The 144,179-nt window shown below is 36.7% G+C and overlaps 1 protein-coding gene across 5 annotated transcripts; it reads right to left on the bottom strand.

Annotated features, from left to right (window-relative positions):
- Nucleotides 1–37,154: 37,154 nt before the first annotated feature.
- On the bottom strand, nt 37,155–130,402 carry grn (GATA binding protein grain). Of its 5 annotated transcripts, none has more exons than XM_028311376.1 (8): nt 130,134–130,402; nt 122,171–122,529; nt 96,789–97,331; nt 87,399–87,550; nt 58,005–58,139; nt 39,582–39,795; nt 38,982–39,120; nt 37,155–38,176 (listed from the first exon to the last, which is right to left on the bottom strand). In XM_028311376.1, coding segments are annotated over exons 2-8 (1,428 nt in total). In that variant the 5' UTR covers nt 122,415–122,529; nt 130,134–130,402; the 3' UTR covers nt 37,155–38,175. The 5 variants fall into 5 exon arrangements, with proteins under 5 accessions (XP_028167177.1, XP_028167192.1, XP_028167207.1 ...); XM_028311391.1 differs by having other exon boundaries at nt 87,405–87,550; XM_028311406.1 differs by having other exon boundaries at nt 96,954–97,331.
- Nucleotides 130,403–144,179: the final 13,777 nt, after the last annotated feature.

Genomic DNA, 144,179 nt, shown 5'->3' with positions numbered 1-144,179 from the left:
TGTAATGGGCCCCTAGCACGACCGGCTTGGCCCTGGGTCCACAGTTCTATTCTCGGTCGTGTTCCAACGTATCACTTGCGAGTATGTTTGTAGAATGTCGTAAAGAGGGTGCCGAACTGTTCGCTTTATTTATGTCTCAATTTATTAGTTTTTTATACAGAAGTTTTTGGAAATTGTATTATTAATTATGTTTTACTGTCCATTATATTTTCTCTCTCTTCCCACATCGCACTTGTAAGATAATATTAATTTTCTGGGGTTGGTTTCTTTTTTAAGATGGGAAAATATGTAAAATGACAAAAGCTTAAAAAAGCTTTCCTATTGGGCAACAACAAATCAAAATTTCAAGGCCTATTAAAGTTTAAAGATTTTCCTTTTTATTTTTATTCAGTGCAGCGCATTGGTGTAGTATAAATTTAACAGATGGCGCTGTATACCCTAATATTGTTTTTTTTTTCTTTAATGCAAAGCGTAGATTTAGATATTAACATTTGAACCGTTTTGTTTTATTACACTATGTATTATAACATTTGAGAATGTAATCGGACAGGCCTCAAACGTGATATTTTTATCATCGAGTTACCGAAATCGCAGGGCTACCCTCGTCTCTACAATTTTCACCAATTGACGTAGTCCAGTTAGAGCATTCACAACACAACAGTATTTTTTTCGGGAATACCAAGAATTTAAAAAAAAGAAAATAGCCCCTATGTATACTTACCAAAAGTACAACAGCAACATAACCATATTGAAAATTTTTATTTTATAACTTCCTATCAAACAAAATATTAATACATTGGCAGCCAGCACTAGACTGCTGTACTATGGATGCTGTTCGTGGACCAGGATAGGTGCTATTCGCGCAGGTGCTATTCGGGTGGGTGTTGTAACCAAATAACCTCCTGACCTCTTAAATTTTTAAAATACACTTTACTTACACTTAGTACTAACTCTAAACTACTTACTATGACTAATTGTTGAATGTTTGCAAATTGATCGCTTGCTAGTACAGTCCAACAATGGTCCCTTTCACCGCGTGATTAGACGAGCCGACCTTTGACATGTGGGGAATAAAGAACCATGTGTCCATTGGCCTTCGAATACCGACATGCAGTATTTAAAGCATTGTCTATGGTAGTTTAGGTAGTCCGTTCAAGATGTGAACCAAAGATGGGCTATTAAATTAAATACTCAATATTTGTTGAACTTACCTAAGCTGTGCCTTGCTACTTGCATTCATCTTTAAGTATTACTAAATTCCTTCGTAGCTTTTGATCTTGAAAAATGGTAAAAGTGCGCTGCGTACTGGAGAGCTACTTTCAATTGACAAGAAATATCGTAAGAAATTAATATTTTTTATCAACTGTTAATTTGTCAACTGATTCAGTTAGGTATCAACCTCCTTTAGGATCAGAGATTATCTTTTATACCTTGATATCTATCTAGAAGATACAATCTTTTCTAGAGCGTGTGACATAGGTTTTAGGCAATTATGCAGTGTCCACCTAAACTGACCTAAAGCATCTTAAAGTAAATAAATAATAATACTTGATCAAATGAATTAAGTAGGCACACAGACGGTGGTTAATTAAAATCGATAGCTAGAAAATGTGTCATTTTATTTATTTTATTTGGTTTACCAACAGTTAATTACACCAATACAATTGTAAATCTTAACAAAAATAGTTATGTTCAGTGTATTAACTTATTACAGGCAAAACAGTATGCATATAACGTGAAGACATTAATACAATAGACTTATGTGCTAAGTTTTAACAGAAACAAAGTTGTAGAGTTTTCTTTTCTTCGATGTTATTATTTTCTTATGGAATTACAATTGAGAGCACATCAGACTAAACAATTGTATTGCAAAATAGCTTAAATAACAACAACTATAAAAGATGCCAGGGACTTTCTTGTGACCCGTCGTCCTACTCCAAATACCTCCAAGATCCGGACCGCAAACAAATTGTGAAACATGAACCAATCAAATTCCATACATAAAAAGCACAATAAATTTCACAATGCCAACTAACTACGGCCGCGGTTATTGTCTAATGAAAAGTAATTAACTGCAGGGGGCGAGGTGAACATGGGGGGAGGGGGAGGGGGTAGGGTTGCCATCTCTTGTCCGGCTTTTGTTAGTGCTTTTATGTGGCTGCCGCGCCAGTCGAATAATATTTAGCACACATGCGCATATCAAAATGTTGGGCTACCGATCGAATAGTTGATAGTACTCACTCATGAGCTATGATACTAATTTGCACCCCCCCCCCCTTCTCCAGACATGGCATGTTAGTAAAAAAGGTATGTCCGACTTTAAGTGGAAAATGTTCGGCCAAATTAAGCACCGAGTCTGGCTTTTGTGTTTTTGGACCTGGCAACCCTAGGGGGATATTGACAGACAATGCCGCACGGAACAATCAGTGGGAAGAGTTAAAGAGACTGCGCTGACTCAGCAAGAATCTGCCGGGACATGCTTCGTAACTAGCCGAGCGCGTGCGAACGTGGAGTAAGAAAAATAGATGTCTCATATACAACATTCTATTGTTATGCGAGTACGGATTTTTTTCGAAGGATTTGTTATAATACACACCTAATAATGTATAGTACCTACTTACAAGTAGCATAGCACGATGTTATAGCATATGTGTTAAAAATATTTTTTGTCGAATACACAAAAAACAAAAACATTCAACTTATTTTTAAATCATAACATAATCTTGCTACTGTTTAATATTTAAGCAATGTTTTGATACAAAACCATTTAATTTCAAGCCTCGTACTCCAGTCCCCAAGAGACAGGTGTAATCTAGTTTGGGGACCACTAGCAATACTAAGTTTTAATCTTTGTTAAATAAAGGATTTATTCATTTATTTAAAAACTATTCTCATCACGAATTCATAATATTTTAACGTGATTTAACACGAATATCAATTCCCTGTAGTTGATGAGCCTCAACATCGGCCAGTTCGATTCCTGCTGGAGCCAAAATAATGAAGAACTTACACAGAATTATTTTAGCGGATGTTTAAGGAAGCTTACATTGCTTATGAATTTCAGCATTATTTTTATCTGTTTTATTTTGCCACAATAAAATAATTGCTGATTTTGTTGAACTATGTTACTAACATTGAAAAAGTTCACTAACATTGAAAAAGCTTTTTAGTTTTCTGCGTAGCATAACATTAAGAACCCATGGATCCTGTAGTTACATGATAGTTTTTGTCACATCCATAATTCTTCGTAGCTTACGGATTTGTTCGGTTAGTTAAATCGCAAAGACGCCGACATAACTTCATTGATTAAAGTTCATGTTAATCGAATGCTCAGTCTAAGTTCTGTGATTTGTGCATTTCCCTTTTTAATGTCATTTAGGTGCATGCAGTATTTGAAATCAAGCTATAGCTTTTCCTCGGGTATTCATATTAACATTTTCCATTTCTATTGCCGTCAGAACATAGAAAATGGGAATTAGGTACGTATGAAGTTTAGAGTTTTCAGTTTTCTTGCATCAGTCAGTGGGATTATTACTAAACTGCTTACTTATTTACCTACCTACGACTACCTGGGTAACCGGTCGGTAGTGTAGTGTAGGTTATATGCTGCTGTTACGTTGAAAGATTTGAACGGCGCAAAATAAAATACATAAGGTGTGGCTGATTCAGTAATTTATAAATGCAAAACAGGTAGTGCGAATGTAGTGGTAACTGCCCAAAAACCGCAAAGCCAGCCAATTTAGCGGTTATAAAAAACACATCAATATTAAAACTGAATAACAAACGCTTGCCGATTTTTAATTCCACAAAAATGGTCATAAAACTGAGTGCAAAAAGCAAATTACATTCCAGGTGTTGTTGCGTGCGCCCGCGCCGGCCAATCGCCGCGATTGCGTCGCTGCGCCGAGGCGTGAAGATCCGCGATACCAACCGCCCCGCCACATGACGCGTACGCACGGGGAGTGTGGTTACCTCCGGAATAGGGGTGCAACCGCAAAAGTTAAGTAAGTAGGTTTAGGTACCCTGGTATATGACGTCAGAATGTCAAAACGTTCAAAAAGCTAGTTCGAGGGTGGAAAGCGTACTCCTTGGAGGTACCACGTTGAGTTCTGCAAGCGTTTGCATATTTTTGCACTAAAACTTACGCCCGTTGTTTTGCCCATGATGACATTGCTTGCGTAGTGTCCCTTAGAGCTGATTTTCCCCAAAATCGCGGCGCGTGCATGGATAGGCGGTTAGGATAAACAATTTACCTTACTCCTTGCTAATAATTCCATTCATGAAAGATCCAATCTACGACCGCAACCTTGCTCGAAAATGCCAAATACTCGTATTATTAATTATTATGCGAGAAAACCATAACCAAATATACCATTACATGGCCATGACAGAATGACCGATACACGTGTCGTCATAACCATAACTGACCGCGCTCTATAATAGCTAACACAAAAGGCAGTTAAATCTTTTGTTATATAATAGGGTCAATTTAAAGTCAGTTAAGCGACGAGGTTAAACCTAAATCGATTCAAAGGTCACGACCTAGCCCTGCCAGACAAAACACGGTTAGTCTACAGACTGACTTTATATCGCTACTTGAGTCAACTAACAGATTTATAAAGTTGTCTGAACTGCAACCGGGCTTCTAGGAATCTTATATACCCTTGCACTTTAACATCAGAAGATTTAACTTAATTTTAGTTATATCTAAGTCACTATTAGACTTTCGTAAGTTTACAACCTGCACAAAGGCCAGCCAATACTTCTTCTTTATACGACTCAGTAACATGAATAGCTATATCGATACGACCAAATAAAAACAAGTATCATTATGTTTTAGCAACCGGAGCATCCATCGATAAGCACGTAAACATGGCAGCGATCAAATAAGCCCCGTAAGATATTTTAAATTAATTTAATAACGTAACATCGTCCAACAATCACACGTAGGCGGACGCAGCGCAGAAACGATTCATCGCTTACAGGCACTTACGAAACTTCACCGTTAGAATACAAACTAAAAATTAAAATAGTTAAACGGTGGTGAGACGGCTAAGCAGGGCAATTGTGGCTCGCAGCGGGCGGCTCGACTTTCATTATTTTATAATAACTCGCATAGAGGGATCGAAATACCGCGTCATGGTGCGGCTGCGGCCGAATAGGCGACTCTTACCGATTTAATTGCCCGTTGGGCGGCGACTCGTCAGCGCTCAGTCTCATTGTCGTTTACGCGACCGCCGATATCGTGATCGCGATAAGATTGCCGACTAACACCGGGTTCTGCTGATTGTTTCTTGCAACCAATTTGCGTTATCGTGCCGTGATCCAGCATCGTTCACGGAGCATTGTAGATTTTTATTAAAGTTACTGTGCCCAAAATGATATTTGGTTTTGCTTGAGAATGTTAAAATTATCATCGTTACCAGGTAATTTCTCTGAACCAAATCCAAATCTTCCACTGCCTTGGAAATATTGAACGAGCCCCTTTAAAGCTAGCTCATTACACTTTTTCTTAATGAACAACAATTTGTATCTCCTACATCCGATCTTAAAGGATATCGCAAGTAAACCGGGCGCCGTATTCCGTCCGAAACATCTGTACTGATCGATATAGCACTCGATCCAAACCCGAGATTATGCTAAAGCGATGTCGAGACGTGTCGAACGGACCTATCTCGCGTCGATATAAATCATCCTATTAACTATTGTTTTGGGAGGTGTGGTGTGAACGAGCTGCGATCTTATCGCGTTCTGATGTGTTTTAAATTAACATAATAGGTTTTGTGAATGGGTATTGCTTTTCTGTGTTTGTTGTTTTTGGTCTTCACGGTGTGAAACGGCTACAGCGTTTCATGCCACTCCTGAGGGATGATAATTAGTATGGTCATGATCTTCGATCGATAAACTTGTTTTAGTTACACTATATTATAATTCATCAACATTTTAAATTGGTTACTCTAGTTGCTACGAGTAGAATGCGCCTCTGTGTCTAGTAACTTTTGATAACCTATGTAAGAAGGGTTTTCCAGAATGCTGAAACTTTTTTCTGCATATTTCAGGTATTGCAACGATGAAATTATACCTTGCTTGATTGATTTCTTTCTTTCGTCCTACCACTATTATTTTTCGATATATCAGTACTTACTTGTAACTTTAAATACAGATTGGCAAATTTTATTTTCATCGAACTCTACCCGAGTTGAATCAACAGTCTATTTCCTAAGGTACTTTCCTTCTTTCCGGAAAAAAAATGTGACCGATTCGTTTTTGTTCCTCAGTCCTCAACCATATTTAGCTTATTAGGATTAAAACTATTATGATAATAATAGAGGTAAAAACTATATACATATAGCCTTTGAGCAACTATGTTGTATCTATGCAATTTGTGTATTTGTAAGCCGTTTGTTTTCCGAACACAATAGAATAAAATAAAATAACAAATTTATGAGTTCATGGGAAATAAAGCAGGAAAATTGCCCCAAAAAGAAAAGGTACAGACGACAGCACATCAAGCTACGCACTGAGGCATCTTATGTACTTGTAATAAGTCTTACTTTGCAATAATAAAGTCTGAAGTACTAGTGACTCTACACCGTATTAGTACGTATAGCAACCGCTGCTGACTCACTGTGACTTACGTTTGGAGATACCAGTTTTAATTTGGGTAATACATTATTGTTGCAAAAGAAATAGGTACTTAGAATATGTATTCACACAGATAAGGAAAAAGTAAAACATTTAGTTAGTTTAGTCGTGGTTTAGTTGTATGCTCAACAATTAAGTAAGTGGCATTCCTCTTAATCATTCTTAACAGGATATCACAACTTTTGTATTTACCCAATCTAGACAGATTACCACTCGTACGTATGTATAACTTGCCCGCGGCTTCACCCGTGTGAAATTTAGTTTGTCACATATCGTCATTTTTATTTTTTATTTCATTTTATTTATTTCAATGAGCAACATAATACAAATAAAATTAAAGTCAAAAAATTATACAAAAGTCATAAATTTAGTGTCACAGATCGTATTAAATTATAGCCTATATGTTATTCTGGGTTATAAACAATAATACTGTAAAGTGTCATCAAAATCAGTTTAGTCGTTTTTGCGGGAAAAAGTAACAAACATCCAGACATCCAAACTTTCGCATTTATAATATTATAGTAAGATAGTAGGATAAGTAGGACTAGTAGGATAAGTAGGACTAGTAGGATTTATAATTAAGCTCTAAAGAACAAAAGTCTTGCTTAGAGGCGTTAGCACAAAACACGCTAACCGAGTTTAACAACAGAAACTATAAATTAAGTAATCGAATTCTATAAAACGTGCGCTGTCAATAATGAAAATGAACAAAACTTAAAAAACTGTTTCGACGAGATCAGCTTTAATTTAACCGACACGATCTCATGCCTAAGTAAATCCAAAAGTTACGCTTCCAATAACTTTATACATATTAAATTAAACCATATCGTGTGCATTGATCATTCTATGTGAAACGTGAAATATCGCTTGTCGGAAAAAAATCATCCACACAACACTAACTGCGAGTGAACAGCTTTCTTTACAGCATTGCTGTGGTTATAAAATAAGTTATAAACAATAATTAGTGAATTGATTACACAGCCAATAGTAGACGGTGTATTTATAAGTTATAACTTAATTAAAGTTTCTATTCCTATAGCATGTTCAGCAATAAATACAATAGCGCTAATGTTTTTCAGTTCGTTTTTAATTGGCTCAATTTAATTTCTATGTTACCCTGCGGTTGGTTTTTGTGGCAATGCTGATGTGGCCGTTTTGTTTTTTATAACAGTTGCTGTAGAGTTTGCTGGATGAGTCATATATGATTCGTTAATGTGATGTGATGATAGAATATAAAATGTTAATGAGTTTATTGACTAGGTAATAGGTGCGTTATTTAAAATTGAAAAAAATCTGTAGGTACTAGGCATGGACCTATAAAAAAAGTCGGACGGATTCTCATCAACAAAATACTGTGACATTAGGATACACCAGCTTGCCTGTACGTACAGGCCGGCACGCACACATTCACACCCTGATACACCACTTCGAGTGCAAACTTCACACAGTTGACACATTTAAGCAGCGAAAAAACAACACGAATACGACATGTCTTGTGTGATGAAATTGTGTAAAAACCGTTCTGTTCGAACAAACAAAAATTAAGGAATCATATTTCACAGGCAAAATAATAATCCAATCACTTATTTCCCGACATTAAAATATTGAAATCAAACGTCATTCATTCGAAAAAATAATACGTCAAAGACCAGTGTTCTCAGTTATTTACGTGGGAAAATTACCCGAAATATGGGAAATTAATAATAATTTTAGGACTTTTTAGTTATTTATTACGCATACTATGGAAATAAAATAATTTATCATAATAATTGTGTTTTAATGGGATATATTTTCATAGGCAAATTTGATCCTTCCCAAAAATGTGGAAATGCGAAATTCAAATTTTCTTACATTGATTGCAAGTCAGTGTCATGTTGTATGTTTAAAAAAATCTATCAGAGATAATAATAATATATTGATGATGCATAAGATTATGATTATAATGTACACAAGATTCGTAATTTGTAACTGCGTGAATCATTTTTTATCAACATTATGTACATACCCTGACACACTGACTTGCAAACAATGTAAGAAAATTTGAACATTGAAAATTTCGCGCCTACCTCAACGCATTCACCTTTCATCCTTTTAAAATGGCACGGACTAATTCTGTCTACATTTCCAAGTAACATCTGCCCATGTATGTTTTTCTTAAAATAAATGGGTAAAATGTTTTGGCTAACATGGCATCCCTAAATTCACTCACACAATAGACAAACGCCAAAATTTTGCGTCACAGTTTTGTTGAGGCGCGAGTTCCGTCCGCCTTTTTTTATAGGTCCATGGTACTAGGTAACCTACTAATTTAAAAATTACTGAATCTGACATTTGCCAGAAGTAGAATGATATTGCTTATTTTTTAAGGTTAGTAAATTCATTAATTTTGTGCTTATAAATTGTCAAATTAATTTCGAACTGTTGAACACATAAATAAAAACAGGTTTTATACTTTTTTTAATAAAAAAAAAAGTTTTTATTACTAAAAGATGTCACATGTACAATTTTATCCTGGGGCGGTCTCTACACTAAGCTGCAAGAAAGCTTGCTTATGTCATTGATATTTTAAGGGTCTGTTTTACAAATTGTTGAATAATCCTATCAGAATAAACCTCAAATTCGATAAGTTTGTAACAGTTCAAGAAGCTGGAACTTTATCAAGAGCCCTTGAAAAAAGCTTGAAAGATTTTTGGTGGGGCACTTCTAGCGCGCCATTGTTATGTCCATGTATATTCTTAGCCTTATTAGGGCCCTCCCGCACCGCGTTATGGCGGGAAGTGATTGTCGTAAATATGATTGAACTTAGCCAAGTTACTTGCAAAAACTAGCCCATAAACTAAATGTATACAACGCGGGTAAAATATTACCGCGCGCTGTCGTAAAATTAAACATTTTACGCTTAGACATGCGATAGAACAGATGTATTGAAAATGAACTTGCCGGAACCGCAATTTCTCGTAATCGTAATANGCTACAAAAAGTGTTCTACAAAAATTTTCGAGTCTCATCGGATAGCCGAGTTATTGCCGAAAAACAAATTTTACCCCTTTTTTCAACATGGCGGCGAAAGCTCCTAGGAAAGCTTGGTCGACAATCTCAAGTTAAGCTTTTCTAGGTATCCCCTACAACATATTAAAAAATTAGAAGCGCAAATTCATTTTCTTTTTTGAATGTACGTAATGACTGGACTATAACAACTCGTAAAAGTCGACATATTCAAATGCATGACACTTAGGCTGGTTTGCACCATATTACTTTAATTTTGACAAACGTCAAAAATCTGTCAAATTCCATACAAAATGCACCGGTTATCGTCATAGTTACCGTTAAAGTTAGGTGGTGCAACTCAGCCTTAATGTACACTGGACCGCAAAAAAAGAATGACCTAGCTTAATGAATAAGACTTCAATAATGTAAGATTTTTATTTTTATTAAATATAAAATAAATAAAAATGTGTAGTTTTTCAGTATGTTTTGTACCGACCGTTTTTTTGCGCTCCAGTGTATATTCGTGAACTAGCGGTTAGATAGTGACGCCCGTATTCACAAACGATGCTTGCTTAAGTGAAGCAGCAAATTGAACGCACAGCGTTGAATAGAGCTCTGTGATTGGTTCGTGTGTCACCCTGTGCGTCCACGCGCACCGTGAAACCTCATAGTAATGCTTGTGAATACGGGCGTGAGTCTCTCGTGATGCGAAACCTATTCGATGCCCTGGTGATTAATGTGTTAGAGAAGCTTTCCGTGCTTTCGAGCACCATCAATCCCTAATTTTTAAGTGACCCCTGTGAAAACAAATTTCTTGTTATGTGTTAGTACCATAGGGGTCACTTAAAAATTAGGGATTGATGGTGAAAACGGGCATTAGGTACATTATCTCTACTTGAATATTCTGGTTCTGTTACCAGGTACAACACACAGTTTAATTATTATTGTTTGTATGCAACTTGACAATGCAGACTTGTTTATAAATATGAAGAACACTTCTATGACTAGAGGTTATGGTGGTAGATAGTGTGATGATAATACTCCCTTTATTGACCTAACCTTATTTGAAGTAGGTTAATGTTGAAATTATGTCAGAATTATTGAAAGAAAACTAAACCTAATTACTAAATGCGAAGAGTCCAAAACATAATTCAAGTTGCAACTATGTAAGTATTTTGTCATCCATAATGCAGCTGGTTTCTTGACATTTACTAATTGTTTCGTAATTTATTTGTTCTGCTAATAACTTTGCATTGAATCGTTTTGATGATATTGCTAACTGTTCAAGTAGTTTATTATCTTTGACGTGTATTAAGCAGTCATTGGGAATGTCAGATGTCTCATTATGAACGTTGTCAGTTATCTGCCAATTGATTTTAATCTGGGGGCACGGCAGTGCCCCCACCAAGTCGAGCAAAAAAGCGGCACGGCCGTACCATCCTTTTCTCGAAGCAATTCAGGCCATTTTCGACCGCCTGTAACTTCGTTGTGGATAAAACTAGAAGGCTGAATTTTCATTAGCTATGCAGGCATTGTAAAGACACGGTATATTTAAAATTTCATTCAATTTGAACCAGTAGTTTAAGAATTATAACGGGTCAAAGTTACTTAATTTTGTCACTCACTGACTGACTCACTGACTCACTGACTCACTCACTGACTCACCGATCATCAAAACTCTAAGGCACTTCTAGCAGACCTAGAAGCTTCAAATTTGGAATATAAGTAGTGTTTGGTGTATGAATCAAGGAAAAACTAAAATATTTGGGGGCACGGTAGTGCAACCGCCAAGTCGAGTAAAATTTTTCAATTTCGGTCCAGTTTTCTAGATACATAACTGCTGTCTACAAAATACAAAAAGAAATGAGATCCCATCAAAAACAATACTTGTCAAAAAAACCAAGTCTCGCAACTCAGTTGTTCTACGGTAAAAAGTTGTGAGATCCATGTAATACCAAGTCCAGGCCAGGAAATCTTTAACGTTTTACATAAATATATTGACTTGGCCATCGCACTAAATAATTGGCATTGGCCATCGCATGAAAACACGTGTAAATTAAATTATTTAGTGCGATGGCCAAGTCAATAATTTATGTAAAACGTTAAAGATTTCCTGGCCTGGACTTGGTATTACATGGATCTCACAACTTTTTACCGTAGAACAACTGAGTTGCGAGACTTGGTTTTTTTTACAAGTATTGTTTTTGATGGGATCTACTTGTATTCATTACAATGAGTAAAGATAAATAATTTTGTAGTTATTTTGTCAGACAATCTGACAAAACAGATCTGTCTCTCGCGGATTCAGAATTCAGTGCCCTTCAAGCACCAGCAAATCGAAACACAATAGAAATACATTTTTAACGCGGTCTCATGCGACTGCGTTCCACGAGATTGTTTTTCATTTTCAGGTTTTTCTTAATTCTTATCATGTATTATGTAAAAATATACATTAGAACTTAAATTATAACTTCCTCGTTAAACTACCATCTTTCTTCTTCTATCAACGCTCGTAATCTTATTTTACAGAATCATATGCCAAGTCTTGCCAATAATGGTGGCCAATAAAGTATTATACTCTACGAGGGATTAGAAGATTACATATTAAGGGTGGGTTGCACCATCTTACTTTAACTTTGACAAACGTCAAAATTTTGTGAAATTCCATACAAAAAACACTGGTTATCGTCATAGTTACCGTCAAACTTAGGTGGCCTCAGCTTAAATCTATGATGATTTCTACTTTAATCGTTCAATAATTTCAGCCATCAAACCTCACCAAACCATCGCCATTTCAAAAACAAAAGAGCATTAATTCCGACTGCAGTTCCTCGCTATACGAGATGCTTTCGCTGTTTTGTTCCTTTTTAATAACACGCACTTTAACACTTGCATATAAATTATGGGCGAGCGTTGCTTGGCTGCATATTGCGATGGCTGGATAACCACTCTCGTTAGTCCGCCGGTGGGCGGCGCCGGCGCCGAGCCGATTGCAGTGCGGATCGCTGGGAATTGAAGATGCTGAAGATTTTATAGAATCCTAAGTGATCCGCCACGAATTTGCTGGTTTCATCAAATTGTTTGGAGGAGGCGGGGAAAAATAGTATGGAATACTCCATACCATGATACCACTTACTTTTTAACATCTTCACGGGAGAAATGAAAATTGGCGCTCGGTCCTACCTCCTGCTATCATGTCATTTCGTAAAAAAATATGTGAACGTGCAGTTGTTCTGAAACCTTATAAATTTTGTCCGTGACCTTTAGACGTCAGACACTAGCTTAACATCTTCAGGAATTCTGAATTCCTGAAAATGCTTGTTATGCATAAAAAAAAACCTGAACGAAAGTCAAAGTCGCGAACACCACTGCTAGTGTACCTACTGGATATTACGATATTCTATTTGTTCTATCCCCATAATTGCATTTAAGTATCACAACCATTTATTAAATCTGCATGTCAAAATGCTACTTCTGACATAACTTCATTTACAACTGTACGATAAGGCATTAGCACTCAACGCCCGTGATATGCCTTGGATAATTTCTCCCAATCAGCCAATGACAGTCTAATAACCGATTGTCCAAAACAATAAGCACTCAAAAGCAAAACAATTGCTTATTAGGCCCACTGTCCAAACTCCTTAGAGATAGCACGTGATGCGTGACAATATCGCACCGGTATGACAACACGCATAATCTTATTGTTATGTCGTGCGATGGTGTTTAATGGGGTCGTATTATCTGGTTTTGGAGAACAACATTGCGTAGAGCGTTAGTTGAAGTGACGCATCCAGTTATGGATTTACTAGCTTAGACTCGTGGCTTCGGCTGCTTAAAATTTGGTCAGTATTTCTTGATTCAAATGCTTTATTTTTCATCAAAAACGTAAATACGAGTACATACCAAATTTTAAATAAACAACTTGAAAAATCGAATTCCCTTAAGGCGAGAATCGAACCCTCAACATTTCGCCTGACGGGCGACTGATCTTCCAACTGAGAAGAAGAATAAAAGCAACTATAATCGCTAAGACATTTTTATAACATAAATAACTATGTACCAAGATCTTGATAAGCTAGGTTTTCGTGTCAGCTCAGCATGTGTACCCATTTCATATTGAACAAACCTACGATAAAACGACGGCTTATTACTATTCAAAATTTAAGAACATTGATTCAGCGGTTTAGCCATGAAAATGTACTGATAGGCTGAAAAATAAGCAAGTTGCTAAGTACATACATAACATCAATGGTCAGTAACAAAGAGGGTTTTTTATCCAGAAGTATAAAATGTTTTAGCTAACTAGGTACCATTTAATGCCTCCACTAAGGCATTAAATGCATTAAATAATAAATGCGTTATGCAACTTTATCGTGCTTCAAGAATACTAGTCTAATTTACAGGCGATAGTTACAGGCTCGTTTATCTGGAGCCAGGTGATTAGTGGCAGGATTGTTCAATAAATAACATCTCATTACAATGGCGCTGGCAATGGGATCGCACAGTATTTCACGCGCCCTCCGCGGAGAAGGGGCGCGTGCGCAGGCACGGACTAAGCGTTGGGAGATGAGTTTTTTTATGATTTCACCATGCGAATTTCATATGCGAAAACATGTAAATGGTGTATAGTTTCTTAAGCAGTGGTTATTAGTCTGTTCCGAACAAAATACAATAAAATAAATAAATAAAATGCCTTTTGAAAGTGGAAAGCTCGAGTTTGAATTGTTTTAGAACACTCAACTTACATAGATAGCTAGTGTCCCATACTAAAATTAATGAAAATTGGATCAGACGTAAAAACGTAGACGGTCATATGTTTTCAATTCTGCAAATCCTATACAAGCGGAATTTAGCACCAATAAAATTTTCTTTTACCAGTACAGTTTAATGAGCTGATATGGCTAGTTGCGATTTTCACTACAGTGAAAACTACCTGAAGAAAATAATTTTTCAAGTTTATTTTTTCTAGGATACTAACTGGCCGATATTAGCGGCTAGTTAACTAAATGCTCAATTTTCTTTGGTACAATGTTGCCAGCCACCATCTATCAAAATGTATTATGCTCTAAGTAAGCTACGTCATCATCATCATCATCATTTCAGCCATAGGACTGACTGCTGCACATAGGCCTCCCCCAATAACTTCCACATCGCACGGTTGGTAGCGGCCTGCATCCAGCGCCTTCCTCCTACCTTTATCAGGTCGTCGGTCCACCTTGTGGGTGGACGTCCCACTAAGCTACGTACTTTTCATTACATGAATACCTAGCTACTGCAACGTGTTGCCACTTAATATTGTGCACTGCATGAGGACTTAAAGCAGTCCAAAGCCAACGGCTGAAAAAATTAAATCCAAAATTACCTGCTTATTGTCTCGCCATCTAACCCAAGGTTCACTCAGTTTTATCATGTTTAGCAAAATTTCAAGTGGAGCACATTCCCGATCCGTTCCTCAAGGCGTGGCGGGCCGCGGGGTGCGGCGCGATAAACGCCGTGCGAGCCTCCGCCGCCGGCGCAGCGAGCGAGCTGGGTTTCCATTGCACATCGGGATTTTTGAAGTAACTGAAGCTATTATTTAAGTTATTATGTTTTCTTAAAAAGTGTGGATTTTGCAATAGTTTGTTACCAAAAGCCACTGCAGGATTAAAGACCTTTCCGTTTCTTAAGGTCAATGGAAGTGCCCCGAGCATCCCGAGGCTGAACCACTGCCTCGGGATGCGGCGCTTCCATTTCACGGCGGGTTTTTGAAGTTTGTTCATTCGTTTCAGCCAAATGACGTCCACTGCTGGACAAAGGCCTCCCCCAAGGATTTCCACAACGACCGACCCTGCGCTGGTTCTATTTTTTCTTAAAAAGTGTGGATTTTGCAATAGTTTGTTAAAAGACACTGCTGGATAAAGGCCTTTTCGTTCCTTCAGGCATGGCGCTGCTGCGGGGTGCGGCGCGATTAAACGCTGTCCGAACCTCTGCCGCCAGCGCAGACTGAGCTGGTGGGTTTCCATTGCAAGAGAGGGTTTTGAGGTAAGTGATATTTTTTTAAGTGGTTTTGTTCGTTTCATTTAATCAATCCAAAAAGAGGGTTTCCACAATGATCTGCGTTGTATACAGGTGCCTCTCACGACGTGCAATATGAAACTTTAGAACGAATGGGAAAGTTTAAAATTAAATACTCAGAATTAACCTGGATAACGAATCCGGACGGTAAGAAAGACTTTTGATTTTGAAATTACGTTTTGCACCGGGTAAAGTTTCTGTAGTTCTAGAGTACCTACCTACTTACTTCTATTTCGAAGACCCAGCTTGAATGTGAAGCATGCGTTTTTGTTTTTCCATTTTAATCGTAGGTTTATTTTAAAATATTTAAAACACAAGTTTTCCGATAAAGTCAATATGAAATAAATTATTACAGTGGACACAAGCAACATTTTTTCGTGGCCATTTGAGGGATGGAGGATATCTGTCTTGAAAGTACTGACCATGTTAGATTTAATAAAATGATTTGTTAACCGCATAATATTTTATTGTGGGAGTGCAGTTACGTTGCACTAGTCTTCGGACAGTTAACAATGTATATCTAATTGCAATATACTCGTAATAACAATATAAATTGCCAATTCATTCTATATTGATGATAGACGAAAATACTTGTAGCAACTCACAAGTCCAATTTAGTAATTCAATCGAAAGTTCTAAACTAATTTCTAACGTTTAACCTAGTTAATTTCTATTTCTCAATTGTAATTACTTAGGGCTGATTTTTCAATCGTTGGATAACTTTTAACTGAAAAATAAGTTTGGCACTTTGACAGTTTCACTATGGGAAATATGTCAAAATGACAAGTTTATTCTTCAGATAAAAGTTAACTGTCGATTGAAAAATCAGCCCTTATTATAATATCGTTTATCTAGCGGTTGTTTTGTCTGTAGTTATACATAATATAGGTAAGATATTTTTGTACTTATAAAAATACTTGCTTCTTATAAATATCTATCACTTGGGAAGTTAAAATCACAATCTTCCCATGCGATTCTCTTACACATGTTTAACTTATGCTACATATGCAAAACGGTTATAAATAAAAGAACTGAATTGATTTTAGCACCTCGAGTGCATTTTTATCATTTTTAATACTAAGTCTAAACACACTACTGCCTTTTTGCATTTTTCAGCAAAAAGCCGCCGTATTTTTCAGTGTATTACATCAATAAAAAAATATTCTATTCTATTCTATTCTATTTTGAGTTATGGTGAGACAGTCTGCGTACGCGCATATTAATTTAAGGCCACATTCCAAAATTCCCATATTCCCACATATAGAGAAAGTACTTATCATATTTTGAATCAAAAGTTTGAATGATAATCTGTATCTATCTATATATATAAAAGAAAGTCGTGTTAGTTACTTCGCTTATAACTCAAGAACGGCTGAACCGATTTAGCTGAAAATTGTCAGGGAGGTAGTTTATAGCCAGGAGAAGGACATAGGATACTTTTTATCCCGTTCGAAATAAAAAAAAAGTCTGCTTATTTATTGCCATTAGGGCGGAACAAAGTTCGCCGGGTCAGCTAGTATCTATATATATAAAAGAAAGTCGTGTTAGTTACTTTCTCTTTCTATGATCTGAGGTTACTTTGCTTATAACTCAAGAACGGCTGAACCGATTTAGCTGAAAATTGTCAGGGAGGTAGCTAGTTTAGAGCCAGGAGAAGGACATAGGATACTTTTCATCCCGTTCGAAATTAAAAAAAAAGTCTGCTTATTTATTGCCATTAAGGCGGAACAAAGTTCGCCGGGTCAGCTAGTGATTTATGAAGAAAAAGAGGCTGCTTCGATTTGCAGTTGTTACAGTTACTCATAAAGCTATGGAACGAAATGGATTCAATTGCAATTCATGAAAAGCTCAAAACTAAAACTTCAGAAAAGGCACTTTGATGAAAATTTTATGGGATGGGATTCGCTTTAAAAAAAAACTCGTCCCGTCAAAATGCCGTTTGTGTTTTGTAGACGTATCATTACAATAAAATCATCTGAAATGCCCAATTGTTTCTGAGTAACATTACTTACAGTTGTGTATTTAAAAATGGAATAATTTTGATTATATACTTTTTTTGCCTACCCAAGAAACCCAAATTCCCTCCNTTCCCTCAACACACTGCATCATATTTGCTCAGCCTCAGCGTTGTCAGTAGGTGTTAATGTATTTTTTGTTGTCGATTATATCTGGCCGGTATACGCGCCGGTTTAATAAAGAGCAATAATTAAATGTTGTAGGTGAGTGGTTTATACGGCACCGCCCCGCCCCGCGCCTCGTTACAAGCGTAAGGGATTAACGACTTACACACTGGCCACTTCGAAATGTGATTGCGATTTGGAATGGAATATCTAATAAATACTGGCCGTTTTTAGGTGCGACCTATTTGAAAGTTGGGGATGTCGAGTAGATGGTAAAAACTGTTCGATTTTTGAATTAATGAAATGGGATTAATACAATTACCACAGTTGGCGGGAAAGTGAAGCGTGTTTTGTTTTTATCAATTTTCTTTTGTTTAAATAGCCGATTATGAATGTAAATGGCAAGCATTGAAATAAAACAAAACTTGCAATATCATTTCTCTCAAAGAGTCCCTGTGAGTTGTCAAAAGTGTCACATCTTTATTAAAACTCAGGAGGAGTGAGGATGCATATTATCTACTTATTTTAATTATTATTTAAATTTTATCCTTAACACTGGCTCAAAATAAAATATATTTAATTTCAAACACCTTTTCGATGTTCTTCTCACCTACATGGTGCTCAAGAGTGCCTATTATTAAAAATACGCTGGTCATGCTATGGTGCAATTTTTTTGTCTTCTAGTTAATTATTTTAGTAATAGGTACAAAGTATCATTCAATAGTTATTTATTGGTGGACATGTGGACCTAATGAATGTGCACAAACGTTTCTTATTCTTTGATGATGAGTTTGATTGAGGATTGTTTTATTTTTACCTACCTGTATAACCTTTATAAAAAACTAGCTGACCCGGCGAACTTTGTTCCGCCATAATGTCAATAAATAAGCAGACTTTTTTTATTTCGAACGGGATAAAAAGTATCCTATGTCCTTCTCCTGGCTCTAAACTACCTCCCTGACAATTTTCAGCTAAATCGGTTCAGCCGTTCTTGAGTTATAAGCGAAGTAACTAACACGACTTTCTTTTATATATATAGATGTGTTTTGCGTGTCTATATTTTAATAAATTTCATATTTTATGTTTAATTTAGGAACAAAATTAGGTATTTAATGAGAAAAAGATGAATTTACGATTGTGATTCTATCACGACTCACGAGACTCGTTTTAAAAATCTTCTTTGAACTTTTCCNACTTTTCGATGTAAAATCTGTGAATCTGTAGGTAAACGCTAGTTACATTAAATTATATCTACGAGAACCATAAAAATAACAAATGAAATAAACTCCACAAGATTAACCGGGACCTTTTGTAATTTAAGTTCTTAATGGATCTACCTTACGCAAAGCAAACGATTTTCAAAACGAATTTCAGAGGCATTCCTGTACCAGATTTCAAGCATATTGCTAACAAATCACAGGCGAATGGGTCGTTTAGCCGCCATTTGTTGCCCCCAGAGACGCGGGTGGGGGGTAATTGTGTTTACAATATACCCCCGCCCCCCTTCCGCTCATTTCTCATCCTCAGCCATCAAGAAGACGCTTAGCGAACCCACCTCGGGAAATCTGCCGAAAACTGGAAAATACCGGTTGTTGTGAATGTCGAAATGGCTAATGTTCGGTGTCAGAGATTTGTGGGGTTAAGTGGCGCGATACGCCGCGCGCTTTGCATTTTTGAGAGCATTATCTTTATGGCTTTGTTAGTTTTAGTGCGTATTAATTTATTTGGCATATTTTTTAAGTTACTGTGACTTTAGATAAAGCTAATGATTATATTTTTTATAAATTAATCATTTGCCAGACTGCAGTTAATTAGATAGATCTATCGTCATTGCTACGGCTTTTTTTTAAATGCAACACAAAATATGTGCTTAAATTCCATATAGGTAGGTAGGTACCTATTTAATTTACTTTTAGTTAAGTTAGAAAGCATCTATTTATGCTTATTAATTAATTGTAGAGAATTATGAATATTAATTATAATTATAGATAAAGAAATTTCATTCACGAACCACTAATGTACACAAAACCGTGTACCATGATTCAAAGGTTGACATTAAGTACTTGCACCGTCTCATGGTAAAGGTGTCTAACGAGCTCTCGCGGAAATCCCATAAAAAATAATAAACAATTTGCGTTCAGTGACACGCGCTCGCTCCATCTTGGTATTAGCCATCAGATTTTTTGCAACACCTTTTAAAAGAAAATCTCCAAGCACTTTTTATGAGAATTTTCACCCTTCACGTATTACGTTGATGGAAAGTGGAGGGATATGGTCCGTTCATAATCTATTTCAAATTACTTTGAAGTGATCAATATTTCCGTAGTTAATAGTAATAGTGACACCTTTTTTGGCCTGTGGGCCTATGGTACATTTACTCATATCTCTATGGTTATTACGAGTCTAATGTGTACACGTTTTGTAAAGAAAAAAATTAAAACGTTCTTATAAGTAGAATGACTAATCCATCATTGTAATATTTTTTTTGACATTCTTCTTATTCCAAAAAATGCATCAACAAAATCGGTCAAACTTTTTGTAAGTAATGCTCTGGCAACAGAACTTAGGTATACGTTAAGTGTAATTGATTTAAATATATACATATACAGTGTGAGTCACGTTAAAGTGTACATATGAAAATAGATGAAACTAGACCTATTTTTATCGACACAAAAGAGATCAATTTTTTTTTTGAGATTTTTTAAAAAATTTTGTAGATTTTTTTTTCTTCCAGTTACTTATTGTAAAGAAAACGTAATAACTTTTAAACTGAGCGGTATATCCTGATAAAATAAAAACAGTAATAATGCATTTAGCATTATTACTGTTTTTATTTTACTACATTTTTATTTACGATCATAGCAAATGTTGTGATAGGGATAGAGACATGCGATTTTTGATTTTACGAAGGTAATACGATAGAAAATAATACAAAGTAATAAAAATCACCGGTTATAGGGGCATTTTTTGGATAAATTTATCAAATAACTAAAAAAACACGAATTTAAAAGCAGTTTTTTTTTCAAAAAGTATTATTTTCTATTATTTGTTGGCCTTTTTTGTGTATTTTAAGTATTTTTTAGTATCGCCTGTTATTTAGCATTATTATTGTTTTTATTTTATCAGGATATACCGCTTAGTTTAAAAGTTATTACGTTTTCTTTACAATAAGCAATTGGAAGAAAAAAAAATCTATAAAAAATAAAAAATAAATCTCAAAAAATTTTGAGCTCTTTTTTGTCGATAAAAATAGGTCAAAGTTTCATCTATTTTCATATGTACACTTTAACGTGACTCACACTGTATATGAGATAGAGAAAATATTTTAAGGGTGCACGAGTTTCAATATAATTTCAGCTACAATAAAAGTAACTGAACAATAAATACCGATCGAGAACCGAACCGTGGCCGTGATAGAAAGCAACAAGTGTACAATTCTCGGAATACCTAACAAATGTAAAGTTTTTTCTGTCGGGGACATGGCCCAATTAAGGGGGACACAGTCTGGTTCTTATAATTTATTCGCCAGCGTTTTAGTTTTGTGCCACGTTTTTCTCCGATCGGAATCTGTATCGTAAACACCTTGTTTAGTCGGGCGGCTGCGATGGCGCGATAAGCCCGTATCATGCGTGAGATATTGGTAATAACGGCCCGCTCAGGTGGGGACGGCCACTCATAATGCACAGAGGAAGTCGGTCCGCATGAAAATGCTGTTCCAAATTTAAAATTCAGATGAGTCAAGGAACCGATTACCGAATCTATGAGATCAATTGATGAATTGAAAATGGGAATTATTATTAACTTGTTAAACGCTCAGGATGAAAAGATTCGTTGCGATGGTAGAGCTCACTCTAATGTTTAACGATGCTAGCAAGATAACAGATTTGACATCACTACTTAACTTTTAATGTGACTATTCGGATTATAAGTAGGTATGGTTTATTAAAGTCTATGCAATTTTTATCCCATAACATCGTTCCGATCTGACCAAATCGTCGAGTGTTAGNGTCGAGTGTCAGCTACATAGCCACAAATCTAACGCAGAAACCTCACACGATTCAACTTCGAGAATTATATCGCGTTATTCGCTGACAATATTGACTTCAGAACCTATTAGCCGACTGAATCGCCTCTGTTTTACGTAATAAGCTTAGATGTTTCCGCCATTTTATCCGCTCGTTATGAGAGTGCAAATATCTTGGGCGATGCCACTGCGAGCGTACTATATTCGTGCAGCGAGCATGCACTCCGGCGCATTCTCGGAACCCTTTAATTGCCCCCACTCGCAGATCGAACGTTTAAAATCGATTTTTTATTCGATTTAGTCCATGTGCGCGCGGACTCAAAATCGTGTTTTGTTTGCAGATAGCGAACGCTGTGTTTATGCAAATGCTACACACATGTATGTAACTACTCAATTAATTAAGCTAGTGACAGATGGTGTAATGAGCTGAACTGAGGATGCTCGGTATCGGATGTACATACAGCATTTTACATGCTGCTTTACTTAATTCGACATTTTCTAATTAAGGTAGAAAATAGATGTTAAGCCTTTTATTAGATAAGCCTATTATTTTAACAAGATTTTATTATGTAAATACCTATTTATAGCGAAACTTTTACTAAATTTTGCATCTAGAAAAGCTTTATAATTTCATTTTAAACTGAAAATTAAAATTATCTAAAATAACTATCAGCAGCCTATCTAAGTATTAACAAAACATAAATCCAATTCAACTTCCAAATCCAATTCGAAAAGACACTTGAAGATTGAAGTTTGAAGAATATTTTAATTGGTAACAGAGAGAATAGCAAGCTAATGCGTGTTGTACTAATACAGCCCGATCCTGAATGGCGATCGCAGAAGTTGTGGCATTCCTGCAAACGATGGCCGTTCTTAACACCTCGGGACCGCAATAAAATCCAGCAAACCTAACCCCAACTTGTAAACCTTACGATCCAAACAATAAAGCCCAATTCGGATTGTCCACACCGTTTAATAAGCGACGATTCGATATCAAACTATTTCGATACTTCTACATCATTGCATTGAGTCTAATTTTCTTCAAGGATAATTTTCACCTCTGAATGTAGTTGTCACCAAAAGTTACCTTTATTCTATAGTCAATATGGTTCAGTTTACTCATTTTCGTATTTACTGTATTGGTACTGGTATCGTGCGGTAATGAGGTGAAACAATTCAAAATACGAAATGACTCAAAATAATATGTAGAGTTCTTACTATATAGTAATTGGTTTGTTATACGTTATCGGGAGCATTTTACCAGGAAAGCCTTAATTCCTGAAATTCCACATTAGTAAGTTCCCATGATGGATGATAATTGGGTATCGAACATTGAATTTTTTAATATCAGCTCAGGTAGCGCTTACTTTGTTGCTTTATTAGTGGTTACGCGCATAATAAGTAAGCTTTGATGCTTGAGCTTACGAGTAAACTTGTAAAGGGCGGGATTTACATCTTTTTATGTCCTGGCATACGTATAACAACTAATTAACTACATTGTATTAGCATCACATTGATTACCCAGCTTCAAACTACTAGATATTATGATGACTAGATGTAAACTATCATAACTGAGACGACCTGATAAAGGTAGCAGGAAGGCGCTGGATGCAGGCCGCTACCAACCGTGCGATGTGGAGTCACTGGGAGAGGCCTATGTTCAGCAGTGGACGTGATGTGGCTGAAATGATGATGATGAGGGATGAAGGAGTTTACATTGGTTTTCAACATAGAATCTCTAAACTTAATTTTAGTTACAACCAACATATCTCTTACACTAGCCTCATCGCACCTTATATTAGAAAATAGCTTACGCGTAGTTCAGCCATTCTTATGCTTTATTTTTTAATTGTGCTCGTATCTAACCCTCTTGCTAATCGCTGGCAGCTAACCTACATTTTACTTTCGTCATTAAGGTGCATCCACACTAGAGTTAATTTTTGTAGACCAACGTTCAAATGTGTCCCTATAATAAGCAACGTTTGATTAGGCCTAAAGTCTTTTCAAGGCGAGAGACAGCATCTCACTTAACATATTCAGGTGCCATTGCGGTCAAATACCTGCCTTGTTCTGCATAAACAAAAGTTATTAGTTGATGGAGTACCTACGTTGCATAACCAGCTACAATATTTCTTCCAAATGTTTCTTAGCGAAAGCTCAAGAAAAATAATTTAAACTATTATTGAACTTGAAGTTTTTAAACATACCTACTCGCTACTGAAAGTGCATCTTTGTTAACTTTATTTCTTAGTAGCAACACTTTGAAGAATATTGTTTTGCATAATACTGTTGCTCCACAAAAAGCAACAGTGCGGGCACACCATTAGACAATCCCGGACTGAGACAGCTACACGTCCCAAGAACGAGTAAGAAGGACAGGTGTACGCGACCCTCTTTATTTGGAGCAAGGTGCAACAACGAAATCGATCAGGTGTATTTGTTTAAACAAGGTGTGCTATAATGTTTCAAGGACTGCGGTAAAATTAATAACGTATTAGCCCGAGCTTGGCTGACAATTAACGCCACGAGCTTAATTATTGAATGCGACTAGAATTCACAAATAAATCAGTAAATGTCTTTTTTATTTTGGTTCTATATAGGCATTTTCTGACAAGTTTTGTTCCTAATTTCTATTTTTGTCTGTAGATTAAATTGCTCTTGATAACTTTCATAGACAAACAGTCTAAGGCTGAGTTGCTCCACCAAACTTTAACCGTAACCATTTGTATGGAATATGACGGACTTAAACATTTGCTAAAGTTAAAGTAAGTTTGTGCGATCCAGCCTAAGTATTTTATCGAGTTTTTGCCAGAATAAAACCTGTCACTAAAATTAGTAATCCTTGCAAATAGAGCTATAGACAATAGTCGATGAGACATAATAATGTTTAGAGTGTTAGGTGATAGTGATAACAGTGACTCCGTCTCCTGAAGAGCTAAGTTTGCGTCATAAACTCCGATTTAATGCCCATTTTACACCCGACGTATGCTGACGTACAGTCCGCGCCATTAGAAGTTAACATGTTACAATAATAAATATCAACTGAAAGAGAGATCGGCTCTACATTTAACATTCATCATCATCATCATTTCAGCCACAGGACGTCCTTTACTGAACATAGGCCTCCCCCAATGACTTCCACATCGCACGGTTGGTAGTGGCCTGCATCTAGCGGCTTCTTGCTACTTTATCAGGTCGTCGGTCCACCTTGTGGGTGGACGTCCACGCTGCGTTTTCCAGTACGCGGCCTCCATTCCAGAACCTTGCTGCCCCATCGGCCGTCAGTTCTGCGTACTATGTGCATTTAACATTATTTTATTTTAAAAGATATTTTTGGCATCAGGTTGACACTTCGCCATATTTTTATGAACTGTCCATTTCATAAATTATTCTAACATCACTTATACATAGAACTCTATCAATAATACATTTATTTCAAAGCAGCTAAAGTCAATTTTAAAAGTTCATTGAAAATTAGCATGCTTTCAGGGAAATCAAGTGGTATTCGTAAATGAAGTTGGCTTTCTGACTAAAACATAGTCACCCTAATTGATTACAGAATTCAATTTTTTAATAACGTTGACTGTACTAACTAAACGGTTTGACAAAGGTGTTACTTAGGTTTAACAAAGCTAGAACTGCTGTTACTTTATTTTATACCTATACCCAAGCACATATTTTATAAAATTTAATTTAATTTTATTAAATGCGCAATTTATGGCGTTAGAAAAGGTTACGTTTGAAAGTAGAAAACTTGCTAGAGGCGAAATAAAATTATAAAAGTTAATTATCAGTGGTGTCCTGCTCGACATAAATAAATATAATATAATATGGTCACGTAAACACTGCTATTAAAAATAGGAGGATTAAGTATTTATTGAAAAAACTTTCCTAAGGCCTTGTTCACTGCTGAGCCTTTTCATTAGTAGGACCATTTGACTACGATTTCTACGATTAGTACTCAAGTATTTAACAGATTGTTAAGCATAACGAGTCCATGATAAGTTAGGAGTAGACCTCATATAAGACAAGGTTATCTTCCTAAACCCTCTGCTTGCAAAGTCAAACTAATAATCTTAAAAAGAAAACGTTTTTATGAATAGTATTCAGAAGCTACAAATCAGGAACACCCTGTATATTGGATGCACCTGCGCGGCACGCGTGCGTTGACATGTCGTGTAATCTCAGACCGGAGACCGCAAGCGATGGAGTTACACCTTTTTGTCTTTCATATTTGGGTATTAATTAGAGATGAAACGGATAGTTGTTTGGCCGGATACCGGATACCGGATATCCGGCCAACTGCTAGGCCGGATAGCCGGATATCCGGCGGCAGGATAGTTGGCCCATTGTCTCGTTGCATGTCGTGACGAGTATAGTGCCGCACAGGTGCTTCGAACGCGATCAGTCCTTGAGTAAAAGTGCTTTTTTTAAGCCTATTTACAGAAATAAATGAGTTTTATGAGTTTTTTTTTTTAGTGGGTCTATTAGTAGAATAGACTAGTCACACTTTTGGAAAATCGAATCCTNTCCGTTTTATCTCTAGTATTAATCGAATCATTGCTTACCAGATACGTGGGCGACGTGGTCAATGTTAAAAACAATGTGGATTATTTTGGAAACTACTATAAAGTTGGATAGTCATCAAATAGAAGAATATTTGTGACCTCTCTCTCAACTGGCAAATCAAATTTATGTTTTCAAAATAATTGACAGGTTAATCAAAAGGCGACGCGGTTCTCGTCAGGCCACGGGTTTGGATTCCGCTAGAGGCAAATATTAGTGTTTACTTATTTACATTTTAAACAGTTCATTCGGGACTAGAAAGGCAACTGGTGTAAACAAAAGTTTTCTAATAAAGCTGTTACAGTAGATACAGTAAGCATCAAGTCATAGCCAAAAAGTTCGCAACACGTCTTTATTACAATTGGAATAAGGTTGTATTGTGAACTTTTTAGCCACTTTGGGTCACGAACTATTTGACGCTGACTATACTTCAGAACCTAGTCCATACATTCTGTATCACAGTCTGCCCAATAAAAAGAATTCAACCTTATTTTATATACTAATATTATAAAGCTGAAGAGTAAAACGATGGTTGATAGAAAAATGTTTTTACTCAATGGACGAATATTTTAATTATTTTAAATCAGGGAAGTTGTTGTAACCTTGATATTTATATTCTAATCTTTGACTACATACTCAGTGACTTTATTCATATCTAATATTTGTGTTCTATTTGATGTTAATAACTTTATTGTTGACATAATTACTTAAAATGACATTGTTTAAATTTTATATTTTTGCATGCCATACTCTGGCGAAATGTGTGATACTACTCTAATCTACTTTACCATCACTTACATGTACCACTTTCAAGCGAAATAAATGATTTGATTTGATTTGAGTTTGTTTGTTTGTTTGTTTACTTGAACGCGCTAATCTCAGGAACTGCTGGTCCGATTTGAAAAATTCTTTCAGTGTTAGAAAGCTCATTTATCGAGGAAGACTATAGGTTATATACCTACCATCACGATACGAGTAATAAGAGCAAAGCAGCAATGAAAAATGATGCAAAAACGGGTTTTCACGCGAACGACGTCGCGGGCACAGCTAGTACCAGTATAACGAAAAGAACAACCCAATAAAATCCAGGTCAAGAACCCATTAGGGTTGAAAGGTGCGTGGCGTCGGAAGTGGAACAATCGCAGCTTTAAGCTTTACATATTCTCGAAGTCGAAGCACCTGTATTTATTGGGGGGGTTAAACTGTATAACGATTCGCATATACTAGCCTCTGTTGTTGCTGTAAGAGATACCAATACCGAAGAAAACATTAAGGTGTAACTTTGTGTAAGAAGATTTTTGTTTAAACGTACATACAGCCTCAACAAGAATCAAAACCGTAATCACAACTGACATTTTAGTTCAGTAATCAACCATCAGGTCAGGTAAATATTTCTCATTCTGTAATTCTTCATAGACCTGGATAATTATGAGCATTTGATCATCTTAGATATTCCTTCTGTGGCTATTAATAACTAAAAGAAAATATTTTAATATAACACTCAATGTAGGTACTATGTATTCATATAAACGATGCAAGCGGTATAACTTTATTATAGGACTAAAACAAAGGCCCCTAAGACGTGTAGTTACTGCACTCATTAAAATCACTAAAAGGTGCGGCGCTAAACTTTAGCTAGGGGCGACGGAAGGCTACGTGGGTACAGTTAACCACAAAACTCTACAAAGTAGGTAATTGATTGTCCTTAACATTTTTTAATCGCTATAAGTTCATTGAAAAAGTTCAATAAGTATACTAAAAAGAATTTGAATGAAAATTGAAATTACATACTACATTTCATAAATTTACACTATAAACTAATTTATGTAACTATCTTTTACCTATTTTAAATGTTTGATCATTTCTGTTTGACATTTAGACTGGATCAAGAATTCTAGACTTGAGAAACAGACTAGACTTGAAGAGAGAGAGACCAGACCAAAAAATAATTTTATATTAGGCGTTGTCTATCATCCTTAAATTTTCATAAGTGATAACAAAATGCTACCAATAACGACTGTGTTTTTTGCGCTGCTTCTTCTCAACACTGGCCCATATATTGTCCCGAAGCAGTGGTAGGGTTAATACTGGGACGTATAAAAGTGGTTTTTAAAGCCTACTTGCAAAAATAAAATTAGTTTTATGAGTTTTTTTATAATTATAACCCTTTTGTTATCGACTGTACACGCAGTAAAAGGCAGCACACGCTCGTGGGGCTTGCATCTTACTTACGGCGGTCTCATTACATGTCTAATTTTGTTAACAGAGCCTATAAAACGCTGAAGGCATATTTAACCCTAGCATTAAATATTGAAAGCCAGATGTACAGGAAAAAACTTACTTATTGTTGGAACTTAACTGCCAACTGAACTAAAAAAGTAAAGTGCAATTCTTATAAAAATGTGCGAGAAATATTTTCTAGAATGAGATGTCTATGTAGGTGTGTTTTTACTATAAAATTAATAAAAAATAAATATCCTTGGACATTTTACACTACGCTTCTAGTCCCAAACTAAGCAAATCTTGTACTAGGTATGGGCACTAGACAACGAATATAAACATACTTAACTACTTTTTTTGTAAATACATTACATAATAATATTATACATACTTAGTAACACCCAGACCCGTCACAGAAATTAAAATTCATCATTTTAATTTCAGCCCGGCCGGGAATCGAACCCGGGACCTTTCGGTATAGTAGTCCGTTCTGAACCACTACACCAAACGGCCGACTAACATGTGGCTTCATCTCACTACTTCCACTAAATAATTATAAATCAATAATATACTTTTAATCTTTATATAGGACTAGCTGACCCGGCGAACTTTGTTCCGCCTTAATGGCAATAAATAAGCAGACTTTTTTTTTTAATTTCGAACGGGATAAAAAGTATCCTATGTCCTTCTCCTGGCTCTAAACTACCTCCCTGACAATTTTCAGCTAAATCGGTTCAGCCGTTCTTGAGTTATAAGCGAAGTAACTAACACGACTTTCTTTTATATATATAGATTTACCTATCACACTGGATACAGTCAGTCGTCAGAGTGCGGTCAGGTCAAAGTGAATGCAGCCCGCATAATGTATGATTACTTTAACCTGACCGCAGACCGCATCCAGTGTGGCAAATCCTTAAACTTCTTACTTCATAAGTTGATACTTCTTCTTATTTTCCTCTATGGCTATTGTGTTTCCACGTTTGCCAATGTCACATGAGCAAACTTGGTACTTATAAAATAGATGTGTTGACACCACCAATCAATTGACGTACTGTTTAAAACTGTTAAAACGAAACTCTCCCATTTTTGTATGGCACTACAAGCAAGTGACGTCACTATTTTGTCAACTCAAATAAACTACTTTTTACAATGATATTGCGACCAAAAATCGTAATTTGCAGGTAATTTAAAATTAATTAGTTTTTAAGACCAGAATGAAGAGTCTTTTTAGAAAAGTTGTGATTTCGAAAATTGTTGGGGAATGGTGTCAAATAGTATATTAGCAGTTAAGGAAGCTAGTTTGGTAGTAGCATTTCTGTTAGGATATACTGAACTTGCGAAGAAAGCATATAAAAACTTTTTGACTCTACATAGGTTGTAGTAGTCAAGTTTCCAAATATCATACGTTCTCCTCTCCTCCTATATCCATTTCCTTGCGGGTCCAATTACAGTTTAAACCCCCGCCCGGGAAAAACTTGACCTTCACTGGTTGTGTTTTTATTGGCGGTCAAGCTGTGAATCCTGGATACACAGGAGTTGCAGCGGTGGGAACGAGAGCTAGGAATAATCCCGTTCCAAATATCATATAGTTTTGAGTTTTGGCTGAGTCATACTTAATCAGTATGCACATCACATATGCTTGAGTGACCGAGTTGTAAGTGGCTTCATTTATTTTCGGTGCCCGCATTTGTCTAACAACCAACTTGCTAACAGAATATTTAATCAGGAACAGTTAGCAACAAGCAAATTTAGATAAAAAAAAACTACTAAAAGAGTATAACGAAAAATTGGTGTCACTCTACCTACTCTTTTATTATAAATATTTATACTGCCTAAATCATTCACCCTGTGCGATTTCAATGTCACAAATCACTTAACTAATACTCTGTATAACTAACTCTTAAAAATGGCTAAACNTATACTGCAAACAGTAAACTCAAATCACTGTCCCAAACTCTTAGAATATTTTTGCCAAAGATTCATTCGTTGTATGTAAGTATTGTTCTAAATACCTATTTTCTTTTACATAATTTTCATTACCTTTCACCGCCACGCTTCCATGTACTTTAATGAGTGAAATATTTTGCAAACACTCATTTCCGGAGCACGCGATTATTCTACACAGCTCAGCATATTTATGTTTTACTTTTAATGGCCCTTAGCTTACTTCAAATTTGAATTATGGCTTCATACAGCGTACTTAATCAAAATTCCGTCAGTTTTTCCTGTGTCACCTGCCCGACCCTTGTTTCAGCGACCGTTACTCAATCGCTTTTAGCATAACTTTGGTGCCACAAAAAGATTCCCCTCTAACCGGCCATTCAATACATTTACACCAAATAATAATTACGGCAGTTCGTCTGCCGAATGCATTAAGGTTCGTTTTCTTCGTATACATTATAATTTTAATTAATGCGAGGGCGGCCGACAGGTGCCCAACGTTATTAAGTTACGCCGAAGTCACTCAATACCCACACACTTTGTTTATTATTATGACCTAACGTACGTAAATAATGCATTATAAACTCGTGTGAATTACATATAAAGTTTCGTTTCATAATTTTGGTTTAATATGTTGGCAGCTGATTTCGTGTAATTTTAAGTTTAAGTTAGGTACCGACAGCGGTTGTTGAAGGCACATCGTATTAAATTAGCGTGGTGGATCACTAATTTTGTGTCATTATTGCCTCAAAATATTTGGTTAGTTAAAAGCTCATGCGTCAATATTATCGATACCGGTTTATTAGTACGTCACATAAAACATTTCTAGTCTACTTTTAGACAGTTGATGCTAACTCAGTTACAGATGATTCCCCACAAATCATACAAAGTATCGATTTCAGATGTCAACATGTGCAACACTAGTCCGGAAACTGAAAATTTCTTTGAAATCTTATTAGCCCGAAATCCATTTCTGCGATTCCTATTCGTCGTCTTTACTGCCAGTTAAACTGGTGTCTGTAATTAAAGCACGAACAAATTAAATACTAAAACGTGTCTTAACGAAGTCCTCAAACTGTTAACACGTCCGTCAGATGTCGCCAGCACTTTGTCGTGACTTTCTCGTTACGAGCCCGTACCTAATCGTTCCCGTTTCATTAGAATGCTCAGATCTGTTATCTAATAGGAGTGTTTCACAGAAAACTACCAAAACTTCCATCTCAAAGCAAATGACATAGTACAAATGGATGAAGTAACACCACTTCAAAAAACTTACAATTAAAACCTTGCCCGACCTAAAGGTCATACAAATTTTAGACTTTAGTCACTTTAATCTGAATTTATGAACAGTAAATGACCCTTATGGCGAAAAAATTACTTTGTCTTATATTGTTTAGTTGCTACAGAAATCAAACAAAAGCCCAATAAAATCATCTGACTAGTAGGTATTACATGCTTAATTGATATATAATATTAAAATAACAATATTGTTGAGATTTTAATTCATATCAATTATCGTTAAAGTAACGTAACCACAATGCAACTTTTCACCTGAAAGTGAATTACGTATTATTATGTAACTTTAAGACTGTATGTATGAAGTGTTCCTCCTGTTTGACTGACTATACTACCACAAAAGAAGATAAAAGAATATTAACTAAATTAAAAATTACAAGTAAGACTACTGTCCTATACTTGTAGTATGTAAACAGGTTCATTTATTACTTACTTAATGATCGAGTTTTGAACCGTAAGTTTTATGCTTGTACTCTTGTCACTGAATAAACAATCGTTCTTGATATCTCTAATACATATCTATGTCACTGGTTTCTGTTGAAACGGATGATGGTTTTGTAATAATTTCGTTACTTGAATTCGGATGGAGTATCTAATAAGAATCTGGGATTAACACAAATAAGTAGTTTCCAATTTGAAATGAAAGAAAGTTGTGTAACTTTAGATAGTGTAACAATTTAATGTAACAAGTAATTTAGTGTTTTACAAGCTGCAATTTTGACGGCATTTCACTCTAATATTTGTAGATGGCTATCGTTTTGCGAATAACAAGCCTTTCAAAATTTGAAGTAATAATTATAAGCTGTGGGGTAATTCAAATGCATTTGTCGAGAGTAGAAATCGTCTGTCAAATAATTTTCTAGTAATCAATTTTGAACTGATTGTCAAGGTAATACAGTTGAAAATTGAATATCAAAGCCAGACGACGCCTAATGTCATTCAGCCGATGGTAGATGCCAAATTTCCAATATCGCGTACGAAGACGGAGAACTTTGTCAATATAGTGGTACATAAGGGTCATAATTAGTGGATGCCGACGATTTTCGCGCTGTCATCTCAACGACTGCCCACCCTTGTCGTTCTGTTAATTTAAATCGTTTTCTCGTGAAATGACTTCTTAAATATCTGTAACTTTTTTATCTGAATCTATCCTTCTTCTTAATACTTATAACATTTCATTGAAGATTGTATTTTTAAAGTTAGAATTTTTCGAACTAAATTGTTATTTTATTAATTTATCAGCCCCTTTCATATAAATTATAATTAATTATTATGTCTGCAATGTCCAATGGAAACCAAATCCAAGCAATTTTGCGTCTAAAAGTGCCTCTACCTACATTACAAAGACTACATGCAACCATCATCAAACAACATATTTCTAACGCTGTGTAAGTATAAATTAGGTACGCAAAAGTACCAAGTTCCTCCCAAAATAATTCCTTCCAGAAAAGCAAACACAATTTACAAACTACTAAATCTTCAATAAGGTGCAATAATAAAAGTAATCTCGTCCATTGTCATCAAAATCCAATCTCAATACAAAAGTCTTACGATGGCAATAAAGGGGCGTTCACACTTGATCGGAGCGGTCCGGTCCGGGCCTCACCTCGCGGGCAGCGGGTCGGCACTAACCGGACGAGTGATAGCCGGATCACGGGCCATCCCGGCCACTGAATCTAATAGTCTGTTTGGAAGATTTGTGGAAAACAATCTGGATTTCGCAAAGAGTTATGCTTTTATTTCAATGGCCGACGTGTTGGGATGGAAAGAGTATTGGATAGTTAATTCATCCCTTCTACTCAATGAATTCCATAACGATATTGTACAAGAAAACCTTACATTTTAAACGACTGGACAGTTGTCACAGAAAGCTTTACCTAGTAGAGGTATGTAACATGATTGTACGCTACTGAAAATGTTTGAAAAACTGTTCGGTATAACTTTTTATTATAAGTTCGGTATGCTATGCGTTATATGTATGTATTTCGAGAGCTGGGATAGGTTAAGTCCTATAAAACCATTAGCAATCATTATACTTACAACACTCATACTTACAATAATACCCAAATATGATACACTTAACTTGACAAATCTCCCAACACATTATCGTTGTAGACACGACAGCGAAAAAGGAAAAGTGAAACGCGTCGTGACACTGGCGGGTCAGCCAGATAACGCGGGCTAAGTCCCAGATTGATTCCCGGATCAACCGGATAGCGGCGCAGTGTGGACGATCCCTTACTCACGATTGACTGCGCAGTATGACTGCCTCCTTATAGGATTTGAGGGTCCGACTTTGAAATGCGATTTATTTTGGTACACGTGTGTGATTTTGAATGGAATAGAAAATGGGTATTGCTATCGGATGCAGCGGTATGGATTCGTCGTTTGTTACTTCGAGTACGTTATTTTTACTGAAGTTTTACTAATTCCAATAGTTTATAGTGTAATAATAATGCTTGCCTTTACCGATTGCATTAGCTTCATTAATGTTTTATAATGCTAAATGGAATCTCGTAACTTTTAAAATTTTCTTGTTTCAGGATTTTCCATCACGTGTAGGTTGTGATAAGACTTCAGATTCAACCGGTATGTGTTCAGTTTCAGTTATTTAGTTTCTGTAATAAGTACTTTACTTTACTATAATATGTATTTAGAAAATAAAAAAGCTCTATCAAAATTAACTACACGATTAATTTATAAAACTAGTACATAATTATTTCAACTTCGACTAACAATGCTTTTCATTAGCTAGGCGCTTTTGTTTCCTGTTATTTAATTAAAAACAAAGCTTATGCATAGAATTAAAACTGAGACCAAGGAATACTAGTGATTAGGTTGCCTAGTTTAACTCACTCTATCACGCAGACTTCCTAGTGTTGTGGAAACCAGAAATGCTCACAATGGCCTCTATAACCGTTCTCAAGCTTAACGGCTAGTTAAAAATAAACTGGCGTCACTGTTAATTGCCCAACATTTAGTGCGACTGCTATCTGAGCTCTCATCGGACTAATTAGAAGTTTTCCAACTTTTACAGTTTTTTAATCAAAACAAAAGTGACGGACAGACAGGTCAATGCGTAGTCACATAGACGTTGTTNGTTACTTCGAGTACGTTATTTTTACTGAAGTACTAATTCCAATAGTTTACCTATAGTGTTTTCAGATTGCATTAGCTTTATTCATGTTTTGTTTTCTAAACTGCAACAAGAAATCTTTAAATATACCACACAACAATATTTGTTATAAGTTACACAAAAATGAATGCTACACTGATGGACTTCATTTTCGTAACTTTTAAATTTTCCTTGTTTCAGGGTTTTCCATTCACGTGTAAGTTGTGATAAGACTTCAGCTTCAACCAGTAAGTGTTCAGATTCAGTTATTCAGTTCCTGTAATAAATACTTTACTATATTTAGCAAATAAAAAAGCTCTATCAAAATCCTATTCAAATAAAACTACATAATTTGACTAACAATGCTTTTCATAATCTAGGTGTACTTTTGTTTCCTGTTATTTAATTAAAAACAAAGCTTATGCATAGAATTAAAACTGAGACCAAGGAAGACTAGTGATTAGGTTGCCTAGTTTAACTCTATCACGCAGACTTCCTCGTGTTGTGGAAACCAGAAATGCTCACAATGGCCTCTATAACCGTTCTCAAGCTTAACGGCTAGTTAAAAATAAACTGGCGTCACTGTTAATTGCCCAACATTTAGTGCGACTGCTATCTGAGCTCTCGTCGGACTAATTAGAAGTTTTCCAACTTTTACAGTTTTTTAATCAAAACAAAAGTGACGGACAGACAGGTCAATGCGTCGTCACATAGACGTTGCTCGTTATAATGCCCCTTTGTAAAAGGTTCCCATCATAGTTTTAGTTAATATTTTCTATGGTTGTTTTGTTAGCATTAAGAAGGTGTTTGGTGTTGGTTTCTAATACTTACATTATAATTAGCTTTATGAAGACATTCGTCGCGTCGGCAGTTCACGCTACGCGGTTTAAGGCTAATTGGGCAGTTAGAGCGATGTTTATAAGTGTCTAATTTTCTTCAAATAGTAGGTAAGTAACTAACTTGGAAAAACCATTTTGAAAAACACAAAATCCGTTCTCCTTTTTTTACGATTTCTTTTGTAGAAGGCTGCTACTTTCTTTTGTTGCAACCTGATATACCTACTTACTTTCAGCTATATATTATCTTGACATTATGAGCTATAAGAAACTATTCGGACAGCCTCAGACAGAACGCACCAAGGATACAGAAGCTCCCAGATCCTAGCATAGAACCTGTATAGAAATGGCGCAATGCATTTTAGGCATTACCCGCTTTATTTGGCCGACAGCTAGATTTAGTGCACAGATCAACTCGTTACGCCTCGGCCATTACTCACGCCGCACAAGAATCCACTCGGTGTCCAACATTCCGAAATACGGCGCTCACGGCTGTAAGTCAGCGAGGTGCGAAGTGCCGTCACCAGGGGGCGCCGCATTCCGCCACACTCCCTCAAGTGCACTCGCGAATATTCCAAACATAAATCCCGTAGACTGATGCCGCTTTTTGTTCGCGACATTTTTTCCCGCGCTAGCCTCCCATATATCACCCTGCGCTGTGACTTATGCGTCTGCCCCGAGCCCGCTCGCACGAATACCCAACCGTTTTTACAAATACCTACAACCACCACGATCAATCTTTGTTCAATAAAAATTGCAAGATCGGGCCCACTCCGCCGTGAGCGAGCCCAAAAAGAGCAATCGCAAACATTAATTGTTCGCTGTAACAATGTGATTGAACCACCCTTGAAATCCCGCCGAGCTTAACCGCAAATAAAACCAGCTTATTAACTAAGGTCTATCGTCGGCCGGGGAGCGTTTTATAGGCACTTTTATCCGATGTCCATTCTTCGGAAATGCGATTAAAATTGAATAGGTCCATATGTCGGCGGCAGCCCCGTTGCGTCACAATCTCACGGCCGGCTGCATTTTCAATTTGCCGCGAGATACCTCTAAGCGTGACTTTTGGACGACTTTTTCTGCGGAATGGCGGAATTGATCCGGTGACTTATGGGATCGCAAGACGACGTAATTCAATGGTCAATTGGCCTGCCCCAACTAAGGGGCGCTTATCTCGCGCACACATTCAGGGGACGACAAATAACGACCACTCTTAATATCAATATTGATAATTTATTCACAATTTCATTTAAAATACACAACTTCACAATGTTTTGTTTTAAAAACTAAAAATTTTAGGTACGGGATATCGTTATAGGCTGCTTTGTAGTGATCTCTAATTTACATTTTATTCTGATAGTCTTAAATGATTCTTTCATTTAATTTCTACATCGCTCATTTACATGTTTATGTACATTTTGAATGCGGGACCTTGTTGGTGAATATTGTAACTGCTTAATTTAGAAAACGTATGCTTATTATAATTTACTATATTCACAAACAGCATCCCTCTAATAATTTATGGCCACTCGATATCTTAATTTACAACGGTAAATAATACAATTTTGAATGACATGTGTCTAAAGACGTGTATGTAATAATCTAAACCAATTAAGTGACCTGTAACAGCGATAAATAAGAAAAATAGTTTTTCGATATCCACAACATCAGTTCTGCATAATGTAACTATTAAAACAGCTATTTATTTACAATTCGCAATGATTTTATAACTATTACATAAATTACTATTGCATTTCATTCAATATCATCTACACAAATAAAATGTACAAAAGAAAAACATATATCTGGGAATAATTTCTCTGAACACATCACAATTCCTATAGCGAACCGAACCGTTCAAAAATTAAATAAAAAAGAAACAATTTATACAGGAACGGATTATAACTTATTAAGATATGTACAAAATACACAAATTGTTTTTGAACTATACTTATGTATCGTATTACCGACATTATAATAACTATATTATAATACTGTACAATTTCGCTAGTTACTTCTTCATGTAAAACACTCTTACATTAATACTTATAGGGAAGTGATCACGGAATATCAAAGTCTTCATTGGGACGCGTACTGGGTTTGTTCGGGGATATGTCAAAACGTTCAATTCACTGGTGAAGATAAAAACTGTAGAAACATCAATTCTGTTGGACAGTCTTACGGTGTGATGTGTCAGTAGTTCCGGCGGCAACTAGTAAACTAGTGCGGGTAGTGAGTCACTAGTTGCCACTAGTTCGCGTCCGATGGAGCCATGGGCTCAAGCGTGGTTACACGTGGAACGTGTGGTTATCCAGTAGGGGGCGTTGGTTTGGTTGACTTATCACGTATACTCACTCCTCCAGCCAGTCTGTAAAGAAAGTTGTAAATTAGTTGCAGTCAAATAATATCAAGGCCATGGCCATCTGTATCACGAATAGCAACCGCAATCAAAATAAAATCTAGGTATCGACATTCAGGCATCAGACGTTTTTTATGTCAAAATTATCTTATTTTGATAGGAGTTAACAGATTGCAATCTCAATGATGAAAAAATGCATTTTAAGCGGAAACATCAAAATGCAGCATGACCAAATTCTGAATTCGCTGATTATATCTTTTAGTGATAAAAAATATGTGACCAACAATACATTTCTATGATTAAAATTGAATTTTAAATAATGCGTGACACTAAAGTATGATGAATCAATCGGTAGAGGGATTGGTCACTACGGTAGCCGAATTGTGGGTCTTCTGATGATGTGTGTCCCACCTGCCCTCACAAGAAACTCGTAGTTATGCAAAATAAAAAAGTGTCTGTTCTTTTCAGCCAAAAACGTCCACTGTTAAACAAAGGCTTCCCCCAAGGACTTCAAAAACGACTCGCTCTGCACTGCCTGCATCCAAGTCCTCTCCACGACCAACACAGAACTTTGCTATACCAAATGGCTTCCTACACTATAGATCATTTCATTCACGAAGACGCGCCCCACGAATTTTTGGTCGAGGGAAGCTCGGGGTGCGGGGAGTTTGATCCGAGCAATCCGAGCGTCATTATTGTAGTGTGAGTGTGCATTAGCGTGTACCGATAACAGTCAAACATTAGCGGAAGAATAATGGGGCGCGTCTTCGTGGATGAAACGATCTATACGTGTATCGTTAGTGTCGTGACTCACCATAGAGTTAAGTTGCGCGAGGTGATGGTGGTGGTAGGGGTTGTGCGAGGTCGGCGGAGGGCGAAGCCCTGGTGCGGTGCTCCGTACCAGTGGGACATGTGCGCCGCCGCCGGGTGCACCAGACCCACTTGGTGTTGTCCTGGAGAAGAAATACAAGGTTAGTAAGAGAAATTATTACCGAAATTTAACTAGTGATAAGATGGTAACAGGAAATTAATCGATTCATAAGGTTATGTTCCCTGGTTCTTAGAGAACTTTTATCAGAAAGACCTCAATCAAGTTTATTGAAAGGATTTGCTGGAGGAAGTACAAAGTTTTATTTATTTTGTGTACTGCTAGGCAAAGGTCTCCAATTATCCTGCTCTAAATCCTATTTTTGCCACTTATTCGAACTTGGTCTTCCAAGTCATATGACACTTGTTTATTTTCTAGTATTTTCTATACTTTGAAAAGTTTAAAGTACCATTTCTCGCTTGTTTGTTTAAACTATAATATAGGATAGCATATTCGTCGGGAGAGGAGGCATGTACCCAGCAGTAAATTTAAGCTGATGATGTTAAGTAAAAGGAATAAAAAGACTTGCTAAGTCAAAGTGCTTACCAAAGTCCATGGCCGAAGGGAAGGCCGACCCGCCGAAGCCCTTGGTGGCGTCTCCGAGCGGCTTGATCATGTCCCCCATGACCCCTCCCAGCGCGAGTGCGCACGCGCCTCCTCCCCCCATGCCCATGCCACCCTTCTTCTTCTTACTTTTACTGCTCAGTTTCCGATTTCTTGTCTGGATGCCTTCCTTCTTCATCGTTAGTGGTCGGTTCACCTGTTGACAAGGGATTTTGGGTTTTAGATACATTGTACGTAGAGAGAAGAAAAACAGAAGTGTGTTAATTTTGATATTGCAACAAAAAATGTTGGGTCAGGATAGAAAAGCACGCCTTTTTGTTCCAAGTATCATACATTATTATGAAGAAAACTGAGTTAGCGTCTGTTTCGGTCTTTCCTTCACCAATTAACAAGTCTAATTGAGACGTCATAATATTCCGCGCTGTTAATAAATCGTAATTGTTGGATCGTCTTTTACCAACAGTCGTAAGGCATTTTATTGCTCTGACATGACATTAGTCGGTATGAAAAAAGAGACCGCGGCACCAATTTAGAATGCTAAATAGCTGTATAAAGGCTGGCCGAACCATAAAATGGTACAATAGTCGTGTGCGAATATTCGCTCTTTGGCGTTTGGGGACGCGGAACGCATTCTGATTACTGCAGCGATGCACTAAGAGTGCGTTTGGTGGGAATTGAAGGTGACGTATCGAGGTGAAGGGCCTCACTCGCGGTTTTATTGTTTTTCTAAGCAGTCGTTAATGTGTTATAGTAAACCTTTGTAAACGGATATTGGATGAGTAACTTGCTTAAACTACAAATGCTTCCTGTGGTTAAATATAAATTGGTATTAGTAAGTAGTTTGGGAGAGAACAGAATTAAACTAGTAAGGCAGATTGAGTTCGATTTAACATTAAAAAAACTTAACAGCAAAAGTTACCAGACTTTTGAGGAATTTTTAAAGCTGGTTTTCTTACACATATTTCAAAGACTTGAAACAAGTTAAGGCAATATCATCAAAGGTCAGCTTGTATTGCTAAGGCTCCTTTAGTTCAATTTGACAATCTCATCTGCGTGTAAACAAATGAACGTTTTAATTTTCTCAAATTCCAAAATTCACGGGTCAGATCCCAGTTGGTGTTCTGAGAACGGTGCGTCACGACGGACGGACGACGGACAATGAGTTATTCATCGGCTTCCACGGAACTTGGCGGCATGTGCGCCTGCGCCGATGCGCATGACCCGCTTCAGCTTCTTTTTGGAGATTCGCAATTGCGAGATTGGAGAACAAAGGCGTCGGCTTTCTAATTTCGCCACGACTGAGGCGACAAATGATGCAATTTTAATTGATCAAAGTATCTTTACACAGTTTGACTTCGAAAGTCCAGCTCTTTTATGACCTAAAATGTATCTTTATTGATGTTACTATCGGCTACAGTTCCAGCTCCGTACATGTCGTCTCTTTCTAAGTATCACAAAGAATCAACATTTGATGAAAACGAGAGAAAAAACTGAAATGGGTAGCAGGAACTGTGGCCGATAGTACATACTCTTTAGTCCTACAGGAGAAAACAATCAATCTACTTATTGTGACCCCAACAAAGACCTACACTACAAAACCTTAATGCGCCATCGCGTGCGCCTAGTTAACAAGGTTCCACTATAAATAGTCTGTCACCAGCAATTGTCCACATCAAAGTACAAGATTTCCTCCCGAGTGCTTAGCAGTGCGTGCCAATTGTCCCCTAATGCGTTACCACGAATCGCCTACACTCGCGCGCATACCGCGCCGTCGCCCTGCCAATTTAACCAATATAAAATGCATTAACTGCAGCACACATGTCCGCAGATTTAGCGAGGAATTGGGTCAGAAGCGTTCCCTCGGTTCGGGTAAAGATTATGCAACATTGCAGTTCTCAGATATGACATATTACAATATCGAGATAAAGTTTAAAGAGAAGACTACTTATCTAGATTAAAGATAAACATAACAGGACATATTTCTCAAGTTTAGTCAATTTAGGTAAATTAAAAAAACTGTAGCTCAACGTTTAATAAAATAATCACTTTATTAGGCAAAGGTGTATGTATAATACACCTTATTTGGTAATGCAATGAAAACAATTACGTGGCTGATGCTCAAACAGACGATTAAGTCATTCGCCTCCGTGTGCATTTGTGCAATTAAAATTCAAATAATGCCGTGTCATTTTACTTTATTTCGCTCCACATACATTTAATTATCTCACGATGCAAACGACAATGCCTTTAAAGTCCATTGCCTTAACAGGAGTGGGTAAGTGTTACGGAAGGTGTCGTATGTATAGCTGCCAAGACGCTGCCCATGTCGTGCGGAATTGCTTAATAACTGTCCATTATAGCTGGCTTAATTACTGTCTAGCTGTTCTCACTCCGTTGCCTCAGACTGCAGATAATAACGCATTTGGTAAATTGGTACAGCTTGACCGAAATAACATTGCACATAACCTAACCCAGCAAAAATAAAATCAATCTTCAAGCGCATTTTGATACCAAACATAGCCTTTAAATACTGTCTCAGAGACTCAAGGCATGCCATTAGTAACATCGAACGTATTTCCAACTCGCCAAACCTTATCAATGAAACTTTAAGCCAAAACAGGGAACAGTCATAATTACGAACAGAATTACAACAGTTGTATGGCAATGAATTCACTTCCAACTTCCATATATGCCCTTCGCATGCAACATTCCAGTTCTATGTTAAGCTGCGCCAGATTCTTGCTCGAATTTGTGTTCTATGATCATATCAATAAGGTCGAAGATGGTGGTTTGTGGTGATATAGGACGTGAACAGCGAGGAGGCACGTAACATAAAGCAGTGTTATTGCCGCCGCTTNTAAATCTCTTCGGCGAAAACAGGATAATTTAGATCGAACTTCACTTGGTAAGTTCGTTTGATCATTCAATAGAAACGGTTTCACATGGTGACTCACACTTTCATGTTTACACTGAAGTTGAAACTACTAATTTGACAAAATTGCCTTTTTAAAAACTCTCAAACGGTTTTCCCAGTTAGGGGTTAATTTTCTTTTTATTTACTTTTGCTCCTTCCAAATTTGATCCTTCAAAAATAACCAAGGATCTGGATTATAAGCCGTTTGGTTCTGAATAAGGTGTCATGCCGTGCCACATTGTTTAGGGTTGCGTGGCGTGCATGACTTGCATTACTGCACCCTCAAGGATGGTATGAACTGCACAGAACACTAACTCGGAAACCACGACTTGTTTATAACTCGGCTTTCCTTAATAAATGCCTGCACATGCAGGTGCTACCTCGGGAAATGTGCCTCGAAATCTAAATTTCCTTCGCAGAATTATGACAGACTTTTCTAGGTTTCTTTCGGTCTTTATATTGCAAAAAATGATGTCATTTTCGTAATTTTAAGTAAATTACGATGCTGTTTTGCAACGCCGTGATGTTAGCACAAATCACAGTCATAGTTTCATTATAACTGCAGCTGCTAGTACGTGCGAATGCATTCATGGCTCGCAGGAACACTAGCTAATTAAGGCGTAAATTTTACGTGTTCATTAACAGCACGTACGTTTACATTGCTCGGATAGTGCGTTTAAAACTGTGTGAATCGGAGACGGCCCAGAGATGGGAGCGGAACGCAGTGAAAAAACGACGCAATGCATTTATGCGTGCGAATAATTGTGTTACGTTTCTAGAACGGAGAGTGCGCAAGCTATTACGCTATCAGCTGCATCTGGCCACAATACTAACACACCCATAAAACCGCTCAAATGGGAAAATAACAGGCTCGCTCTACAATGCCATAGAAAATTCCCCCGACGATTTTTCTGCATAGAAAGCTCAATGCGAATATCATTAATTATTTCAGAAACAATACCAAGACTGATTTGCCTGTTAATTAGCAAAGTCAGTTTTAATTTATAACCCTCGTAAAAGATACAGGATTACTGCTTAATTACACACTACGTGGCTTGTAAGAACTTCCAGTAGGTAAAAACTTCCTGCACATATTTTACTTATCGTCCGAGATAGGTACATCCATTTATAACCGCTCTTAATGTCACTTTAAAATTTATGAACTAATACATGCAGGTAAATTAGTATGATAAGTATTTTTAATATATTTCAATTTTTAACTTGAAAATAATATTTTTTAATAAGCATGCATTCAGTATTTGGTCGTGGGTTAGCCATGTTGCAAGGTAAGAAAGACCCCTTAGTTTAAGTTAAGATCCCACACATCGCAGATTTTCAGCCGGGCTTTATTTTCTTGAGGTGTTAAAAGAGAACAAGCGTATAATAAAATTCTGTCTCAAACTTCCACCGGCAAGAAATAATAAGAAAGCAACAACAATGACAAACAATTAAAAAGTAATTTATTGATCCCATCATGTCACAGTTTAATTAAACTGGCAATTATGAAGAAAACATCACTCGATTAAATGGTAAAAAGCTGACTCTTTGAAATAGATACTTCCATTAAAGCCACTCAGTGCCACACTTAATGAGCGCCTGTCAATATTTGACTAAAGTAACGCAATTTACGTTAGTACATTCATAGAATATTCATAGGTTAATTGCTGATTATTATTGCACACTTTAACGCAAAGCAACTAAATGGTGTTACATCACTAATTACGAAAAAAAATATTGACTTTAATGCAGCTAAACACGTGAATATTCCTTATAAATGGGGCAGTTACGGATTAATCGTAAAGACATTAAAAGATACCTGCTGATACTAAAAATGTCCTACTCATTGATAAGCATGTTTGTTTAATGATTTTTAGTTTTTCAAGCTTTCAATGCTACTTGATATTAACTATACTTAACTTTGCAGTAAATTAGAATTCTAGAAATTATATTTTTGGACTTTCAAATTTATTGCGCGAAATTAAATCTTGTAGAGTCATTAGGTATACATATTTGTTTTATAAAAACCATTTTGTGCTACAAAGTTGCAATCGCAAATGTTGGCTGGCAAGTACATCTTAACTTTATAAAACAGGCTATTTCTCAAAATCAGCTGACTATTTTCGTAAAGCAACCTCTGGCATTGCGTGCGGTGTCATGTACTCTTTTTGCCACGGGCCGTTTTATATTTCAGCTCATTACTGACGATGTAACACTGACAGTACGTTTCTGGTTCGATTTCCAGCCTGAGTTGTGGGTGCAAGTGTCAAATTGACACCTCGAGGCCTTAACACCAGCCCCCCTAGACAAAACGCACTTTTTGATCGAATCGAAAATCGAATCCGTCAAATTCCATACAAAAAAGGGGCTTTTCGACCACTTTTCGACTGGTTTGCGATTATAATGGCACTTTGTCTAGACCCACAGACTGTAGTGAGTGCCCATGTTTATTTATCATTTATGAGACTAAAAATAAAAACAAAGTAATGATACTTTTTTGACGTTCATAAAACTATAAAGATAAACCAAAGTAATTTATTATGCAAGCTAATTAGCACTTTCACTCATCAAATAGGCATAAATATTTACTGTTTTGAAGGTTGCATTAATTAAATTTATCGTTTTACGTTCTTTCTTGAGGAAACTCTTTGATGTTTATTATTTACTTCAATATAAAGCGGTGGAGCGTTTCGTATTATATGGCCCCACCTTGCAGCGAAAGTAGGTATTCTACAATTATTCAAATCATCGTTCCGTGCGAGGCGTCCACTTAACTGACCATCGTAAAATGTTTCACCACAAATATTTTTAAGTTTTGTTTTACTTTTCTAAACATTGATTACTTTAATTTTGGTATAAAGAGAAAATTATCTACGAGTATTTGGAATTTCAGGAATTTCAGATTTTATTTTTGTGCAAGCTTATACAGCCTGGAAATATTTCTATTAAGTGTATGTTTACTATAATTTGATATATCTACTCTATAAGCGTCAAATTTACTCAATTTTCTTTTAAAATCGCGATTCAATCAATTACAGCCTATAAACCGCCTGAGTTTGAATCTAATTTTGGGCATCATTTGTAATGCAAACAGTAAACAAACTTAATACTTTTAAATTCATAAAATGCTACACAAATGAATACATCTCACTACGTCTCCCGCGCATCTGCGTCCACGGACGATTGCAGCGCCCTCTAACAACCCGGAACTAATTCACTAACATGCCGCTTTTTACCACCGGCCGTCAACGCCGACGTATTTTTGACTTACGTCGCGACAGTTTTTTGTCTTTTTTTGTGCGCTGGCTCCTTCAACCCCTTTAGTGATAGTCGGTTGAATGTCGCTCGAGCAAAAAGAACGTCATTTGGGGACTACACATGCGTGCTCAAGGTGTATTTTGATACAAAGAGGTAATTGACTTTGAAATGACTTATTAAAATTTGTCTTTTTAACGTTTTAAACTCGTTTAAAATCGTTTATGAAGGAATTATTTTGAGGGGACCTAAATTTTGGCTTGTTTACCATATTATTAGTTGCAATTAAAGTTGTTTGAAATCAAGTTTTCAGACATTTGACTTCGAAAAAGATGACTGAGAAATTAAAAGTGCTTTTTTTAAGCCTATTTACAGAAATAAATGAGTTTTAATGAGTTTTTAATAAAGGTACCAAAAGATTACTTAATTTATGTTACCTAATTCCACCTATAAACTTAATTTTAAAATTCCAATGCAAACTTTAAATGCTTTTAAAGGAGCATGAACTGTCCATACATCAATAAAATACCTGTATCATGCAATTCATCAGCATCNCATACATCTTTATCAGCCTATCTAAAACTAATCTGTCATACAAACTTCAATTTTATCATCCGTTATGTCAGGCAACTATCTGAAACTTAATCAGTAACTTCTGAAACGGACCATTAGCTTGACTTTCACCAAACAGAGGCTGTATACAAAATTAAATATAGGTCACGTCGGGTTCCTCGTAACCGCGTGTGGGCGCCGCCCGCCCGTCGCGGCTCATCGCCGCCCAAGTTTATTTGGGCGCCACGCCACATCGCGGACCCCCAGAGCAGACTTAATTGCGACTTTCGACACTCAGCTGATTTGTGTGAACTACATTTGGGTCGAAAGTTCGTGCAATATTAATTGTTAAGAGACTAAACGCGATTTCCGTTGTGTTTTTGATTAAAAGTATAGTCCAATTATTACAGCCTATGTGATAATGTTTAAAGTGTCATCAGAATCTTTCCGGTGGTTTTACATGAAGGATTCAAACACTAATGAATCTACCTGAGTATGTGTAATGTCAAATTATTTTAAAATAATGTGACGAGAATATTATGACCACCAATTTAATCAAAGTAATTATACCTATTCTGTTAATACCTAAATATCCATAATGTCGCAATTAAATAAAATACCTACAGATAAGACATAATCCGATTATTACGTATTTACTAGCTTATACGCATATTTTTGCAGCACTTTAATCTGATAAAATGTAAACATCAATGATAAAGTCCATATTTTACTTCAGGCACTGTTAATGAATTTTTTTATTAACTCAAAGATAATTAATAAATATTTCGTAACGTTAAAATGCGTTAAGTTTGAAGATTTATTTTATTCATAAAGGTTGAGACTAAAAAATACACGTACGATTGATTAAGTACTTGTAATAGTAAAAATGTTATAATTAGTGATGTGCACAGCGCAGCGGTATGTTGATAAAATATCGAGGTTGTTTGATGTGTACGCGTGATTAAAATAAATACTCGGGGCAGTAGCCGGCGCGCCGACAGCTGCTTCTCTGGGATAATTGAAACGACGATTTATACACCCGCCAAATTTATTGATACACTCGATTTATAGCGCGAACGCAACCTCAACCGACGCACCTTCTTTATTAACTCCACATTTTTCATAATCAGCTAAATATAATTGGAGAAATTAGATAAACCGTATCAGATTGGAGCGGATGCAATTAAAACGTCATAACTCAATTATCATTTCAATAGGCTGTTAGTGAAGTGTAATTATTGTAAGACAAATGGATTGACTATCTACTTAGTGAAAAGTGATCGGTTAGTGAAATAATTAATTACATTGTATTTCTTTACGTTCATTTTATCGATAACTAAGTTACCTATTACTAGTCTAAATATTTCACAAGTCAAATATTGAACGAAATGCTCTGCTTTGTACCAATATTGTGATACACTGTAGTTTTAAACAACTGTAATGAAGATGGTATATGTGACAGGGCATCACTTAGTTCACATCTCAAAAACAATTATGGAAAACAATAAATTTGAGCGTTTCGCGCCTGTGGCGTCGAACCCGGTCCAATTAGAGAGGCCGCGTCTGCACTAAATCTCGTGCGGCTACTACGCTACACTAATTCATACACGGCCGCCACCGCGGATGGTAAGGGAAGACGCATACAGGATCCAAATTTGAAATATTCCGGCGTAAATATTGATCTGTAGATTATTGGCTATTTAATTGATACTAGAACAAGTGTCAGTAATTTCATTTATGCGCCTATCTTACCCGTGCTAATATAAAATGACAGTCGTGCAAACAATTAAGGTCGATCAGCAATGAAACTAAATGGTCTTCTGTCCTGGTGATGTGAATAAATCTATCTTTGATTACTGAGTACAATAATGTTGAAATCGTTGTCTGAGATTGATATACTCTATTTTATGGTGTTCTACATGCATTCCTTAATCACCTGCAGCTTTCCTTTATAAATAGAAGCTAAATAAAAATTGAAAGGAAAAGCATAGGTCGTGTGTTTAGTGTGCGATCAGCCTAATTCATAAGCGGCCGCCAGCAGCTCGTAACTGTCGACGTCGACACAAACTTTAACAGCTTCTCGATTATCGATGATTCGCGCGAACAGCACTATTCGTGTACCGTTTACACGTCTCTGACATTGTTGGGTGGTGGTATTGGTATAATGACACCAGTGTAAACTATTAATTCCTAAACAAGTAACTTTGACATAAGCCATTAAGATAATAGGTACACAACAGCGATTCTTTTTTTTTTTTCAAGATATTTTTAAAATTGTTTTCTCTTATTACTGGTAAAATACAGAACTCTCCGTTCATCGAAGTCAAACAAACTTCACTATCATTTGAAAAAAGAGGTATTCCTTATGTAGTTTTAATACTCTTCCAAAAATCTTTATTCTTCATAAACATTAAGATAGCACATTAATTTTGTAAGCACCCGTTTCGTACGAGGTAATAAACAAAGAATAACTATAATAACGAAATAAAACAAACGGAGTGTATAATTATTGAGTATTGCGTTATTATGGCGCAGCCTTGCAATCCGTTTGCACCTTTCGTCGAAATATTACTCATTTAAAAGTTTTAATTAAAAATGTGGATCGAAATGTTAAAAAAAATACAGCCGAAAGCTGATCTAACCCACAGTGACAATTTTTTTTCAATTGTATTACCTACTTTTAGACTGAGTTGCACAACCTTATTTTAACTGTAACAATGCCATTAACCGGTGCTTTTTGTATGGAATTTGACAGATTTGACGTTTGTCAAAGTTAAATTAAGATTGTGCAACTCAGCCTTAAAGAGCTCACAGTGAATTGGAGAAATTCTGCTGATGTAATGTCATTTAACGTCGACAGCAATTTAAAAAAAAAACCTACAGTTGTCAAGATTTAAAAAGTGAATTGGCGAAATGAAAGTCTTATAAGAGTTGAGACTAAAACTTTTTTACTTTCGCAAATGTAATGTCGAACAGTACCGTCTTGCCAAATCTTTTTGCGAAGTAATCTTGTGAACCATCAATAGAAAGTACTTAATAACGAATTGAAAAAGCAAAAGGCAGTGGCCACTAAGTATAATCATTTGTCTTTTTCTTGGGGGCAGTAAAAGCCGCCTGTGAGACGCGTGCGCACCGCACCTGCTCCTAAGCCGGTAATTATTCCACCACTTATTATATGATTATAAGACTTTTTTGGTGCTTTCAATCAAATTACACCTTGGCCTGGCCACTTTGTACGAGTGAGATGTCATAAAGTTTTTTTCTTCTCGAAGGGTGCGTGCGTGGCAACGGTGTAAAACGGAATTTTATCAATTATTTTCGGCTCCTATTATTATAATTCAAATTATGGTGAAGTAGATAAATTCCTGTCATGAAAACACCTGTTTCTGAGTGTTCAAGTGCTTAGTTAGAAATTTGAGTCACGAAAGAGTATGTTTGGTTATAAGAAAGTCAAGGAATACCATGGTACGATTATTTTCCAGCTTTTACTCGTGTGTATTTCTATCTGCCACAGAGAGACATTGCCGCATGTAGCACAAATTACTTTGAACTAAATAAAATAGAATTACATTTCGACTGAAAGATTTATACGCGAAGTCCGTTAAAAAGAGCATTTCATACTGTCCCAAGATCGCTGGTGATAACGGTTTCTAAATTTGAATTCTGAGTCTGAGTTAGCTCACGCGCGTCGATGGTGTGATACGAGGACGTAAATAAATAATTAGACGGCTAGAGGAAGTGGGGGGGATAGTTTTGAGATAGTATCGCGGCCGCGCTTTGTGTCAAACGTCAGATGGTTATCTAGGAGATGTTTACAGATGTAAGGGGTACACCACGGCATCGCGCGCAATCAGGCGGCGCTCTACTCTGCCGCTGTCAGTTAATTACTTGCTTTGTCTCGGGCATCATGTTAATAACCGACGGTGACGAGATTTTTTGTGATATGCTGTTGTAACATTCGTGATTTTAAACTCGACTCATTGAATTATCTGGTGAGATAATGAGATATTTAGGTGGGTATAATACTCGTATTAGATAAATAGAGATACACTTAGGCTGGGTTGCACCATCTCAGTTTAACTTTGACAAACGTCAGAAATCTGTCAAACTCCATACAAAAGGCACCGGTTATCGTTGTAGTTACGGTCAAAGTTAGGTGGTGCAACTCAGCCTTAGTGTAAAGATATACGATCTTGTCTAATGGATGACATTGCTTTAATCTTATGATCGTTGCTTACTCCAAAATGTGTTCATCTGGGTTCTGGTCATGTAGTCTGCATTGCAGGAGTTCGACCCTCTCCAATCATCTTATTTGCCTCGGATAAAATGTGTTTACAAAAATAATTACAATCGATCAATGTAGAGCAGAGCAGTTAAGAATACGTACATATAAATGCTCATCTGTTACCAATTCAGTTTAATCAATAAGTATGTTGCATAAAAACTACTAAATCATTAGCTATCATTAATGCAAAATAACTACCAGTTGACATTACCATCAATAAAACTTCATTATTCTTAAATCCTAACCGGCCAGGGACTTCATGCGGCCCATAGATCACGGTAGATGGCGCCGATAGCGTGGCGCTGCGCCAGATCCTCCGATGTCTCAACGCCTAATTACTGCGCTTGCTAACCTAAACGTAGTATTTCAGGTAGCAACGTGGATCTTAATCTTCATTACTCATCGTGAAAAAATCTTCGGCGTCAACGTAAAGTTCATCATAAAAAATACAACCTAATGGAACCTTTTTTGAAGTCGTTTAAGAGAATCCTCCTATTTTTAAGACGGTTAAAAATACTATAACAGGTCACTCACGCGAAAATAGGAAAACATTTACATGTTGTTGTGACAATTATTTTCGTGCACTGGCATATTATTGCAGACAGAGCATGAATATCGTCAGGATTAAATCTTATAAGTACAATATGTTGTTTATTGGCTTTTAAAGCTGCAAAAGCTCAGAGCAGGAGACTTTTTAATAGAGCCAAAAAATCGTATTTGATTCTTTTTTCACTGTGCTGGCTGTAAAGATTGTTAACTAAAAATATTATGTAAGTTTATATGTTATTCATAACTGACAGCTGAAAATATCTGGCTTCGAATACTGTTTCTAAAGAAATCATATAAAAATATCAACGTATAATAAAATGTTTTCTCTGCCAATTTCATCACATTGTGATGAGTAACAAACTTATCTTGAGATCTAACCTTCCATTGCTGCAAAGTCAAGCAAATGTGTAAATTATATCATTTGTTTTATTTTACAAAGAAATAATGATGTATGTACAGTACATACATAATTGAAATTAGAAGTACTTACCTACGTGATTAGGAGCGTGCAAATAATTAGCCCGCGGTGGAGACAAATACATATAATTATCTAATTGAACTTATAAATATTGATAAAAAGAAGCGACATAATATGCCCTAATTAAGCTGTACTTTGTTCAATTGTATGCATTTTTATAACAAAACAACACATTGCTGTTGTGAACAACAATAAAGTACCTATTTGATAAATCGATACCAATAAGTACTAACAAATCATAAGATCAAAGTGTTCCATTTAATTTATATAACACAGAGAAAGTCAAATCTTTAGCCGGTCCAGTAACAAACGCTAAATATAATTCATTTAAAGCCCATACAAATCTGATGGCGGCTAAAGGTACGTTTGGTTGCATAAACGAAATAATTGTTTTGTAAAAGGACAGTGGCGCAATGGCAGCTGCAATTTTAAAACTGAACTCACAGGTGAATACAATAGAACTGCATCTCGAGTGCTACATTAATAACAGAACCAGATTGATGTATTTTACACTATGTACCTGATCAATTAGACATAGATCACCATAGTTTCGTTAGTGTATGTCTATTTACTGACACTAAGTAGGACAGTTATTGTCGCGTCTCTACATAATGACATTATTGTCATCAAGTATGAATGATACTCGTAACTACTCGTAAAGTTTAATGATTAGAATTATTATAGACACATTTAGGTACATCATAATTATTTCAAGTTGACGTTCTAATAATGAAAATGTATTACCACTGAAATTTTACGATTATGAAAATTGAATTGAACTTTATAATGTAACTGTGGTAACAACAAAGTTGAAAATTAATTATACACTAAACAGAATGTATCTAAAGTGTTTTTAATTACATTTCGGCGATTTCGTGAATACACCCGACGTTTGCTCGAGATTTATTACGTGAACCGTAAATCAGCTGGCACTCACTAAACAGAATGGGAGCTTAAGGCCTCATGAATAAAAACATCCTATTTAGCGCTACGCTCACCACTTCTTCGAGCCTACCGAAATGAATCGGACCCAATAAAAAAAAGAAAATTGACTCTTAACACCAACAGACACGAACGAATATCGAGTAAAAAACCCATCGAATGTATTCGGCAACACTGGGCAGTTATACGCAAACGCATTTCCGGTCGAACTATGCCGGGAAAAAGCTATTTAAAACAAAAAAGAAAAAAATAGTAACGCGCCGCGCGCTCGCTCGGACACTTCCGGTGGACGCCATTTTTTCTGTATTGCCAACAGATAAAATCTTTCCGGTCTACTGCGCGGACGCCCGTTTTTATTCCCTTTATTTTATTTATACGACCACATTTTGGCAAAATTAGACGTTTAGTGCGCACAGTAGTAAAAGAAAAAAAATAATTATGTTTTTTCACAGGAACCTTTAGTATTTGGAAAATCATTACCTATTCATGTTAAGATATATTTTCTGCCTTAGTATTTTAGAAATTAACTTTTAATTGTGTTGCTAAAAATTCTTTCAATATAATAACTAAAACTCATTGATGTTACCTAAATAAACAATTTCGGCTAAAAACGTTAGTAAAATCAGTAGCGGCCACATAGAAAGCGAATTCCGCACCGAACAATGGCTACGAAAACAATCATTTGAAACGAAAAACAATGCTCACCGGATATCGCTAAATAGAATAAAAATGTTTCAAAGTTTTACACGAACAATGAACAGCACAATTAGTGTTGCCAGCGTCATTTGCATCGCACAAAATTCAACGGCCGAACTTATGCAAATGTGCCCGTTCGATGTGAATATTCAAATTGATGTCATTATAACGTTCGGCCGGCAGCCGTTTGGCCACTAGCCAGTTCGCTGGATATAATGTAATGAGTAAATTAAACTTCTTTTTTCACTGCGCTGTAAAGCACTTGGAACTTGCGAGATCTGTTTTACTGATTGTTCCCCAAAGTATAGTCCTAGAATCCTTGAATTGTCATGATTTCTGACACTTTTAAGTATTCCACTTGTAATATTCTTAATTCTTAAACTTGATCTTTTAATTTCTTTTACTTATCTAAATTTAACATGTTGCATAATTATGTTATAATAATAATATTATCACTTTACATTACCCAAACTACAGTGAGTAAACACAAAACAACCCAAACAAAAAAGTAACACGGCACTTCAGCGCTAAGTACGGACGCGTTGAAAAAACATTTTGTATCAATAACCTAATATTAAGGTCTAACTGCCGAAGAAAACTGGCCGGAGAAAAAACGGTGACTGTCAAATTCCCTCGGATGTCGAACAAAACAGCACTTTAGCCGAAAAAAAAAGAAAACTAGAGGAGCGTTCTCGATTCAAAAATTGAATTGATCGTCCCATTGTATTCGAAATGTATCATTTGAGATGTGTTATTATGGGCGCTCTCTAGAGCTCTATACAAGCTGTAATCCAATACCTTTGTATAGCAGGCACTTAACGGACGGAGACAGATACAAAACGACGTATGTGTTATTGCTGCTTAATTTATTTACTGTTTTATTGTGCCACTTAGTAATTTTTATTTATTGAAAAATAACAAAAAATATTTTGGTTATTATTTAGAAATGTAATGCGAACTTTCTTATACAAATCGAAATACCCAAATAAAAAAAGTTGTCAGTTATAAGGGCAAAGAAATCGAAAACAATCGGAAGACCGCAAAAACTTACCAATTCATTGGTAGATTAAAGGTCGGCCCAAAAAAATTGAATACAAACCACAAAAACCTAATCGAGTATAACAGAGGAAGTAACGAATAAACGAGCGTGATAAATTAAATAAACAAATTCACAAAAACGAATAGACGGATCGATGCGGTCGGCAGGTATGGTCGGGAATCGAACCCACGCACTGGCGTAATCCTATTAACGATTGTGGCTAAATAAATAATTTATTTTCGAACTTATTCAATTGTCCCGAGCCGAGCGTTCCCAAAGCGAGTCTTAATAGTTTAAAAATTGCCCAATCATGGATAACAATCGTATGGAATAACCTCACAGGGGATTATTCGAATGTTTTTTAATGTTATTATTTCATGTAAAATATCGTTTTGTTGATTCGATATTCAAAAGTACATCATGATTAACCCTTCCCTCGCTGACTTTTCACAACATTTTCGTGAATACATTACGCACACATTACCTTAAAAATTATAATCAGGACTCGACTAATGAATGCTCTACGCTAATATATTTAATATAAACGATGTGAGTGTTTTTGGAGTTATTAACAAAATTTCTTCAAAAGATCTTATCGGAGGAGATTGATCGCCACCATTCGAGTTTTACACGAAGTTTTTAACTGAAACAAAAGTCGTTACACATTCCGGGGCAAAAACTTTCCCATATCAATCAAATGGAAGGAACTGTATCAGAAACAGCCAATAAAATGTTTTTATTATAAACAATGATACAAGCAGTTACGGACCAAAAGAACACGATCCGAGCCACTTGAGCAGCCTTCGAGGGCAATTGGAACGTTTGTGGACATTCATACGGCACATAATCGAGGGTCTGATTGTATATTTTGAGTAAACATACTTGAAGATTGTTCGTGGCGTATACTGCGCTGAGAAAGTTTTGATACTATAATATTATTTTGTTTGTTGTTACTGAAAATGGTTATGTAGTCACTCATTTTAGTTTTTGATGAAAATATTTGAAAGATGAAGCGTCAACATTTGACTTTTAGAAACTTATTTATTGCTCTTGTCATGTCAGGTAGCAGGCTTGTAAATTAAACTGAAGTTATTTACCAATCTAAGAGTGAATTTAATAGTTAAGTTGATAATTTTATGTGCTCTACATTTTACAATGTTAACAACTTGAGTTTTAGGTTTGGATTCTTCGGGACGTAGCAAAGCAAACATGATTTCAAATCAAAAGTTATATTTATCTATAGGTAAGTATTACAGATGATATAAGATACTAGCATACGAGTCGTATTTAAAATTAATTTTGAATAAGTAATGAGAAACTAATATGTATTTATGAAAGTACCAAGAAAGTCCGTCGGCGTGCAGGAGGGTGACGTCGGTAAATCACAATGCGCTCGTGCTTTGTTGTATGAATTGCGTTTTTTGAGTGAAATCGATCACGAAGGACCGCCTCGGCCCGCCGACTATTATACAGCGTTTATTTACACATTGTTGCTAAAGCACCAGAACTAGCAATTTTGCTTACAATTGTATCGGCCTATCGGCATCGGAAACAGATGCCTTGCATATTTTAACAAGAGAAATGTTTTAACCGCAAACAATTGAATAAAATATGGGTCAATTTACTACGGAAAATAATTTTGACTTAATTCTATGAATATCTTAACTTTACATCGAGATAAGAGTAATTATGTTGAGATAAAAATCACATTTTATAGAATACAAAGCCTCCAAGTGTCTTGACCTTTGAAACCGAATTAGCACAAACAGGGGTCACGCAGCGCTACCGGCTACATTTACAGCCAAATGTCATCGGCCGAGACCTTAATCTACTTTTTTATGATCCTACGAACTGTCATCGCGTTGTGTCAAAACAAGATAAAAGATCATCTCATTAATTCAAAAAACCTGATTTTAGTCAATGAATTGAGATAAATAATTTGACGATGGAGTCTGCGCACGGCGAATATGATACATGTATATGTATGAGAGGGCGGGATCTGGCCCTTGACGACGCTACCGCCATGCCGGTATTGTGCTCCCGTCTCATGCTGCCGCTCCAGTGGCAGGCACTCCCATGTCCTTTGTCGCTCCTTTCGAATAATTAGAACACACGACATTGTTGCTCGAGCCTTAGAAAAAGTATACATTTCAACAGAAAAAAGTCTCGAGTGCCCTCCACGAGGGTCGCTTTGACTGTAATTTTTGTCATTGTTGTTTATAAAAGCTATTTTTTCCGATACGAATGTACCGCGGAATGAAGTCGCGGGTTTTTTCTGCTTATTGTTTTGCACGGGGCCGTAAGAGGCGTGAGAAACGTTATGAGCTTTATGATGAAACAATACATGAAAATGTATAAATGACTTTAAAAGAATACACACCGAAACAATTTCGCGTTCTCATGTTTGAGTAGCTTTAAATATTAAATCAAAGGCTATTGTCTAGACTAGAACCATAGAATAATAGTGTGACATTGATTACACCAAAAGCAAATTTTTGTAGAAACCACCAAATAAATTGAATTACACAAGGTCAATATTTACTGCTCAAACACATCAATAACTAAATCTATTTAAGAGTCAAATAGCGGTGTCCATCAGAACCATTTGAGCCCGATGAGATTTTTAAACGTTCATGTCCCCCTCGATTTGCTAATCTCGGTCCCCCGGGACGTCACTTGTGATCCCCCCTGGAGAGATGACAGTATCTTAGTGACAGATAACTTGGGGTCTCTCACCCCAGAGACCAGCTAATGTGTCATAAAACCAAATACGATTGTCTCAAATAAATTATTGGCCGCACGATAGCATCAGGAGGTTAAATGAATTATACTATCTCGTATACGATTTCGCAATAACCAGTAGTCGGTTCTGAAACGTCAGATTAGATCAGTGTCCTCTAATGTCTTTACAAAACTGTTTGTACTTGTTCAATCTGTAGGCTTTGATCACAAGGCTAATTTCGAAATGTAACCCCTTTTTGTAACGTTATAACAGCGTCAAAAACTATTGGCCTGTCTTAATTTAGCATAAAATGAGAAAATTCCATCGGGTATGTAAATTGGCCTAATTCACATGTCAATAAAACCCACCGCGCTAATGGAAATTTTAATAAGATCACGCAAGACTATTGATACGCATAAATAATTATCTCCGAAAGATTTATTGGGTATCCATTCTAATTTGGTCCAAATCGTGTAACTGTGGTTTCCAAAAATATAACTTTAACAAGCAACAAACAGCAATACGAGTAGCCTTACTTAGTAGCAATACGAGTAGGCTACTACCATTTTCTGTATGGAGTTTGACAGACTTTTGACGTTTGTAAAAGTTAAAGTAAAATGGTGCAACTCAGCCTTACTGTTATAAAGTATATCAGCAACATTTACGGAACCAAGAACTAAAACTCTAGTACACCTAGTAGCAGTTGTAAAGCTTTATAGGGCTTGAATATTAAAAATATTTCGTGTTTAGGGTTGCGTGTATTATACCCTACTCTACATCAAATAGATTGTGAATTAGGTACATAATAAGCAGATAGAGCTTTGAGTGGAACTCTCGTTGTGTTAGTTCCTTGTAGAGTTTCCATTGCAATATAAGATAGGTAGACTCTGAAAAGTTTGGTGCCGCGTAAAATTGATGTTTTTATCAATCATTGTGTAGTGTGCTATATTTCATACAAATAAAGCGTAGTACTCACGTTGTGTAGTTTGTAGTAAAGTCCGCACGCGTTGCACACAGGCTCCCCGTTCTGGTTGCGTCGCCATAGCGTCGTGGTCGTCGTCTTGCAATTCGCACACGACGTGCCGGCTCGTCTCGCCGCGCTCTGCAGCGACTGAGGACAAAAGACAATCGCTTTAGAACATGGCAAAACATGTGACGGTGTAGCAGCTAGAGTTGGACTAAAGCGCTCTCTGTACCTCTAGTAGGAAAAACTTTCGAGTTCGTTTCGTTGCGTATTCAAAGTGTCATCGAAAAATTTTGTATGAAAAATTAAACAGCGCCCCCTATATTATAGCCGCCCTAGGGGGCGCTGTTTAATTTTTCATACAAAATTTTTCGATGACACTTTGAATACGCAACGAAACGAACTCGAAAGTTTTTCCTACTAGAGGTACTGAACCAGAAAGATGGTCCATGAGATCGTTAAAGTAATATTTTTAGTAAAAAAACAAGCTGTGATAGTCTGCAAAATGAATAACGTAGGTATAATGTAAAAGCGATTTTGCAGAAAATAATGACTTCTAAATTTTAACTATCATGAGATCCAGGAGTCTATCAACAACATACGACGTTATGGTATCCTTCACAGATGTTGCAAATAAACATGTCTAATAAGTATGTTTGTAACTTTTTCCTCATTACTGACCCTTATAAGGCTGATTAAACTCTACCATTTCAAACAAGTATGTTACAAAGGACGTACTTTTTATTCCGAACGTGTCACATTACAAGACATTATAGGCATTACCGTCATAATAAATATTAAAAAATTCACCTGCCGCGTTGCGTTTTTACATTTTGTTAAAACAAACGCGCCCGACAAAAACCACGCAAGTACAACCGCCGGTGAAATTTAGTGGGCCATTAATGTTCGGTACAACAATCAACATAAAACATGACAAAATCGAGTCGCGAAACGAGGCGACACACAAAAAGTGAATATTCGATTCGAAAAAGCGAGGGAGCTATCGGCAGACGTCCTACGCACCTGCCTTCGCTACCCGTCAATCAAATAAAAAATATCCACGGCACGCAGTGGCCGCTCTATACAGTGCCTCACTCAATTAAAAATGCATTCGTCCTAACCCGCCACGAGAAAAAGGAACGAATCAGACTCATAATAAATCCATTAATTTGTCATGTCATTTGCCAGACAAAAAGCATTGTGGTCTTAAAACATTACGAGACCAACTATTCGGTTTCGGTTCTCGGTAACTAGAATCGAACTGGCGAGTTATCGGGCCCGAATCGGCGTATTGTCCGATTTAATATCGTAAGTAACTGCGCTGAGCGACGGACGCTCGCGCACGACACCATTAAATTCAATTTAATATAGTGGCGTTGACGTTTCTAGCAACACGAGTTTAATATTTAATTAAACATAAAAAAGGCCATTTTAATAAAAAGCTGAAAATTATGAGCTTTTTAAATTCTAGTTGGTTGTAAAAGTCCAAAGCTTTTAAACTCTTGTAATCACAAAAATGTTTGCTTGTCCGCTATTACTCGCATTATAATTGAAAAGACGAAATATAGAAAAATAAATTTTGCTAATTAAATGTAAAACTATATTATAATAACTAGTATGTTTAAAAATGAAAAGCAAAATCTGAAATGTCAAACGACAATTTAATTATCAATGTATTAAATTACGTATTTCGTTATCATATCTGTGATCACCAGTACCAACATACCTGAATACCTAAACATTAAATGGTTCGCGCGAACATTCGCCGCGTCATGCGGCTTTGTGTTTGAGATTAGTGGCCATATTAACCGGCCTTTTTTTCGACTCTACTCCATCGACTTCCATATCTGTCAAAAGTGACATATTTTGTTTGTTTAAAAAAATGCAGCGAGTCGATGTCTTTTTTTGATGATGCAGCTGAGTATTGGGTTAAGTTTGAAATGAAGTAGATATAATGTAGTTTGTATTTTGATAGACTTTGAGTATTGTGAATTAATACTGGTAGTAGTAGGTACCTATCTAAACCCAAAATAGATTTTTAGTAATGTACGTTTTGTACGTAGGTACGTCTCTTCCTTATGTAAATATTTTATTTATCAATGTCTGGACCTTAACCCGCCATTTTACTGACCATAACACCAAAATAACGACCCAAGATCCCATGCACGTACACATTGCTCTGTCCACAAGCGGCACAAGTAAACTAATTAAACCGATCGCGGTATGACAAACGCACCGCACGCCAAAATTAACTCTGTGCTTTACGACTCAATTACCCGAATCCGATTTTATAATCTCTAGATAAGGCATCCCATCAAGTCATAGCGATGCATCCCTGTTCCCTAGGGAGAGTTACCAAATCGGAGGGCTCAAATCCGATTAGAGGACTCACCACCCTTCCAGGGTGGTTTTATTTCCGTGGAAAAACGGCTGTTTATTCGTAATTTTATGAGCGAATTACTTTCGCTCCTCAAACGCTGAAATGGCTGGAAAAACTCGTAAATTTTACGAGTGGGATTATTTTTTATTCGGGTCATTCGCTGGAGTCACGGACCTGAGATTTGTTGTTGTAGCGATTCTGACAAGATTAATAAAGCTGCTGAAAGTACTGTACGGTAATATTGAGTAGCAAACGCGAGCCTTTGAACTTTACTTTAGCAAGCACGACATAGATGGCGCTACACGACGCGACTGAAAATTGCCAATAAGGCTGCCTTATACAATACTGTCGTAGCTCTCTCACTAATTGAGTAAATCGACTATTTATTTTTACGTTTCTTATCGATATACCCGACTAAAACTAACTCAAAGGACTCGTTACAAAACACGATNAACACCAACAAAAAACGTTTCGATTAGAATGCGAAGTATGCGTTCACTTGTACCGAGGGTTTTATTAATTGCTAACCCATTTCACTGTCACCGACATACCGATCGATATCAAAAAACTAACATACAGAAAACACGTCGGCGAGATAAAAAAGCGCGTTTACACAAACAGATAAATATTATTCCTTACATATTGTTCGTTGGTACTTCAATTTTCAGTGTGGTGTAAATTCAAAGAGAGTGCGCTGTGACAACATCAAGAGCCCCTTTGTGAGCGACAACAAAAGTGCTTTGTTGTTTTTGGCATGAAAACAGCCGGGATGTATCTGCTGACCGTATTAAGTGGACAGTTTATCTACGTAAGCAACTAATTCGGCTCTGAATAGGGAATTTACAATGGAAATAATGGCAGTAAGAATGTAGATGACAAATGCAAAGGATAAAAGCTTAATTGCCTTTGAAGTAGAGGCCTTTCTTGATCTACGAAGTAAGAATGGACTTTACATATTATTGGGTTTTAGTAAGTGGTGGATACGTAAGTATAGAATGCTAGCGGACCTACAATTGAACCTAGTCTTAAAATGCTGAAGTTTTCTGTCTTCTGTATAACTCGCCCTAATGTTGACTTATTTCAATAATTTTTGGTTGTGTGAATCACATTTAAAGGGGAATCAGAATCTGCTTTCATAATCCCATTCAGTGATTTACAAAGTTAAACACAACGTTAATAAGCGAATGAACACAGTTAATTATCAAAACGAACACATCAGGCGGACTAATCTCGCGTCACTTCACAAACTCGCTAATTCAATAAACCACCCACATTAAAAACATATTTCCATACACCGCTCCCCGATCCAATCAGTCTTATCTCCCCTCCCAAACACCTCCTAATCAAATCAAATCACAGCCTCCGTCTTCCCTAATCTATCCTATCTACGCTTAAACATAAAATTATATTACAAAAAGGGATGGCTACCTACCCCTCATATATTTGCAAACACAAGCAAAATTCAACCTACCCGGAAACAGCCCTCTACTTAACATACCTACACAACTTTAGCCGGAAAATACAAACCTATACGACGCCACACAAGCGAAGGGCTGTAGCCACGCGCACGCACACACCGCCGCCTATCAGCATATCTACGACATCTAGATCCCACTATGAGAACCCCCAAGGGGGAGGCAATCCATTTACAAGGGCCACATCGGCATCGCAATATACCTCTTACCCGCATAAGGTTAGAGATGACAATCGCGTGGCAAAACCGGTGTTTTTAAAGGTTTACGCGGCCCCTAGCAGTGAAAGCGCGGAATCGATGTAGCCTTTACTCCTCGCCCCGCGCCAGTTTTTCCGGCGCTCCGTCCTTATCTGACCGGGGCGATTAGATAAAGAGAGATAGAGCGTGAAAATAAAGATTTTCATCGTGTTCACTCACACCACGGCAGTTTCAGCTGTAAAGCGATGAAGCGGTTCTGTGTGGGTGCGTTATGTAGCAGCCGGCGCGGTATGTATGCGGGGGCTCCTCGAATAGAGCAAGGGTCGACAAAACTTTGATGTAGTGGGTAGGCTCTTTTGAAGCTGTTATCGTAGTTTATTTATTCATAAAGCCACAGACGCTTTATAGAAATCGGGTTACACAGGTTCGTGTAATCTATTCACGCGGGAAGTAATAGGGTTTCCCGGTAAGAATTTCGGTTTTCAGCCGCAAGGTTAAAGTATGGAATATTAAAAATGATGTTGCAATTATTATAATTAAGTTTCAGAGATGGAACCAGCTGAGTTGGGCAGCGCTGAGTTATTTACGCATGATCGTGTATCGCTGAAAGTTTATCACCCCGTCGAGCGGCGAGCGCGAGGCATCTCCGAAGCGATCATAAAAATGAATGCGATGCTCGTAATTTTTTAAATTTTCACACGAAGATGCAGCGCCGGCCCCCGCCCCGCGCCGCCCCCTGCCTCCCATTGGCCGTACCCGCGGAAGCCATGTTGGGAAATTCGCGTAACGATTTATTTGTGTGCGGATCGTAGCAGCGGCCGGCCGCGTATGACTCGATTACCGTGTAACGAGAAATAGAACTCGCGTGAAAACCGAGACCTTTAATTTGACGGCCCGGCTCTCCGCTTCGACCGCGGAAACGCAGAGGGACGGATCCATTCGTTTTCTCTTCGTGGCCGTCATTTTTTAAATTCCGTTAGGATAACAAAGCGTGTCGGTTGCCCAATAGGAGCTATCGAGCGATACCGATCGACGCACGGCTGGATTGACACATCAAACCGCCAGTCGCTCGATCGAGATTACCATCGCAATACATTCGCCTCGTAATCGACACGCCGCCGACGTCACGCCGCTCCGTGCCGTGATGCCAAATTTCTTTTCTTGGCTATTCAAACAGACCAAGGAATAGAAATCCAACTGCACACGCGTCTCAAACATAGCATCTCACGACTATCGACGGCAAAAATAGGCTTTCACCTAAAGAAATAATTAGCCCGGCCCGACGTTGATCGATGGGGCTACCATTCGCGTTTGTAAAGCACGCTGTCAAATCGTAGATATCGGCTTAGCATGAAAACTTTACTACTTTATAATTATTATTTTACTTTGTTTAAGACTTAGTATTTTATTCGTATGCAGGAGTTAATTTAATGGCGTGATAATTTAATGGATAAAGTACAACAAGCTAGGCTTGCAAAAAATTGCTTGGTTTGCTAACATTCCATAAAGCTAATGAATAATGTAGAGTCCAGTGTGTTGTGAAAAAGCATCGTTAATTGATAAGAGCGGCACTAAGTACTCGGAGGCGTTATTTTCTAAAGCTGTTGGCCTTTGGCAAGAATAAACGTCAGACGAACAAGGCGCGAGTTCGGTGAAATTACAAAGCAAGTCAAAATTATGTACCGGAGGCGACTAAACGTTGGTAATTCTGGCTCGGATCGCTTCTTATACCGTGAGAATTTGCATTGAATGGCGAAGGACATCGGGCGACTCCGCCGGGAGCGGAGGACGCCCGCGTGTTGCACAACGGCGTTACCCATTTCAGGGTTACTATCATCGCGATTTTACCCGCATGTGCGGGGGAAAATGTTGGAAATGGAACTGCTTTAACATCGCGTGTTTATTCTATGTTAGTTTTTATGATTGGGTTAAGTTTCCTGAGTTGTACTAGACGTTCTGAAGCCCAATCCCAATCCAATTGATGAATCGAAGTGGCTGAAGTGAACTCACTTCAGCCACTTCGATTCATCAATTTACCAAGCTTGACATATTTTATTAATTAATGTGTCTGTACTGGCTCTGTCTTAAGTCATCACATGTAATTAAAAGCACTTGATCCGTGCATCCGACAGTCTCAATATTGTTTCACGTTCATATTTTGTAGAGGTAACAATCTTATCATTATGCAATAAAAATTCTGTGAAATGATAGCTGATTTTCACCACATCGCACTTTTTATGATACAGTATTTTGATTATTATCATTAAATGGTAAAAGATGTTTATAATATGGCAACCCTGCATCCACTGGCGGTACAGATAGACCACTGTGTCGTTAATTGGAAACGGGTGATTCCGAACAAACGCTGCGAGCCCGCGCATTGTACTCATGTCCGATACAAGTTCACGGTCCATACCTTTTGCTCTTGCAACGAGTGCTTTTTATTCTATAAATACATTCTAGGCATAGACAGAAGTTCTGTTTTTGTTGATATGGTTTGATACTTGGCAAGAAAAAAGAAGACTAAACGCTACTACAAAGATCAAGCAGACAAAAGCCTATCCTTCAGGTCAGTCACTGAACTAAGATTGGTTAGGCTTCAGCCATTACACGAAAGCTAGTGAAAAAAGCTTCTAATGCATTAGAAGCTTTTTTATCACTTACATTACTTACACTTACGAGTACATCTATTCACATACTGTACCTACGCTTATGTAAGACGAACTTGTGTCTTTTATTCCCAATTTGGTTAGGATTTTACAGAATTGAGTCAACTTGATTTTCTAAAAAAAAAATTGAGTCTATGATTGATGCATGTACTCATCTCATTTATAAGCTCAGTTGTTACAATACAATACAAACATAAGATAGAAGAATAATTATAATGTGAAACTTGCTTTTGTCTCTACCAAATGCCTCTACAGTCTACAGTCCTTGTGGCACTTTACGACGAAACCATCCGACTGAAACCTCAGTCTTAGTTAATCCCACACTACATTAGCCAATTCGCTCCACCACCAACTCAACAATTCTAAATCTGAAGTACTTAAATATGTAAATTAAGTAAAATAATTTATTATGAAGCGGTAAACTGTAGGATGCATAAATTAAACACAATCGCTATTCTACAAAGCTAGTCTTTAAACTGACAGTGAAGTTTAGCTTGCTAGCTTTTTGTTGCGCAAACGTCTGGCATTCAGTTTTTTCAAACATTTCAATTATTCCAAGAATTACATTATAAGTTAATTTGAGTCGTTATCGAGGCGGCGGTAATGGTACGATTATATGACATGTTGATAGTCCATTTCAATTCATCACTTATGATAGCAGGGGAGCAAGAGATTAAACTTTAAGTTAACTTGGGTAGACTTTTAACTTATTTTTTAACGATCTGAAACGGTGGAAAACTCAATTCGTTGTTATTTCAAGTAACTTATAACATGATAAATAATAGTAGGTACGTGTACTTAGTTCTAGATGCTACTTAATTATGGTTATTAAGTTGATCATTATAAGCTTGACAAACATCTATCATTACATTATCACAAAAATATGTTTGATATGTTTAATAATACTCAGTTGAATACATTTGCAATTATACGTCAGTGTATGCGTATGTAGAAAAAACCGACACAATAAAATACAATACAATACAATATTTGCGCTCTCTTCATTTCCAGTTATTAATTAAGTGCCTCCACAAAAATGACTGGCACCTCCTAGTCTATAACAGGTGTGTAAGCCGGAGTGCCAGTGCATTGTGGCAAAGGTGCTTGCGGGGAAGTCGTAAATACTGCACCAAGCACAGCTGCCTTTTACCGAACCACTTAATATGCAATTCTAGTGTCTGAGCGCCGATTTCCTACCATTATTCCGAAATAGACGCTACTAAACGTTGAGTAATTAATATTCAGCCAAGTCGAATGACTCATTTTATAACTTATTTCCACAAATTGATTTTCTTTGCGCTTTGCAAGCGGCAGATTGACGGTTTTCTTTTGAAGTCAGCTTTATTTCAAAAAGCTCATAACCAAGAAAAAGTATGAAAACTCAAATATCATGAAATACGATGATTTGTTGGCAATGTGCAATTAAATACGTCGGGCATAACGATTAAACTGCGCTTTTTATAAATAGCATTGTATGATTGATCGTTTCATGAACTGCGGGTAGAGCGACTCCAATTATTTACGTACGTGTTGACAGTTCGCGTGGCGATGATAAGCTTGCATTCTCGATAAACACACACTAGAGGCACAAAATATAACAGAAGACAAACTCCATACTAAACGCGCTCGAGCCACGCACACATAGACACCGCTCTAGCAAGACTGTCTTGGACGAATGCGAGCGAGACGTGGCGCGACAAACGTTCGCCACACGTTGGCTGTGGTTCGCTTGAGTCACGCGCCGGTCAACCGCCTGTGATATTATTTTGTTTTGCGAAATTGACGAAAATGAGTGAATAGAAAAAGTCGTATTATAATTGTTCGATATTTGGTTACTTAAACTCATAATTAAATACCGAATTTTCATTTTTAAATTACCAGTTGATTCGGGGAGGTAAGTTATTTANTTAATATTCAGCCAAGTCGAATGACTCATTTTATAACTTATTTCCAGCTGCAAGCGGCAGATTGACGGTTTTCTTTTGAAGTCAGCTTTATTTCAAAAAGCTCATAACCAAGAAAAAGTATGAAAACTCAAATATCATGAAATACGATGATTTGTTGGCAATGTGCAATTAAATACGTCGGGCATAACGAATAAACTGCGCTTTTTATAAATAGCATTGTATGATTGATCGTTTCATGAAATGCGGGTAGAGCGACTCCAATTATTTACGTACGTGTTGACAGTTCGCATGGCGATGATAAGCTTGCATTCTCGATAAACACACACTAGAGGTTAGTTCCCGACGTGCGCAGGAGTGGAAGGATTCTCGCACGGGGTCGGCGGGGTCAGTGCGCACAGTTTAGCACCGCGTCATATTTATAATTACCGCGGGCGAGCGCACGCAGCCTCACCCGTGCGCCCGCGCCGATAAATCAAAATTTTAAATCACCGGTGGGCGTTACGAACCGCTCGCCCAACGCCGAATAAAATGAATTAAAAATAAAATAACTCGAGGGGGCCGTGCGCGTCCTGAGAAAATTTAAAGATATTTTCGCTTTAGTTTTTTTAATTAATACCTTGTTAAAATTTAATATTGAGGGCGCATGCGTTATTACAATGGGTGTGCGCGAGATTTTAAACTCTCTGTAACATATTGTTGCTTCGAACGTTTAATTGGATCATTTTTTTAACGAGAAATGATAAGCGTCGATGAAGGGTGCGACGGAGAGGACGTCATTATGTGGGCATCTCTTTCGCACAAATTAATTGCGGTATAAATTTGGTGCCGTTAAATGAGTTGGGAAGAATATTGCGGGGGTGTGTGACCCGGGAACATCAAACGATCCGGAGTTCAGCGGTTTAACCGCAAATTTTACAGCCCCTTTATTGAATGATATAGAGTCGAGAAGTTTCCAAACTTACTCGTAGTCGTTTATTTTATCTCCTCTATTCATCATTAAGTAACTAGGCACCACTTTTTTACCATTTACAACATCCATCAAATAAAAGTATTACAAAAATACCTTCAGTTAAACTTTTCTTAGGAATGTAGAGCGGATAGATTCAATACTTATACAACTGAAACTGTGTTAGATAGTTTGAGACCTTATTGAATATGAAGTGCAATTTTCATATGACATCATATCAATCAGGTATGAAATTTAAGTAGCGTTGTATGAAACTGTTAGAAAAAATAGCGTAGGTAAATAAAATTGCAGTAGCCAAGTCGTTTTAGTTCGCTCGTAACATACAGATGGTAGATCTAGCTAAACTCTCAAGCATCTTCGTTCGTTCGTTCGCTCGTTTCAGCCAAATGACGTCCACTGCTGGACAAAGGCCTCCTCCAAGGTTTTCCACAATGCACGGTCCTGCGCTGCCCGCATCCAGGCTCTTCCCGCTTCAAGCATCTTAAGTGGTGGTAATAAAAGTGATTTCGCAACAAAAACTTATACAAGTATAATGCCTACTTGGCTCAGGCTATTTATTTTTTAACGTCTAAGAATGTGATCTACACATTCCTGCGTAGTTCGTCAAAGTAGACAAGCGTGAGACGCAGCTCCAGCGATCTGCTGTCACGGCCGTCAAGCTGCCGTGATGCCGTGAAGCCCGACTCGAATCAACTAATATTCAAATCGTAATCAAACAGCTCCACGGTAAACTATGATTAATTTGATTAATTATTCCAAAAGTAATCTACACTGTTTACAGATTGTTATCGTATATTTTGAACTAAATTGCGATTTAACTTTTTGATTCATGCTCGTATCATTGCAATTTGCACGTTTTCGTCAAACTTGTAAATTAGTAAACATTATCGACGATCGTTTGCAGCTGTATCTCATTTTACCTACAGCAGTTAGGTAATAAAAATCATTAGGCTCTAGATTCATGGAGAGTTAATTCGTGAGTAACACTAACTCACGATTTAACAAGAATTTAACAATTTTAAATACAAATAAATTACTTGCTGCTACTACTCTGCACAAAAGAACTGTTATGATCTATGAATATTATGAATAAATAAATAATATGAATCATCAGGTGCGATTGTGGTCAAATACCTGCCTTGTTATGCATAAAAAAAAAGAATACTTTTATCGATTTAATATTATAGTGCTCTTAATAGGGACCAAATGAGACCTAGCTATACGGACGGCAAACTAAGGCTGAGTTACCTACCCCACTTAACTTTAACCGTAACTTGACGATAACCAGTGCTTTTTGTATGGAGTTTGACAGATTCTTGACGTTTGTTAAAGCTAAAGTAACATGATGCAACCTAGCCTAAAAATCAACGTTGAATTCTCAGTTTGAAATTAAAAACAAAAGAACACACATTCGAAATTTCGAATTTGTTCTTTTCCAAATTCGATTTTCAAATAACACAATCAGCGTACAGTAGATTAACCCGAAGGTCGGTCGGTCGGGTGCGCGTACGCACGTCGCACGGTAGTTGGCTCGCACGCGTCACTACCCTGACAGCTCTTCATATGTTCGGACGTAATGTTGACTTGTCCGTTTTTAATCATTCCCTGTGCCGCCGACACCGGTGACCTCTAAGTATGCGATGTGAGTAACCGTTTCTGACGTTCATTTGGTTGAGAAATGTAAGCTTATTTTTAAATCTTAAGGATTGCCATGCCCGATATTAGATGTACAGTCGCGGAATGAAAAGGTTCGTCACCTTAGTGTCGGTTTTCGCTTGCACTAGGTACTGTAAGAGTCAAACCTGCCAACATAACAGTGCAAGAAACAATGCTGCTAACATTTAAATAAATATGACGTTTGCTAACGAATAAGGTTTTGCTTGTTTATTTTTCTATCCCATCAGTGCAATGCAATGATGACATTGACCAATTGACAATAGTTTTTTTTATTTAATGGAAATAATAATGACAGGTTGAACCAACAAGAAGGTTTAATCTTCTTGACAAGATAAATCGTCAAACAACTTTGATCTGTATAATTTTATTTTGAACTTTACTGACGAACAGTTAAAGATTATTTTCTCTAACTCGAGATTATTCTGTAACATAGTTTCAAAAGGTAATATTATGTGCTCGCGATTCGTTGAAGGAATCAATTTGAAAACTGACGAACCTTTTCATTCCGTGACTGTACTTGTATATTCTCCAATATCGCTTTCATATTAAAGGAAAACATATCATGACTGAATATTTAGTGGCCTGAGAAACTGCCACTGTTTTTGTTTTTTTTGTTTTAAATGCAACAAAAAATATTCGACTCTACTATGTTTTTGCTCCTCGCTTTAACAGACAAAGCTATACTTATTAATTGTAATGATCTTATATTTTACTAGCTCTTCTGAGAAATTATGCGTTCATTCAATTCGCGCACATTACTCCATAAAATAAAGCAGGTGTCTGCGTTGTTGGTACTTGGTATCCCGAGTGAATGACATTTTGGTTTATTGCCCCCATTTGGACCTTCTTACCGGCTATAAAGCGAACGAAAGTGATACCACCGCTTTATATTAGCACACATTTATTTCAAACAGGTATTTTCGACCGACTATGTTTGTTTTACTTTGCGAAAACATCTTATAAGCCGACGAAGGAAATGTCAACGCTACTGAAATACGGAGCTAAAGGTATAATGTTGCGCAGTCACTTTAATTCAGATTAAGGAGACAATCCTATAAAAGGCTAAGTAGTGCTAAAAACACACATCACCTGTGCTTACTATTACCCCACAAAAACCACGTTTCCATTTACGCACGAACAAATTATGGTCTATTTAACAAATAATGAGGCGATCGGATGTTTCGCAAATGAAAACGCATAAACAATCGGCGCATAGATTACATAACTCAAGGGCCTTAAAAAAGCCGCCAGTAGCGACGAGCCTACGCGGAATTAATTGCGAACAACTTCGCAGGCCTTAAGTGACCGTGAAACGACATTCAACATCGGTAATCAGCTAAAGATTTTTTCTTAAACAAACATTACGTGCCTACGCTTTTTCTTCATCAAGACACGTGACTGATAGCAAACTCAATTCTCAAACGATCGAAGCATTAAGCTCGTTTAATTTCTCACTTTTTGTTGTTAATTAAGAATAAAAGATGGGGTGCTATTCAATTGAACTTGTACTTTATACGATCGCATGCACCGAGTGCCTATTCATAAACCTTAATGCTGTGTGAATGGCGGAATATATCAGTTTTAATTGAATAATAATTGCGATTGTATTCTTTTGCCAGATGTGGGCTATTGCGATACTTTACGATCGAATTGAAGATGCGGTTCGATGTTATTGAATATACGTACTTCTTCATTAGAAGTGGATTGAAGAAAAAAACTACAACCTTGATTGTCGGGTGTTAAATGATTCAGGCCCTCACTCAATAAATTAAATTGTTATTTCTGTTTATAGAACCAAGAAACTAGTTTGAAGATCTGAGCAAGTATTTTATAGGCCTGCAGAAACATATTTGCGTTACACTTGGCTGGCTCTGTCTTAAGGCCTTATTCCCGCTCTCCAAAGCTATAAACCCTTTATAAAGCCGAGAACACATTCGCATACCGAACACAGCAAACATTCTCAGCCGTTCCACAATTAACATTCGAACGAATTAAAGTAGCGACGAGATAAAAGTGGATGTTCCGCGGAACAAGGGTGGGCCGTTCTGTAACAATACGGATTAATTATCGAACGAAATCGACGACTCAAATATACCTGTCACTGAGCGACGACTGGTCCAATTTATATGGGCCCCGAACAATGGTAAACGCGGTAAACACAATGCGAACGGCGCAAAATGAACAAGAACGCCCCGGGAGCTGACGTATTAACGGCCGGATCGCTGGTACTACCCGTACGTTAAGCACGCATGTGACTTTAAAAAATATTTAGCGACAAGCAGGTGATTACCTATTTTCAATCATTGTACAATCTGTTTTCTTTCATGACGTATTTAATTAGCGATGGATGGATGAAAGACTACGAATTAAATCTAGACCGTTAAATACGGTACGGGGTTTACGAATGATGGAAAATCCCTTTAAGAGTTGCGAAATGTCCAAATGAGGTAAAGGGCTCTACCGCGTCTCATGTATCTATGACATTTTATACAAGAACTCAGTCCCAGCAGTTCAGTGTATTATAAAGCCAGCCTGCCTTTATAACCACAAAGAACTCTAAAAAACTAAACTTATTTCTTTTTTCCAGTAAATAAACGCTACCGTACCCGCTAACTAGAATTGTAAATCAATGTAATAATTGCATTTAATGTTATTATGCAAATGGACACGCTGGAACACATTGGAACAGCGCTGCGCGCGCGGCGGTGACGCGCGGACCACCGGGCGGCGGTGTCAGCCCTGATTCACGGCCCTGCTGATCAGGGTTGGTACAAAAAACTTAATAACTTCTAAAATTTTCAAAATAATCTGCCTTCCTACCTTCCTAGACAAAGTTGTGACATGAAATTAAAGCATATGACCTGTGCTTTTACACGTCCCAGTAGGTAATACTTTTACCCAATATTGGGACTGTTGGGAAGTTGAGAAGACTCAGTCACCTTTTGACTTCGCTAGTACTGAAGCGATTGAAATCGAATCTGTCGCGAATGTCACTTTGTCTAGGTGGCGAAAATTTGATTAAATATCGCTTTCAGCTATTAGGTAGTCCATATTGTAGAACTCTATCTTTTAGTCAACCCATTGGTCTACCNATCATTTTCTTTTATGACGTACTTAATTAGTGATGGATGGATGATCGACTACAGATTTAGACCGTTAAATACGGGGTTTACGAATGGTGTTATATCCCTTTAAGAGTTACAAAATGTCCAAATGAGGTAAAGGACTCTACCGCGACTCATGTGTCTATGTCATTTTATACAAGAACTCTCAGTCCCAGCACTTCAGTGTTTTATAAAACCAGCCAGCCTTTATAACCACAAAGAACTCTAAAAAACTAAACTTTTTTTCTTTTTTCCAATAAATAAACGCTACCGTACCCGCTAACTAGAATGGTAAATCAATGTAATAATTGCATTTAATGTTATTATGCAAATGGACACGCTGGAACACATTGGAACAGCGCTGCGCGCGCGGCGGTGACGCGCGGACCACCGGGCGGCGGTGTCAGCCCTGATTCACGGCCCTGCTGCTCAGGGTTGGTACAAAGAACTTAATAACTTCTAAAATTTTCAAAATAATCTGCCTTCTTACTTTCCTAGACAAAGCTGTGACATGATTAAAGCATTTCCAGAATCGCTTCGTTTTATATCATAAAAATAATTTATTTTCTGCACCTGTGCTTTTAAATAGCGCTTTTACGTTTTTAATTCCCAGTAATACTTTTACCTAATATTGGGACTGTTGGGGAGTTGAGAATACTCAGTCACCTTTTGACTTCGCTAGTACCTACTGAAGCGATTGCAATCGAATCTGTCTCGAATGTCACTTTGTCTAGGTGGCGAAAATTTGATTAAATATCGCTTTCAGCTATTAGGTAGTCCATATTGTAGAACTCTATCTTTTAGTCAACCCATTGGTCTACTATATGTGAAACCATTCATTAAACGAAGTTACTCAAAACATTGCTGTAAAACTGTTTATCAGATCTAAAACTGGCATAATAGGTAAACGTTCCAAATCCTTCACGCCAGGCTCAGCGTTGCCTTACGTCTGACAAGAGATGACTACAATAGTTCCTCGCCGACGACGTGACAACCCTGCGCGGCGGCAGCGACAAGCGTAGCATTGTTAGCTCCCAGCCCTGAATAAATACATTCATATTGCCACTCTAAATATCAGACCTCTTTAATACTATCTAGCAATATTTGCAACTAGTATTCAACTTTAATTTGTTAACAAGCTGACAGATTTCCACTCTAATTGCTCGTAAAGCTTATTTATGGCCATATAATTGACCACTATCAGCCATATTAAGGAAATACGGTTCGAGGTTTGACGAAACAAATTCAAATCACCGCGTATCCCGGAGAGATCACGTCAGGGAAAGTGTTAACTAAATGTTAACACTAACAACTCATTCTATGGACCACCACTGTTTAATCGCACAAAATCTACCGCATCGTCGCAGTCGGCGTGCCAAAATGTGCAGAAAATGGAAAAAACATGGCGCTAAACCGCGAAACCGTATGTATTTAAACGCCGATTCCGAGATTCCGATTCACGAAAAAAGGCGGCCAGCATTCGGTCATTTAAATTTTTCCAAAACGTGAACACAATGGAACAGAATCAAATCTTTTTTGTTCTATTTATAATTTTTAAATTTTAAAATTGGAATTCGGTTCGGCAAGGGCTGTCACATCATTCCAGCGCTACTAAGTGACGCCGGACGCGCGTCAGTCCGGTGGATATGTTTTATTTTCATACGAATCAGCTCTGACGGACTCGCCGTGTTTTTTCTTTATCATAGTGGTTGTAAACGAGTATTGTATGAAATGGAACTATTTTTATAGACTTCTTATAGTAAAAAGTTTTAAAAAGTTAGCCTTTAAGAGACACTGTGAAGAATAATATCAAGTTATTTATCTAATAAATAACAATTTCTCTGGAATTTAGTTTCCTATTGAACGTCTTTTTATACTGAAGTGCTATGAAAACTTTTGCCTTGCAAGCACATAAAGGCGTACACGCAAACTTTCCCGCAACAGGATTGACATGCGTCCGAATGACGCTAAAAGGTCCATTGTATACGACACTCGTTACAACCAGTCTTCAACACGCTCGCAGTGTAGGGACAATGATCACTTGTATATCTACAAAAGCTAGTAACCTCACACAGAAAAACAAATGCAAATAGGACCTATTTAAACTTCGAATTTGAAATTTCATATCAGAAAAAAGTAAAGGCAGTCGCTCACAGCAACGCGATTGACGCGCGTCCGAATGACGCTAAAAGGTCCATTGTATACGGCTTGTTACAGCCGGCCCGGTCTTTAACACGCTGGACAATGATCACTCTATACATAGCGAGTTATCTCGCGCTAAGAACAAAGTTAGACATGTTACTGGCCGTGGACCTGTTTTCATATTATTAAAACTCCATTCAATATTTTATTTTACGTTTTTGTAGCCGTTTACTCGAAGAATAGCGTTCAGGTAACTAGTACATAATTATAAATAAAAGCATAGGCAATCTACCGGTTATGTATAAATATGTATTAATATGACTAAGTAATTAAAATCAATACGTCATCTATTAACTTTGAATATCATTTTTAGTCACGGAGATGCTTCTTTTGGTTACTGGGATGATTTAAGTTTATCATATTAGATAACCAACGCACAATGTGCCCGATTCAGGCCTTTTGCTATGGTTTAAGTTATATGAAATTATAGATAAGACAGTGAAAAAAGCACCAAACTTTCTTTCAACTTATCATAAAATTGCAATGAAATGAACTATATCCTATCAAAAGCACCCAACACCATAAACACGAGCAATTATGATAATAAAAAGACCATTATACATTTAGCGTTGTTAAATATTGTCACGTCGAATAAGGCTATCTGGGCGATGCGTGATCTTACACCGCGGATAATATCGGGTGCGTCAATTACGCGACTGATCGGGCGATGCGCGATCGCGCGATACATACAAATGTGTTGTGTGCAACCCCCTTTATTATTTGACTATACGCCATTGTGGAAACGTCCGCAAAGGCATCAAGTAGACGTGCTGAGATTCGCCGTCAACTCGCATTACTAGCATAATGAGTTAAATGACCAGTAACTGTTCCTAGCTAAGTATACAGACGTCTTAAATAAGAGTAATTGGACGAATATTAGTCGAGATCGCGTAACGTCACTAGCTCGAATAGGAGGCCAATAACGGCAGAGTTACCGATAGGATTGAAGTGGATCCAATTGGATCGAGTCTCGTTTGTTTGATTTAGCGAACTCAAGACACGGAAGCGAGATCGAAATAAGGTCCGGCGTGTTGCGCCGGCGCGTGGGCCGCTACACCGCCGTATGGATGCATCCAGTTTATTTAACGTTTAATAGGCACCGTTAAATAAGGATTATCCTCTTTGAGAAATGTAAAGTATAAATCTTTCTATTATCGAACATCGGCTTCCTCAACAAACAGTGAAAAACGTGACCGTTTGTGCTTGTAGTGCAATTTTTAGCAAAACAACTTGTATAGAAAGGTGCGATGGTCGGTACGATCGACACAGAAACAATTATCAGCGATCGGAGATAGCCATTGCAAAAACCAGCTCGTATTTGTTTCCGGTTAAAATTACTGTTTTGATTACGCAATTTCAATTTGTGAATAACTAGAGAAAAATAGTTCATTAAAATTTTGTAGAGCCATATCGTTTAGTTTAAATAAAACTTTTGTAGATCCGTGTTAAGCTGATTTAGATAACATCCTGTATGCTGTTGCAGAAGAAAATTCCACACACCAAAAATGTTTTGTCAATATCTCCTCCTCATTTTATTATGCCTCATCAAATATTCTGTTTTTATCAAATATCCTATCAGTGCGTAATAACAGTGCCAGCCCGAAAACCACGCACCGCTCAGACCGGCACTTATCTACAAAATCGGACAAATGCGTTGTACAGTTGACCCGCGGCATATGTTCCCGATATCAATAATTGAAAAGCTTAAATATTATGCTTATAACACGCTGTTCGCTGCGCAGGAGTCGCGTCATTAGTCAGAGACACACCGCACTGGAACCCGACAATTTGGCCGCCGTACGCGGCTAAATTGCAGCCTGCCACCACTCCTTTTATTTATTTGTATTTATAAAGCATTCTGATCCTAATTACATCGGCGAATGTCATTTAGTTGGTGTAACAGTGATGGTAATAGGTTTTATATCCTGTATTTTTTTGAATTTGCTAGAGTTAATCATAATTATTTATTTAGGTTTGATGTCATGTGTTCAATTTCTTAGAAGTTGGTCATATAATTTGTTGAGATTTACATAGCAACATTCGAAAGCAATGAATAAATTAATAACTTAGTTATTTCATACAAATTCTTGAACAAACTCGCACGTAAATCGGTCAAGCATAAATTATGTAAATAAGTCCTATTCCTTATCTAAATATGTATTTTAGTCATTTGATAATTTCCACAATTTTCTAGCAGTTCCTTCATCACTGGTCCTAATTGAAGAACTTTTTTTCAGAACTAAAATCACAGCTCTACATATCGAGTACAATTCCAAACAGTTGCTATTTCTTGCATTACCGATTATCCCACGCGTCAATTACACGACTCAAATCACAGGTATTTCACGTAACCAATAAATCGCAGCCCTAGTATCGAGTGCTTTTGGAACATTTGGCGTCGCCGCCGCTGACGGGTTAATGACAGCCCGCGCTTCCTGCTCGGTTAATTGTCGGAGGAAGTCGATAGGTGCGCATCACGATTTACATACTTTTTGTTTTCTTTTATAGGGTTCCGCATGGCAGCGCAAAAGTTCGGTTTTTGCTACGCCGAAAATGTTTTACTCTATTCAATTATTGTAACTTTGCAGTTTAAAGCCTGGCTTCTTAATTAAGATTTTTAGTGTGAGCATGCTCATTCTCTACTTAAGTAAGAACTCATCATATTAAGTTTATACTTAAGTAGAAAATGCGCGCGATCCAACTAAAAATTCAAATACTAAATCAGGGAAATAAGTTTAGTAATTATGTATGTAATATACACACGGTATTATCTGTTTGAAGTATAACTATTTGACTATGACTTAGTTTAGCTCATAGGTTCGACTTAGTAAAAACTCAAATTTAGATAGTGTTAAGTAGGTATAGCTCACAGTTCTAGTTTCTCTAAGTAATTTGACATTTTGAACTACAATTACACAAACATGAATTTTCAATATTAAAAGCATTAAGGCCAATACTTAACTCTGAGTCTACACATATTATTATTATACATTGATCACTAAAATGTCAAAACACTCAATTTTAAATTCGAGTTTAATTAAGTTCTCTGCATATATCAAAAGTATCACAAATGATACATAAATATAATCAAATTGAAAAGAACCCTTCGATTTCAATCAACCCACACTTGAGCATCTTTTTTGTCTGAGTTTAGCAGTTACGTCATGTTCAGTAGCCAAGCACTTACTGGCTGTCAGTCCAGCCTTAATCCAGATTAGACGTAGCACGGTAGTTGGTTGTCTCCGAGACGTGTTGCCCAATGTTTAATTGCTTCGCTTTTTATTTGGGAAACTGCAACTAATGTGTTCGGAACATTCCATTGACACTTCGATGTGTCTTTTTTGTTACTTGAGTTTTTTATTCAGACATGTTGAAGAGGTTTCAGGCTAACACAGAGGTATGTTACATACCTAAGCATTACTCTGTGTGTCGAATGCTTGGTAATATAAAAACAAAATTTGTTATTTTTTTTATATTTTCATGGTCAAACTCTACGACACTACGGTATGGTACGGTATAGGCTTTTTCTATAAAGAAGGGTAAGGCGCTAAAAGTTTCAGGGATCTCTACTTTTCTAAAAATGTTAATGTAAAATCTTCAAATAAATACAATGTAAAGGTATTGATTAAAAAATATACTTTTTGATGTTATCAGTTTTAAATTCATCTCTGCCTCTGAACGAATAAATAATGTCAACCGAAACTGCAAGCCGTAATTTCAATTCCGTTCTCAATGCTCCCATTACTTGAAACGTGCCATAAGAAGCGGGACGTGTTGAATGCACATTGCACATGCAGTCAGCTCTTCGTAATCTCAGGTGTGCAATTTGAAGCTCTAAATCAGCTGCTGCAAGACAGCGGCTACCGATAAATAACTGCACCTCCGAACGATTAGTTTAACGAGAACCTTCGTAACGATTTGATTGAGCCATTATGTCAATGATCATTTGTAAAAAAAATGTTGAATAGTACCAATTCTTCTTCTTCGCAGCTTGTTTGATTTATATTCAATTTTGAGGTTTATTCAAATGCGGTGATTAGAGCACCACAGGCTTCCATTTAGGATAATCTTGAAATATTTTTTTTATATACAATGGCCTCCAGGTCTACAGTATGTACCTACGTTTTAAGGTCCATATCTTCTCTTATGTCAAGAGTTCAACTGTATTCGAAATGATTAGGATTAGGTAGTATGGTGTTCTAATGCTATTTTACCTTCGATAAGACCATTAACCATGTTTCACGATTAAAAGCTTTTGAGAATCTGATAAAGCTCCCAAGCATGAAAAGGCTAAGACTTAGATATTCAATCTTTTTTTGGTGAAACTATACAATTTTAGAGCGTATAGTTTATTAAGCTCTACCATTTTCACACAATCCATCTTCCTACGGTAATTTCATAAATGTTAACGTAAAATCCTTTAATCGAATCGTAATAAGATTAGTTATTAAGTCGTGGAGTGACTCCCAAGAAAGGTAACACGTACTGCGCGATGAATCGATTTGCCCCGCTCGCTCGCGTGAAATCGAGCGCGCTCTCATTCGGAATCGATCGTTAGTGGCCGCCCTATTCGATTAACGCCTACCCTTTTTAATAAAGTTAAATATATTAAATGACGTTCAATTAACAATAAAGTGGAAGCGGATATCATGCGAGTCGTATTCGCAACTCGACACGTTTCTATTTACGAGTAATGTTGCACTTATAAAATCAATTACGTTAGCACTCGAATGTATTTAAACTACTTTTCAAGATGCTTATTAGCAACAAGATAACGTGCTTATCCAATTATCGGTTCTAAAGCTTAAAAAAATATTTCCAGTGCCATATAACTATAATGTAAACAATCAAATATGATTCTAAGTAGCAGAAAATAAAAAAAATATGAGCCCATATTTTGACACAACAATAAAATAGACCCGCACCACTCCATCAACCGAATTTATGGTCTCCCACAAAGCTTGTTTCCTCATTATTAATATCGACATTAATGCTGTCCCAATATCCTGGCCATAAATGTCACAGCCACCGGCGCCTAGCACAGGTAGAGCACACTAAAAAACAAGTACACAAAAACATTCAATTCCCTACACAATGAACGGTGACTCGGAGAAAAAACACTAAAATTTATAACACCTCCCGGCCACCGGTATAAAAATCTTCGGAATAGTAATTTTTCTTACAAAATTTAGTGATATGTCAAACCTGTTCGACGTGGCAAATAAAAATGTACGAGAGGACGTTGGGAAAAAAATCAAAAGACTGTGGGTTATTGCTAAAACAAGGAAAGGTTACCATATCAATCAAGGCGTTGACAAAAGTTGGATTTTTTCGAGCTGCCCGGCCGTGGGATGAAAAAAAGGTCCGTGTTTATGGAAATGCAATAAAAGCGACGCGCGCGCAGCGGGCGAATGTATCTTCGCCTTTCAATTAATTTGTGCTTATTGCAGTTCTGGCATCTAACAATTTCTTATCTGTGAATGTTTCGCTGATCTACTTCACGAGCAAAAATAGGGAAAAAGAAATATTTTCAAATAACTTTTTTTTTAACTCGTGAATTGTTTTTTCTACTACTAACCCGTTTTTGGGTTTGGGTTTTGTTCCAGGCTTGTCTGTTTTTTAAATCAAATATGTTATTTATTCGGTTAAAACTTTAGTGCACATGTAATTATGTAGGTAATGAGGTACGATGTGAACCTTAATGCCACACGGCCTCTTCAAGTTAACCTTTGCGCCAAATATAAATTAGACATATTTATAATCTCTGTGATTGTAAAACAATAGTTCCCAAAACCTTCGCAAATCCATAATTCATATGACTCATTCAAAACAAAAGAACTCAACCCCGGAATAGACCTATTTCTCCAGTGAGAATTCCTTATTCAGGTAGTTCCACAATCTGAGTGCGAGAATGTAAAAATGTCGTGCCCTCCCGCAGCGAGAGAGCCGTGTCACTCATTGCAGCAGGGTCCCCGTGAGAACGTTCCGGAACTAGTAGATACCCGTGGATTTGTCTACTATTTTAAACTTAATTAGATCCTTATCAACAACAAAAAATCGTCACACAAGAATCAACAATGCAATGGTTATATTAATTTTATACCAATAAAGTCAATGGTAATTATTTAAATGCAAACCCTTAATAAAAGTGATAATCATTAGGTAATTTAGTCGCTACTGCAGTAGCACGACCTTCTCTATTTAACACCTATGAGAAATTACCAAGAATTAGATTAAATTAAATCTAGATCAGATTAAAGAAACATCAAGCTCATTAATTTCTAATGTCAACCACATCAACCACATGTTTGCTGCATTATGACTCATATTACTTTAATGGCAATAAATAAAAATATAACGGTCTGAAAACTGATAAGAACGGCTGATTATATTTTTCCGCGTATTTCTCTGTTAAGTAATCCATCCATTTATAGAGAGAGTAAGTCGTTATAATGTAAGAATTAATATTTCAAAACAAATGTATCCTTAAAAGGTCACACATAAATAATAAATTGTACCTAAGTATAATTCTCAGAAACTAAAACAGTAACGTATGTAAAAAGTAAGAATTGAAATCATTTTTCCTAATTACAATCTCATTTATGTAGTTCTCAACTTCTCTAGATTTATGGAATAACTTGCGAAGATAAGGAATAACTCAAATAAATCACAATACGTTATAGAATCGCTAAAGTCTGTGGAACACGCCCAACCGTCACGCCCATTCATTAATATGGAAAGCGCTTTCCATCAGCGCTGTCCATCCATCAACGGACTCCCGATAAATCAATTCGAAAAACGAATCCCATTTTTTTGCAAGTCTCGTGCAAAACTTTTAGGTAAACAACTAAAAAACAAAATCGCATCGCTAATACTCGTATGTCAGTCATGTGATATTTATAAACAAATTAATGTAACAGAAGCTTTAACACCTACACTCGTGAATATCTCTTGATATTTATATCCGATATTATTACCATTAATAGAAGCCATGTTATCGTTTATCTATCATGAATTGTAGCGACAAATTAGTCGTAATATGCGATTGGATCATAAACAATAGAGACATATCAACTAATAGACTGTGACCGCAGAATGTGAGTGACTGAAGCATGCGAAATGTTAGTACTAAATGAATTCATACATAATTACTGTCAAATTCATTCTATTGAAACAAAGTGAAGGGATGTAAACTTACTGTTGGTATAATTAATTAACAATGGTTAATGATATTATCTACAATTATTAAACCTCGTTTCATATTAATAGACTTTTCTATTATTACTATTCATTTAGCAGCACTTCTGAAAAATCATAATAAATTCTTCTTGCAAACATGAAATCATACCAAGAGTTATTTGCTTAATTTGGAACAAGGTTTAAAAAAAATTCAAATCGCGTTTTGTCTATGCCTTGCACCAAACGAAGTCTCAGAATTTATTCGACGGTCCGCCGTGATCGATGGCCACGAGAGTTGTCCTGGCCACCGAGACAACGACACTACCGTTCCGATCTTAAAAAAAAATATTTTCCACGTTCCACGTTTGAAATTTTTATTAATTAACTCGTTGCTCTTCTTTGCTCTACGTTTTACATTTAATTTTTTAATTAGGTAGGGAAACTTTACGTTGGCTACTTTTATAAAGAGGACTATCCATTTAATTGTCGTCTTAACGCACATTACGTGCGGAAACTAACATTAAAATCTAAGTATATTTTTAATTAACCCTAAAATGCTTAAGCACAATGTGGTCAAGTACTAAGTAGTAAATTTTTGATTTTACCAAAGAGAGGCACTAACTTTGAAGAATTTAGTTTTGAATTGTGAATTATTTTTTATGTATTAAAATTGCTCATAGCTATACAGCCTACCACTTATCTATTCGCGAAGCATATCAAATTCATCCGGGCCGCAACTTCAAAGGCCCTAAATCAAGCAGATAGAATTAATTCCTGCCCAACTTACGTTTACGGCCATAGGAGCCTCATTGTGATAGTTTATTTGGCACTAGTTCCAATCGTGAATGCCAAGTAGGCAGGTTCCTCGACCGCCAGCTAAACAGGAGTTCAACGCGTATTAATAATGTGATCTTACTTTTACACTACTGTTATATTTTATTTTCAACTATTTTACTGAATGCTAAAGAGCTTTTCTACGATCTTGTTTATTAACGACTAGCGGCCGCCCGCGACTTCGTACGCGTGGATCCCGTTTTACCCCCTTCATTTATCTTACGTGGTTTACATTTTTTTATACAAATGTTTTTTCCCGCTGACTCCCGTTCCCGTGGGAATTTTGCAATATCCTGTTGTAACTAAGCTTTAAGTTTACTAAGATACCTGCATACCAAATTTCAAGCGTCTAACTTAAGCGGTTTAGATTTTTTCATACAAATGTTTTTTCCCGTTAACTCCCGTTCCCGTGGGAATTTTGCAATATCCTGTTGTAACTAAGCTTTAAGTTTACTAAGATACCTGCATGCCAAATTTCAAGCGTCTAACTTAAGTGGTATAGATTTTTTCATACAAATGTTTTTTCCCGCTAACTCCCGTTCCCGTGGGAATTCCTAAGTATACTATAACCTGCCCAGGAGTATGAAAAATAATTGTACCAAGTTTCGTTAAAATCCGTTGAGTAGTTTTTGTTTCTATAAGGAACATACAGACAGACAGACAGACAGACAGACAGACAAAAATTTTACTGATTGCATTTTTGGCATCAGTATCGATCACTAATCACCCCCTGATAGTTATTTTGAAAATATATTTCATGTACAGAATTGACCTCTCTACAGATTTATTATAAGTATAGATTGTACGTGGTAGATTAAAAAAATGGTTTGTAGTAATCAAATTCCAATGAAGTAAGTACTACTTAACCTGTGTTAATATGACCACTAACTAAGCTAATTACAGGAATAGGCTACGCTTGTGTTGGCAATGGATTCAGCAAACAAGGGGATTTAATTTTTACAGGAATTTTCAAATGATAATAAAGTTATGCCATCTCTACTTTTCAGGAAATAAACGAAGACCTCAAAACGAATCCCAGCTTATTCATACGAGCCTTTTGTTTGTATGCACACGTGGGCTATCGCTAACTTGTCAAGTAAACAGCACTAAAAATTGATGTGCGTAAATATTAATCGCAATAAAATTCGAATGACACCGTCTTGTATGGCAATTTGTGCTTGTTAAAGTCGACCGGTACCTACTCGTAGTACTCGTTCTGTTTGCATATATGTAAAGTAATATTGGAAGCTCGAGTTGTTTAGAAATATTAGAACGTACGGAATGTTTTCCGTCAAGGAATTTCTTGAATATTGAAGATTTGAACTTTCGTTTTTGTCAATATTTCAGAATTGTTAGGTAACATTCAAAATATGGGCACCAAAACTTAAGTACACAGTGATTTAGAACGTAAAAGCGTTCAAATATGCAAAAAGTAGAAAGTATTTCAAGCTCCATCACGTTACACGAAAGCTCTACAAAAGTGACCATAATCGGTTTACGCTCGCCTCTCTTGTTTGTATTTTAAAATTATAAAACCGTAAATCACTTGCATAGAGCGCACATTAAATCAGCAGAATAAAATCCTGACATGTTCGCACGTATGCGCGTTTATTTTGCCGTCTGCTCCCGCGCAGCGGATATATGGCGCGCGCCGCTCGTAACGCATACCGGGTTATGCGCAACCATGGTTTTATTGCTGGATTATAGGAAGCGTCCATATTGAGGGTGATGGGATAAAAATTATTGGATTAGACAAAAAGGTTAAGCGTTATTTGAACGAAGTTTCGCATGGATTGTTGTAGGTATAATACGTTTTTTCTGATGCTAGGACCTGTTCATGTTGCGGGCAAAATTATACAAATGATTTTAGTTTGATAATAACGAGAAATGTGATTGATTGACCGGAAAAACGCTCGCATATAAGGTAATTTTAAAAAGCGCTATTTATTCTGATTAGCGTTATTTTACAAAAACTAAATAATTCTGAAATCGGCTTTATTTTCGTCAGACCAGCACTTTCCTAGTATAGTCAATTGCCCGTGCGAAATTTTATAGACTAGCTGGAAGGTGTAGCTTGTCATAGCATATTAAGCGCCGACTCTCGTAACCGCGGTGAAAGAACGGGTTTCTGTACAGACCATTTTTACTTCATCGACTAACTTTACCCTTGCTAAGTTTGATTTAGAAATATCTACAAACATTTTTACCACCAATACGACTAAACCTTTTCAAATATCAACTAGAAAATTGCGACTTTCCACCTATTCACACTATTTTGTCCCCTTAACTACACATTAAATTATACAGTGCGAAACAAAAGAAAAATATTTATTTCAATTATGATTAGAATCTGTGAGAAACGCTTCTTAAAAATTAACCAGACAATGCCAATTTAAATATGAAATATTGTAATGATCTTAAATATACTGTCTCCTTCCGTATTTTAATCTAAATAATTTTCGTTTAATTCGCAATAAATATAACTAATATGCTATTCATAAAGTTTTAGAAACGCAACTGACATACACCCTAACAAAATGTGGATTTTTTAAATATATTCGGAGTACGGTAAGTCTTGACTCTTGTTCAAGTAATAAAATTTTATCTGAGCCATCTTCATTCGGAACAACGTCGTGGCAAAACGCATTATAATTACAAAGTTTGCTACCGACGCAGTTATTACTCTATTTACCTACATTTATTAGTTAAATATTTAACTTTTTGTGAAGGCTACACATTTTTTGCATGCCGTTCTCACAGAAATCGAGATCATCTAGTCAGATAACGCTGCGTTTGAATATTTTGTATAATTTACGACAACACACATACTTATTGAAAGAATAAGAAACTATAGATAGTAAGATCGAGTTATGACTTTGGTTTATTACAATTTTATATCTTTATGTAAATTAATAACGATGTTTAACATTTTATGAATGAAACTGTTGGTAATTAAAAAGTTACTACATATTTTATTTTTTTAAATTTCTGAAAATAGTAAATGAGTAATATATGGATTCCAGAAGTTGGTAAATTGCTAATGGGCCTAATATTTTATTCTCAAAACATTGGAAAGGCAGACAATAAATAAAACTAATTGCATTAACACATCGGCGGGCGCATTGTGCATAAAGGTCATTGCAAATTATTTGAAAACAAAGAAAATTTTTAAATGCAAGGTTAATAGTTATTTTTATGAAGTGAGACGGATTATTTATCAATTGTTCCACACAGAGAGCCGAAGTAACGAGCAATTTGTATTGTCAGAATATTCCCACTTCTAATCGTGTCAAGTGCAGCAGGGTAATTGTAGTAGTCTAATTATTATGAATTCGAATTAAGTTTTAATTCATTGTTGTAGTTTGGTGTTTTGTCCAATTAGACGGCGGCAGAAGGTCGTGGTTTCTTAATGGGCCCGCTAATTGCCATGCACTAGTTTGGTCAATTAATGTTCAAACGTACATCATGTTGCCAGATTGTCTTAATATTTTGATTTATGTGTACGAAATCAAATTAATATTTATATTTTTCTTTACCTGAAGTAATGTGGATAATTATCATATTTTTAGTCTGAATATTGATGTGTTGACTTTTAATTCGCAATTAATTCTAAAACAGCGACAAAATGTAACTGTACTTATGCATAAAGGTTATTCGCTCATTTACTTAATATGTTTGTTATGTAAATATTCGATTGTTATCATTTCTTTGAGATCTAAATAATAGTCTACTGAATGCAAAAAATGAACGTATAAATACGGTAACGAATACCAAACTAAAAAGCGGCGAAGCTAGTTCTGGATTAGCCGCGTCCGAGCGAGCGAGCGCATTGTCTCACATTTCCCACAGTGAAAATAAAAGTGAGAATTCAATTTTTCCCGAGCAGCATTAACGGTATCTCTATACAGTACAGTGAATCTTAATATTAAAACTGCTACGCCGACATCCGGGTTTAAAAACCATGACTCGAGTAGCGGCGACGCGCGACGTGAAATTATTTTACAAAATCGCTCCTATTACAATTATGTTAATATAAACATAAGATGCATTTTATTAAGTTTGTAATTTGAATCGTGTGTTCGAATAACGACGTATGGTAACCGCTGTAACAGGCGGAACGCTGCAATGAAACCATAACGTGGGCATTACGTAATTTGGGCAACAAAAGCAAATAATTCCGTGCCATTTCGCTAGTTTATGTCTGTGAGGCTGTATTAAGGTAAATTGTGGGTACAATTGCGCGCACGGGCCACTCGTTAGGCGACATCGGCGACGTGACGCGCGGCGAATGTCGCATTGTTTCAGTTTTATGCGTCCGACCTTAGATTAAACGTTAACTGGAAGATTTATAGCGGTCATGGAGAGGCTAGTTTAGTGGACGCTGAGCGCTTTCGTCGAAACGTTCAAGTTTCATAAGTGCCCAATTTGTGGCAGCGCTTAGCGAGTGTCGTGCGGGCGTGCATGCTCCGCCTTTTTATTGCTGCCCCTTAACTGTAAACAACACCCATTCTTGTTGGGATTGTCTCGAAATCCTACTTTAACTGTTATCTCGGACATAAATGTCTGGTGTAATAAGCGTACCCACCCATAACGCAAACCAGTGTCATTTTTGTGAGATGCGCCATTACAAATTAAGTTCAACGTACCTATGTATCCCTGACTTCCGCATTCATAGGTTGATGTAATGTCACCAAAAACAGACAAAATGACAAACTTGTACAGCCATAACTTGACTACCAAGAAACTCGTCGTGTTTAATTCTATCTCCAAATAAAGCATCTGTAAAAGCAAAGACAAAATTGGTCGGATTCTTACACTCACCAATCTTCGCTTAGGCTTGATTAGGGGCCGGTTCTGGCCGTTCATCTTGTAGTAGAGGCCGCAGGCGTTGCAGAGGTAGTGGCCGGTGCCGTCGCGCCGCCACAGAGGAGTGCTGGTCGCTCCGCAGTTCACGCACTCCCGGCCCTCTGTCGCATAAAAGTCGAGTCAGAAAACGCACGCTGTATTACCGATAGTAGGCAGCTTTATTTTTGATATGAAATTATTTTTGCAGTGTATAATATTTCTACTCAATATTGCTTTTACAAAAAATAATTCTTTAATTTTTAATTAAAACAAACGAAGCGAAAATAACCAACACCAATTAACAATAGTGTATAACAACCAAATTATGAAAGCGAAATAAAGCGTTAGTCAACTGTGATTACCTGTCTCCTGGCAGGCTGAGAAAGATGAGAGAAAATCACATTCAGAAACATTACGGATCAAGTTTCACTAACAAACAAAGCATGCGAGATACACAAAACAAACACGTTCACAATTACATAAAGTACTGCATCATCGACTTAGTCGGAGTCGGCGTAATTGCAATTACTACGAAAAATAGTAAAATATTTAATTAACTAGGGAAAGCGGCGAGTGAAACTCGAAGAAAAAATATCAAGATTTTTTACACGCAAGGAAAATCCGGAGAAAGTGCGCGGCGATGGAAGAGAGGCCGGCGATCGCTGGACTGCAGTTGGTATGCAAATGTTAATCAAGTGTTAGACAGCTCGTCGTATAGCGAACATGGGCCCAATTGATTAATCAAACAATCTGACGTTACATCTGCTAACTGGATGTGGTCAAGTTACTTTTTTGATAAAATTACGTTATGATGTGACTCCTAAAGTAAAAGTAGGTAACTAGCATATTTTTTTTTATCATGCATAGGTTTATCTATAAACTTTTTCATATAAAGTTTCAACTTTCCCAAAAAATATGTAAAACGTTTTTCAAAAAATAAATCAATAACGCAACGCACTACCGCGGAATGGTATTTAACAAGCAAAAGCGAATCGCTATAAAAATAAATGGTTGTTGCAAAAATATTCGAGAGCGTCTAGCCGCGAAACAGAGCAGAACAGAGCTATAAAGTAAAATATTACCTACATGCTAATTTTCGCTATATGTAATTGTATACACATGTATGCGTGTACGTCTCAAACAATCTTCAACGCAAGCATACCACCTCATCCATGAACCGTGTTGAATTGCTAATCTCTACCATTTTACGTATAAATGCTTAGATAAACTCATCTTTTGTCACCTAATAAATCAAACTACTCAAGCGGCGTACATGAATAATGCTCGACATACGATTTACATGCGATTAAATACACATGCGAAGAAACAATCTTAGATCCTGACCCCGAGTCGAGCCGCCCTCCAGGGATAAACGTTCCAAAAATCACTTTCTCCTAATTGATTTCTTTTGAACAAAAAAACAAAATTTTCACATGGTTAGTCAGAGGATGTGTTCACATATGGGAAGCGCGTGCGCCGCCCACAATCTCTCTAAACTCGATTACACGATCGATGATTTACAGTGATCGAATTTGAGGCTCGTTACACCTTCGCATCCTTTTTGAGGTTCAATGTATCCTACGCGAGAGACCGCTGCTAAAAGTCAAATGTTACGTCACTGGCAGTAGAGTCGTCTAAAAAGAGCAGTGTAGAGCTATTCCTGCACGATCGCAGGAATGCGTGCCGTCCATCGGTGCAGAATCGTTTAGGTATCTAGATCTGATTATCGAGGTCCCCCGGCAGACGCGCGGTGAACGGTTTGAATAAATAAACGAACGGATCGCAACAGGAAGGTGAAAGTGGTCGAATATCCCATAGAAAAAACCTCATATCGAACCCAAAATGTTTTACGAGCTTCAGGCGATGCGGCCTTTCATCTTTTTTATGTAAAACCAGATCACAACCGGCAATTAAATCGCCCGGACCTTATCGAAAACTTATTGCGATCGAACCGACGACTCACTTTTTGGACTAACCCTTTACATTTTTTGTTCCGTCGATAAAGCCTGTAATTTGTTCCGAGTTTGTAATAAATAAACACCAATAACGATTATTAGTAAAAAATAACAGGATATTACACTGAACACGATGTTTTATGATAGTGTCTCTAGCTCGTACTGATTTAGTTCAATAGTAACATCTCTATTCGTAAAAACGCTTGTGAAAGTCGGCGCGGCCGCGGGCGGTGGCGTTTTTGAGATTTACAGTCACTCGCCGCTCATATATCGACATTACACGTATTATTAAGGGGAACAACGTCTCTGATTAATAACCACACGTTATAATTGTTCAATCTGGTTCAATCACAGTGATAACTGTGTTTTAATACGTTCGCGCTGAGTTATTTCTTCATTTCCCCCGAAGTTTGGGCTATCGAGCGATCTCGCGCGCGGCGACGTGGTTTTGACAAACAATAAAGATATATTTTAGAGCGCCGTTACGGTACTCGTCCAGTGCCTATCCTGAAAGTGAGTCGTTTGAGCGAAAAATTCTTGTGTTTGTTCAAAATTAGAATGCGGCTCGGTCTTTATAGCCCGGAGTGACGCGCGGTCGTGACGCGGCGGCGCTACGTGACCGCGATAAAAGATTTTCATCTGCCATATTTACGTGGCCGAGTGGGCGGTTTTTATGTTTCGAGAGATCCTCAGCCGCACTCGGCGAGGACTCGCGAAGTTTTCACACGCGGCGTTGGGAAAACAACCCGCGCCGATTCAGCAGAGGGTGCATCGAGTGATGTTGACCCTAGAACTATCGATGCGTCAAAACAAACGCCCGTTACTCCTCAATGAAACCGCAACACAAAAACACGAATACAGTCACGTATAGCGCTAATGTGCACTGGGGTAATGTAATTTAAATGAAGGACTAATTCGCTCCCGTGTACCGTGACGCGCTCTCTCGGCGCATCGGCCCATCAACACGTAACGGTGAGGCTATTTTGCATACAAACCATTAAATTATTGCTCAAAACTTATTCTCTGTTGCGCCACAGAGGCTGTTATTACGCCTTAATTATATGCCCGTATGCAAATAGGAAATTTTAATGGTAGCCGATGGTCTCGCGCGGGTCCCGATGCTCTTCGTTTTTATTGAGCATTGTGTTGTTCATAGATTGAGCAAAAAGAGTTGAGTCGTTGACTCGTGATTCCTTTGTTTTTCCGTTTTAATGAGAGTGACATGGGCTAAGCGGGGTCGAGGAATGAAGCCATTTTTCACGGATTGCGCCCGCGACCGGCCAGTCATATTTGCATTCTGCATTTGCATGCGCCGGATAATTACGTGACGATACACCGCTGCTGTTGCACTGAGCCCAGCGTAATTACAGTACCGCGCAGAGATGACGCCAACATACTATGCCATCCTGTACTGACCAACTTAGGGTTGCCAATACTAATCTCTACCTAATTTCCCGTCTGAGCACAGCAGCTTAGTCATTCATGTGTAATTTCCGAAAGCCAACATTGAATGTTCAATCTCCACTTAATTTTAACCAGGCAAATCATTCTGTTCGTGATTGTAACCCATGAGTTTGTTTAGCTTGACATCGCGGTGACTGTGTCCTATTATATTTTATAATCGCGGACCTAATGCTTGTTTAATAATTCAATTAATCACCACGACTTGGACGTCCAACGTAAAATGCAAATTTCGAGTGCAATTGTGCCAGCAGACCGTGACGAATTTAGTATACCTACGTACAGTGTACAAGTACAGTGTGGTCAGGGTTGTGATTTTTATTACGCTTCTATGCATCGTCTAATGCTTTGTGTATAGCACACAAAATTGTTTTAAAATGTTGCTTGCCTAAGCCTTTAGTTTTAAAATATCTATGTACCGTATCATTGTTCCATCTGCTTTGGAACTTGCTTTTTGAACTTATACAAGTGGACTCTAGAATATAGTGTTTTTTTTTTCAAGCTTTTAGCAACCCTAAAGTCGTACCAAACTGGTTTTAAAACAAACTGTACGCACCTAAATTACTGTGGTCCCAAATGTTGACAACCCTACTAACAGGATGCAAAAACCCAACGCTCGTATCCAAACGCTACCACTTTGTGTGTATTTTTTATTGTTATTAAAACCTGTACAACATAATTAAAGATTATATTAATATTCTATTTACTTAGGACATCAATCACGCTACTGTGGCTCTTTCAAAAAATCGCCTTGGACAAAAACCGGACGCCGGGACTTCATTCCTCTTACTCGACAGCCCGTATCGCATTCACTTAGTAAAACTAAGCTGATTATTTTAAAATATACCCTATTCGTATTGTAATTAAGACCACACATGAATACCTGTGATCTAACTCGAGTAGAAGTTAATTGGTTTGGTAAGTGACATCACGCAAGCGTATTGTAGTAACAGTACAAACTAAATGCAGATAAAATGTGGAGAGAATTGAGCTCGGGTATTCTGTTCATCCTTGCTTCACACTAGAGATGAGACGTATTTACTAGAACAGATCCACACACCAGGTATTTTACAGTACTAGGCGGCACCTATTCCAATTTTTAAAATACTTGATCCACCTAGTATTTTATAAAATACACGATTTCCGACCCTACTGTCAAAGTAATAGAGGTTATTATTGCGTAATCCGTAGTCGTGTATTACGCGCACCTAGTATTTCTCGCTAAGCTTATGTGCGAACGTAGAGATTCACTCCGTCTCTGTCTGACCAATCAAATTTGAGCGCGACGAAGCAAACGCACACAAACGTAGTCAAACCATATTCATGTAAATAAGAAAAAATATGTAAATATTTTTATGAAATTGACATCTTTTAAATACGACAACTTTTAAGTTGACAGTCCTAAGCCTGTTGAAGTATGAAGGGAGGAATTATTATTCAATTTCAAATTGCATTATTCATACTACGGTTGTATCTTTTCAAAGAAAATTGTATTTTAAAGTCATATTACGTGGATTAGTCCGCACTAGTCGCGTCAAGTATGCTAAATTACTACGTACTAGGTGGAACAGGTATTTGGATCGAGTATTAATAAATACTAGGAATAGGTGCACCTAGTATCAAATTTACCTAGTATAACCCATCTCTACTTCACACGTTACACGACGACGTGAATTTTAAGTGATTATTGCTTACTTTATTAACATGCCATCAGTTAGTTAATTTAATATGACCCTGTTATGTATTTTTTTTAAATTCATCTATTTTTTTTTTCTGGCAAAAAGTTTGACTTCGTCTGAAAACATCTGATACTTAAAACTTTTTTCGTAACGGCATTTTAACCTATTTTGTAAAAGATTTAGTATTTTATACGCCACATAGTTGAATATACAAACGTCTCGTAAAGCAGCATACCTTCCAANATTGGTTTCGTAAGTGACAACACGCAAGCGTATTGTAGTAACAGTACAAACTAAATGCAGATAAAATGTGGAGAGAATTGAGCTCGGGTATTCTGTTCATCCTTGCTTCACACGTTACTCGACGACGTGAATTTTAAGTTATTATTGCTTACTTTATTAACATGCCATCAGTTACTTAATTTAATATGACCCTGTTATGTATTTTATCTGGCGTTCAACTTAATCTCAACTTATTTTTTAGTGATAAAAAATTTGATTTCGTCTGATAACATAAATATACCTACTCGTAGCAAGTACACAACTTTTCCGTAACGGAATTTTAACCTATTTAGCAAAACATTTAATCTTTTATACTCCACATAGCTGAATATACAAACGTCTCGTAAAGCAGCATACCTTCCAGTCGTATCAGATACAGAATTGAAAATTACCCTCGTATTAGTCCGATCAGACAATGCGGCGGTTCCAATTGTTAATCGAACATAAAACTATGGAATAATTTAAATGCCACTTAAAGTGAACGTTGCATTGTTTTAGAAAGTGTTGAATGGTGCAGTTAGTTAAGAAATAGCCTGTACGATATCTATAAAACGGGTCGAGAATGTGCCTGACCGCGTGCTATTTCAATTGCCCTTTCCTTGGCATTCTTCTAATATTGTATTTGTGTACGAAATCTTTGGATCACGACTTTTTAGACACGCGTAAATCTTTGTTTTAATGTTTGAACTAAATATAGAGTTAATACAATACGTTCAGATTTTGTGCTCGATACGCGGGCTCTGTGGATGGCAAATCTCTACACAACGTTACATTGTATCGCGTTTCGCGTTACCACATCCAAAAGTACCTATCAATTTTGTCATTTGGAACGATTCCATTTAACATCCGAATGATTTCTTCGAAATTACTTTCTCTCCATGAAGAATAATTTACTAACCAGTGTTTCCCAATGTAAGTGAATGTATTTTCTGTTTTGAGAAATAAATGTCATAAACCATAACAAATTATAAAATTATTACCTACCTCATCTAGGATATTGTACCTAGCTACAAAATGTAACACAACGTGCTCATATTGTAATTTAGTTTGAAAGTCCGATTTCAGTTCCAAATAAACTGTTAGTTTATTTAACTCATAATCGATATGCATTATTACATAACACCATTCAAGGAAGACATCAAGCCCCCAACGTTGTCTTTGACACGGTACCTGCGTCCAAAGGATGATATAACGTGAAATCTTAATTTGTTTTTAAATCCGTTTGTTTCATAGAACAGAGGCGGAGGCCCGAGGTCAAGCGATCGGCAACAATGGAATGGGCCATATCCGGCCGGCGTATTATCATAATACAGTTTCCACCAAGGAACTGCTACCTCGACACGTAAGTACTGTGGACTCTGGTTAGGTTGGAAAAAGCTGTAAGTACATTTAATTGCAAAAGGAAAATATAGTTAGCATTGTAGAGCTTGTCATTTTGTCATTCTTGAAAAGCAAGTTGCATATTAGTAAATCAGAGGGAAAGAAAATCCAAAGTCGTATAACTCATTTTAGTTTCTGAGATACCTAAAGACCTAGGTCTACGAATTTAGTTATCACGATGTGTTAAATGCGATATCTTTTGCCCCTTATCGAAGATCAAAGTACATTACTCGTATATTGAGATCGTTGTTATTACTGTTAAATCTGAGAATCAATAAATAAATAAATAAATAAATATTTATTTTACTCACACAAAAAATCCAACAGAATTACATAGTGAATGTATAAGATACGTTTGATGTTCATTCTTGTGTGAGTCTGATGCCTATGCTAGGTATTTAGTATACCTGTATTACAGGTCATCAGGCTCCCACCACCTCAGGTCACTAATAAGCTTTAATTTTACACTTTAATATTAACTTACTCGTATCAGAATTACAANAATTCTGCGCCGTTTTGTATTGTTATCATTGTAAACACAATTAGCAATTAATTAAATAAGTGAGCTAATACTCAATTTCCAATTACACACGCGTATACCTAAGTCTATTAAGTTTTTACAACAATTAACGAGTACACGATGAACAAAAACTGGTTAACGACGCGTTACACAAAGTGGAGCGTACGCGCACGTCGATCCGGCCGTCTTTTACCTCATTGTGGAGCTAACTCGATAATGCTATTAGTTTTCCAGCGCTTCTTTTAATCACTATCTACATTGCTATCTCGGGGTTGATTGATTCCATCTTTAGCGTTTAACGACTCATAAATCTTCTCACGAATTGCGGCAATTCGTTTCGCTGCTATGATGCGCAGGCGCAATCTACAATCGCTTAATTAAGGGTCGCTCATTGTCCTCGCCTTCCTTAGTGAAAAGCTCTTTGGGAATACAACTATCAAGTGCCACTTTCATTCTTCGCACGCGGAACTCCGCAATTTGACATATAAATGTCTACTTGAAAGACTTCATCCACAGTAATTAACATCGTCTAGTTTTTCAATAACTTATCTCCTGAGAAATCCGAGCGATCCGCCGACCGCGTGAGATTGGAACATGTTAATAACACTTAAAATTTCACAAAATATTGAACAAACATAATTGCAACGGCAACTTTAATTCAATGCTAATCTATATTAACAGTCATCCTATTTAATGCCGCAGATTCATTATACTAATAAGAGACAATACACGGGCCGTTTTTAGTTCCCGTCCATTGTCAAAGTTTAACTATGAGAGTCATAATTACATTTTTAAATATAAAATAAAGCGGCATTATGTGGTGTTAATACAATAACCGTTGAGTAATTCTCTGTTGTGTTCGTAATAACTGGTATGTTCTTATTGCGAAAACTTGCATTTGCAGCTGTAACAATGTTCACATTAGTATTAAAGGTCACGCGGAGCTCCACAAAAGAGTCTCTGTCTGGATCTGTATTGATATTTGCTTTGCCGGTAATGTTCCGCTTACTGCGTGCGTTTGCTTTTATGAAAATGCTAAGTTCAACGCTATCGCGCAATTGTTATTAGGTACTTGACGTCGTAACAACACTCCAAAACTCTATTCCAGTTATTGTAGAGCCATTATTTTGGTCTGTACCATTTCATTAATGTAGCCAACATCCTAAATTGTGTTGAGTCACCGCGTACATTTTGCTCCGAAACTTAACAAGAAAATTAACAGAAAATTTTAAAGCATTTGTTTAATTACGCAACTAAAACAATAGCGCCTCGAAAATAAATAATGAGAAACCACTTTGGTAAGTTTGGTCGAGATCACAAGGCCCGCGCCTTCGCGGCAACAATGAATGTTGCGCCCGCGCACCGCGCACCTACGTATCTAAGGCAATAATAGTTAACAGTGATTAACCATGAGAAACCGACTCGGACATTTACTTAAAACAAAATCCTATTATAAGATAAACGGGACGTACAAATAGATTTATCTCGCCGAGGGACGTCAACTGTAAAATAGTCAATAATAAATCGTTAGTAACACCTTCACCAATCGGAATAGCGGTTAGTTATAAGCGGTAGTTAACATTGAAACCATCCCAAGCCCAGAACAGTAACGGAGCGATGCCGTGAACAGATAGAGAACGTGTGGCGCCACAACCCCCGTGCAAGGACCACGCTTATCCGACCACATCGCACCGTCCCGGCTGCAATTATTCGACAATGCCATTTGGAAACACCAAATGAAATATTAATCTCGCTTCGTTTATCGAATTAATAAATCGCGATTGTCGATGAGACAACTGGCACTGAGATTCTAATTACGCACTGACTATCGTGGCAGCCTTTTTGTAAAGGCTTTGATTAACAAGCCTCGAAAGGCTCTCGGCGCATTTGATTTATTAACTGATTAGCCGGATGGATCGGAGTGAAAGCTGTTAGAATGGACGTTCTGGTGGTGGTCGGTGGTGTTATTGTCCTGGGCTCGTGCGAGAGGCCGTGTTCGGGAAGCGCTGGTGGCGTGATCGGATAAGCGTCGCGTGAGTGCCGGTGCAGCGAGAGCGGTGCAGTGCGGGTCCCGCGGACTCACCGGCGCTAGTTCGCGTCTTGTTCGGGCGCGGCTTGCTCTGCTGCTGCGCCCCACTAAACCCTTTCCCCTGGTAGTTGTAGTAGTCGCCGCCGGCGGCGTTGTACTGCGCGTTGTACTCCCCGGAGGGCTGGCTCGACTCCTGGGGACACGAGTCCGGCTGCGCACCTTCGCGTTGCTTCGAGGGGGGCGCGCCCATCATAGGTTTGACGTCGCCGCACAGCGGCAGCTCCTGCTGCTGCTGCATGAAGGCGACGCTCATGGCGGTGGCGTGCGCGACGGCCGCCTGGTAGTCCTGCTGGCCGAGCGTGGCCGCCGCCACGGAGTCCGGCGTGGAGTCCTTGGGCGGCGTCGGCGGGAAGGAGAACAGGGGGTGCGGGTGGTGGTGCTGCGCCGGGGACAGCGGCTTGTCCGAGGGCGCGGCGTCCTGCTGGAAGCCGCCGCCCCACGCGCCGCCGCCCAGCGCCTTCGACTCCAGCCACGGGTGCAGCGGCGTGTGGAAGTGCGGCCGGCACACCTGCCCGCTGCCGCCGCTCAGCGTCCGACCTGCAAACATAAAAAGGTAATTAAAACCGAAACAGTTTTCGAAATCAGAGCACCATGCCGGATTCCGTAACCATGAATTTTAATGATACCGTAAAACTTTTCGTATTCATAACGGCGATGACATTAGTGTCATTTGATTCCCTGAGCCTCTTAAAGTTTACGAGCGTTTAAATGACCATTATCATAGTTGACGGAGATCTGCTGATACGCGAGTCATTGTAGCGCGAGTCCGAAACATCGAAACGCCATCATTAGAGGGACAATTTGAAGGCGTTTTGTAGCCACGCCTGCGGTTGTCTAAATTAATATCATTTTATCTAACCACCGCTCTTTCACACGACATCTTCATCCCGGAATACTGTAATAGCCTTGGATACAGGCGGTCTAATGCGTATTTGATAAACATATAATGGCTTGTTATTCCTCGGATGTCGGTTGCGTCCGTGAACAAAAGGCCGCTCTTTTCCGAAATGTTTCAAAAGTGCCATGTCACAACACCAGGCAATTAAAATAGTAGGCCAGCTGGAAATTTCATTAATTATGTGCATAGCAGTGTCAGTTTTGATGATACACTACGTTGATTTGTTTGGTTACCGTATTAATGTGTGTTGTGATTTACATAGCACATTTTATTACTCAACGGATTTGTTTTGTGAAATATAAAAGTGTTCTACAATTTTATTGTTATGGGGTTGAATGTTAATAGTAATAAATAAATAAGAATGTCTGTGCGTATTTCAGACAATTGCGAGTATATGTACTGGGCATCCTCGCTCCCCTTTTTAATTCCCCGAACTGCATTCGACAATTATTATTTAAAGTGAAAGCTAACATATGTACGTGGGGTAGGGTGTGTGTGTTAATGGTGTCGTTGGGTGGTGCGATTGGCTGGCATCCCTCGGGCTGGGGTCCTGCGGGGTCCTGCGGGGCTCTGCGGGTGCTAATAACAAGTTAGCAGTGAACTTGCACTAAACCTACGGTTTATTAGATTGGATTCCGATTTAACAGCGCGGAATCGCTGTGGGAACGTCAATATAAGAATTGCTTGAACGCCGGGTGGGTAATAAATAAATAATTATGTGCTTCTAGTAATCTAGATTACGTATCTTACTGTTATGTCATGAAAAGAATTGGCTTTTGAAATCTCTTATCTCTTGAACTTCCTTAGTTTCAACCTATAATAACTAGATAATAGGTATTCAAGTAGACGTGTATCTATCTAGTCGTCATAGTACCTTGTTACCTACTTACTCCACTTTGTGAGAGTAGGTAGAGAAATCTATTGAGAATGAAATGGTAATGAAAATTACGTGACTTTACTGTAAACTACTGAACGTAATCTGGCAATTTTGAATGTCAAGTAACACGATATCTACAATTTATAAAGAATTTCAATACCAAATATCAAAAACCACAAACATTCAAGAATTCGTAAACCCAATCGAATCATTATTCATATACACCTTCCACAGCAATTACAAACAGTGAATTCCGCCCACAAGTTTACGTGAAATAGCAGCCTCGATGTAATCTGGAATCGCAATCCATAAACAAACGTAAACGATTATCGATACGACACAAAAATATCCGTCACAACACAATACACGTGTGGATACGTGGGTTTAGCCCGCACCGTCCAGGTGGCGATCGTAGACCAGATAGCCGATCTTATCGCAGCACCCGTATTGCGACCCGGCTTAGAGGAACCAGCTGGAAGAATCTAGCAAGAGGACCACTGCCGAAAACTGATTTAGTCATATGAGATGCTAAACTGGATCCAAAATATAAGACTCTTCGGGAAATGAAAACGATCAAGGTTGTCGATATGAAAAGACTTAGGACCTGTAGAGTTGTCTACGTTCGATCTTGATTCTAAATCGGGACCCCTTACTGTTACCATCCCTACACTATCTAGAGACACAGCAACTTTTACGACAGTAATCCGACTGTAAGATAAAATACATAGTAAAATGAAAGAACTATTTTTGGTAGTGTATTTTACCTTGATAGATCAAGGGTTACAGATCGGATTGATAAAAGACTTACTACCGGCTGGTCAGTAACCAACACGAAATAAAACAATAATCAATCGAGCTGGACACATTAGGCCGCGCACACAGCGCTGTGACAGCGTCTGCGAGCGGGAGCCACCCCTCGCGCATTAGGCCGCGTTCACAATAGCCCCCGCGATGGCAGACCGATAACGCGCGTATGAATAATTCCTGTTATCGCACCATCTCGCCACATGCCCTACCTGCCCCGCTACCACGAGCCCCGAAATCAACTACCAACGAACGACAATCGCAAACATCAACACAAAAACGATAGCCAACTCTTTCGTCCATCGGTTCAATAGTACCAGCCGACCACCGGCGCTTTTTATTCATTAGAGGGCTGCAAGTTTCGGCCATTGTACTAGATATGTCGTTTGTGTGCCGCTAAGCCCTGATTGTTTGGGGATTTCGTGTTTTACAAGCACCGGGGCTAATAGAAAACAAGAACTATAATGTGTTCGGTGGTAAATTAAATACGACGGAAATTGAATTAGGATTCGTCAAAACGTTATCATTGGATCTACATTATTAACGAAGCTTTCGGAAATAAAGGTCGCTTTGATTGGTTTTGTCAGTAATAGTGGTTGAGTGTCAAGAAGATTGTGTAAAGGCTTCCGCAATTTCTCACAGTGAAGAAACAAAGCCCCGGAATGGATCCCAGGCCCCTATGAGGCACCCCCGGCAGATGCAGCTCGAGATCTTATCATCAGGCGCGCCACAGGGCACTGCTAGTGTTGTAAAATTGACGATACACCGCTACACCCGTCTTGTTTACTCTTTGTAACGGTTTCACAACCCCTTTTTCGTACTTTTTTAGATTTACATTGAAAAAGACAGCTGCCAAATAAATTAAATGCAATAAATTTTCAATTGACAAAAAATAAATGAGGACATTGAAGTGTCATAATTTAGTCAAAAAAGTCTACCATCTTTCGACGAATTTTTTGCCCGGAATAACTTGACATAAAGGTAAACATTTGGGCTTGACAAACGAAAAGGCATTTCTTAATACGCCGATTACGTCTTTCCATAAACTTGGACGTCAAATAACACACTCCCAAATGTCCGCCCTACACTTATTCCTCACATACCCACAATGCAAGGCGTGGTTACACCGAAAGTGAGCTCCCACCTTTTTGTTCCTTAGCTAGCGGCGAAAATTGCCCCTTTTGGGACTGGTAACTGATGCATATGTACGTAATAAACGTGGGCATGCCGTTCGCAGCATGACGTCTTCCGGCGACAGTTAAAATTATTCCCCCCCAATAAAATTTGTAACAACATTCGCTGGTTGAGCTTCACCACATTTTCTCAGCACCCCTCGGAATAGTCGTCAAATATTTTCGTGAAATATTTACTTGGCGACTCTCTTCATTAGTCATATCGAATGGTAGGGACACATCGAAACAGGGTGTAGTCTTCGGATATTTTACTCTTCTTCAATACTTATCGACTTTAGAAGACGAAGCAAATTGAAACAGTTTTTGCGGAGAAAACTTTTCTGAGATAAAGGCTACTTGCATACCTGCCTGAATAGATGCTTCTTGCCATGAGTATGGCTCGTAGGCAATAAATTAGAGGTAACATATCCAGTGGAAAGGCTGAGGGTACATCGTGAGAAATTGGCTGGACCTCGCCAAGGTCAGGCGTCCAGCGTCGCCCAGTCTGCCGCGTTTATTTGCGCGCCGTGACATCAGCATCCGCATGCGCGCTGCGTGCCCGCGCGTGTGTCGACGCCTTTACAACGCAACGTACGCCAACTTATCCCTTCCACTCATTGTCTTTAGACGTGTTATCCTTTGTTCCCGCGGTGGATCATTACGTGCTCAATCATCCGCGAGCCCGTAACCTCTACAGCTATGAATATAAAGATTACATTCCCCCGACACGCGTCCCCTGTGAAATGTCCGACGTGTTAGCGAATGATAAATGTAGGCGTCGGTATCGCGTATCGGATCTCGCCGTTCGCACGCCGAATTAATTTTAATTTATTGATCGTCGTATCGACGCAGAGTATTTTAGGTACCTAACGCTGCAACGCTGGTTTGCTTTTAAAGTGTTTGTATACCACCTTTTTGCTTTGCGACCGGCCGTCGTCGAAGGCAAGCCAAACGTTCGCGAAGTCAACGTGTCCTCAACACGCGGGATTGCGTCACCTCGACTTCTATGAATGAAGCCGGTCTTCCTTATATCCTATAGTAATAGAAGTCACAGCGATCTCGCCATTAAAGCCTAATGTATTCAAATATAAACGCTTTTAACGTGGGATTATTATGCAAGTCGAAATTCCTTCGGAGCTTTTTATGCGGCCTTAATATGGTTCACGAAAGTCGTTGCATTACGATTTACGAGTGTGGGTTTAGGTATAAAATTGGCGTATTAAAGAAGCAATATAAAGCGGAGCGCGCAAACGGAGGCGAATATCTTGCTAATTAGGCGGATATCCCGCCATATTCATTGCACTGCTCGTTATAAAAGCATGCAAATTGAAATTCGGTGCAGTGTAGCGCTTGCGCAACTCTGACAGTTCTCACACTTGAAATGAATCACTTCCTATCAACAACATTGCATTTATACTTTTATTTTGAAACAACCTCGTAAATGAGATGCAATATTTTATATTGGTGAAGGGCTAACGATTGACCTCAATATTACCTTATCGCGCTCGCGAATGGATTTCCATCATAATGCACGAACAGAACAAAACAGTTAAAATTTAAAATTAAGAAATAGACTTATCTTTAGCTAAGTTTCTAAAATACTCAACTCTACATTATTTAAATATGAAGCAAATACATGAAGTAGGAGCAATTTAAATCGCAAATTGAAACGGTCAAATATTCCTAGAACAATGTCTTTGAGACTCGACGTGTGTGTCTTGCACCGGCCATTTACTAATTCTTTAGAGTTCTACAATGCAGTGCATATCACACTTGACATTTGTAGCTCGATTGTGATGCTTATCGCATAGGAAATAAGAGTGGTCGTTTTTTTTTAAATTGACGTTAGTGTAGGTACATCCAAAAATACTTTACGATTCTCCGCGCTCGGAATGGTAAACGCGCTCTTGGGCGGCCAATGTTACTTCTGATTGGATTATAATGTTTTATATTACGATTCTTATTGTCACGGGTGGCTACCGTGGGTGCCGTGCGGTGGCTGGAATAACAACTAGTTTTGTATTGACTTGGAATAATCGGCGACTTCGAAAATCAAACCGTTAATCTGTATCTCTTTTTCCAAATAATACGAGGTATTTTCTTATCTTAATGTTAAAATGTGTAAGTAAATATCTAAACTAAATGATCCACTAAACATGTAAGATAAAAATGCTGATGAACTTGTACAAATACTAAAGACGCCTGTTATCGAGAGAAGCGTAGGTAGAGCATAGAAGATATTCAAAGTATGTATCAACATTTTTGACCAAAAGCCTGATAGCTTACCTCGTAGAACACCTACTATGTAATTATCATTAAGCAATATCTAGGCAACAGTCATCATCAAATCGTATTACCAAATCCTTCAATTCTCGGAACTAGTTTCGGAATGAGCTAAACCGGGCATCGGAAAAGCTGTCTGCAGCACCGACAGCTGCAGCTAACGGCTTTTCGAAATAGCAGAGCCGCAGATATTCGGACTAAGCATTGCTAATTTAATTAAACCGATGTAGCTTAGCGTTATGTAAGCGAACGAAGCGAAAGCGCTCTGCTAGAATGAGCATCGCGCATGCAAGTGTGCCAGAACATTAAACTTTTTCACTAAACTGGAGACCTACATTTGAATTATTTATACTAACGGTTGGTTAATCTGTTAACGTACGAGTATTTCTTATCGGTGGAATGGAAAAGAGGCATCGATGCTAGCACAAAGAACGCCTTTTTGTTTTTGTAACGTAAAATGTATCGATTAATTCAATGAGGTAATGTTCAACCAATCAAACGAAGCCTAATGATTTTGTTCAGATTCTATTTCACATGTAATATCCCATACATTTGGATAATAATTAGAATTCGAAAATAGTTTTTTGAATCATCATTTTTTAATTGACAAACTGGAACCTGACATTGTCAGTCATCGTTACGACGCTCGTGTCGGATTAACCGACCAGTTGGGGAATCGTCGTGGGTGTCTGATTCATGTGCTCCACCCGGATCGATTACAATTATAAACGCAGCCATTACAGTGTGAGATGAGTTATGGTAGTGCCAAAATTCAAGACTAGATAGAGGCCAGCAAATTAGTGATGTATAATGTGTCTAACAAACAACCTAACGTAATAAGCAACTATGTTTACATACTTAGCTTTGTAGGTACGGTACTAGTACGGCTGAATTGTCTGTCATTCTGTATCTTCATATGATGATGTATATGACAGTCAGCAAGCAATAATTGGAATTGGAAGCTTGTGATATATTTGATCTTCAAAAAGCTCGAGTTATAAAATTAAAAACCGATATTTCAATAATAAACATCAGCCGACAATGAAGCATAATATCTCCCGATAAAAAGCACCATCAAATTAAAGGATTCCAATTAAATTGGAAGCAAGCGTCGGCAATTATGCTAAACTATTTATATTTTGTGTAAATCGCTCCATTGTTCAGTGTTATGACGTAGGTATTGAGATGTTTGCGGCTACCAATTGCCAGTTTTTTGCCAAAATTCGGGCACGAAGCGAGCGCGAATATTCATGTATGCCAGCCGAAATGTATAGAATGCTGGGAATAAATTCTGCGGGAACATTGAATTGCACATGCGGATGCCAAGTGACTTTTGATTTGAGTTTGATTCTATGCATGAGAGCCCTTCGGCCAGTCTTGGGTTGTCACGAAGCAATATGGTACTTAGCATTTGAATTCAAATGCAATAAAACGGTAAAAAGGTTTAGCAATATTTTAAAACTCTACATTTTAGTTTTTATCGCAATGTATTTAATGTAAATTCACCTGTGCAAACTGGTTGGGACTTTTTAGGATGCTGATGGAACGCAAAAGCAATCCCTAATCACTTCATAGAAAATGATTGAAAGTCATTATGTGTAGGTACGTAATAAGAGTCCACATTTTGAATACCTAGTACAGGGTTGGCGAACCAATGGCACGCGTGCCAATGATGGCACGCGACATAATATTTTGGGCACGCCACCAATTACAAATTCAGTAATTCAATAGTAAATAATGTGTTTTGATTATGAGCTATCGTATTTGCTGTCATCAGTTAGTGCCACTGTAGAATAAGGTCGTGACACTCAACAGTGGTGCCACTTGATAGCATTAGGTGTTAATTTAATGGCACGTGTCTATGACTACTTCTATTTTTTTTAAATAGTGGCACGTTCAAACATAAAGGTTCGCCATCCCTGACCTAGTATTATCTTTAAGAAGAAAACGTATGCAAAAGTTTATAAGTAGTCGTAAACTATCATCTTTCTACGAGTATGTAGAAGCTAGATAAGATCAAAAGTCTCCATATCACTAACGTAAAAGTAATCTCCTAGGTGGCGCTCCATTCTCATGCCCAATGAATATCTAATCAAAAACTCGTTGTCATAATGTTAACAATAATTGTTGGACGTTACGATTCCGTCGACCATAACAGAGTCGTAAGAAATTTCTTTGCATACGGGACATGAAATTTCAACGCATGCGCCCCGCATACGAAATCGAGGCAGCTCGTTGGAACCCGGGGTGGGTACATTGTATTTTTATTTTCTTACGAACCCATCACTTCTCATTAAGTGGCGTTTGGAGAATAACTTATCATCACTAATGTCCGGACACGAATTTTATTGTTTATTGCATTTTAATAAAATCTCATTGTTCCATCGTCCCAATACGTTTCCGACTGTGCAGGAAGGAAGCTCACACTGTTATTGGTTATTGATTTATATTATTTAGGTACAGTCTTCGCTGAATAAGAAATATGCTAATAGACAATGATTCCAAGTAGTTTGAGTTCATCTGCATACTAAATGCCTATGTAAATTACTAAAGCCAGCTAGAGACGCAAAGAAGTCAACGAATACTACCGCCAACTGCCCATATTTGTATCTGGCCAACGTGCTAGTTTATTCTATTCCATTCAAGATCATTGACCTCATGTTACAGTACGTACTTTCGGCCAAAACAATGAGGATAAAATTTTAAATCCGGAAGATGGCAAGACCGCAGGGCAGTCGGTATGCCACGCTACACTTGTGATTCACCCGATCAAAGCCGCCGCTCTTTGCTATGCCCGCAGCGTACGCGCAGCTGACAAGGAAATTTCCACCACACTGACTTGACAGTCGTGTTCAAATGGACTAGTTGCGATCAGTTAATCGAGCGGTATGACAGATAAATAAAAAGAAAAAGCACTAACATCGTTTGTCGATTGTCTTTTATATCATATTGCATTCTGATTTGAGCCCACCAACGCTATAGCTAATTTACATACAACGCGGTTTCTGTGGTCGTATTAAATCATAGTTACGTTACCAGGAATATGTATGATGTATTTGTGGTGTAAATGAACAAATAACAATTAAACCTATTCAATAAAGTTGTATAATAATTCCAAAATCTGCTATCTTAGATGGCTCTATTTATTGATAATTACGTATGAATTGATTACAAACAACTGGAACTGATTTTTTACTGCGTGAAGATTCACTAAATGTATACGATAACGATAAACTACTCGAAAATATATCTGTGCCAATACGTGATAGATAAGAAAACTTCTTTTTAAAACCCTCGCCGTCCACTAATAAAGATAAACTACGAAAAATATACTATAAATAAAATCAATTGAAAATGGATTTAAGTCTTATGGTACCTACATTTTTCCACAAGTTGTTCTTTAAAAACATCTTTACAAAGCAAGCATTATTAAATCATCATGTGTCTAAGCAAAGGTCGTCTAGAAACTTAACAAATGCCTACACATCACATAATCCTGAATTGGCCACACGAGCACAATACGCAGACGATCATTACCATAATTAATAACCTCAGGTCGGTCACGATGCCTATCATTAGGCGTGATCTAGGCAACAGCTTCTCTACGGTTTTCATCGGAAATTGTTTTACAAGCAGCGATTTATTGGGTTATAGGAATGGCGAAATTACAAGTTGGTTAGGTTGGCCAACGTTCCGGGGTCTGTCTGACCCCACAATCTTGACAGTGGGCGAGAGACGGAGTGTTCCTGCAGTAATTCCTATAATGACGGCCGGTCGGCAGCTTGCTTACATAACCGCTCGTGACTTGCGCATTACGGTATCGGGAGAAAAATACGATGGCGGCGATGACAGGGAGGGATCCGAACCTGCGTTTTGATATACAGAATGTATGGAACATTGAAACTTTTGCCAAATGTGGCACAAGGACAACATTGTCAACAGATTTTACCATATTTCGTACAATATCGGACGTCTCGATTTCACCATCTGACAAATTCCGAAGTAAGCAAGCATCTGATAGTAGAACAGAAAATTATACTTTTTTGTCTATCAATGGCTCCGTAAGTATTCAGACAATTTTCACGAAACGAAGCTAGAATAGTCGTTGATAAATTTAACAGAAATACTTAAATCTACGTAAGTACCCTTGTAGCTTTGTTTCAACCTTTGATATTTATCGTGAATGCGCATAGATAACTACAGCGATCGCGATCTATGGTTTGTGTACTTGATAGTAAATCTGGCCGCAGCGTGATTAATTTCAAGGCCATTCGTCTGCGCTATTTATTATNTCGTTGCGCGTGCGCACAAAGGAATGAGACCGCTCGGACACCGAGCCCACAGCGTGGTAGGGGTGGGGTTGCCCGCTCTTTTGTTTTTTACTACTACTGCGCTGAATATTGTGTGCGGATTGGGTTGTCGTACAGGGGTACTACATGGTAAATTAAATCTCGGAGGCGAAAGCAGGATAATGTCATATCGGACGCTAATGATATTCCTACACGATAAATGTAATTCTACTATGTATTGTTCGACCTTTTGTTCGGCATAGGCACCAGTAGTACTCGTAGTAGTAACCATTGTAACCTCCAGTTAAACATTATAAATTGTAACCTTTTGAATAGCTTCAAAAAATAAAAAGTTATTCTTAATTTAAAAGTTTTAAACCTAGTTAGAGTCACGCTTTGAATGTTAAATAAATTATTTTTCGCTTGCAAAAATAACGAAAGCAATGACTTGTTTTATTCAATTAATTTGTTATTTTGATCGTTACAACAATCCTTTTGATACAAACAAGCTACGACATACGTAATTTGTTTTAACAAATAACGAGTAGGTACTATACAGGGTGTTAGGTAAATGGGTATATGAGCCGACACTAGCCTATGTTAACATGATCATATAAATGGTATGGTGAAGTCAGAAAATTGATATCTTCATTTTAAATATTTTAATTTTCATACAAATCGTATTTTATAACATTTATTTTGTATCTGTATACAATCAGCCAATCATCGGGAAGCAGCGCGGAGGTATTAAATTGTTGAATATTTAATTAAATTAGTAAAAAGCATGATTTCAATTATCAACATGTTAACCCAAGCAAGACACAGCACGCGATCTGCCGGTCCTTTGACCAACCAACAAGAAATTCTATCACATAATTCAAAATAATGTTCAACAATATAGAAAAAACTTGTTAAGTACATGATTAACATTCGTTCCGCATTTTATATCGACTGTTACTGGATTAACTATGTTTAGTTTGTAAAAAATATATTTTTTGATTAATTTTATTCTTAGTTTATGTTAAAAATAATCAACACTCGTGTTATTCGTTTATTAATAGTTTCTATCTTTTAGTTTAAATCAGAAGTTTACAAATCAAGTACAGTCATATTATATTCTTACTCAATTATAAATATAATCATTTGTGTCTTGGGATTTGCTTTAATATAACTTGATTATTTATAGCTAGCTAATCTTTTAAACTAGTATTCCTTAGTCCATCCCTGGTCACGCAGAGTCTAATCCGTTCACGGATCGTCAACGAGGTATAGCTTAATCCGTACATGACCAGTGAAGTAACTGACCTTTAGTTACCAACCACTAATCTCTTCTATCCATTTGGATTAGTCCTGCTTACCTTTTTAACACCTCTCACTAGCCATCAGCTCAATAAGTTTGACTCACGTTCAATTAATCGAACAAATTGTAACCTCAAAACTAGTTTAGTTTTAATGCCTGCTTAAATAATTCGACATTGCCTAATAGCTACAGGCAGTAAACGTGCAAAATATCATAAAATGTAACACAATCTGTTACAATGTGCAAACATTATTTAAAAATGGTAATACATGCGAACATTTTATATAATAATCATATAAATGCTCCTGTAGCGTATGCCACCTAAATTGTAGAGTTAAAATCAGTAGTTAAAATTAAATTACTAGTTTTAATTGCTGTATTTTGTGAGTGGACGCAAGATGGCCCCGTTTTGTTATTAAATAATTAAATAATAGTTGTATCTACATACTCGTTTAAGCTTCAGTGATTTGGTTACGTGGTTTATAAAGTAATAATCTATTTCAATTACGTCCATAATAAAGCATTACCGTTTAACGATTAAATTAAAACATTTTTTATTACATGATATGACATAAAAATGCTACGAACTTGTATTGTCATAAAATGTTAGTTAAAATTAAATATAGGAAAATATAGAGTCAAAATAATATATTTAAAAGGTCACATAACTTTGTAGTTATTGCATTTTCAGGTGTTTAATTAATTATCTAATAGGGTATGCAAGGAATTTCAAAAGTACACTTTATAATCCAAATACACACTGACTGCAAAGATAGCATAAGACAGAAATTAAAAATAACTGCCAGCGACTTCACGCTAGCGCTCTTTTATTTTGCCCTATCGCAAATAGAGTTGGCTTAATCTTAAGGAAATTAATTATCGTCATGGCCCATGGGGACGGCTTTCGCGTAACATCGTAATCTAATATAATAAATCAGCCGCATTATTGCTTACTTAGCGGACGTTTTAATCGATGTAACTGCTGCGAGGTGACAGATCGTGGTCGACGCTTGCGCAGCGTGATCGATATTGTGTCTGTCCTCTCACTATGCCCATTACACAAAGGGTATGCAATCCAATCTACGATTACACTTATTTTTCGTTCGGTAACAGTCGTGTACGTGTAATAATGATTGCTTTTATTTATCGGCGAATGACTTATCTAAAATCATACGTATACAGACATTATTAGAACAGTGGATTGCTTAACTAAGATGAATTTTGTAGTGCTTTTTACTATTATTCTTCAAAATGTTTTTAAATATGAGTAAATACAGGAAAAGATTTTCTATGTTAGAACGTTTTCTTACTATCTACGTATAAAGAGTGTCATTATTTTGAAATATTATTTCGTTATTTTATTTAGATCAGTAAGAAAAGGTTGGATACTTTACATGACAGGTGCATGACAGATATGTTGTATCGAAAAAATCGGGATCAAAAAACCTGTGCAATGTTTTGAGTGGTGCAGGTCACAATAATGTGATCGCCAGACAAAATCGCATCGTCAAATCGCAGAGAATCAATGCACCCGGCGCCTAACTGCACCAAGGGCACCTGCACCGGCCTGATGACGGTTATTTTGTGCGCCCGCGCAGAACCGTAAACTATATCCACTTATTATCCGCGCACACGGCTTGTTACGCCTTGCGCAGTGAGCACAGGGTTGCCAAGATATATTTATTTATTAATAGACACAAAATATTACATATTATTATATTATCTATTTATTTTAAGTACATATAGGTACTATGTATTCCCATGATAGGTACTAAAGTTTACCAGTATAGTTTTAGTTTAATACTGAAGTCGATACCCACGCAAAATAATAGAGACAAACAAGTATTTCTTGGCTGATTTCTTAGATTTTTTCATGAATTTTTTCAAGAAGATTCCATGACAAAACTCCCACTTTTTGTGTCTCTACTACTTGATATCGATATCGAGTATCATTATTTAGTTAGTGATGAAATGATTGTATAAGTAGGAGAGCATATTGAATTAATCAATATGACTGACGTACACTAGTTAATAGTGACGATACTTATTCATTCACCACTTCTTATGAAAAGGGCATCGGAAAAACTCGACTCTACCTTATACGTCGAAGCTTATAAAAGCTTAACTCTTTATCTTAGCTTTTTTATTTGTTAATCCAACATGTGGCAACCCTATCGTAACTCGCAGGTGCATTGTGGATAACGCGATTTGTTCAGTATAGTATAAAACACTGCGGGCATTATGACCAAATATAGTGACACAAAAGGCGTTTATGTCAGAGCACCTCACACTTAACTTACTTTATTTGTTTTGTATTAAAAGATCTATCTATGACATACATATACATGAGAGAATAATATGTGACTTATATTACTTTGCCCTTAGGAATTAATTATTATTTTAGTGTTATTAGTTGATACCTATCTACATGTCAAGTATTAGTACAATTAAGATAATATACCCTTCTAGAGTAAAATAACTAAAGAGTTATTCTAGGTGAAATAAGAAAATTAAATTAATTAATTTAAAAAAAATATTGCTGAGGGATAACTTTTGTATACATACGTTCGGATAGTTCAGAGAGAAAAACAGAATATCCATTCGATTCTTTGTACTACATAATTTGTTGCTATACAATTCTGTCGTTAGACAAAAGGCCTGTCCGGACCCAAAAACAAAGTATCAAATGCATTAATAAAGAGGTATGCCACAAACAGAGATCCTTTAGCTCATTAACTTGTCTTTGTCCAGGGCAAGCCATTTGCTTCGACTAAATGCGTCCTGTGTTTTAATTCAGTTAATTTAAATACATTTTGGTAGCAAACGCGGAGGGCAAACGGACACACGTCCCTAACATGACAAAGGTTATTTATGTACAGAAGTATCATTTGAATTAAATTATAATATGAAAATTCATAATATGTCTTTTCAGTTTTAAAAGTATTGTCAGGTTACAAATAAGGAGTAAGTTGGAAAAGTATTCAAGTTTATAATAGAGTTATTTTATTTTGTTAAACAAAAGGTATTTAAAAAATAAAGTAACTCTAAAATAGTCATAATCACGATTGATTGCGTAGTTTAATTGTCAGTAACAAAGGGCAATAAATAACGTTCAATCACGTTTTTTTTTTTAATTAATTTGCCGTGATACGAATTCTATAGACAGGTCATTGCACTCCCAATCACATAAAAAACATACAATTAGCATGCAAAACAAATTGGCAAACTAAGGTGCCCTTCAGAAGCTGATAGAAGTTTGATAGCAACAGTAGTGGCGGCGATAGCATCGCGGGAGAGTAGGTAACAAAGAAAGACAAATGCAACAATTTCTTTACACAATGGAGTGTCCATTCTTCACGCGGCTCCGTAATAGCTCTATGTCGTTGGCGGTAGCCTATATTTAGGGTGACCAAGCTGAAGGTAAATCTCGCGGAATGTCTACAATTAATGTGTTATTGTGACCATTTTCATTGGTGCTTGTTGCTGTTGTGTAAGATTTATTCGAAGTGGTAATGAGTACCTACTACCTACTTTAAAAAAGTTAATCTTGTTTTTCAATAAGCGGTTATAAATTAAAAAATCATGTTCATCTATGCAAGTAAACCACGGAGAGATTAAAACTTCAGATTTACATCCATTAATCATGAATTAATTTCCTGAAAAATTTAAGCTCAATTTGAATTCTCCTCTTTATAAGATCTACTTGTGTCGTGGTCTCGCAAGATTTCCTCAAACAATGAGAAGACTTTCCTATAAACCTAACGAATTGTGACCACCCTACATATACGGCAGTACGCGGCATAAATCATGGGCCGCCAGGAAATCATTCATTCTCGGTAATGTGCTGCGAAAATAGGCTTCCACGGGCGGCGCCGACGCCCTCTGCCCTCAATGTTTTAAACTAAAAATTACGGTGCTAATGAAAATATAAATCGTGGTTAACTTAGCGCTCTGAAGAAAACGTCTAGCGCGAAAACGCAACACGAAATCGCCATATTTTACAAACAAAATGCCACTTAAATAAATCATTGAATAGAATAATTAACTTTCAAGATTTCTTTTGCCAATTAGTTTTAGCACATTATTAGTAATTACTTGTTTTCATGTTACATTCATCATTATACATTGTTCATTTAAAACATGATAAACTGAACACGTTTTTCTAAAACAAACAAATATTTCTTAGATGTTAATAAAATTAATAGATGTGCAATTCAATCCTTGTTATTGAATATTGAGCATGTATATACGTTCCTAATACATTTAAAATTCCTAAAAACAACATTTCGGACACTGCTATGTAGAGACTCATACTTTCTAGAGTTCTATTGTATGCATGTATCGATATCGATACCAACATCAATCAATTAGGAACAAAACCGGGTTCAGTTCAACGGCCGTTCCCACGACATTTTTGTCATAACTTCTGCTTAGTCTGAAGCTATAGCTATTCCGTAACCGCATCTCGATATGACAAATCGTGACAAAACCACCGACTCATCTACACTAGGTCAGAATCGAGTTATTTTGTGATCATTAAAATGTTCTATTGTCAACCTTATTTGAAACGTTATAAGAGTTCTAATATAGAGTTAGTGGAGGTATGTTAGGAGATGGGTACACGGCTGAGCCGCGTGCCTGCGTCCGCGCAGCGCCATCCATCACGCTCGCCGCGCATCACTTTCAGCTGGGCAACCGTCCGGAAAGACCCTACACCCTCACCTACCTCCAAATTGGACTGAGACGGTAATTAAACAACAAATATTCGATTTCGTGACCACAGAGTGACGTACACTAACAAGTACAGTCATGCTGCTTATGAAAAATAAACAACAAATGTTGCAAAAGAACATTCATACATCACAGGCTCGCTTCCGAACACATTAGACCCCTCACTATTCAATATGCAAATAGTGACAAAAAATAACTCGCCGATTCGCTTAATCTTATTGTCATTTGACTTCGTCTCCCTCACACGCGCCGGTCGCCAGATTTTAATATCAAATATCAATATTTGGATGCAATCAATCAAAGTTAATCACGCGAAAGATACAAAAGCAAAATGAATACATTAAGTTCTTTAGTGAGCGGGCGTCGGTGCACTCGACCGGGGACCTTTTTTATAGCAAGCCTAATAATGAACGATTAGAAAAAAACTCGCTGGGAACTCGTGTGCCCGCCGTATTAACTACAATGTCATGACGTAAGCAACTTCAAATGTTAATTAGCCCGGATTATTGGGAGGCAGAAAATCGGACAACAAATGTTTGGCCAACGTCGGGCAATTAAAAAGTTAAGTAATTGGGTCAACTCGTCCCGTGCTTAGAGGCAATACGATCGATGCAGAGGGCAAAGTTGGAACAGCGGCAAAGACCGGCAATAAAACTAAGCGTTGGTTCTGTTCCACCTAGTTGTTCGTGCTCGCCACAATCGATATTTGTAATTGTAACCGACACACTGCTCTACGGAACTGGTCGCTGTTCGCTCAATCGATACGATAAACGTATGCAGTCGGTATCGTGACTAGTAACCGTTTATGTACAATAATTATTTGCCATCATGTCCGTGCTCAATTAGATCTAATAAATTTTATTGATGTTTGCTTATTTCGACGCTGTGACGTTTATACGAAACGGATAATTCATTACCGTTTAATAAACGGATTATTCAGTACGGTAGGACATACCGTACTTTACGGTAACAAAATGTAAGATTCAAATAGTTAAAAATTCCGACATTTGTTCCGTATATTTTTGTTTAAAATTCCGCTCTTTCAATGTCCACCGAAGAATCGGCTCTAAAACTCCCACGATGCTTCTTTACGAGCTTTTTATTCTCAAAAAAGTGTTTATTTTTTAACGTATGATACCTCGGCGAGCATTACAGTCGTGAGTATAGAAAAATCGAAAGTCAGTACACCAGCAGAAGCACTTCACGATTAATTAAGTCAAGTGGGCCGTTATTCATCAGAGCGGCGTTTATTAGCCGTCACAATACATTTAACAGGCGGCCACTTAAAAGAGTTTCAAACTGACGCAATGGTGGCTAAGACAATCACCTGGACCCCTTCACCTATGAAGACGGTTTAATTGCTCATTGTGACTCGTACTTACCTAATGATAGGGCTTGACAGCCTATTCCATGGCTTACTGTTCTGATATGACTGTTTGACGACCTGTTCAATGACTTACTGTTTTGATATGTACAAATGTTGTTCGGCATGTAAAATTTTAGTTAGAATATTATTAATGCGATACAGGTTTTTACAGAACATACCTCAGGCACCAGTCTCGCAAAAAATTAAAATTAATGTTTATAAACCTAGTGTAGTTAGATACTTGAAGTGGCTTGTTAAAAGGGAGAACATAAATGTAAAAATTATAAATTTTAATAATATTTTAAAATATTTCATCCTGTATCAGCTTTTTACTTGCAAATTGTATCCTAAGTATAAAACTTATACTTTGACTAAATAAAAATTCTAATGCCTGGCGTTTCCAACAAACTGCACTATGGGTAGGTAGGCTATAAACTTAGCCGTATAAATTGTACAAATAAATCATCGGTCAATTAAGATATTAATGTTACTTTACTAAGCACTGCAATTAAGTTAACTTGACTCTACACCATGCACTGCTTGCAACTATCTAACTAAGGCCCTACCAGACACACAAAGAAATTATAGAAAGGACTCAAATTGATGATGTCTTTTTTTAGATTTAAATCTGGTTAGACCTGACCTAACCTTCAAAAAACCAACCTACAAACAGTTCAATTTCTTAAATAATAATAAATAAACCTTCCTTTTTACGATCCGCCGCGATAAATTAATTAATTGTTAGGTCGACTTGCCTAAATTGGACACTTGTAATTGGCATCGTTTGCTATTTTTCATTTTAAGTAATGTGTTTTCATGTTTTGTTTGCTTTCCCAATTAGTGTGAAATATATTTTTTCCTGTGCATTTAAAAACCGATCGGTCGCTAAATTTTACGTTCACGGACAAATTGTGAGATAGTTAGACAGTTTTGTATCGATAAATTGAAACGGCGTGTCTCTGACGCGGAAATGGATTACTGCTCAACTTTCCAGACGCGATTCGGCGTCCCGTCGCGTGTGTATTCTCCTGCGAACAGTATACAATACCCAAGCATTGCTCGTTGAATATGGACCTTATGCGGTTATAAATAAAGTATCACAAGCGTTTAAAGTATTTCCCATCCCATCCCATTATTTATCTCTACCACTTAGTCAGTAATATGCATGGTTCTCTGAGGTATTATTTACAAAAAATAACCTCTCGCTAACTAGACACATGATACAAAGAACTAAGCGAATCGTGAAACTTCCAACTACATCAAGTGAAAATAAAAAGATGAGAAAACGGCCATTAAGCCATGCGCAGGCGACATAGTTTAGTGTAATTTGCTCAGAAGCAAAAATAATTAACTGTTCATGGTTATATTATTTTTATACGCTAAGTATTCTTAGGGCTGCGATAATGGTTTTTGATACAATTTTTGAAATCATTTACCGGTTAGTGCCACGAAAAGCGTTGATAACATCACAAATTGAAGGAATGCAGATTCAAATTTCGTTCCGCCCTTATGTAATAACTAGCTTTCCGCCCGCGGCTTCGCCCGCGTGGAATTTTGTCTGTCACAGAAAAACTTTATCGCGCGCGTCCCTGTTTCAAAAACCGGGATAAAAACTATCCTATGTTCTTTCCCGGGACTCAAACTATCTCTATGCCAAATTTCATCAAAATCGGTTGCGAGGTTTAAGCGGGAAAGCGTAACAGACAGACAGACAGACAGACAGACAGACAGAGTTACTTTCGCATTTATAATATTAGTTGGGATGTTCCAGAAGAATGTCATTAGCAATTCGATTTTTAAAATATTTTCCAAAAATTATAATCAATCCTTAGTAATTTTCAGCTTATCGCCATCACACCGCAGCACACCTTAACCAAATCGAGGCTATTATAATAAATATTAGCTGTTTAAATTGCAATTTAAAACCGAAAATACCGGTAATCAGGTCCCAGTTATTCAAGCCCTAGCCATTGCGGTGTGCGTCTGGGTGGAGATGTCGCCGCGTGCGCAGCCGGCCCCGCCCCCCGTCGCTAATTGCACCAATCAGCGGCCGGCATCGCACGCACACTTCCAAATGCACGCATCCCAACGCGTACGCGTGTGTGCGTTTCATGCGTGCGCGTTGCTGCGTTTGGCAAATGCACGCATTTTCATATTCATTGTCATTAAATAATACGGTGCAGTGGTTAATTGTGTGGCGAAAATAATTAACCGCGCTCGAGCACTAGAGTTGTGGCTCTAAAAAGAACAACGGGTAATGTTAGTAATAATATGTTACAGAAACTTAATGGTGATTGTTTTTTGTTTCAACTGAGCATTGAAAAGCTATGTGTAAACCTGTATTACAACTTCTATATAAAATTCTAACAAATATCATCAAGGTTACTAAGAAACCAGTTATTAATAACTCTTTAATAACTTCAATCAACTGTAAAGTAAAAGCAAAGAGAATGACAATATGCTGGCTGAATAGCAAAACGAATGCAGAGCTTATTAAGTGGGGCTGTGATGAACCAGACACTGTCACATTCATTTATTTAACCGCAGGAAGCGGTGGGTAATTGAAAAACTCTCATTTCCCCCCTCTTGTGACGTAAACTTGTGTTAAGGGGCAAAAAACAAATGAGCGTCTGTCTGGCGGCATCGTGTAGTTCTTTAGATATACCTTATGCCTAACCCATTCATATGGTATAGTGAGCCTCATATTTTGGTAAGTATAATGTGACCATCGAATTTATAAAATTTCGACACTGAGATTGCTAAATTAAATTTAACTTTTCTTGTTTTTGTACTTCAATGTTACATGCTTGGTACGTTAATAAACCTTTGGCATACTAACAATATTCGCTTGCGAAACAAAGCAATAAGTATGTCTTTAGCTAAACCCACAAATCAAATTGGAATCCACCGCCAATGGAACGTTAGTAGAAGCCACTCAAACAATTAGATAAGTATCTAGACAAAAATTCAACCGTGCGATCCGCAGGCGGCCGCAAAAAACAGACATCTATAATACATTTGCCGTTCAATAGATCTGTACTTAAAATTGCATAAGTACACTTCCAATAATTTAAAGTAACGTATAACGATCACGCCTATTGCTTTTGGTTTGTTGCGTGATTTTGTGTTTTATTGCAAGGTGTTATGGTTTGTTGTTGAGGTGTGGCGAGGTGATAGGAATGGCCCACGTGTGTCATTGCTCAATAGGTGTGAAATGGGCGATGAGCAGCCGATACAGGACGTGGCTGTATTGAATAATGCGTTTGTTTTGTTGCGATCGCCGCCTTGCGCTCGGCGGAGCGTGGTAGAGTCGCAAAGCTACACGATATGAGAGAAACATTCTGAAGAACCAATAGATTATAATCAAGGTTATGATAATTATCATTAAGGATGAAACAGCTAACTACGTTGCATTTTTTATTTGATTTAAATTGAATGTCATTTAAAAAGTATCCGTTCTCATTATTAAAAAAAATACATAAGTTGTAAAAATTGATGATTTTTGCCCTCATAGTACAGAGTACAAACGACGGTACATCAAGCTAAACACTGCAGCATTTTAATTTTTTTATTTATTTTTGCAACATAAATGTATGGTCTAATATTACGGCGGACTGTACATATATATTAAAACAACAGTCTAATAGTTTATTAGAACTCTACCTTTTCAATTATTGTCTGGCTGCTTATAGTAAACGCTTAGTTTTTGTTTTGTCTAGTAATTAATTAACTATCGACTAAAAACAATTGAGCTGGATTGTTATTCGTAAATTAAAACATTTATCACTCTACGTTATTTATTTTGTATTTTGCATTCATGATTTATATTATTTTTATACGTTTGCTCTAGCTTGTTATAACAAGCCTATATTATTTTAGTAGTCTATAAACTACTTCTACTAACTTAAAGCACTATAATTACCATAACAATGATGGAAATATGAATAAAAAGTTCATTTATTGAACAATTGTCACTTCCATAACGTATATTTATTATCATATCGTAGGCATTGTAAATTAATATTGTAGAGTTCAATTTATTACCAATATTGAATCAATAAGTCCATTTCCATAAATGCATATTCATTTTATCTTCAACAATTCTGCGATTTGAATTAAATACTAATAATATTATTCAATTATGGTTTATGTTCCTACTTACAAGATTTTTGTAGCAAAGTTTAAACAATACTTAATGAAAAGGTAAATAACTTCCATCCGAGATAATTAAATGACAACTCCATTTAATTTTAATGGTTGCATGGTCTAGTGGTGTGCTTAGCGGACTATAACACCAGTGGTCGCGGGTTCGAGTCCCGCTTAGGACAAATTTTAATGAGATAAGTTTTAGGCTGCGTTTTCCGGTACGCGGCCTCCATTCCAGAACCTCCATTCCAGATTCCGTCAGTTCTGCGTACTATGTGCCCTGCCCATTGCCACTTAAGCTTGCTAATTCGTCGGGCTATGTCAGCGACTTTAGTTCGTTTACGGATTTCCTTTCGGATTTCGTGAACGCAGCGTGGGACGTCCACCTAACCTACAAGGTGGACCGACGACATCGTAAAGGTAGCAGGGAAGCGCTGGACGCAGGCCGCTACCAAGCGGTTACGCACGCTACCAAGGAGGCCTATGTTCAGCAATGGACGTCCTATGGCTGAAATGATGATGATGATGACGAAGTTTTAGGCTGAGTTGCATCACCATAATTTAACTGTGACAATAACAATAACTGATACTTTTTGTATGGAGATTGACAGATTTTTGACGTTTGTCAAAGAGAGTAAGATGGTGCAACTCAGCCCTAATGTGATTTGCCTACATCTGACGTCATTGATATCGGTGGATGGATGAATAAAACCAATACACCTGCATGACCAATAATAAAATTCAAATGTAAAGTATTCCGATGGACTATAGGTGTAATATTACAGAAGTTAAATATAAAAGTCAGTAAGGTCCGATCGGGTGGACATAAATAATGGAGGCCACGTCATCAATCGCATCACAAGGTCGTAAATAAGGAGAAGACTCAAATGCGACCCTATCAAATTACACGGCCGTCGCCATGGCAACCTAGCTGTCATTTTAAAGCTAACAAGGTTTATGGCTAAGCCCCTAAACCCTTATTCCAAGAATGCCTGTATTTTGTATACCAAAACTTAGTTATAATTCCTAAATGTTATTTTATATGTAAAGCCTTTTTGTGACCGCACTGAGCGCACATGACCAAGTCAGCATCCTTTAAATGCAAATAAACTTAACGTTCAGCAAACTTCAAAAGAGATCATTATTTTTTTATATTCCAAAATAAACGTCTAATTATCAGAGGATAACAGTGTTGTATGTAAGACACGTTTTGCATTATATTTAATAAACTAGGCAGGTAACGCACTTCAGGCAGATGCCGCGGACGCTCGTAAAACGACCGACGCGAAAACGATCCGCCCCGTCATCGTACCCACTTTATTTCCAAGTACCAACGTTTAAAATACTTTTTACAACTCCTTGACACCGCAAAATCCGCGGTAAAACAAAGAAAAAACATTCACGAACCCAGATAGACCGCACTAAAACTTTATGTTTTCATAAACAGTTGGGCGACCGTGTAATAACAAAGTCGTACCAAACGAGTTGAAAGCCAATTCATATTTTTACACAGTTATCAGTCCACACGGATCGGTGTATCACATAATTTTATGTGTAAGTAACCTAATCGAGAGGCCTCCGTGTGGCGGCCGATGAGTTTACCAGATCCCGATATAATCAGAACGACAAGAAGCTACGCTGAGCCGACTACACGATAACAGAGCTTACGAGCCAAGCCCGAGCCCGCCGCGCGGCACGCACATAAACTACATACGTAACTGCTGTGAACCCGACGAAATCAATTCCCAGTTCCGATTCCGAGAAGTGACACAGTTTCTTAAGTGTCACATCACTACCGAGGCACCTCCAAATAAATTCTAATCGTCCCCGGCGCGCCCACATGCCAATCTAGCCCCTAAGCACCTCTCTCTAGATGAACATTTGTGCGCACCGGCCGAGTAGTTAAAATATAAAGAAGAGCCACCTGTCTCCACGAAAAACTTTATTGCCGCCATAAAATTTAAACCTCAAAGGAAAAAACAAAAAGATGGAATTATTTTTTTCTTTTACGGCCGAAGCCCATTTTAGATGGTGTTTACCTAACCTGTCACCTTACAGAATGGCGATTTTGAGTGGTCGGGTGGGTTGAATTAATTGTGGAGTTTGGGAGAGATATCGCCCGATGCGCGATAACGTCGCTCCCGCCGGCTGCCGGCAATTTGCTTCGGCTGACAGTCCACCTGACCGGCTCCACACCGATTTTACATACTTAATCTTGGCTAGGTTACATAGCTACAGGTTTACGACTATATTTGAAGTTATAGAGTTCGACATTGTAAATTAGGTAATAATAGAGATTATCTTTGAAGATTTCAACCAAATCTTTTTAAGTGAATTTATTTTTATGGCATATGATTATCTGAAAATCTAATTCGTGAGAAACAAACTCTTGTCACTTTAAACATATGCTAGCTAAGCTTCGAAACCAACGAATTATCGATGACAGAAGCTTCTGTTCCATTCAATTTACTTAGGTTAGGATGGGATGGCCTTTTGAGATAATCAAACAAGACATTATGAGCGTCGCACCTAAGTTAATACCATCATACCACGCTAACAGCTACCGCAGACAATTTATTTTAATTATTAGATGCCTAGGTTATGGTTAGGATGTAGGTACAGTTTTTATCAAGTAAAAGGAAATGACCTAAAAAAATAAATGCAATCAAATACTGATACAGTTAACTTTTATCAATTATGTAAGTTATCATGCTATCACGAATCGACGTCATATCAGGTCATGTAGAATCACGCGGAACTTGGCGGGAAGCTCTGGGCGGAAAGCTACAGGGCTACCTTCTAATCCTTATCCAGTACTATTATAATATTCTATGTTTTTAGCTCTATCAGCAGCTTATTTAGACTGAAAGAGGTGAAAATATCCGAATGATTGAACTCCTTTGATGGAGCGTGATAGAGCGAACTTTGCAGAAAACTCCGTTAGTGTGTGAACGAGCATGGAGACGCCTACAGCGGCTCATTAAGAATAATTTTTTTTTCTTTTATCCATAGGTTATGGGACAAGAGAAGTCACTGCCCTGGTGTCAGACACTAGAGCCACCATAATAAGGTATAGGCATATCTTCCTTCCATCTACCACATGGGTTGTAACAACAGAAGTCACAGTCAGTATCAGACTAAAAACACCTAAGCAAAGCAACTCCATGGCCATTTACATACCTAATAGAAGAAGAAGTGAGAATGAGTGTGAACAATTTTTTTATGCAGCACAAGGCAGGTATTTGGCTGCAATCGTACCTAATGTTAAGTAAAATGCAGTCTAGGATGGTACATATCTGCCCTGTAAGTGCCTATTCACTCTCGCCTCGAAAAGGCCTGGATTATAGTGTTAGGTCAAACCCGCCTGCCAAGCGTGGAGATTATGGCAAAACCCTCCACTATAGTGGAGGAGGCTCATAGTCCAGCAGTGGACTGTAAAGGGCTGTTGTTGATGATGATGATGATGTTGATAGTGTTAGGAAAGAAGAATGAAGAGAAAGAGTGACTCACCATGCGAGCTGACCGCAGCCGAGTAGGGGGCGTGCATCTGCTGGTGGTAGTAGCGCGCGCGGCTGTGGTGGCCGCCCTCCAGCGGCGAGTGGAAGAAGTCGCCGTTGGCCTCGTTGACGTCACCAGCCGCCGGGCTGCCGTTGACCCGGCTGTCGTACCAGCGCTGCTGCAGCGCGCTCCCGCCCCCCGCCCCGCCACCCTCGCCGCTCATGTCCATGACCGCTGAACCCACCTCACACACCATGCATCGCTCTTATACACAACCACTATGAGTCCCACCGTCTCCACCTATCCGCATCTCAGTCCAGTCCACTATCGGCGGCCGCACTCTAACCTTGACCGGCTCATATTGCACGTATCTGAAAACAGATAAGTCCGCGCTACATCAAAAAAAAAAACAACCGGCGAATAAGACAATCAATTAAGATAATAGTGGTGCGCTATCGAAAGACGTCGAAGATATCGATACGCTCCCAATTTGATTAGGTGATACGGCGCGAACTACACTCGATACCGCCGCGATAAGCGATAAGCGCGCATTAAGCGATGTTAGCCAACGGAGTCGTGATTTTTATTGCTACTAAACCACCAAATATACCGTAATAGACATACTGGCTGCTATGACTCTACACAAATTGCCTTGAATTCATGTTTTTTCTGTTTGCTACTGTATATTCGACAGTCATAACATAATTTAAGGTGATTTACCACATTTACACCTAGTTTTTTAGTTTGCTATTTTGAGGACAGACACACATGACATTATTTAATAACTGTTTTACCTTTTAACATTCCTGGTAAAACAGCAGCTAGACTTTTAACGACGATTTGAAATGTATGTGAGACAATTTTAATACCCACATTAAACGTTACATACTTGTAATATTAATATTTAATTTTATGTAAAACAATTTAGGCTAAATTCTAACTTTTCAATTCATTTTTGTAAAGGGCAACTTAGAAAAAACTTTATTGAAACAATAATACATATAAATGTTACAGTCAAAACTCATAATCGGTCAAAACCGCTTTTGACTGGAAAAATCAGTCTAAAGTGGTTTTGACTGATTTTTCCGGTTAAAAGTGGTTTTGACCAAGCGCATTAATCAAAACCACTTTTAAGTGCAAAGATTTTATTTATTTATACCGAACAAATTGATAATCTACTTATCTTTTACCTGACGTGTACCCAGATATCTTAAAAGTAGTACCTAAAGTAGGTGTGATCATTTTGTATGCACAAATCACAAAAATGGTACATTTTATAGTGGTTCTATAACACATTTTTATGATTTCCAAGTAATTTTCACTAATCATAACACTGTATGAATTTTGACTGTTTGTTAAAAATCAGGCGAAACCGCTTTTGACTGATTTTTTGCACTCAAAAGTGATTTTGACTAACGCCCTAACGCAGTTTTGACTGTAACATAAATAACAACAACACAGTAAGAACAAAAACAATTACTGAACAACTTAGGCAAAGTACCTAATTAAAAATGTCATAAAACAAAATAAAATCTAGGTATATCAGGGATATTTCAAACTAATAGTCTTCATTTGATTATGTAGAGTAACAAATATTTTTACCGGTTGGTATTTTTAAATTTAAAAACCTTATATAAATCATTCCAATAATAAGTAAAATCGTGCCCTTTTTGAACTAACTAAACTTTACATGCACATAAAAACGGTTCAAGTTATGTGTTTAATTGACGTGTAGATGTTTTTTATTTGTATCAAAGTATGTTACTTTTAGAAATATTAACATTATTAAATTTTTTTTTAAATTTTAAGAAAATATTAAATTGTATTTTTGTAAATGTCTGTACAATTTATATTTATAAATAGGGTTATTACGTAACATGTGATTTTAAATTTGCTAGGTATTTACATAATTAGGAGTAGTGTAAATAAAAATAAAAAATAAAAATAAAAAATAAAATAAAAAATGTATTTATTGCCTTCGAACCATTAGACATTAAATAGAAAGCAAATTAAATAAGCCCTCGGTTAAAACAGTTTACAATATTAGTCACTAGAGAATTTAAACGCAACAACACTCAAAAGATGAGATAATTTTATCACATCTCATTAATAGTTTTTATTGTAATTTCAGCTCAAGATCATTTATTTGAATTCTAAATAGGTACCTATCACAACTTAGTAGATATCAATTATAGTTTTTCATTTTATTTTTATTTATTGTTAGGGAAACAAACAATTTTGATATACAGACAAATAATCATTAAAAAAATAGGACAGAAATCAGCAAATATATTTTTTTTTAATTTTGTTTAAAAAGGTTTAAATTCAAGATGTAATTAATAATGAAAGCTCTAGAAAATTAAATAGATATTGAAGATACCTACTACCATTGACATAAATGGTTTTAGTTATGGTTTCATATTTCATGATACACGCGATACCTATCTGAAAATAGTATTTAATGACTTTAACAAATGAAATTAGTTTTCTATCTATACAAGGGCAGGTAATAAATCTTTTATTTATTACAATATTTTGAACCCGATACACAACATTTGTAAATTATGATAATTAATTTCAACATAATTGTAATTAATTATGACAAATTATGACAATTTGATTACGTAACATTTGTAATTAGAATATCAAGTCAAAATCAGAATCTCCTAGAATCCAGATCATAGACGTGCTTCTTGAGATAATATAACGTCAAGTGAAGTCTCACCAATAAAACGTTGATAAGATGAAATCTCGAATGATGACAAATTGATGAATTTAAAGAAACTTTGATATATCACAACCGACGACGCCGCTATCTGAAAATCGACTGAAAAGGATTTTTTTGATAAAATAAAAAAGGAATCACACGGCTTATCACAAATTACGCTGATTTCCTCGTAATATCTTGATGATAACGAGTGATACGGGCTCCACAAAGAAGTAAAATAATCCGTGATTTCGCTATTTCACGGCTTTCGATGTTATCTGTATTTAATTTAGGGTTCACACGGTAGCACATCGCTTAAAACTTATATTGATTCTTCACTACATATGTATCAATGCTTTATGGTACATACAGATTTAATATTTAATGCCCAAGCTAGTGTAGCCTTCGCTTTATTTAATTTCAGACTTGATTCCAAATTATCGATAAAAATAATAATTGATTATGTTTTTCTTTCTATTAGATCTATATCTATTAAATCCTACAATATAGTAACCAGATAGTAACAGTTGCTCTACATATTGTCCCCTCCGCACAACACTATTCGATAATGTATTTAATTAAAACAAAACGACCAACTTAGATGAACGCTGGCAAAGACTGCATGTAAAATAATATCTATTTAAGCACCGAAGTATTTATCGGGAGGAAATTTTCATTAGAGATATTCATTAAAGATCGACGTAGCTCGCATAACTTTATTTGTGGCGCGCTCAGAAACAGGTCCACAATTGATCCATGATACCGGCGGGTGATGGATGCGCGGGCGCACGATAATGCGTATACTATCAGGATTTGAATCACGATCGTGTGATCAACACACAGTAGCGTATCCACGCTATAAATCACCAGTGATTGCCTATGCCCGGCACCAATGATAAACATTGTGATCTTACACCCACTGGATTATGAGTTATTTAGTATTTTATGGACGCCATTCCTGTTTTGAAGCGATTTTCTCCGATTTATTTGCACCTGCCACTTGATTTGCGTTGTGGGAGAACCTGACGGCTCGGCAAATATTTACATTGTACACCCGATGGTTTGTCATTGCGAGTTATGGTGTGTATTCATATCTTCAAGAATTATTTTCTTGACGAGAATATGGAAATAAATTAAAATTTATAGAAACTATTTTAGTTGTTATACAAAACGAAATCTATTTATACGTATTCATAACCTTGTACTAATAATACTTACCTAGTTAAAAATCTATTTTAAGTCGTATTTGACACATATTCAAAACATATTCAAATGAAAAAATAATAATGCGAGATATTTAAATTAATTTCTATAATCATTTTAAAAATTAATGAACGCTGTTTAAAAAAAGTACTCATATTGAATTCAAATAATGTATGAAGAAAATTCATAGTATAGTCGTAGCAATATCCAATACAATCAACAGGCTCTACCAATTTTTTTTTCAGTCCATCTAACCACAACCTTGAAACTAAACCTCACTAGTTCCAAAAGATAAACAAATTAATGTAACACTCATCGTCTTGTTAAAGATACGTTGAGTCCAGCAGGCTTGCTTATTAAGATTAGGCCAACTCCCAATTAAGATAATTGATTCCCTCAAAGACCTCCCGGCCTGAGGAGGGCCCAAAAACCCGTGTCCAACACTATCTGGCCTTTAATCGGAGTAGGCGATACCAAATTGATTGACCCCAGGGATGTATTTATTAAACCACGAGAAAAATTTGGAAAGCGATTTTAGAATTTTTAGGGGCAACGGCCGTTATGGGCGGTTTTTGAACGTTTTTATTTTCAGGTGATGCTTTTGTGATTCGAGATAAAACGTTCGTGCATTTTCGTGATGCAACGATCAGTTTTGAAAAGCATTGTTCATCCTTTTTTTTTTTTTGTTTAACAGAGCTTACAGTTTTTTTTTCTTGTTTTTGTAAGCATGAGGTTTATATTTTAGAATAATATAACTCTACATATTATTCTAAATGTTATACATTTTTTCACATCTTTTCATGGTTTTGATAAAATGACAATCATACATTTTAGAATGACTCTACATAATAATTATCATGTCAAATTAAATTAAGTGCATAAAATACATGCTTACTTTAAAATACACAGTTCTGGGGTCGGTTACAAATCCGAAGAACCTCTATTAAAACAAGCTAACAACAAAGGGATTACACGAACCTCTGATCTCGGAGGCACAAAACAAAAACCTTCGTAAACTCTACAGATAAAAGTTAATCTGTGATGGGAGTACAGACTCATTTTAGTTTATTTCCGAGCGTGTTTGATCGATGCCCCTTAAAGTGAACCATGGATTGAATAATTTATTGATACTTGATTTATTTTTCACTGAGAAAAACCCTTAATCCGATTTTGATTGGTGTTTATCGGTACGTTTAATATTTATTAGTCATTTGCAGCTGTGTTTATTACTTTTTAAGATACTGAATGAGTCAATGAGTTCATGTTTGGTAGTGTGGTCTGTCAAAATTAATTTAGTGTGAATTATATTAGAGCACAGATTGTAGATAAAGATTTATTTTCTGAATATTTGATATTAAAGAAAATAGAGTATTTTTGTGCCCGCTTCATGATTTTTTTCTTACTAAGTTCTCTCTAGCTGAGCTACGGCCACACACAACACAAACTGCATCAATAAATGCCTTTTTCAATTAATCACACTTAACAATTAATCAAGCAAAACTCGTATCCGCTTATGTATTAATTATGGCTATAGTCAAATTCATTTATTAAAAAAAATTGTCGCAAAATGTATTGTGGCAAACCACAGTCAGCTCGTCACAGTGAAAGTTATGTATAAGCTCCTCATTTTATATTTCTTAAGACAAATTTACATTTATGCTAAAACTTTCAATGTCATAATAAAACTAAGAATTGTGACGATTTGACTTTGTGGCAAGGTGACAATAACCCGTGAAAATCATCCTGGAAGTTTTCCATATTTTCCGAGTTTATGGCCTACAATAAATTATTTTACAGGATATCTACTTATGTACCTCCGGCGGAAACGTGTGCGCACATACACTGCTTATCGACGGATCATCGGCGCCCGCGCATCTCGGGCCGCATTCAAATTTCGAACAAGCGTCATGGCGGCCAAAGATATTGTGAGGTGACATTGACATTGATTGGTTGCCAATACTTATTGTATGGAAATGTATGTATGGTTGCATGTGACTTCTGTCGCAGACTACAGTGTCCTTCAGCTAAAAGTTTGCCTACCTAACACTGCGCTACATATGTAAGTGTTGCATAATAAAATATCTGTGTCTAACTTAACTATTTATAGTTTGTATAGGACTTTGAAATATTTGCGAATGGTAGGTTTAACATTTTATTGTAAGGTATAAAAATTCAATGTTTTCTCTATAACCTTAATAGCACATAGTACACATACACAACAATTAACCTGTCAATTAAAACATTCCATTTAGCTCTATTGAATTTAATTTTGTAACTACATTTTTTTTACTGTAGATGTTAGAGCAAAAAATTGATAATAATTATCAAGAATAATGAAATTCTCTTTTTACTGCGGCAAGAACTTTGAAGTGCTTAGTTTGACAAGTGCTTTGTTTTTTTTTAGGTACCACCTATCTCTAATTGTAGTGTCAGTATTTTTTTAAATTAATTTATACAATAACCAACTATATTAAAATTGACAGCCATTTAATTTAAATATTATTAGTTTCTGACTAATTAAATCAAAAATTTAAGGTCTATTTTGCCAGTGCAAAATAAATAGATTATAATCTATAAATCTCTACATAAACATATTTGCTCATAGAATACCGTTACCGAGTTTTACTAATTATGTATATGTACATACAACTATAAACGTTGCATTGTTGAATAAATATACATATTTAATTATGAGAAAATCACCATAGTAAGGTGTTAAGGTATTAAGGAAAATCGATATTGATCTCCAAAACGGTATGGAACTTGTTTCTTTTATGACAATAATTAGATTAGATAGTTTACATTCATTAAAGTGGTCGTTGTACTAATGTAAAAATACTGTTGGATTAACATAAAACAAACACACCTTTATGTGTGATAGCGGTTTAATATGTACATTTATCTTATTATAAAAGGTAACTGACATTTGCCAAAAGATAGAGAGAGTACCTACCTATGATACCTATATCCTGCCTACAATTAAAGTATCAGAACCTTATTTTTGCATTGCCTAATAAAAGACCGCAGCAAATTCATATTAAATATTGGCACAATAACAAAACATAGTTTTTAGTCAAATAAGGAAAGTGCAAACAATATTATTTTTTGCAGCCGAGCACTAAGTTGGTTTTGACACTTGTGATATAAAGCAATAACCATAACAGCCAGTATGAATATTTATTTTACAACAATTAAACATATTTGACAGACATTTTATAATTAATTCAAACGTCATGATATAATTAATTATGAATAATATGTAGAGCTGAGAAATTTTCACCTTGAAATTTCGTTTATGTCTTTTACATGAGAGAATGAGTTAGGTGGTCGTAACGCATTTTTTCCATAATATAATAAACATCTGAGTCATGAAATATATCAATGTGGTTTTTCTATATCAATAAGAACTTTGTTTACACATACAATACAACACATACAATAATTTTCAATTAAAGGAGCTTAATAATTTCTAATCAGATTATACTTAATCAGTTTAAAAATATTATACTTAAATAAATTAGGAGCATATCCATATTCGGGTGTTGAAATCACAATAATTTACTTAATTATTAAAGTGATCCTATTTAATTTTCTGGAACAAGCTATTTTCCGTATTTGCCCGCGCAGTTTTCCGACGCACGGGCGCGGTAGAGTCTTGGCGTTCTAATCTTAATATTTCTTCATAGAACTAACTTTGAGTGGAAAATATGTGACAATATTACGCATAAATCATTATATTACATGATTGACAATATTTCTGTTGTGTTACCTTGATAGTTAAATTAATATTTGCGTACGATTTTTTGATAAATATTTGCCGCCACAAATGGCAATGTTGATATGTAGAGCTTTGGTGATGTTTCACATACTAAGTTTGTTTATTGTTTATCTGAATGGTTAAAAGCATATACGAATGGAATTATTTAATTTTTCACTATACTTCTATCATAGTTGATATTGTTTACCTATAGATTTGATAGAGTAAAGATAGGCACCACTATGTTATGAATGTAGGTTATCTAGTATCTTATATAAAAATGTCTAAATAAGCAAAGATGTAAATACCTTAAATGTCCTTATCAGATGTGTATCACAATATTCACTATCACTATGTATCACTGTTAATACTGAGATAGAAAAACACACTGTAAACATCAGCTCCATGCCGTTCTCATTTTCGCTGAGTATCCTTATCACAGGTCACAATCATGTGTAATGAAATTAAATAGTTGCGGTTAGTTAGATTTGGTTGTTACAAAAACAGTTCATTGTTTGAGCGCAAGCGCAGGTCGCTCGCACGTGATGCGGCGTCGATGGGACGCAACCCGACACTAAACCAGTCGTGTGACTTTTTGTTGTGAACCGCGATCGGCCACGATCGGCTATGTTCGGCTTTGCCGGCCGCCGCTCGGAGTATACGCGGCTGTGATTGGCGCATACGCTAGCAGGCGGTTGGGGGGCGGGGCCTAAAAGTGGAGGAGGGGTTTAGTTCTTTTTTCGTTTTGGGCGGTGCGGTGGTGTGCGTGCAGTCGACGCGCGCGCGCCGCGTGTGATGGATGCCTGCGAGGGAAATTTTAATTAATTAGCATCAATAACTTTGGAATTTTACATGTTTATTTTGAATGAAACCGTAAGTATTGGCAGCGTCCTATGCTGCTTGAACAAACTAGGTATTTTATATCGTCATCAGTGTTGGGCGCCAAAATGTAGCGCTTGGAATTTATTTTCTGGTGTGCAAAACTGAATCAACAATTGTGGAAGTAGTGCAATTTGCAAAGTAATTTTAATTCGCCGTATTGGCTTTAGACATAAGACAGGATTGAATATAGCAACATCAAATTAATATAATTTACTTATAAAGATTAGCTGTATTTGTAAAGTCAATTTTATTGATGTGTAAATAAGTTCTGAAACTAGGTGATATTTATTGTAATGAAATGCTTGTCACGATTAAATACAAATATCAAAGTTTAGTTATTTTATATTTTAGGATTTACTCACCTCAGTTACAATCATGATACGGAACATTTTAGAAAACATTAATAGATACTTTTCCACTCAGTCAATAATGTAGAGATATGTAATACTTTAAAGCATTTGTAATAACAGCATAAAATAATAAAATGTCACTCTACCTATCATCTGGAATAGGTATTCTTAGATCTATAATATTCAGTAGAGCATATCACTAAGGTAACTCATCAACAATCACCTTGGTTACAATATGGCAAGAATTTAGGCAACTTTAAAAAGGCCTCTTTTTAAAATTGCTTAAATTGCTGTCTTAAAGAAAGAAAGAAAAATATTTATTTGGTACTAAAGCATCTTTATGTGTTTTTTTTATAAAATTAGAGATAGGAATTTAAACTTACTTACTACTAAAGCTCTAAGTAGGTACATTAATATCTCCTTTTTTTCCGGGTTCGCACCTATATTCACACTTATTACACAGCTTTATACAATGAAAAGTGTTTTTTTTTATTAAATTATATAAAATTATATCTTCACTAGTTAGGGATATTTTTTGAACTTTGAAATAAATTACATTTTTATGCAGCTAATAGTTACGTCTATAAATATTTTTACTGATTTGAAAATACACTATGTGTATAGGTAAACGCTACTACTACTGCCTTACTCGTTTTTTTCTGTATCAATGAATACAATGCAAGCACAAATAATTCAAATTCTCGGTTGGATTTGTAATCACAGAAATACAAAACTCAGTACAATAATAGGATTATCCATTCCCTTTTTTTTGCTCACCAGCCAAAGGCCGTTTTACATAATCTAGGAAAACAAATAGTGCAATGATAACAAATGCTGCGACACTTTTTTCTACTGAAATATGCCGACATAACGCATGGCTGAAAAATTACTCTTGCGTTTTCCGGAACGTTACGACAACGCTCACCTATTTTTGTTTAAAGTTATAATTTGACAAATATTCTACGTTGAATTTTTATTTCAAATAATATGTAGAGATCAAAAGATGTCTATTAGAGTCTTTGGTTCTGAAACGCCATAAAAAATATAAAACAAACCTTTTTTACGAAGAGTAATAATTTAGCTTCCAGTTGTCAATCGAAGATCATTGGGAGAGGCCTATGTCCAGCAGTGGACATTCTATGGTTGAAATAATGATTAGGAGAGTATCAATTGGGTTTACTAAATTGGTATTAATAAGATAATGTAATAACTGTGAGAATTAATGCTCTGTTCCAATAAAAAACGAATTTTATGGTTTCCTGGAGGAAATAACATTGAATTTCACAACTCTACATCTAATAACTAAATTAAAATGATAAATTATATATTTGTAAAAACAATTAAATAACTTCAGACACCTCATAATAAAGCTCTATAAAATAATCATGTCATTTCATGAAAATTATGGCTGAGTTGCACCACAACTTTGACCCTAACTTTGACGATAACCTGTGTTTTTTGTATGGAGTTTAATATAATTTTGACGTTTGTCAAAGTTAAAGTAAGATGGTGGCAACAATTAAACAAAGATAGAGAAATGAGAAAAACCAATTTATCTGGATTCACCTCAAAATTATCTTTATTTATGTAGACTAATGAAATTAGTACTTACAAATCGTCAAATGCTTTTAAGGAGCCTATACAATGTCTCATTCTTTTTTTGCCCTACCAGCGCTTCGAGACAAACTATTGACATGTGCTGAGAAGAAGCGCCGCAACAAACTCAGTCACCACTGTCTGGAAGCTCCAGACAGCACCTACAAACCCAGAGAAAAAGATTTTTATCCCCTAATGAATAATTATTAATTAAAGAAACGCACCATGCATATTCAGCCACATATTAATTTATTTAAACAATCACTGATCCTTCATTTATTTAAAAAGCATAATGGCATCTTTAAGTATTATCTCTCACTTATAATAATTAGATATTCTATTAACTCGCATTATTATCGCCGCTTTCTATCGAGAATAGGAAGAAGACCACAAAACTCAGTTTTTAGATTGCCAGTAGTAATTACTACACATTACTTTAGAATAAAAGATTGGAATTGTATAAACTTTGTTTGTATGAATGTTCAAGTCCACATATTATTATGCTTGCAGTAATTAGCTAATTTAGCTACAGCCAGTTAGAAGCAAGATAATCAGTAAAGTAATATTTAGAAAAATCTACCTATTTATAGATTTCATTTTACTCATCATAATATTGAAAAATACTGAATATGTAAATAAATCCTTTAAAACTACATTCAGCAAAAATAAATAAGATTGGTAATAGCTATTGAATAAATACGAGTAAAATACATTTACTAGTGAACATGTAAGATAAATTAATCTGTTTCCTAGGTAACAAATAGTAGTTATGTATTATGTAGGGATATAGGCCCAAAAGATAAGGAGACATGTAAAGTGCCCCATAAGGGCTACCTTTTCTTTTTTTATTATTTTCTATAATAATATTTTGACGTTCATAAGTGCCACTTGTGGTCTAAACTGAATAAATACTTTTGATTTTGATTTTTGATTTTGGATATCATAATATTTTTTGCTAAAACAATGCCTAGCTCCTAGAAAGCCTAAGATCCTCTTAGCGGTGGGGGTGGTGATTTATGCTATATACCCGCGTGCTATAAATCCCGGCACAACACTATCTCGCTAGTGCTGCGCGTTAATGGGTAATGATATAACGCTGCGGTAACTGGGTGACTGTTACAAGAGATTTACTTTGAGACAATTCTTGGAAGTCTGGTCGAATATTTGCAAAATTTAATAAAGTAGGTATAGCTCTACATTTTCCGTATAGACAGCTTTCAACTAAACGTAGAGACGATTTCAACTATTGCACTGATCTAAACATATTTATCCATAATAATCTTCTACTGGCATCAAAAGTCATATAATATAGAAAATTCACAAAATTAATTTTTATTATATTTATAACAGACAAGCTTTTCGCCTGCTGCTTCGCCCACGTTGAATTTTGTCTGTCACAGAAAAACTTTATCGCGCGCGTCCTTGTTTCAAAAACCGGTATAAAAACTATCCTATGTCCTTTCCCGGGACTCAAACTATCTCTATGCCAAATTTCATCTAAATCGGTTCAGTAGTTTAGGCGTGAAAGCGAGACAGACAGACAATTACTTTCGCATTTATAATATTAGTATAGATTTCAATAAGCTTTTTATTCAAATCTACGAGTAAACTGTTTATCTCTTGACTAAAAACTTTCTTTAAACTAAAATCTTTCATTAAAAATGATAATTACTACTACATTACAAGTTTCAACATTGGGCTTAGTAGGTACACGAGAAGCAAACAGGATAAAAGAGACGACCATGAATCCTCACTTTAATTAATATTTATATTCAAATCCTAGTATTTTCCTTTCCACGCGACACCCACACATTTCTAAACGGGTAGTCTGAATAACATTTAACCCCTTTGAAATGTAAAAGCATTACGGAATGAAAAAACAGCACTTATGTACCCCGCGACTCAGATAAACCATCTCCAGTACAAAGCGCACAAAGATACAATGCCTCTGAAAGGGTTCAAGAACGCACTTTTAAATTAACCGCCAAAGCTTCCAGAATGATCTAACTCGCATCTACCCGCCACACGATTTTCGACTCTACAGCAGTCTACCACGAACATTACTCGTAATAGTCGCTTGCAGACTNTCTATTTTAAGTCGTATTTGACACATATTCAAAACATATTCAAATGAAAAAATAATAATGCGAGATATTTAAATTAATTTCTATAATCATTTTAAAAATTAATGAACGCTGTTTAAAAAAAGTACTCATATTGAATTCAAATAATGTATGAAGAAAAGCGTGGGGATTATGGCAAAACCCTCTACTATAGTGGAGGAGGCTCATAGTCCAGCAGTGGACTGTAAAGGGCTGTTGATGATGATGATGAAGAAAATTCATAGTATAGTCGTAGCAATATCCAATACAATCAACAGGCTCTACCAATTTTTTTTTCAGTCCATCTAACCGCAGCCTTGAAACTAAACCTCACTAGTCCAAAAGATAAACAAATTAATGTAACACTCATCGTCTTGTTAAAGATACGTTGAGTCCAGCAGGCTTGCTTATTAAGATTAGGCCAACTCCCAATTAAGATAATTGATTCCCTCAAAGACCTCCCGGCCTGAGGAGGGCCCAAAAACCCGTGTCCAACACTATCTGGCCTTTAATCGGAGTAGACGATACCAAATTGATTGACCCCAGGGATGTATTTATTAAACCACGAGAAAAATTTGGAAAGCGATTTTAGAATTTTTAGGGGCAACGGCCGTTATGGGCGGTTTTTTGAACGTTTTTATTTTCAGGTGATGCTTTTGTGATTCGAGATAAAACGTTTGTGCATTTTCGTGATGCAACGATCAGTTTTGAAAAGCATTGTTCATTTTACATCTTTTTTTTTTGTTTTACAGTGCTTACTTACAGTTAGTTTTTTCTTATTTTTGTAAGCTTAAGGTTAATATTTTAGAATAATATAATGTAGAGTTATATTATTTATAGTTATATTTTTCACATCTTTTCATGGTTTTCATAAAATGACAATTATACATTTTAGAATTACTCTACATATTATTATCATATCAAATTAAATTAAGTGCATATAATACGTCATGCTTATTTTAAAATACACAGTTCTGAGGTCGGTTATAAACCCGAAGAACGTCTATTAAAACAAGCTAACAACAAAGGGATTACACGAACCTCCGATCTCGGAGGCACAAAACAAAAACCTTCTAAACTCTACAGATAAAAGTTAATCTGTGATGGGAGTACAGACTCATTTTAGTTTATTTCCGAGCGTGTTTGATCGATGCCCCTTAAAGTGAACCATGGATTGAATAATTTATTGATACTTGATTTATTTTTCATTGAGAAAAAACCCTTAATCCGATTTTGATTGGTGTTTATCGGTACGTTTAATATTTATTAGTCATTTGCAGCTGTGTTTATTACTTTTTAAGAAACTGAATGAGTCAATGAGTTCATGTTTGGTAGTGTGGTCTGTCAAAATTAATTTAGTGTAAGGCATAGATTCAAGATAAAGATTAATTTGAAACATTTACTTTTTAAATCTAAAAGTAGTATTTTTGTGTTCGCTTTTTTGGTTGAGCTACGGCCACATCCAAACTGCATCAATAATAATTACAATGTCTTTCAATTAATCACACTCGACAATTAATCAAGCAAAACTCATACCTTATGCCTATTCATTAATAGTGCCTTATGGCTGTAATCTAATCCATTTATTTAAAAAAAATGGCTATTGTCGATTTGCCACAGTCAGCTCGTCACAGTGAAAGTTATGTGTAAGCTCCTCATTTTGTATTTCTTATGACAAATTCACATTTAATTTTATGATAAAACTTTCAATGTCATAATAAAACTAAGAATTGTGACGCTTTGACTTTGTGGCAAGGTGACAATAACCCGTGAAAATCATCCTGGAAGTTTTTCATATTTTCCGAATTTATGGCCTACAATAAATTATTTTACAGGATATCTACATATGTACCTCCGGCGGAAACGTTACCGCTTATCGACGGATCATCGGCGCCCGCGCATCTCGGGCCGCATTCAAATTTCGAACAAGCGTCATGGCGGCCAAAGATATTGTGAGGTGACATTGACATTGATTGGTTGCCAATACTTATTGTATGGAAATGTATGTATGGTTGCATGTGACTTCTGTCGCAGACTACAGTGTCCTTCACTTAAAACTTTGCCTACCTAACACTGCGCTACATAAGTGTTGCATACTAAAATATCTGTGTCTAACTTAACTATTTATAGTATAGGACTTTGAAATATTTTCCAATGGCACAACATTTTATTTCAAAGATATAAATTATTTTCTCTATAACACATAGTCTCTCTATAGCACATAGTACACATACAAAACAATTAACCTGTCAATTAAAAAATTCCATTTAGCTCTATTGAATTTAATTTTGTAACTACATTTTTTTACTATAGATGTTAGAGCAAAAAATTGTACCTACAACCACGTTGATAATAATTATCAAGAATAATGAAATTATCTTTTTACTGCGGCAAGAACTTTGAAGTGCTAGTTTGACAAGTGTTTTGTTTTTTTTTTAAGTACCACCTATCTCTAATTAATTGTAGTCAGTATTTTTTTAAATTAATTTATACATTAACCAACTATATTAAAATTTAATTTGAATATTATTAGTTTCTGACTAATTAAATCAAAAATTTAAGGTCTATTTTGCCAGTGCAAAATGAATAGATTATAATCTATAAATCTCTACATAAACATATTCTACTCATAGAATACCGTTACCGAGTTTTACTAATTATGTATATGTACATACAACTATAAACATTGCATTGTTGAATAAATATACATATTTAATTATGAGAAAATCACCATAGTAAGGTGTTAAGGTATTAAGGAAAATCGATATTGATCTCCAAAACGGTATAGAACTTGTTTCTTTTATGACAGTAATTAGATTAGATAGTTTACATTCATTAAATTGGTCGTTGTACTAATGTAAAAATACTGTTGGATTAACATAAAACAAACACACCTACAACACACACTTTTATGTGTGTTGGTTTTAATATGTGCATTTTTCCTATTATAATAGGGTAACTGATATTTACCAAAAGATAAAGTACCTACCTACCTAACTCCTGTACTTAATGTATTGAAGACCGTGAAAGAATCAAATAAAAAATATTGGCACAATAACAAAACATAGTTTTTAGTCAAATAAGGAAAGTGCAAACAATATTATTTTTGCAGCCGAGCACTAAGTTGGTTTTGACACTTGTGATGTAAAGCAATAACCATAACAGCCAGTATGAATATTTATTTTACAACAATTAAACATATTTGACAGACATTGTATAATTAATTCAAACGTCATGATATAATTATTAATTATGAATAATATGTAGAGCTGAGAAATTTTCACCTTGAAATTTCGTTTATGTCTTTTACATGAGAGAATGAGTTAGGTGGCCGTAACGCATTTTTTCCATAATAATAAACATCTGAGTCATATATCAATATGTCTTTTCTATAGCAACAAGATCTTTGTTTACACATACAATAAATCATTTTGAAATATATGATTTTTTAATTAAAAGAGCTTAATCATTTCTAATCAGATTAAACTTAAATCAGTTTAAAAATATTATACTTAATTAAATTAGGGGCATATCCATATTCTGACATTAAAATCACAATAATTTACATAATTATTATTGTGATCCTATTTAATTTTCTGGAACAAGCTATTTTCCGTACTCGCCCGCGCAGTTTTCCGACGCACGGGCGCGGTAGAGTCTTGGCGTTCTAATCTTAATATTTCTTCATAGAACTAACTTTGAGTGGAAAATATGTGACAATATTACTCATAAATCATTATATTACATGATTGGCAATATTTCTATTGTAATTACCTTGATGGTTAAATTAATATTTGCATACGATTTTTTGATAAATATTTGCCGCCACAAATGGCAATGTTGATATGTAGAGCTTTGGTGATGGTTCACATACTAAGTTTGTTTATTGTTTATCTGAATGGTTAGAAGCGTATACGAATGGAATTATTTTATTTTTCACGATACTTCTATCATAGTTGATATTGTTTACCTATAGATTTGATAGAGTAAAGATAGGCACCACTATGTTATGAATGTAGGTTATCTAGTATCTTATATAAAAAATGTCTAAATAAGCAAAGATGTAAATACCTTAAATGTCCTTATCAGATGTGTATCACAATATTCACTATCACTATGTATCACTGTTAATACTGAGATAGAAAAACACACTGTAAACATTAGCTCCATGCCGTTCTCATTTTCGCTGAGTATCTTTATCACAGGTCACAATCATGTGTAATGAAATTAAATAGTTGCGGTTAGTTAGATTTGGTTGTTACAAAAACAGTTCATTGTTTGAGCGCAAGCGCAGGTCGCTCGCACGTGATGCGGCGTCGATGGGACGCAACCCGACACTAAACCAGTCGTGTGACTTTTTGTTGTGAACCGCGATCGGCCACGATCGGCTATGTTCGGCTTTGCCGGCCGCCGCTCGGAGTATACGCGGCTGTGATTGGCGCATACGCGAGCAGGCGGTTGAGGGGCGGGGCCTAAAAGCGGAGGAGGGGTTTAGTTCTTTTTTCGTTTTGGGCGGTGCGGTGGTGTGCGTGCAGTCGACGCGCGCGCGCCGCGTGTGATGGATGCCTGCGAGGGAAATTTTAATTAATTAGCATCAATAACTTTGGAATTTTACATGTTTATTTTGAATGAAACCGTAAGTATTGGCAGCGTCCTATGCTGCTTGAACGACCTAGGTATTTTATGTCGTCATCAGTGTTGGGCGCCAAAATGTAGCGCTTGGAATTTATTTTCCGGTGTGCAAAACTGAATCAACAATTGTGGAAGTAGTGCAATTTGCAAAGTAATTTTAATTCGCCGTACAATATTCGCTTTAGACATAAAGAGCGGACTAAAAATAGCAACATGAAATTATTAATATAGGTATTACTTATAATGATTAGCTGTATAATATGTAGAGTGAATTGATGTACATACCTACCTAAATAATTTCCAATTCTAGGTAATATTTAATGTTAAAAATGCTTGTCACGATTAAATGCAAAAATCAAAGTTTAGTTATTTTAGGATTTACTCACCTCAGTTACAATCATGATATGGAACATTTTAGAAAACTTTAATAGATAATTTTCCACTAAGTTAATTTTGTAGAGTTAAGTTGTATTAAATTATTTGTAATAACCGTACAAAATAATAAAATGGCACTCTACCTATCATCTGGAATAGGTATTCTTAGATCTATAATATTCAGTACAGCATATCACTAAGGTAACTCATCAACAATCACCTTGGTTACAATTTGGAAGCAATTTGAGCAACTAAAAAGGCCTCTCCTTTTTAAAGTTGCTTAAATTGCTGCCTTAAAGCATCTTTATGTATTTTTTTATAACATTAGAGATAGGAATTGGTACAGCTACTTACTTATTACTAAAGCTCTAAATACATTAATGTCTCCTTTTTTTCCGGGTTTGCACCTACATTCACACTTATTTACACAGCTTTATTCAAGGAAAAGATTTTTTTTTTAGTTAAGGGATATTTTTCGTATAACTTTAAAATAAATTACATTTTAATGCAGCTAATAGTTACGTCTATAAACATTTTTACTGCTTTTGAAAATACACTAGGTGTATAGGTAAACGCTACTAAATCATCTACCTTACTCGTTTTTTTCTGTATCAATGGATACAATGCAAGCACAAATAATTCAAATTCTCGGTTGGATTTGTAATCACAGAAATACAAAACTCAGTACAATAGGATTATCCATTCCCTTTTTTTTTGCTCACCAGCCAAAGGCCGTTTTACATAATCTAGGAAAACAAATATTGCAGCTAAGTGCAATGTTAACAAATGCTGCGACACTTTTTTGTACTGAAATATGCCGACATAACGCATGGCTGAAAAATTACTCTTTCGTTTTCCGGAACGTTACGACAACGCTCACCTATTTTTGTTTAAAGTTATAATTTAATATTCTACGTTGGCTTTTTAATTCAAATAATATGTAGAGATTTATTAGTATCCATTGGTTCTGAAAGTTCATGAATTTGTATACTTATTTTTAATAGAATAAATACCGCCTATAAAAATTATGATATTATAAAACAAACCTTTTTTACGAAGAGTTTCAGTTGCCAATCGAAGATCATTGGGAGAGGCTTCTATGGCTGAAATAATGATTGGGATAGTATCAATTGGTTTTACTAAATTGGTATTAATAAGATTATGTATTAAGCGATAGAATTAATGCTCTGTTCTAGTAAAAAACTAATTTTATAGTTTCCTGGAGGTCACAGAGTATCAGGAAATAACATAGAATTTCACAGCTCTACATCTAAGAACTAAATTAAAATGAAAAATTATATATTTGTAAAAACAATTAAATAACTTGAACATCTTATAATAAAGCTCTATAAAATAATCGTATCATTTCATGAAAATTAAAAATAAATGTGTCAAACGTAATGAAAAAAGATAGAGAAATAAGAAAAGCTGATTTATTAGGATTCACATGAAGAAGTCTTTAAACCCAGAGAGGAAGATTTTATTACCTGGTGAATAATTAAAGAAATACACATCATTATTATATTCAGCCACCTTAGGTATTTTATTTAGACAATCACTGATCTTTTGTTGATTTTTAAAATGCTTAGTACGCATAAATAATATTAGAGGTACATAGTATTGTCGCTTTGTATCGAGAATTGGAATGAAGGCTCAATTTTTAGATTTCCAGTAGGAATAAGTACCTACTACACATTACTTTTCAAAGTCAAAATCAAAATTCCTTTATTTGCATGGACTATTAAAAATAGTGCTTACAAACTTGGGAATTAGAAATTTCAATTGATTAAACTTTGTATGAATATTGTCTACAATATAGCTTATAGCATCAGCTACAACAGTTGTGTTTCATGTATTTTTTTTTTCAAATACTTAAAAGCAAAAGAATCAGTAAAGTAATATTTAGAAAAATCTATTTATCGAGTTCATTTTACTTAACATAATTCTGAAACATACTGAATAAATCCTTTAAACTACGTTCTGCATAAAGAAATAGGATTCGGTTGGGAATAAATAAATAAATAGCTATTGAAAAAATACAAGTAAGTACCTATACCTACTAATGAACATTTAAGATAAATTAGTCTATTTCCTAGATAAAAGTACGTACGAGTATTGTGTACGAGTATGTTGTAGGGATATCATAATATTTTTTGATAAAACAATGCCTAGCTCCTAGACAGCCTAAGATCCTCTTAGCGGTGGGGGTGGTGATTTATGCTATGTACCCGCGCGCTATAAATCCCGGCACAACACTATCTCGCTAGTGCTGCGCGTTAATGGGTAATGACATAACGCTGCGGTAACTGGGTGACTGTTACAAGAGATTTACTTTGAGACAATTCTTGGAAGTCTGGCCGAATACTTGCAAAATTATAATTATAGATACATTTTCCGTATCAACTTTCAACAAAACGTAGAGAAGATTTCGACTATTGCACTAATCTAAACATATTTTTTCCTAATAATCTTCAACTGGTAAAATGGATCAAAAGTCATACAAAGTAGAAAACCCACAAAATAAAATTTTATTCTCATATTATAACCGATTTCAATAAGCTGTTTATATCTACGAGTAAACTGTTTATCTTTTGACTAAAAACTTTCTTTAAAATTTCTCGTTAATTATATTAATTCCTATATTACAAGTTCAAAATTAGTTTAGGCTTAGTACCTACACGAGAAGCAAACAGGATAAAAGAGACGACCATGAATCCTCACTTTAATTAATATTTATATTCAAATCCTAGTATTTTCCTTTCCCCGCGACACCCACACATTTCTAAACGGGTAGTCTGAATAACATTTAACCCCTTTGAAATGTAAAAGCATTACGGAATGAAAAAACAGCACTTATGTACCCCGCGACTCAGATAAACCATCTCCAGTACAAAGCGCACAAAGATACAATGCCTCTGAAAGGGTTCAAGAACACACTTTTAAATTAACCGCCAAAGCTTCCAGAACGATCTAACTCGCATCTACCCGCCACACGATTTTCGACTCTACAGCAGTCTACCACGAACATTACTCGTAATAGTCGCTTGCAGACTCACAGAGATATAAATTATAGCAGCCGCAATACTTCTATTTAAAGTAGGGCCGTTTACATTTTTCCTTTTCATGTCATTGTCTCTGTGCGGAGAGCGCTTGCAACCGTCACGTTCCAATTTTGAAAAGTGTCGGAGCAAAATGGTAGACGCTTTGTGCCGGCCCCCGCGCGGGCTGAGTTTGGTAATTTAGCAGATGTTTTACCTTTGATGTTGTCTAACATGCCTGTGACAACCAGACATCGCCCCAATCGCGATACCTATCTGTGTATGTATAGCCACATGGATAGCTATTAGATATAATACAGCGCTCGATCGGCTCGTTTGGAACATGATTCGTAATTATTCATACCGCATGCCGACGTCAAAAATATAAGAGCGACAAGAGTCATAGATACAACCTTCCATCAGCCAGTAACCAAATTGGAACATCACCGCGCCGTGTTTACAACTCGACAAAAAAGAATAAATAACAAAGGAGCCGAATTTAAATTCCAATCGAACTTTGACACATGTCTGCCACCATAAACAATGGAAATTCAAATCATCGTTGCGTTCGAACGTTCCGACGTAATGCGATTGTGGCGGGGCACTCACACTGTAGTCTATGGCTCCTCATCTATAAATAGGAGCCTTTTCTTTCGCTTTTTCTTCACAGAATCTGAGTCGAGATGGTGCGATAAGCTATCTCGCGTGAGACGTACTCAATATCCACAGATGGCCTTGCTTTCGTGTAATCTGTGTTCGACGTGGATATTTTTGAAGGTTTTTGTTGTGTGTTCTTTGAAAATTTGTCTTTGTGCGTCTAATAGGGACATTATTTTGACGTGGAGCGCGCCATCGCCATCATGTAAACACTGATTGAGGATAGATAAGTAAGACAATCGGAATGCGGGCATTGGGTACATTTTTTTGGGTGCGAATATAAGTCTTAATACCCTATTCCAATGTAAAAGTTACTGAAAAGGCTTTGACATCTGCCACAGACACCTTATAACAAGAGATATATACTTTTTAGGGTTCTATATTCAAAGGCCTGAGGGACCCCATTTATGTCTATCCGCCAGTTACAGTAGAAGTCTATCCTTTGAACAGCATCAGCAATACGTAGAATCCTGAAATTATAACTGCCTGTATCTACTACTCGTGTGACTACTATAACAACGAATACAAAAAAAAACAGAAAATAAATAAAAATGTCGTGTTAAACATTAAACTATGGTATGGGATCTACAGTTTGTTATGTTATGTATGAAATATTTACTAGTAAGTACCAGAGGTATAAGCACCTTCAACAATGTACTACAATTTTAATCATGCATTTTGCCATTTCTACAAATACCATTAAATATTTCTAGATTAATTCC

The sequence above is a fragment of the Ostrinia furnacalis genome, unplaced genomic scaffold, assembly GCF_004193835.3.
Source record: "Ostrinia furnacalis isolate ACB-3 unplaced genomic scaffold, ASM419383v2 OfSCF0219, whole genome shotgun sequence".
In the NCBI taxonomy this organism is placed as follows: Eukaryota; Metazoa; Arthropoda; class Insecta; order Lepidoptera; family Crambidae; genus Ostrinia; species Ostrinia furnacalis.
Note: the sequence above shows the minus strand (reverse complement) of the source record. Positions and strands in the feature narration are given on the sequence as shown.

Bases quoted from the DNA above. Each gene is read 5' to 3' on its own strand.
- grn (XM_028311376.1), bottom strand. From the start codon at position 122,414: ATGGTGTGTGAGGTGGGTTCAGCGGTCATGGACATGAGCGGCGAGGGT. The intron at 87,551-96,788 runs GTGAGTCCGCGG...TTTATGCGACAG, and splicing joins CAAGACGCGAACTAGCGCCG to AGGGCCGGGAGTGCGTGAAC. The intron at 58,140-87,398 runs GTAAGAATCCGA...TTTTGTCCTCAG, and splicing joins CTAAGCGAAGATTGGTGAGT to TCGCTGCAGAGCGCGGCGAG.